General features: G+C 46.8%; 3 protein-coding genes and 1 long non-coding RNA gene across 7 annotated transcripts in view; 2 read left to right on the top strand and 2 right to left on the bottom strand.

Moving 5' to 3' along the window:
* The window catches only part of fuom (fucose mutarotase), a 138,991-nt gene extending 118,197 nt beyond the window's left edge, over positions 1-20,794 (top strand). For both annotated transcript variants that reach the window (XM_072491671.1, XM_072491674.1), the window contains 2 exons: positions 12,399-12,472; positions 20,381-20,794. In XM_072491671.1, the coding sequence (XP_072347772.1) occupies positions 12,399-12,472; positions 20,381-20,450 (144 nt within the window). In that variant the 3' untranslated portion in view covers positions 20,451-20,794. The remainder of the gene's footprint in view (positions 1-12,398; positions 12,473-20,380) is intronic.
* A 2,500-nt stretch (positions 20,795-23,294) lies between these two features.
* On the bottom strand, positions 23,295-42,887 carry LOC140403595 (uncharacterized). The gene is made up of 3 exons (XM_072491670.1): positions 42,725-42,887; positions 29,099-29,159; positions 23,295-24,616 (listed from the first exon to the last, which is right to left on the bottom strand). Exons 1-3 carry the CDS (start codon positions 42,730-42,732, stop codon positions 24,140-24,142), a joined length of 546 nt encoding a protein of 181 aa, XP_072347771.1. The 5' UTR covers positions 42,733-42,887; the 3' UTR covers positions 23,295-24,139.
* A 1,979-nt stretch (positions 42,888-44,866) lies between these two features.
* On the bottom strand, positions 44,867-74,408 carry LOC140403596 (uncharacterized). Of its 3 annotated transcripts, none has more exons than XR_011938362.1 (4): positions 74,254-74,408; positions 71,104-71,456; positions 57,705-57,808; positions 44,867-45,234 (listed from the first exon to the last, which is right to left on the bottom strand). It is a non-coding gene; the product is annotated as an uncharacterized lncRNA (long non-coding RNA). The 3 variants fall into 3 exon arrangements; XR_011938361.1 differs by lacking the exon at positions 44,867-45,234 and adding an exon at positions 48,903-49,313; XR_011938363.1 differs by lacking the exon at positions 44,867-45,234 and adding an exon at positions 57,002-57,064.
* Positions 74,409-74,440: 32 nt separating this feature from the next.
* Positions 74,441-129,408, top strand: caly (calcyon neuron-specific vesicular protein). Its single transcript, XM_072491669.1, has 5 exons — positions 74,441-74,600; positions 99,541-99,694; positions 111,801-111,920; positions 112,063-112,176; positions 125,081-129,408. Exons 2-5 carry the CDS (start codon positions 99,566-99,568, stop codon positions 125,282-125,284), a joined length of 567 nt encoding a protein of 188 aa, XP_072347770.1. The 5' UTR covers positions 74,441-74,600; positions 99,541-99,565; the 3' UTR covers positions 125,285-129,408.
* Positions 129,409-144,179: the final 14,771 nt, after the last annotated feature.

Raw genomic sequence — 144,179 nt, 5'->3', positions numbered from 1 at the left:
GATTCGATATTTGGAGTGATGGACGCTTGTAGGCTGGGAGACATGTTCAGTGATGCTTCCTTGTCACCCTTTGAGCAGCTACGCCAACAGATTGACATCCTTAGGCACTCCTTCTTAAACTATCTGCAACTCAGAGACTTGGATGATCCTGAATGAGACAACCCTGCACCTTACCTCCTCTATTTCCGCAGTGGAAAAACAATCCTGATTTCTGAGGAGCCTAAACTGTTAAGTAACAGTTTTATGATACCTTGTGTTCTAGATCCCGTGTTAGTACATTGAGTACTTTGCAGTCTTGGGAAAAAGATTTGGCAGCTAATATTGACAAGGAGACATGGGGTAGTATATGGGATTAGGGCAGTAACATTTCAGTATGTAATAGAATGAGGGAGACTCACTTCAAGATACTGCACCGTTTGCACATCATAGCGAGTTTGAGACACAGGTTTGATCCTGCTATATCCCTGATGAGCCTAAAGTGCCTAGTAGTCTAGGGTGATTATATATACTACGTACGAAAATGTGCTAAGTTTCAATCCTATTTGTCTGGTGTAGTTAAGGAGCTTGGAAAGATATTTGACAGAGTCTTAGAATTTGACATTTTCTTCCTAATTCTGGGTCTTCCAGACAGGGGAATTACTGACGTTAATGAGAAGAGGCTGTGTAACACGGTAGCATTGTGGATAGCACAATTGCTTCACAGCTCCAGGGTCCCAGGTTCGATTCCCGGCTTGGGTCACTGTCTGTGCGGAGTCTGCACGTTCTCCCCGTGTCTGCGTGGGTTTCCTCCGGGTGCTCCGGTTTCCTCCCACAGTCCAAAGATGTGCAGGTTAGGTGGATTGGCCATGCTGAATTGCCCTCAGTGTCCAAAATTGCCCTTACTGTTGGGGGGGGTTACTGGGTTATGGGGATAGGGTGGAGGTGTGGACCTTGGGTAGGGTGCTCTTTCCAAGAGCCGGTGCAGACTCGATGGGCCGAATGACACTGTAAATTCAAATTCTATGATCAACGATAAGTGGCCCTCAATTGAAAACTGGCATAAATTAATCATAGTGTATTCCAATGGAATTCCTGATGTTTGTGATCCGTTCTAAGTCTGATACATTCCGCAAAGTGTGGAACTCTCTCTTAAAATTATAGGCTCCGCCTTGTCTGACCTACCCCTGCAAGGTATCTCAAGAAATTTCCCATGAGCCACACAGTTAGTCTTGATCTCATTCTACAAAAAGGTGTGCAGACTGAGATATTATCCTATCATATTTATATGGCCTTACCCCCTTTTTTCACTCCATTTTCTGAAGGATCCAGTATTAAAATTGGAGGCACTAGTTCTTAAAGTTCTTAAAGTCCATTGTTCTGAAGTTATTCTATCTTGCCTGTTCCTCCATTTGCAGTAATACTTGTTCGGTTTATATCGGTTTTCTGAATATTTTTTGTGAAAAATTATAAAAACCTAAGAAAAATATGACTGAACGAGATTGTAGTCCTAGATGTAAGTGTCACCTGGAAGTTGAAGGTGCTTTGATCGCACACGTTTGCATAAATAAACATTTGTGCTCAAATTTGGTATTCCCCAGCTGGGGTCAATAAGACGTTCGAGGAATTCTACAGCAGGTTGTATGAGTCGGAACTCCCAGCTGGACCGGAGGGGATGAGGCAATTCTTAGGGAGGCTGAAGTTTCCGAAGGTTGACGAAGACTTGGTGGAAGGGCTGAGGGCCCCGATCGGGTTGGAAGAGATAGCAGATGGGCTGACGGCCATGCAGTCGGGTAAAGCCCCGGGACCGGATGGGTACCCCGTGGAATTTTACAAAAAGTTCTCTGGGATGCTGGGGTCACTGCTGATGAGGACATTTAATGACGCAAGGGAGAGAGGGGAGCTTCCCCCGACGATGTCACAGGCCACTATCTCATTGACCTTGAAGCGGGATAAGGACCCGGAGTTATGCGGGTCCTACAGACCGATCTCCCTACTAAATGTAGACGCCAAACTGTTGGCTAAGATCTTGTCCTCAAGGATTGAAGACTACGTTCCGGACGTGATTGGGGAGGACCAGACGGGATTTGTTAAGGGGAGGCAGTTGGCGGCCAATGTAAGAAGGCTGTTGAATGTTATCATGATGCCCCCAGAGGGTAGGGAAGTAGAGGTAGTGGTCGCAATGGATGCAGAGAAGGCATTTGATCGAGTAGAATGGGACTATCTGTGGGAGGTACTGGGGCGGTTTGGATTTGGGCAGGGCTTGATTGACTGGGTCAGGTTGCTGTATCTGGCGCCCGTGGCAAGTGTTCGGATGAACAGGTTGACATTGGGCTATTTTAGGCTGCACCGGGGGATGAGGCAGGGGTGCCCCCTCTCCCCGCTGTTGTTCGCACTGGCTGTAGAACCGCTAGCAATTGCGTTGAGAACCTCAAAGGGCTGGAGGGGGCTGGTCCGGGAGGGGGGGCGGGAGGAGGTGGAACACAGAGTCGCGCTATACGCGGACGATCTGCTCTTATATGTGTCCGACCCATTGGAAGGGATGGAAGAAATTATGGGGATTCTGGGGGATTTTGGCCGGTTTTCAGGTTACAAATTGAACATGGGGGAAAAGCGAGATGTTCGCGATCCAGGCAAGGGGCAGGAGAGGCGATTGGGGGAGCTGCCGGTAGGGGAAAGCTTTCGGTACCTAGGCATCCAGGTGGCGCGGGAATGGGAACGGCTGCACAAGCTAAATCTGGCCCGACTAGTAGACCAAATGAAGGAGGATTTTCGAAGGTGGGATGTGCTCCCACTGTCATTGGCTGGGTGGGTACAGACAATGAAAATGACGGTTCTCCCGAGATTCCTGTTTGTGTTTCAGTGCCTCCCCATCTTTTTCAAACGGGTCAACAAGGTGATCTTGGGCTTTGTATGGGCAGGTAAGACCCTGCGAGTTAAAAAGGGGATGTTGGAGCGCAGCTGTGGGGGGGGGGGGGGGGGGAGGGTTGGCTGGCACTCCCGAACTTTAGTCATTATTACTGGGCGACGAATATAGCCATGATTAGGAAGTGGGTGGTGGGGGGTGTCGGTGTGGGAGCGAGTAGAGGCGGCATCTTGTAAGGGCACTAGTTTGGGGGCGTTGGTAACGGCGCCTCTGCTGTTCCCGCCGGCACGCTGCTCCACCAGCCCCGTGGTGGTCGCGGCCCTGAGAGTGTGGGGGCAATGGAGGAGACATGTGGGAGCAGACGGAGCATCGATCTGATCCCCAATCTGTAATAATCACCGGTTTGCCCCAGGGAGGGTAGATGGAGGGTTCCGGAGATGGCAGAGAGCAGGGATCGAGAGGATGGGTGATATCTATATAGGGGTGAGCTTCCCCAGCTTGAGGGAACTGGAGGTGAAATTTGAATTGACGGAAGGGAATGAATTTAGGTACCTGCAGGCATGGGACTTCCTACGCAGGCAGGTTTCAACCTTCCCGCTCCTACCACCAAGGGGGATATAGGACAGGGTAGTTTCCAGAGTGTGGGTAGGACAAGGGAGGGTCTCCGACATCTATAAGGAGCGCATGGGGTTAGAGGACATGCAGACTGAGGAGCTGAAACACAATGGGGAGAGGAGTTAGGAGGAGAGATAGAGGATGGTCTCTGGGCAGATGCGCTGAGCAGAGTCGACGCGTCCACAACATGTGCCAGGCTCAGCCTGATACAGTTTAAGATCGTTCACATGGCTCACATGACAGTGGCCCGGATGTGCAGGTTCTTTGGGATGGAAGACAGGTGAGCAAGGTGTGCAGGAGGGCCAGCGAACCATGTCCACATGTTCTGGGCATGCCCGAAACTTAGGGGATTTTGGCAGGGGTTTGCGGATGTCATGTCCACGGTGTTAAAAACAAGGGTGGCGCTGAGTCCAGAGGTGGCAATTTTCTTGGTGTCGGAAGACCAGGGAATCCAGGAGGAGAAAGAGGCAGACGTTCTGGCCTTTGCTTCCCTGGTAGCCCGGAGACAGATACTATTAGCTTGGAGGGACTCAAAGCCCCCGAAGTCGGAGACCTGGCTATCAGACATGGCTAGCTTTCTGTTTGGAGAAAATCAAGTTCGCCTTGAGAGGGTCAATGTTAGGGTTCGCCCGGAGGTGGCAACCGTTCGTCGACTTCTTCAGAGAAAATTAACCGTCAGCAGAAGACTGGGGGGGGTTTAGTTTAGTTTAGAGTCGGGGGTTAGAAAAGGTGGGACCTGTCAGGGAGGAAGACGGCCTTTGCACTATGTCTATATTTGTATGTACACTGTTTCTTCTGTTGTTGTTATAAAACCATAAATACCTCAATAAAAAGTTTATAAACAAAAGGAAAATGTGGTATTCCGAAAGCTGACAAGTACCTTGTATGGTAAAGAACCCAATCCATTTATCGATTATCAATCATTGAAAGTGGTCTTGGAGTTACGGAACTGTGGACTTCTGCTGGCAGCTTCCAGGGCGCAGCGCTATCCAGATAAAAACGATAGCCGATGTGGAACAACTCACAGAGAGGAAATGCTTGATGGTTTTCCAATTTTAGCAGAGTAAATGAATCTGCACAAGTCACGGAAAATTTATTCTGGGCACGTGAAGCAAGGATATTAAATCTTGGATGAATAAATCAACTATTGGATGAAGCAGAATTCACATGACAACTTAACATGACAATGTTCTCAAGGGGGATGAACTTGGTGATAAATGGTGTTCTGGTAAAGCGTAGTGTTCCCGTGAGCTGCGAAGCGGAGAAAAGTAAGGAGCGGAATGGGTTTCAGCGCTTTCAGTGCTTTGTGTGCAGGTTTTACAGGTGTGACATGCATGACGTGTCTTCCTGGGCTGAAAGGCAAACATGGAACTCAAAAGGTCCTGTGAGATCCTCAGATGTGCTGGTTGGAACCAGTTGAAGGTGGAAATTGCTGCTCCTAGACTTCGGGCAACATCCCATCCTCACCTTAACTGTATCGACTTTGGAGGTTTATACGTTTTTCATTGTTGTGGATGTGCAGCTGAATTAGTTGGGATGCAATCATCAGTCACAGTTTTGTTGCTTGCAAGGATGACCTCAGTCGTGGGCGATGGACTATAGTTTAATTTACTTTGCCCGCCCGCGTCATTTCTTTTCCGGCTGATGAAGCAGAATGAGCTGTATCGAACTTTCAAAAATAATAATCAAAGCCACAAATAAAAGCAATGTCATTTTAAATTAGAAACTGAAGTCATAAATGAAAGCGTACCAGTGACAGTGCACCAGCACGGTGTTAATAGTCTATTCACATACCAAACTGAATATGATGAAAGCAATTCTATTTGAGTCTGCATGAAGAGATCTGCACCTATTCAAAAGAGTTTACGATCACCTGAGATTTGAATATGAGTCAGAGCTTGGGAATACCAGAATTTGAAGGAGTTTGAATTTAAGGAATTAGTTTGGGGGAAAAAATTGGAAATTGTTCAAGTGGATTATTTTCTATGGAAAAGGTATGTTAGCCAGATGTTAGATTATTCTCGCGTGATTGATCAAGAATAGTCACGCAGCCTTAGACCAGTTTAGTCTCTACTTAAATCAAGACCAACACTCAAGAAGCTCAACAGCAACCAGCTAGGATGGGTCCTAGCCGGGGGCGGGGGGGATCGAGTTGCTGCTGCTAAGGTCAAGGAGGAGCTGGAGCGAGTGGGGCGGGGGGGGGTTGAGATGGGGGTATGCCGCTGTGGGGAACGGGCCAGGTGTGGGGTGCGGGCGCGTGGCTGGCCGAGGAGGGGTCATGGCTAGTCGGCGGGGGAGGGGGGGCGGGTAGCCCCCTGATCCGGCTGATAACCTGGAATGTAAGGGGACTGAATGGGCCGGTTAAGCGGGCCCGCGTGTTCGCGCACCTGAAGGGGCTCAAGGCGGATGTGGTTATGCTCCAGGAGACACACCTGAAGGTGGCAGACCAGGTAAGACTGAGGAAAGGGTGGGTAGGTCAGGTGTTTCACTCGGGGCTAGATGCCAAAAATCGAGGGGTGGCGATCTTGGTGGGAAAGAAGGTGTCATTCGAGGCGTTGAGCATTGTGGCAGACAATGGCGGTAGGTACATAATGGTAAGTGGTAAGTTGCAGGGAGAGAGGGTGGTACTGGTCAATGTGTATGCCCGAACTGGGACGATGCGGGTTTTATGCGGCGTATGTTGGGTCGGATCCCAGACTTGGAAGTGGGGGGCCTGATAATGGGGGGAGACTTTAACACGGTGTTGGATCCGGCACTGGATCGCTCCAGGTCTACAACGGGTAGGAAGTCGGCGGCGGCTAGAGTGTTGAGGGGATTTATGGACCAAATGGGAGGGGTGGACCCTTGGAGATTTGCAAGGCCGGGGGCTAGGGAATTTTCATTCTTCTCACATGTCCATAAGGCTTATTCTCGAATCGACTTTTTCATTTTGAGTAGGGCGCTGATAGCGAGAGTAGAGGATACCGAGTATTCGGCAAAAGCCATTTCGGACCACGCCCCGCATTGGGTGGACTTGGAGATGGGGGAGGAGAGGGACCAGCGCCCACTGTGGCGCTTGGAGGTGGGGCTGTTGGCGGACGAGGAGGTGAGCGAGCGGGTCCGAGGAAGTATAGAGAGGTACTTGGAGACCAACGACAATGGGGAGGTCCGAGTGGGGATGGTATGGGAGGCACTGAAGGCGGTGGTGAGGGGAGAGCTGATCTCCATTAGGGCCCACAAGGAGTGGAGGGAGCGGGGGGGAGAGGGAGAGGCTGGTGGGGGAGATGGTGAGGGTAGACAGGAGGAATGCGGAAGAGCCTGAGGAAGGATTGTTGAGGAAGAGGCGCAGCCTCCAGGCCGAATTCGACCTGGTGACCATCAGGAAGGCGGAGGTGCAGTGGAGGAAGGCCCAGGGGGCGGGTCTATGAGTATGGGGAAAAGGCAAGCCGGATGCTGCCGCATCAGCTTCGGAAGCGGGACGCAGCTAGGGAGATCGGGGGAGTTAAGGACAGGGAGGGAGCGTGGTGCGGAGTGGGGTTGGCATCAATGGGGTCTTCAGGGACTTCTACGAGGAATTGTACCGATCCGACCCCCCACGGGAGGAGGGAGGGATGGGCCGTACCCTGGACCAATTGAGGTTTCCAAAGGTGGAAGAGGGACTGGTGGCGGGACTGGGGGCCCCGATTGGGCTGGAGGAGCTGATCAAAGGGATAGGAAGCATGCAGGCGGGGAAGGCACCGGGGCCGGACGGTTTCCCGGTCGAGTTCTATAAAAAATATATGGACCTGTTGGGCCCGCTGTTAGTTAGGACCTTTAATGAAGCAAGGGAGGGGGGGTCTTTACCCCCGACGATGTCCCGGGCACTGATCTCCTTGATCCTGAAGCGGGACAAGGATCCCCTGCAATGTGGGTCTTACAGACCGATTTCCTTGCTAAATGTAGATGCCAAGGTGCTGGCGAAGGTCTTAGCCACGAGGATTGAGGATTGTGTGCCGCAGATAATCCATGAAGACCAGACGGGGTTTGTGAAGGAGACAGTTGAACGCGAATGTGCGGAGGCTTTGAACGTTATCACGATGCCGGCGAGGGAGGGGGAGGCGGAGATAGTGGTGGCGTTGGACGCTGAGAAAGCCTTTGATACGGTAGAGTGGGGGTACCTGTGGGAGGTGCTGAAGTGGTTCGAGTTTGGGGAGGGGTTTGTCAGGTGGGTTAGGCTGTTGTATGAGGTCCCGATGGCGAGTGTGGCCACAAATAGGAGGAGGTCCGAGTACTTTCGGTTGCACCGAGGGACGAGACAGGGGTGTCCCCTGTCCCCCCTGCTCTTCGCTCTGGCGATTGAACCCCTGGCTATGCCACTGAGAGAGTCGAGGAACTGAAGGGGGTTGGTGCGGGGTGGGGAGGAGCATAGGGTGTCACTTTATGCGGACGACCTGCTGCTGTATGTGGCGGACCCGCTGGGAGGAATGCCAGAGGTAATGAGGATCCTTAGGGAATTCGGGGACTTTTCAGGGTACAAGCTCAATATGGGGAAGAGCGAGCTGTTCGTAGTTCAGCTAGGGGACCAGGAGAGGGGGATTGGCGAGCTCCCACTAAAAAGGGCGGAGAGGAGCTTCAGATATTTGGGGGTCCAGGTGGCCAAGAGCTGGGGGGCCCTGCATAGGCTTAACTTTACAAGGCTGGTGGAGCAAATGGAGGAGGAGTTCAAGAGGTGGGACGCGTTGCCGCTGTCCTTGGCAGGTAGGGTGCAGTCAATCAAAATGACGGTGCTCCCAAGGTTTTTGTTCCTGTTCCAGTGCCTCCCTGTGTTTATCCCGAATGCTTTTTTCAGGCGGGTTAACAGGAGTATAATGGGGTTTGTGTGGGCGCGAGAGACTCCGAGGGTGAGAAGGGTGTTCCTGGAGCGGAGTAGAGATAGGGGGGGGCTGGCACTGCCCAACCTCTGTGGGTACTACTGGGCGGCCAATGCGACAATGGTGCGCAAGTGGGTGATGGAGGGGGAGGGGGCTGCATGGAAGAGGCTGGAGACGGCGTCCTGTGTGGGTACGAATCTGGAGGCGCTGGCAACGGCGCCGCTGCCGCTCCCTCCAAGGAGGTATACCACGAGCCCGGTGGTGGTGGCGGCCCTCAAAATCTGGGGGCAGTGGAGGCGGCATAGGGGGGAAGTTGGGGCCTCGGCATGGACCCCAATACGGGGGAGCCACCGGTTCGCCCCAGGAAGAACAGGTGGAGGGCTTTCGGGGTGGCACAGGGCAGGGATACGAAAGTTGGGGGACCTGTTTGTGGACGGGAAGTTCGCGAGCCTGGGTGAGCTGGAGGAGAAGTACGGGCTCCCCCCGGGGAACACCTTCAGGTACTGCCAGATGGCAGATGGTGGAATTCCCATGGCTACTGCCACACACAGTACAGGACAGGGTGCTCTTGCGGGGGGGGGGGGGGGGGGGGGGGGGGGGGGAAGATCTCGGAAACTTACCAGGTGATGCAGGAGGTGGAGGAGGCCTCGGTGGTGGAGTTGAAAGGTAAGTGGGAGGAGGAGTTGGACGAGGAGATCGAAGAGGGGACGTGGGCAGATGCCCTAGGGAGGGCGAATTCTTCCTCTTCGTGCGCGAGGCTCAGCCTCATACAGTTTAAGGTGCTGCACAGGGCACACATGACTGGGACAAGGATGAGCTGGTTCTTTGGGGGTGAGGACAGGTGTGTTAGGTGCTCAGGGAGCCCAGCAAATCACACCCATATGTTCTGGGCATGCCCAGCGCTGGAGGAATTTTGGAAGGGCGTAGCGAGGACGGTGTCGAGGGTGGTAGGATCCAGGGTCAGACCGGGCTGGGGGCTCGCAATATTTGGGGTGGCAGAGGAGCCGGTAGTGCAGGAGGCGAAAGAGGCCGGAATTCTGGCCTTTGCGTCCCTGGTAGCCCGGCAAAGGATTCTCCTTCAGTGGAAAGATACGAGGCCCCCAAGCGTGGAATCCTGGATCAGCGATATGGCGGGGTTAATTAAATTGGAGAGGGTGAAATTCGCCTTGAGAGGGTCGGTACAAGGGTTCTTTAGGCGGTGGCAACCGTTCTTAGACTTTCTGGCAGGACGATAGACATTGGTCAATGGCAGCAGCAGCTCGGGGGCGGGGGGGGGTTACTTTATTTTTGTTTATGTTATTTACACTGGGTAAATTAGTTCTTTTTTTGTTGGGTTCTTTTTTCTTTCTCATTTTGTTATTGATATTTTATGAAAGCCTTTAATAAAAATTATTTTTTTAAAATAGAAGCTCAACACCACCCAGGGCAAAGCAGCCCAGCTTGATTGGCATCCCATCCACAGACATTCAATCCCTCCACCATCGATGCACAGTGGCAGCCGTGTGTACCCTCTACAAGATACACTGAAGGAACTCACCAAGGCTCCTCAGGCAGCACCTTCCAAAACCCACGGGCGCGACCTCCTTGGAAGGGCAAGGGTAGCAGACACATGGGAACGCCACCACATGGAAGTTCCCCGCCAAGCTACTCACCATCCTGACTTGGAAATATATCGCTGTCCCTTCACTGTCGCTGGGTCAAAAACCTGGGACTCCCACTCTAACAGCACTGTGGAAGTACCTACACCACATGGACTGCAGCCATTCAAGAGGGCAGCTCACCACCACCTTCTGATGGGCAATTAAGCATGGGCAATAAATGCTGGTCACTGGATATATTTAAGGCTGAGATGGACAGATGCTTTGTCGCTCAGGGACTGTCCTTGCCCCCTGTAAAGGAGTTATCACCATGCAGTGACTCAGTGGGCCCCCCTGCTGTATTGTCGATAGGGTCTGCAACAGGTTTTGAAAGACGATCTCAGCAGGGGAGTTTGAAAAAAGGTGGGGAATATTTGTGACCGTGTTTGAGGAGCTGTTCGTCGCCGGGGGGGGAGGGGGGGGGGTGATTGGGGGGGGGGGGGGGGTTGATTGGGGGGGTGGGTGAAAAATTAGGAAAATCTATAGGTTTTGAAAGACGATGACCTGGCAAACTGAACCTGCAGGTAATCTGGTCCCCTGGGGAAATGCGGGGGTGGGGGGTGGGGCGGAGGTCATTCTCGCATTCTCGGGCAATACCCTAGCAGGCGACAGTGACGGGGGCACTGCGGGGGGGGGGGGGGGGGGGGGGGTCGGCTTGCATTGGGGAGACTCGGGGTGGTGTTTTGCCTGGGAGGAGGGAGCATCTGTGTCTGAGAAGGTAACGGTTTTCTGGGGGAGGGGGGAATCCTGTGTCTCAGGGGCGGGTGGGGGGGGTCCATGGGGGAGAGGCTTCCGAGGGGGGGTGGGGGGTGCAGGGGGCTCATTGGGTCCCGCATTTTTACGTTTTTCAAAGTATTTAAAAATACGACGGGAAAATACAACCAGCCCTGCGCTCCGCTTTCCCCCCACAACACTTTGAAAAGAAAATTGGAAAATTCCACCCAGAGGGTCTGTGGGACGCATCAATTATGGCACCCTTGAAAACCAAGGCCATCCAAATTGGCAACTGGGTGTCAAACCGCGATTGGAGATCCCAATGGAAATGTTCCATAACAAGTGGCTGATTGAAGTAAATCACGTGCCTAGGTCCCAGCCTCGAAGGCAGGAAAGTGTTCCTGACTCTTGAATCTGGAGAGGTAAATTCCTCAGTCTGGGAGAGAGGACTTTAATCATCTACGTTCAATCCACGCCGTCTGTTTGAGAGCAGCTGTTACTTTGTGCCAATCGTTTGTAATATTCGTAAGCGATAAGCCCAGCGAGGAGTGGAAAGCCCATTCGGCCCTTATTAGTCCAGCCTGTAGTTGCCTAATGGCTGCAGGATGTATTGGCAGGGAGCATGTCGGCTGAACGCCAACATTGCAGGTGCGGTTAGGTGGGTGGGTGAGGGGGTACATGTCACCTGCAACCCCTGTATTACTCAGCCTTATGTTTCTATCAACTTCAAGGTTGCCCATTGCATTCCATTACTTTCTGCCCTTTCTTGTCACGTCTGCAGGAGCTACTGACGAGACCCCATTGAAGCACTCGCGAGATCTCCCTGTCTTTACTGTGCACCTGTGTTTGAATTTGGGCTTGGCAAAAGTAACTATCCCTGTCCAGAATGGGGGCAGTGAAGGTTTCAGAAAGACCATAGAACATGCAGTGCAGGAGGGGGCCATTCGGCCCATCGAGTCTGCACCGACCCTGTTAAGCCCTCGCTTCCACCCTATCCTTCCACCCTATGGCTCTGGCTGGTTTAGGACAGTGGGCTAAACAGCTGGCTTGTAATGCAGAACAATGCCAGCAGCGCGGGTTCAATTCCCGAACCAGCCTTCCTGAACAGGCGCCGGAATGTGGCGGCTCGGGGCTTTTCGCGGTAACTTCATTGAAGCCTACTTGTGACAATAAGTGATTATTATTATTATTATTATCCCCGTAACCCAATAACCCCTCCTAACCCTTTTGGTCACTAAGGGCAATTTATCATGGCCAATCCAGCTAACCTGCACATCTATGGACTGTGGGAGGAAACCGGAGCACCCGGAGGAAACCCACACAGTCACGGGGAGAAAGTGCAGATTCCGCACAGACAGTGACCCAGCGGGGAATCGAACCTGGGACCCTGGCGCTGTGAAGCCACAGTGCTACCTACTGTGCTGCACAGAAGGGGCTAGCTTCCTATGGTAGAACATACAGTATTTCACAGCCCAAAGTGCGAAGGAGTTTTGAAGCGTTTTCATTGATATGGAGGCTGAGACAGTAAGAAAGCCTGGAATTCATCCAAAATAAATGCTTCTCAACTTTCCTTCATATTGTAAAGGAGTTCTCACCATTCAGTGACTTCGTTGGGCCCCACTGCTGTATTGTCGAAATCAACTGAAAAACAAAACGCTCCGATTTAACTTGGGCAGTGGGAGACAAAGACCACGGAAACTCTCTTTTAGTTGCACATTTAGCTCACAATAGACTTGAGAGCCATTCCTATTTTTTTTCCAGAAAAAGCTGGAAGTCGTCGAGAGATTCAAATTTTACGAACGGGCGAAAAACTCTTTCGCTGTGGTTGCCACGGGGTAAGTTTTTCCATAATGTCACCTGTAAGCATTTCTATTTGTCATGCGCGAGACTTCGGCCCGTAAGCCGGCCTCTGAGGCCTCGGAAAGTCCCCCCCCCCCACAAAATGGGGGTCCACTTATACGGCGAGTATAAAGGTGGACCGCTGGGTGTGGGTGGCCACCATTTCTGCCGATCGGTGTGCGGGCCTGCTCCGCGAGGCCGTGTCCTGAACCCCCATGTGTCTTCGCAACATCCCCCTTTCCACCTCCTTAATCCCTTGTGTCCAGTTTGAAAGCGTTGGTAAGCAAATGAGCCGCTTGTCAGGTCAAATATCGAGGCTGATTTTTTAATACAAGTAGAGCGTGTCATAATCTTTATTATTGTCACAAGTAAGCTTACATTAACACTGCAATGAAATTACTGTGAAAAGCCCCTAGTCGCCACACTCCGGCACCTGTTCGGGTACACAGAGGGAGAATTCAGAATGTCCAATTCACATAACAAGCACGTCTTTCGGGACATGTGGGAGGAAACCAGAGCACGCGGAGGTAACCCACGCACACACGGGGAGAACGTGCAGACTCCGCACAGACAGTGACCCAAGCCGGGAATCGAACCTGGGACCCTGGCGCTGTGAAGCAACAGAGCTAACCACTGTGCTTCCGTGCTGCCTAGTTTATGCAAAAACAAGACCTCCGGGGCTGGAAGGTGGGGTTGTCTTATGTGCCGGTTGGACCTAGAGGATTAGATTGTCAGAATGTGTAGCAGACAACAAAGTAAGTTTTTTTGAAGAATGTGGTCCACTGCTTTCCGGTGCCGTCCAAGACTTTTCTAACCCCCTTTTGCTAATTTTCAAACATACTGTGATGGTTAATCTCTCATGGTATTGCGCACAGGGAAGCAAAACCAAGAGCAGTCCTCATGAAGCAGGGTTAGAATAGTTAAGGGGGAAAGGATTTGCTGATGGCGTGAAGAGGAGGCCGTGTGGAGCATGAACACTAATGTGGATCATTTGGGCTGATTGTCCTGTTCCTGTACTGTAACTTTTATGTAATATATTTAGTTGGACCAGGACACACTGATATAGTTCAGTCCGCATCTGTCTTTATTTTATTTTTCCATGATAAACATCCATGTCCAATTTTATAGTGAAGGCTGCCTATGTAATTGTGTCACACTGTAATTAACCCTGTTTTCCAGGGGTGATGCTGTAACACTTCCAAGGGTGAGGGTAGTTATGCCATCTCAAGTTGACATAAGGGCCCAGCCTCTCCAATATGGTGAGAATCCCAAAAATGGCTGGAAATTTTAAGTCCCTTTCTCGAACACAGCATGTTCCATTTTTGGGGGAGGTGGGGGGAAGAGAGTTGGGCCGGGGTTCGTGCATGCACAGTTTATGGAGGCAGCTGGCTGTTTAAATCATTGCTGTCTCCACGGAAGTGGGATCTTGGCAGGCCAGGAGTGTGAAACCCAGAGTGTAAAGAGTAAACCAGATAAGGGCAGGCCTGAACTTGGTGGATGCATTTGGATAGGCCTTTGGAGAGGCAAGATACACCCTAGGGAGAGGTTAGGCACCCTTTGGGGTTGTTTAAAGTAAATGTGATTGTGTGTAAAAACATTTTTTTACATAAGCTCATTGGCACTGTTGAGCTGCAAAAGAACTGTCCACCTGACAATGGACTGTCAAGGAACTGCTGAAGTTGTCAATGAACTATCAAACGATAGTGGGTGAGTTGGCATAGGGCTAAGAGAAAAGGGTGGTGGCATGGGAGAGGGACATGGGTTGTCCTAGGGACCATGGGATGGGTAGAGGGGCAAGTGTTGACAAAGGGGATCTGAGAGGCCATGGGGGTGGGTGGGCGGGGCAGTAGGGGTACCATTGGCAGAGGTTTTCATGGCTGGAGTGTGTGGGCGGGTGATTGCGGGGTGTGAGGGCTGGAGGACTTTCGTTCTTTGATTTTTAAAATAATCTAAATCTACGCAGTGCCAGAGCAGGCCCACCCAGCCCGTCTCCACACCGTGCAACCTACGCACTCATTCTGGGGGTTGGGGACCCAACTCTGAATCCAGCCCCCCCTCCCCCAGAACAAAGCCCCAACCTGCGAGCAGCCATTTTTAATGGTCAGTGTGACAGGACCCGGAATCCTCCCATCTCAGCGCACCCAACCTTGGGGCGTAAGTGTGGGGCACAGGCGTCTGGAATTGAAAACAAATAGTTTTTTTAATACATAGATTGCATGCTAATGAGCTTTGGTTTACTTGACATTTTAACCAGGGTCCTGAAATGTTACCGTGGGTCACTCGAAGATGCCAGGGCAGCAGAGAGAGGAGGTGGAGATGAGAATATTAGTCGTTTTTGCTTCTGTCCCATGAGCATGGTTGGCAGGCACGCCTGGGTGGAAGGAGCCTGCAAATGGGAGAGAAGGAACGGGGAGGGAGGCAATTTGCAGGAGGGGGATGGAAATCCCACCGCAGGGGTCAAACCGGGAGAACGGACCTGTCTAGCCTCCCCCGAGAACTCGAGGGGAGGGCCGGGAACAGGATGTCCCTCCCCAGCAACACGAATGTACCTGGAATTATAGATTATGAACGATGTGAAGAGCCCTGGCAATAGTTGCAAATATATATGCAAAGTTGAGTGTAGCTTGTATCACTAAATGTTAAGAGTCTTGACAAGAACACTTCTAAAAAAAACTATAAGATACACACTAATGTAAATAGAGTAGGGAAAAGATAGAACTGGGACCAGTGTCACAGACGTTGGGACAGTCTGGGCTATCTCTGTTGATATTGTTGCTGTGTTGATAATTATTGTTGTCTCTGTATTGTTCTGCAAAGTTTTGACATTAAGTGCTGTTATAACCTGCCTACTTACCATTGGCTGGGGACTAATGACAATCCCACAATCCTGTGGGAGTATGAGCTTCCCCAATGAGGGGGGGCGGAGAAACCATTAGTAAACTCCAAGTATAAATAAAGCTGGCCAGTTTGGAACCAGCAGGAAGGAGTGTGCAGCAAGGGAAGTTGCTGCTGCTGTTATATATATATGTTATTGTAAATAAATGTTATTACTTTGTACCCTTAAAACTCGTGCTGGATTCTTCGTGGCCCTCACAAAACTGGCGACAAAGGTTAAAGTGAATAGCTGTCTACACTGCTGAAGCCACCTCCCTGGATTTTTGTTGGATACAGGTTGGAAGTTGTTTTCTATTATACCATGCCTCTGTACGGACATTTGGATGTTTTTGATGCTGCGCTGGAAAGCTGGAACCAGTACACACAACGGATGCGTTACTATTTCCGGGCAAACAATATCACCGAAAACGAGCGCCAGGTGGTCATATTGCTCACCGCCTGCGGCCCGCATACGTTTGGGGTGATTAGGAGCCTTACATACCCAGCTGCTCCGGACACCAAAACGTTTGATGAACTTGTGAATATAGTGGGGCAACATTTTAACCCAACCCCGTCCACGATAGTCCAGCATTACCGGTTTAATACCGCTGAGAGGACCCCTGGAGAATCCCTTGCCGATTTTCTATCCAGGCTACGCGGGATTGCGGAATACTGTGACTATGGTGAGACCTTGTCAGAAATGTTACACGACCGTTTGGTTTGCAGAATTAACAATGCGGCCACCCAGAGAAAGTTGTTAGCGGAGCCAACATTGACTTTTCAACACGCCATTCGAATAGTATTGTCCTGAGAGAGCGCAGAACGAGGAGTGCAGGAGCTACAGGGAATGGAAGTGCATGCCTTGGGGCGCAACCCCTTCCATCCGAAAACGTCCCCCCGCACTCCTGCGGTACCTTGGGCGAGGCAACGTCCGGACCGGCGCCAGTGGCCGTCGGACATTCCTCCCCGAAAGGAGCCTTCTCCAGAACCAATGGATGAGGAGCCATGTTCGCGTCAGACTTGTAGGCGCCGACCCCGTCGCGGACGGCGGTCCTGGGGGCACCAGAGGCGCCGTCGTTCCGACCGAAACTGGGACCAGCCCAGGGGCCGTAACTGGGACCAGCCCAGGGGCCGTACCTTCCATGTGGATGAACCTGCGGCGACTACTCCTGAGGACGTGGAGACGGAGGACGACTGCCTGCAGCTGCATTGTGTGGCAGCTCCCCGTGTGGCCCCCATTAAGGTGACAGTACGGGTCAATGGCCACCTGCTTGAGATGGAGTTGGACACTGGCGCAGCGGTCTCCGTGATCGCCCAGAGGACATTCGACCGCATCAAGCAGGGTATACAGACCCTTACATTAACCGACTCACAGGCCAGGTTGGCCACCTACACGGGGGAACCACTGGACATTGCAGGAACTACAATGACCCCTGTTATCTATGGACGCCAGGAGGGGCGTTTCCCACTTATCGTGGTGCGTGGCCATGGGCCCAGCCTGTTGGGTAGGGACTGGTTGCGCCATTTGCGGTTGCAATGGCAGCACATCCTCCAAACAGTTTCTGAAGGGTTGACCGAAGTCCTAGGATGATACCCAGATGTATTCCAGCCTGGTTTGGGGAAAATAAAAGGGGCCGTAGCCCGTATCCAAGTCGAACCAGGAGCCACGCCGCGCTATTTCCGGGCGCGCCCGGTGCCTTACGCCTTGCTCGAGAAGGTAGAAGGGGAGCTCACTCGTTTGGAGAGTTTGGGTATTATCAGGCCCGTCCATTTTGCTGACTGGGCAGCACCAATTGTACCTGTAATGAAGCCAGATGCCACAGTTCGCTTGTGTGGCGACTATAAACTTACAGTGAATACGGCTTCCCGACTCGACCGATATCCAATGCCTCGCATAGAGGATCTCTACGCGAAGCTTGCAGGTGGACTCTCGTTCACAAAATTAGATATGAGTCACGCCTACCTGCAGTTGGAGCTGGACACTGCCTCCCGACCATATGTAACGATTATTACACACCGGGGCCTGTATGAATATACACGGTTGCCCTTTGGAGTATCCTCTGCCTGCGCAATTTTTCAACGTGTTTTGGAGGGCATTTTGAGAGGTTTACCACGTGTTGCTGTCTACTTAGATGACGTTTTGATTACAGGGACGTCGGAGCAGGAACATTTGGAAAATCTGGAGGCTGTCCTTAGACGCTTTTCGGAGGCTGGAGTCCGTTTAGGTCACACAAAGTGCGTATTTCAGGCAAAAGAAGTAGTCTACCTAGGTTATCGGGTGGACCGCGAAGGTTTGCACCCCATCGCAGAGAAGGTGCGTGCAATTCAACATGCCCCCGCCCCGACTGACACTTCGCATCTTTGTTCTTTTCTCGGTCTCGTAAACTATTACGGGAAGTTCCTCCCCAATCTGGCAACTATGCTGGCCCCTTTGCACCTTCTGCTAAAGAAAAATCACACCTGGGTTTGGGGTCAGCCGCAAGAAACCTCTTTCAGGCGGGTAAAGCAACAATTGTCGTTGTCTGGGTTACTAACCCACTATGATCCTGGAAAACCTTTGCTCGTCACATGTGATGCATCCCCGTATGGTATTGGGGCCGTCCTGTCCCACAAGATGTAGAACAGGGCCAAGCGACCGATAGCTTTCGCCTCCCGCACATTGACTGCAGCGGAGAAAAAGTACGCGCAGATCGAGAAGGAGGGCCTGGCAGTGGTTTTTGCGGTGAAACGCTTCCACCAGTACGTGTATAGCCGCCATTTCACTATCGTGACTGATCATAAGCCTCTGCTGGGACTTTTCAGAGAGGATAAGCCAATACCGCCCATTGCTTCCGCACGGATCCAGCGCTGGGCTTTGTTGCTCGCTGCATACGAGTATTCTCTGGAGCACAAACCAGGTACACAGATAGCAAATGCTGACGCACTGAGCCAATTGCCTTTATCGACCGGCCCCATGTCAACCCCCACGACCGGTGAGGTGGTTGGATCCCTAAATTTTATGGACACCTTGCCTGTCACGCCATCACAGATCCGTGAGTGGACCCAGACGGAGCCAGTCCTGTCAAAGGTTCGGCACTTAGTCCTGTATGGTGGGCAGCATAGACAGCTCCCAGGCGAGTTGCGGGCATTTTCCTCCAAGCTGTCAGAGTTCAGCGTGGAAGACGTCATCCTCTTGTGGGGGACGCGTGTGATTGTCCCGGAAAAAGGCCAGGAGCTGATACTAACAGACTTGCACAATGGGCATCCAGGTGTGACCAAAATGAAAATGTTGGCCCGGAGTTATGTCTGGTGGCCAGGCCTCGACACCGACATTGAGAAGGTGGCCCAAAACTGCTCCATTTGCCAGGAGCATCAGAAGCTTCCGCCGGCTGCGCCCCTACATCACTGGTAATGGCCAGGGCGGCCTTGGGCACGCTTGCATGCAGATTTCGCAGGCCCTTTTCAAGGATCCATGTTCCTTCTATTAATTGACGCCCAGTCTAAATGGCTAGAGGTGCATAAGATGCAGGGGACAACGTCCTGCACAACAATTGAAAAGATGCGTTTGTCGTTTAGTACGCATGAGTTTTAAGGATTCAAAGTAACAACATTTATTTACAATAACATATATATATATAACAGCAGCAGCAACCAGAGAATACTCGTATGCAGCGAGGTGCTGATCACGGATAACGGCACTCCATTCACGAGTGAGGAGTTTGCGAGGTTCACGAAGATGAACGGCATACGCCATATCCGCACTGCCCCTTCCCACCCGGCTTCAAATGGGTTGGCATTCAAAAGAGGCCTAAAGAAGCAGTCTTCCGGATCAATGGACACGAGACTGGCTCGCTTTTTGTTTACGTATAGGACCACCCCCCATGCGGTGACTGGGGTAGCTCCCGCAGAACTCCTAATGGGCCAGAGACTTCGCACCCGCCTTAGTATGGTTTTCCCGGACATTGGCGCAAAAGTACACCGCACACAAGAACGGCAGGGACAGGGATTTTCTCGGCATCGGCCGATTCGGCAGTTTGTGCCCGGTGACCCAGTGTTCGTTCGGAATTTTGCTGGTGGTGCCCAGTGGGTTCCTGGTGTAATCTTTCACCAAACGGGCCCTATATCTTACCAGGTGCAAGCCCACGGTCGTCTCCAGCGCAATCATGTAGACCACGTTCAGTCCAAAAGACTATCCCCTCAAAAGATTCCCCGCCCCCGGAGCTCATTTCAACAGCCGCAGAGACCAGAGACAAGGGAAGGTAGTCCTCACAATCTTCCACTGGTGCCTCACTCGAAGCCTGCGCAGGTCGTTACGGGACCGAATGGAAATAGAGACGGTGACATGACGGTGGCAGCAGACTCTGACTCCGAGATGGAGAAACAGGATGCATCAGAGGGGAAATCTCGGGTTCACGGGCCGTGGATGTACAACCGTTGCGCCGTTCATCACGGAAGCGCCGGTCTCCGTCTCGTTACACGCCGCCTGATCCAGCGCCGCGTGCAAATGGTGTCCGGCCTGCGGCAAAACGAGTCCGACGCCCTCCTTCGCCAGGGTCTTCGGTGGATTCCTTGGACTTTGGGGGGGGAGTGATGTTATAACCTGCCTACTTACCATTGGCTGGGGACTAATGACAATCCCACAATCCTGTGGCAGTATGAGCTTCCCCAATGAGGGGGGGGGGGGGAGAAACCATTAGTAAACTCCAAGTATAAATAAAGCTGGCCAGTTTGGAAACAGCAGGAAGGAGTGTGCAGCAAGGGAGGTTGCTGCTGCTGTTATATATATATGTTATTGTAAATAAATGTTGTTACTTTGTATCCTTAAAACTCATGCTGGATTCTTCGTGGCCCTCACAAAAGTGCAAAATGTCAATAAAAATGTTTTTCAAGAAATGTTGGGGAAACAAATTACTAAAAGTATTGTCCAGAACATGTTGCGATGATGCTTAAGCAGTAGCTGTTACTGGACACTTAAACCATGGTACTGGCTGAGTAACATGATTAATCTTGTAAAGAAGCATATGTTACATCCTTATTGCCTTTTGTTTCAGGGAAACTGCACTGTACGGAAACCTCATCCTTAGGAAAGGTGTGATTCCGGCCGGAGAAAATGGTGATTGAAAATATAGCAGAGGATAATCTCAGAGTCAATTTTATTGATAAAAGGTGATGAGGTGCAGATTACTGTTTCCAGTGATGCTGTGAATTTTCTTCTCTCAATATTCTTATTTCTCAATGATATCACCGTGAAATATGGAAAAAAAATTCTATATAGTATAATTGGAAATGCTAATCTCAACATGTATAAATTACTGGCTCCTGATGTGAATGTTAATGATGAGCAAGTGGGCTAAACATTGTGGCCATTTGCTGTTAGGAATTGTGATTACGAAACAGATTGGTAGGCTCATTTTCAAATGTTGGGAGCTGCTACATGCATTGAATAAAGACACCTTTAATGATTATTAACCCAGCGTGGGTAAAATGTATTCATGAGTCAGGTTATTTTAAACTCTGGTGCTATATATTTGTGGGGAATATGTGACATCGCTTTCAGTGTTACAATGAATTACTCGGGATGAATTTCATTTGTTTGAATTGTCTAACTATTGTAAACATTAAGCCAAGAACAAATTTATATTGGAGGCCACCGCCTTCACAAACAATGTTCAGTGAACTGTTTTTGTTTAAAAACATGTGGGATGTTTCTCTTCTCCAAGTGTTTGCAATAACTTTTCATTAAGACCATCTTTATATAAGCTCAGATAAAACACAGCTCACGCAATCTGATTGAAGAGATTGCACCACAAGTGCAGAATACTGTAGATCAAATTCTGCGCCCGTCCCTTGCGAAATTAAAGCAAATCCCTTGCTTAATGTCAACATTGTGCAAAATGCCAACAGCTAAGTAGGTCTGTTGTTCTAACTGTAAGGTTCAAAACGATTGCCAAACTGATCATGCTCCCCTCCTGTTAATGCACTGCTTAGGGGTGGGGGTGAATCAGGAATCTTAATTTGCTTGATATGTCTGAATTCCAGATTGTGCAACTATTGTGGGACAGCTAATTGAGAGCAGAGATTCAGGTCATGAACAGCAGCTCCATTTCCGCATTGTTCCTCGTGCGACGGCAGCACCCAATTGTGAGGGATGCCTATTTGCTGAATCTGGTCTTAATAATTTCATTTCAGGAACAAGATTGGGCTCCCTACTTGAATCACTCTGCATTTCCTTTCCGAATAATGCAATAGCTCACTGATGCGCATTGCGGGGATAATATTTCAAAAAAACAGTTTGCAGGTCAACCGCAAATCCTCGGCCCCATTTGATTCAGAAAATAATTATTCATAGGGATTACATCAGTCAGACGCGGCAATGCATTGAGCCCAGATGCGTTTAATGTGAGGGAGGAGAGGAACCCAGAGCAGGTTCAGTTGTCAATTTAAACGAGAGACATGCACATGCATTTATAATACCGGCTTCGCCAGGAGATTTTGCCCAAACAACAATAAAATGCACGTATTGCCCCTGGACTTGCAGAGAATACCAGGAAACAGTATTTGGGATTCTGGACATGGTTAATATTTCCTGACAGTGTGTGGGTTTTTGCAGTGAAAGCGCATTGACGAGCAGCCATGAAAAGTTGACCCGTTTCTCTCACAGAACTACGATGGGATTAATTGAAAGGCGCTGCAGCCTCGCATTGAGGGGTGCTACTTAAGTGGGACTTGAGTCGAAGCTCTAATTCAAATCCACCCCCAAACAAAGGCCACATAAGATGCGACAGCCATCAGATAATCGAATCTCGGCAGTGCAATCGTGTCAGCGATCCAGTTTGCTGGGAGGTGATTAACATTTAAAAGGGAAAGAGAGAGCTGGCACTTTCTGCTATGAGAGCGAGTAGACCCCCCCCCCCCCCTCCGTTTAAGACAGAAACCAGCAGGAAATGTCCCCTCCCCAAAAGATCCATTTTGTTGCAGAGTTCAAACAGCTGACATAGTTGTATTTTTAATTCTTTCACGGGATGTGGCATCGCAGGCAAGGCCAGCATTTGTTGCCCATCACTAATTGCCCTCGAGCTGAGTGCCATTTTAAGAGTCAACCACGTTTGCCAGGCTGAATGGCCTCCTTCTGCTCTCTGGATTAAAGCTGTGTGGTTCCCATGGCAACACATCACCTAAAAATACATTTAAACACTCCTGGGTGGAACTTCCCCAGGCGGCATTTTTCACTCCCGCCGATGTCAGTGGACTTTTGAATGGCTCGCCGCATTTTCCAGGCCCAACCCCCTCCGTGACAGGACCGTTCAGCCCTTAATGTGACAGCGACGCCATTGGTCTCGTAGATTACAGCTTTCGTGTTAAAAATGGCCCTCTCCCCAATCCCCACAGCATGGGGGTCAGAGGAGGCAGGGGCAAGACAGCCAATCACAGTAGGGCGCCACCTGACCACACGGGAAGGCTGAAGCTGACGATGACAAAACAAATGACTATCAGATCTTGGGCCCAGTGACAACGAGAGGCAACAGCCTCCATTGCAAGGGGGCAGGGAGCTCTCATCATTTTGGTCAAGTGAAAAATCTGCAGCATATCAAATATTTTTTAAAAATCTCCTCCCAAAGGCTGACAATATGCTGTGCCAAAGAAGCATTGTGCACTATTAGTCTCTTCCTCAATGACTGTGAGGCAGTGGGTTAAAAAGAGTGCAAAAGTGCCATGATGTATAATTGACGTTCAAACTTAATTCAATCTTTAATCACCGTCATTTTTAACCTTATACAGCTAGGTGGTACGGGGGTGGTATGATGTGATAGATAAACACATCTAAATATTTAATTTGTTTCTTAAACTCATAACATTGATTTTAATCATTAAAAGACAAAGGAAATGTTGACGTCACTTCTATGTATTCAGTTTATCTGGCAGCGCTGAAAGGTATTTAACAATAAAATAAATTGCCGATATTAGTTTCAATTTGGTGTTCAGGTCAGAACAACTGAAATATTTTTATTGCATATGATACAACCATCAGAGAATATCGTTTGGCTTGAAATTACATTGAGGCGTAATAGGTAGGACAATATAATCTTTTTTTTCTGAATTTCCTCGCTCTGCAGTTTAAGAGGAGCATTCAATTCGCTTATTTTAAATTGATAGATAATGCTGTTAGGACGAGTGTGTGAGAGAGAGAGAGGAATTATTGATAAACGTTTAACATGTTCATACACATTTGGCCAAGAATTTCCAAGGTCTGTTCTTGGTCCATCGCCATAACTTTGCCGAAAATGCCATCACGCCAACACCTTTTGCACATGCATATGGGGCTCCTGGTCAAACTTCTGGAGAGGTTAAGGCAGCTCTGAGGAAATTCCTAGCATTATCTTGCAGTGTTAACGTCATGGCTAATTTTTAGTATGAGCGGTAGGATTTTCCTACCTGGGTTTTATGGCTATGTGACTGGCAGTTCTTAATGTCTGTGATTAATCCACAGCATAAAGTGTGACTTAGCAGTAATAAATCAAAGTTAACTACAATACCAATGCAATGATATTACCACAGGTAAAATCTTTTCACTTTTGTCTTAAATCAGGCCTTAAAATTTGATTTACCAAATAATTGGTCATTTAATTTCCACTTTGATCTTAAAGTTCTCAGTGCGAGGTTTTGGGGTTCTCATATTTAGAAACTGTGATGATTGCAGCAGTCATGTCTTCTGCTTCATATTTGGAAGAGATCTGAAGGCTTTCTTAATCACATCTGAATCAAATCTGCCTCTTTGTGCTGCATTGCCAAGTTGTAGGCCTGTCAGGAATTCAGAACCCATGATGGATCATATCTCGGTCTTCCTCTGGCTCATTCAGGGGCTCCTCAAGTAAAACGACCCTCTCTGGCTGGAGTTTATGAAGAAGGTTATCTGGGAGACTATGATGGATCATATCTCGGTCTTCCTCTGGCTCACTCATTGGCTCATATGGCAAGACCATCTTTGCATGAAGCTGATGTTCAGGGATTTCAGGAATGCTATGATCATTGTTCAGATCTTCCGCTGCTTCATTCGCTGATGTCTCATGTAGTAGGTCCCTCTTTGCCTGCAGTTCCCATTGAGGAATATTGGAAGTACCATGATGGATCATATCTCGATCTTCCTCTGGCTCATTCATTGGCTCTGCATGAAGCACCAACACCTCTGGCTGGAGTTGATGAGGAAGATTATCTGGGATGCTGTGAAAGATCATATCTCGATCTTCCTCTGGCTCAGCACGAGCCAGTACGTTCTCTGCTTGGAATTTCTGTGGAGTATAAATCAAAAGGGTATTGAGAAGTAATGATAATGAGGGACTTGGATAGTGCAGTGGGTTAGGACATTATCTCTTTGACACTCATCAGCAAGCTCGTCTCGATAGAATTACATTCTCCTTTCTCTGGTGGCTGCAAGAGTTCCTCAGTCAAAGGAGTTTGAAAGTTCAGGGTAGTTTTGGCACCGCCGCCATTTTACACAAGTTGACACTAAATTAAAGATATTGCTGATTAAGAAGTCAAGTGTTCAAACATTTCAATATCAGCTTGGTGGAATGGGATGCCTGATCTGCATATGTGGTTACCGAAAATCGTTGGGAGAGCGTAGAGGGGCCATTATTCTGCACCCAACTGATTACACTGGACCGAAGATCATTTAAAGTGTTTTGTGCAAAAGATGCTTAGTTGCCAGGAATGCGATACGATTGCCATCATCTCAACAGATAGAAAATGTCATCCAAATGGCTGAAACTGAACATAGAAAAGACATTGTGTGTTCCATTTGTAAAATAATACTTATTTCCATTCGTTGGGTAATTATGATAGATTATAATAAGCACTGATTAATGTTTACCCAACTGTCTGCACTTTGATTTGGAAAATATTGACTAACTGGCGAATGAAGCTGGCACAAAAATTAAGGTCATCATTTAATTGATTGTTGAGGGATTAATTCTAAAGAATTAATGCCATAATTGCACATGCACGTTAATTGGTTACTGAAGTTATAAACATTATGCGGGGAAGATTATGGCTATTTCATTTGCACAAAATAACCCTTTTATCCAGCCTCATTCAGTTTACGAGGCGCTTTCAGCAATGTGAGGTAAAAGATTAAATATCAACATGCTTTTGGTGGTTGAAAGTTGGAAATTCTAGTTACAATTCCATTTCAGGCTTTACTGGGCTTGATCGAACTGGCAGTAACTTCTTTATTGCTACATCAGAGTGGCTGATTTGTATTCAAGCTGTCAAACAAACAGGGATCACAGGAGTGCTAAACAACTGGGGCCCTATATTTGGAGCCAATAATTGAGCAGTAGCTCAATTTTCACTGACAACAAAATTGGTAAATGAAGAAGTATTGGATGAGAGTTTTGGGTGTTGGCAGCCCTTGCAGAGTCTGTGCTTAGTCCCACTTAGCTAGCTAAGGTGCCAGGGATGCAAATACCAGGGGCTGGATTCTCCAGCGATGGGATTCTCTGTTTTGCCGACAACACACCCACGCCCATGGGTTTCCCGGCAGCGTGGGGTGGTCACAATGGGAAATCCCATTGGAAGGTGGCGCGCCGCCCAGGAAAATGTAACTGGCATATTGGAGAATCCCGCCCAAGGTTTTGATTACTGCAGTGAACTTGTGACTAACTAGTCGCAAACACTGTTTCAGGCCTATGAACATGAGGTTTGAAATTTCTTTGACGTGTTAAGGAGGTGAATTTAACTTCCTAGAACCCAGCCATTCCCTCACCCATGACCTCTCTTGGGCTCTGATGACAGATCATCGAGGCATCTCACCTCCGCTTCAAGTTCTGTCAACGGGACTTTGACTTCCACGGTGTCAGTCATTGTTGAATCTGTGCCCCTTGGAGTCACCACCACATTCAGGACAATTCTACGATTTGACCGAATGTACATTCATGACATTCTCCCCTACCCGGCGGGGCGGGTGGGTCCTGGTGGGACGGAGTGGCACCTTTAGGGGCTAGGCCCGCCCCAGAGTGGTTGGCGCCCCGCCGGCTGGCGTGGAAGGCCTTTGGCACCACGCCAGCCGGGGCCGAAGGGACTCCGCCGGTGGGCGGGAGTCCGCGCATGCGCGGGAGCGTCAGCGGGGGGGGGGGGCGCCGACCGGTGCGGTGCGATTCCCGCCCCCGCCGAATCTCCGGTGCCGGAGAATTCGGCGGCCGGCGGGGCCGGGATTCACGCTGCCCCTCCTGGCGATTCTCCGACCCGGCGGGGGGGTCAGAGAATCCCGCCCCAGAAGTGACAGGTGATGAACATCTCCAACAAAATAGAAGCTAACCATTTGCAATGTATTCAATGGCATTGCCATTGATGATTCCCCCACCATCAACATCCTGGGGGTTATCATTGACCAGAAACTGAACTGGACCAGCCCTATAAATACTGTGGCTCTAGGAACAGATCAGAGGCTGCAGATTCTTCCAACAACTCACCTCCTAAATCCCCTCAAAACAAGGCACAAGTCAAGAATGTGATGGAATGCTTTCCACTTGCCTGGAGGAGCGGAGCTCCAATAGCACTCAAGAAGGTTGACATCACCTTCTGGAGGCTCCCCTCCAAGCCACACACCTTCCTGACTTGGAATTATATTGGCCTTCCTTCACTGTCATCGGGTCAAAATCCTGGACCTTCCTCCCTAACAGCACTGGGGGCGTACCTACAGCAGATGGACTGCAGCATTCGAGGAGGCAGCTCACTACCGCCACCTGCAGGGAATTAGGGATTGGCAATAAATGATGACCTAGCCAGCGACGCCCACATGCAATGAATGAATTTTTAAAAAAACACATTAAAGTGATCTCAACTAACTTAAATGTATTTCATCATTGTTTTTTGTGAATCTTTATACAAGCAAGCTGAGGACAACAGCCTGGTGGTTGGATAGAGTTTCAATCTGGTTAGCTATCGTAATGCAGCATCATCTGTGGACGTGGTTGAACGGCACTGTACAAATACTTTATCATTTCCATTAGAAATAAAATTTCAGAAAGCTGACAGAGTTGTCCCTATGCAATGTAGATTTTGTTTTAAATAAGCAACTCTATTCCAGTTAGATTCAGGAGTAGAATTTTCACTGGAGTTCCGCCGATCTGTAGTAAGTTCAGCGGAAGCTCTGGAAAAGTAAAAAATACGCATTTACATTCACGCTCGAGGGATTCTGCTAAAGTTAAGGCAGACGAGAAGGAAAGCTCAGGTGGAAATTCTACACCTTGGCTTAAGCATTTGGAATTCACAGTAGCCTGGAAATGACTGTTGGTGATTGGAATAATTAATGCGTGTTGCGACTTTTCACTTCTACTCAATAGCTACTAAAATAGCAGGTCGAGGAATTCCATATAACTGAGAGAATTCCTTGGCCTTTAAAATTTCATTTGAGTTGGCTGTTTTTGTCGCTATTAGGGATGATCATTGCCTGGCACTTGTGTGCTATGAACATTACTTGCCACTTGCCAGCCCCAGATTGCATGTTGCCAGGTATTTCTGCAATACAGGTGTGGACTGTTCCGGTATCTGAGGAGTTGCCTCTGGAGCTGAACACTGTGCAAACAGCAGCCGCCATCCTCACTTCTAACCTTCAGGGGAGAGGGAAGGTCATTCACGTATGCAGCCGAAGACAGCTCGGCCTAGAACAATGCCCAGAGGAGCTCTGCTGGTTTTGCACAGTGGGCTAAATAGCTGGCTTGTAATGCAGAACAAGGCCAGCAGCGCGGCTTCAATTCCCGTACCGGCTTCCCCGAACAGGCGCCGGAATGTGGCGACTAGTAACTTCACAGTAACTTATTGTCACAGTAACTTCATTGAAGCCTACTTGTGACAATAAGCGATTATTATTATTGGGTAGCACAAGTGGAAAGTATTGTGGCTTCACAGCGCCAGGGTCCCAGGTTCGATTCCCCACTGGGTCACTGTCTGTGCGGAGTCTGCACGTTCTCCCCGTGTCTGCGTGGGTTTCCTCCGGGTGCTCCGGTTTCCTCCCACAGTCCAAAGACGTGCAGGTTAGGCGGATTGGCCGTGATGAATTGCCCTTAGTGACCAAAAAGGTTAGGAAGGGTTATTGGGTTACGGGGATAGAGTGGAGGTGAGGGCTTAAGTGGGTCGGTGCAGACTCCATGGGCCGAATGGCCTCCTTCTGCACTGTATGTTCTATGTTCTAACTCGTGAAGCCAGGCCCTGGGACTAAAATGATTGGCCTCCATGTTCCCTTGTGGTAGGTACACCTGCCAGTGGGGAGCTTTCCCTCTGAACCTCCGCTGACTGTGTCAAATGCCGCCTTTGAGGTCAAACTTGCTGTCTTTCCCACCTCACCTCTGGAGTTCAGATCTTGTGCCCACATTTCTACTGAGGCTGTAATGGGGACCTAAGCTGAGCAGGAATATTGCCTGAAACGTTCCATCTTCTGGGATTTTCAAATGCCACCAAAAAAGAACGAGGGTTTGGCTGGAACGCCAAATGTTCCGTTCTCGCTCACAACGGGACCCGCGACGGATGAGACTGGAGAATCCCACCCACTCTGTTAAATGCTCGTAGATGAAAGAAGCTCCTTAATATTGTCACAAAATGATAAACCTGTATTCTTTTCCACTACATCAAGTTCATGCAATAATGTAGTGTTGTATCCAGCAGGTTGTAATAGACGCCTTCCAAACCTTCAGGTTGGATGTCTGCTTTGCAATTCCCTTCTAGGTATCAGTTACTCCCCGATGCTCAGCACATTTTTCGATCAAACGACTCACCTCAGGCTTGGCAATAACAGTCTGGAGAAGAAGCACTGATCCGACCACAAGAATAAAGATCCTGAAATGAAAAATAAATACAAGTTAATGCAGGAACATCAACTAAATTGATGAGGTGGGGATGTGGGCCTGGGTAGGGTGCTCTTTCAAAGGGTCGGTGCAGACTCGATGGGCCGAATGGCCTCCTTCTGCATTGTAGGGATTCTACGATTTAAATTGAACATTAGTCATTTTGTCTTTCCGTGTTTGTAGCAATTTATGCTTTACTTTTTCATGTTTTCTCTATCACCCAAATCTTTACTTAATTCCATATTCTGTGATACTTCAGATCACTGGTTCTTTTTAATAAACAATTTATCCTTCAAGTTGGGGGGGTGGAGGGGAGCAGAACATCCCGGCTGTTGTCTCCATTTGAGGGGAAGAGTAAAACCCGGGGCCATTAATGTAAGATAATAAGCAATAATTAAGATAAGGAATTCAAGAGAAGCTCGCTACCAAAGGAAGTTGAGGTGAACAGTATCGATGTGAGAGTGGAAACAGGATAGGGATATGAGAAAGAAGGCAACAGAGGGTTTACCTGTCAAAATTAGATGGAGGGGGGAGGCTGAAGTGGAGTATAACCATTAGCTGGTTTGTTGTTCTGTCTATTCTAATTCATGTACCATTAAAATGCACAACTTCTAAAAACAGCAGTGTAAGTGCTTCTGAATCTGAACAAGAAGCATGACTGCAGCAATATCACCCAGTTGCAATCTAACCTGGTAATACGGAACAGAAAATCTGAGCATCAGAGGGCAATTTTGATTTGTTTATCTAATGAGGCTATATAAGGCTCTGGTCAGACCCCATTTGGAGTATTGTGAGCAGTTTTGCACCCCGTATCTAAGGAAGGATGTGCTGGCCTTGGAAAGGGTCCAGAGGAGGTTCACAAGAATGATCCCCGGAATGAAGAACTTGTCGTATGAGGAACGTTTGAGGACTCTGGGTCTGTACTCGTTGGAGTTCAGAAGGATGAGAGGGGATCTTATTGAAACTTACAGGATACTGCGAGGCCTGGATAGAGTGGACGTGGAGAGGATGTTTCCACTTGTAGGAAAAACTAGATCCAGAGGACACCATCTCAGACTAAATGGACGATCCTTTAAAACAGAGATGAGGAGGAATTTCTTCAGGCAGAGAGTGGTGAATCTGTGGAACTCTTTGCCGCAGAAGGTTGTGGAGGACAAATCACTGAGTGTCTTTCAGACAGAGATAGTTAGGTTCTAGATTAATAAGGGGATCAGGGGTTATGGGGAGACGGCAGGAGAATGGGGATGAGAAAAATATTAGCCATGATTGCATGCGGAGCAGACTCAATGGGCCGAATGGCCTAATTCTGCTCCTATGTCATATGGTCTTATGGTCAAATGAAAGGGAGTAAAAAGATGCATTGCCTGATTGACTGACCGAAGAAAAAGTGGACACAAGAACACAGAGGAAACAGGAGCGGGAATAGACCAGATGGCCTGTCGATTCTGCTCTGCCATTCAATACCATCATCACTGATCAACTCTCCATGTCCCTCAATTTCCTGAGAGACCAAAAATATGTATATCCCAGATTTCCATGTGTTGAACCATGAAGCATCCGCAAGTCCAATTCGAAAGATTCCCAACCGTTTGTGCGGCACGGTGGCACGGTGGTTAGTGCTGCTGCCTCCCAGCTCCAGGGACCCGGGTTCAATTCCGGCCTCGGATAACTGTCCGTGTGGAGTTTGCACTTTCTCCCCGTGTCTGCGTGGGTTTCCTCCGGGTGCTCCGGTTTCCTCCCATAGTCCAAAGATGTGCAGATTAGGTGGATTTAGAATTCCAGAAAATGGGAAAAGCAAAATTGCCATGAATTGGTGTCATGGTTAAATCTACAATTCAATTTTGCTGAAGCTTTCTCTATTGGGGAAATGTAAAAAATAATTCCGTGCTATGAATGTTGAAGAGACTTTCCTGCCAGTCTCAAAATGCCTCACCTTTATTAACCCTTATCATCGCATTAGGTCCTTTCATAAGTTTAATCTTACCATAACACGAGGGGAAGGATGAAGTTCATCCACCTTAGAAAGAAAGACTTGCATTTATATAGTGCCTTTCACAACCTCAGAACATCCCAAAGTGTTTTCCGTGCTGTTGAAGACTCCTCATTTTTGTGTCGTAGGAAATGAGGCAGGCAATTTACACGGAGCAATCCCCCACAAACAGGCAATGTAGCAATGACCAGAAAAATCACTTCTTGTGGCATTGATTGAACGATAAATATTGGCCAGAACACATGGATGAGTTCTTCTTGGAAGTAATGTCACGGGATCGTGCATATCCAACCGAGAGGCCTCAATTGAATACCTTATTTGAAAGATGGCACCGTCAACAGTGCACACTCTTTGAGTATGCAAAAAAACATGGCAGATGGAATATAATGTAGGAATGTGTGAAATGATGGACCATGGTAGGAAGAATAAAGGAGCTGAATACTATTTCAATGGAGAAAGACTGGAAAAGCTGCAGCACGGGGGATTTTTGCGGCTCTTCCTGTGTAAATCACGAAAAGGTGGCATACAAGTTCAGCTGGTGAGAGGGAAAACAAATGGAATGTTGTCCTTTATTTCAAAGGGAATGGAGTATAAAATTAAGGACGTCTTGCCAAAATTGTACAAGGCACTAGTTAGACCACACCTGGAATACTGTGAACTGGTTTGGTCTCCTTATCTAAGGAAAGATATACTGGAATTGGGGGCAGTCCAGAGAAGGTTCACTAGGTTTATCCCGGGTATGGAGGGATTTTCCTCTGAGGAGAGGTTGAGTAGATTGGGCCTGTACTCGTTGGAGTTTAGAAGAATGAGAGGGGACCTTATTGAGACATATTGGATTCTCAGGGGAGCTTGACAGGGTAGGTGCTGAGAGGTTGTTTACTTTTGTGGGAGAGTCTAGGACCAGAGGGCATCATCTCAGAGTGAGGAGTCACCCATTTAAGACAGTGATGAGGAGGAATTTAGGGGCCACAATGGAGTCCAAAATGGGATGTCAAAGTCCATTACTCCATTGATGGGCTCCCGCCCCTCACCGGGAAAGCTTGTATTCTACAAGGCTCACGGGGAGGCTAATTGGTCACCTCCAATTAGGTCTTGTACGGTTTATAAAAAGGCATTTCTTCTCTCAAAGGGTAGTGAATCTGTGGAACTCTTTCCCGCAGAGAGCTATTGAGGCTGAGATAGACAGATTTTTAATCAGTGAGGGAATCGAGGGTAATGGTGATAAGGCAGGAAAGTGGAGTTGACGATTATCACATCAGATCAGTCACGATCTGATTGAATGATAGAGCATACCCGATGGGCCGAATGGCCTCCTTCTGCTCCTATATCCTATGGTCTATTGAAGTTTTGGCTTAGATACTTGCACCCACATTTGGAGTGAGACGTGAATGCAAAGCCGTCCAATGTGGAAACAATAGTGCTCCCATCTGAGCCCTGACCAACTATGCCACGTATATAAACAGCGCTCCTAATCTGGATTCAGAGTGCATCCGACGCTTTCTGTTCTGTTGAGATCTATCTGAAAAGGCAGGAAAATGCATTGGCAAAAGCTGTGCCTGTCATCCTGCCGGTGATTGTGTTTCTGTCAGCTTTAGCCGAGACCTGCAGAGACACTAACATCAGCCACTGGTAGTTCGGAAAATGTAAAATAATATAAGAAATATGTGCTGTCGCGTTGGCATCCATAAAATATCCAGTGAAGCTGCTGCGAAGGTCCGTGTCAGTGGTGAAAAATGCAGAAACGAATTGTCATTGCCCCGATCTGCAGACTATAATTAAGGATTATTTAAGGAATAACGATGATTGTCACTCACTTCCCATCACTGGTTTGGTGTAGAAAAGCCAGGCATGATTGTGACGGCACACAACTGCTTGCCATTATCAGCATGGAATGTGACCGGGAATGTGAATTACTAATTCCCATCTATTTCCATGTTCTTGTTTGTCTTACTGAAACAGCCCAGTGCCCACCAAAGATTCCAAACTAACATGCGGTCCTTACCTGCTCCATTTGCGAATACCCAGCCAATCGGTTATGAACCTATTCTTGGGTTGACTGGCAAGTTTTTATTGAACAAAAAGGACTAAAACAGTTTATGTGCATGTTTGACTGGGGTCATTCCTGATAGGCAAGTTCTGAGGATTCGATTTTATTCTGCGTTCAAGGGCGGAAATAGACCACCCTGACTGGGAGCACAAATCTGTGCCCAATCATTTGCTGGCATCTGAATCATCGGTGTAGCAGGTGGCACGATCGGGAGATGTTAAGAAATTGGATCCGGAAATAGGACTGAAGGTGGAGTGGGCAATTTAGGAGTTAACAGACTGAGGGTAAAACTGTTGGCACTGAGTCAGAGGTATATGCCCACACCTGGCCTGAGTGGCATTGTCCCATTCAGACTTAAACTCGTTAAGGAGAATAAACAGGGTATCCGTGTTCAGCCGGGGTGATTCACTCAAGATCCATTGTGCTCCGGGACACTCTGAACTGTCAGCCATTAGCTCATTACAGAGTCTGATGGCCTCTTTTTTCTGCAAATTGGTGGTCAATTGCATATTCATGGCCCTGTTCATTTGTGTAAATGGGAATGGGCAATCAAAAGCCCAGATAGCAAGTATGAGTTCAAGTCTGGACTCCCCAGAGCAGAACCATTGTTTGAGGGGCTGAGCAGAACTCAGAGAGAGAAAAGAATCATGTTCAAACAGGTGGGGAGAGAATGCTTTGCAAAGCAGCTGAGACAGGTCATGAAACGTTGCCACCAAGAGAGTCTTTCGGAAAGTGGTCTGAAAATGCTTCATTACCAGCAGGACTATGCTCTGTGAATGCAAGTATCAAGGTTGCCTGTCTGTGTAAGTGGAGCATATGTCATGTTACTAGTCATGTCATGTCATGTTACCCCGGCTGATAGGATAGATGCGGGCAGGTTGTTTCCACTGGCGGGTGAAAGCAGAACTAAGGGGAATAGCCTCAAAATAAGGGGAAGTAGATTTAGGACTGAGTTTAGGAGGAACTTCTTCACCCAAAGGGTTGTGAATCTATGGAATTCCTTGCCCAGTGAAGCAGCTCCTTCATTAAATGTTTTTAAGATAAAGATCGATAGTTTTTTGAAGAATAAAGGGATTAAGTGTTATGGTGTTCGGGCCGGAAAGTGGAGCTGAGTCCACAAAAGATCAGACATGATCTCATTGAATGGTGGAGCAGGCTCGAGGGGCCAGATGGCCTACTCCTGCTCCTAGTTCTTATGTTCTTATGTTACGTGCTTTTTAATGAAAAATCGTGTGTTAGGGTTAAAAGATACATGTAAGCTGTTCTTGTTAGGTTTGAAGTTTAAATATAATTTTTCTTTTGTTTCAATAAGTTATGTTTGTAAAAATGACTAAGCTCTATTTGTTATGCAAATCACTCCTGGAGCAAAGCGATCTTTCTGCACAGTCGTAAAAATTAAAAGACATTGCAGCTCCGGTCCAGTATTTTAATCATTGTTGGGATCTGGCCAGGCATCCATAACACAGGTCACATCTGTACTTTACGTCCTTTGTACAGGAGTTACACAGAGTTATAACAGGCGATAAGCACACACCTAAAAAGCAACAACACATGGGGAGGCAGTGGCGTAGTGAGATTGTCACTGCAATCCAGAGATCCAGGATAATGATCTGGGAACCCGGATTCGAATCCCACCACGGCAGGTGACGGAATTTAAACTCAATAAAATATCTAGAATTAAAAATCTAATGATGGCCATGAAGCCATTGTCGATTGTCGTAAAACCCCATCTGGTTCACTAATGTCCTTTAGGGAAGGAAATCTGCCGTCCTTACCCGGTCTGGCCTACATGTGACTAAAGAACCACAGCAATGTGGTTGACTTTCAAATGCCCTCTGAAATGGCCCAGCTAGCCACTCAGTTCAAGGGCAATTCGGGATTGGCAACCAATGCTGGCCTAGGCAGCGGTGCCCACATCCCAGGAACGAATTAAAAACAAAAGTTTGCTGCCACTTTCATATTGCAGCAAGGGTGTTCGGACCACATTCACAGGTATCTAACTTCTATTGCCCAATCGCTGGACTAAAGATCCAATAACGATGATTCCGGCGACAGTGCGCTCTGGGCTATTTCACACTTTGCCAAATGTGGCCGTACTTAAGTTGCACTGGTGTCCCGTGCCGCCCCGCAACGATTTATTTTAATGATGCTTATGCTTGTCAAGTGAGAAGATATCAGCGCGGCTGAAAATCGGAGCGGTTTCTTCTCATGTGTCACTCAGTTTTAACATCGAGCCCTTTTAGCACCTTCCACTTTGCCTCAATGGGTGAGCAAGCCTTACTAAACCTGTGCCATCCTCATCAAGAAAAGGCCATTCTCACTCCAATAATTTTTGTGTTGCAACCATTTTGCAGAGAACTGTCAGCATCTGATCACTGGCAAGTTCCCAAAGGCAAACCCACCCCACTGCGCCAGCTAATTGCTCATGTACAATCTTTCAACTCTGAGGATAATGAGAAGGAGGGGGAGGGGGGTGCGAGTGGGAGGAATTGGTAGCTTCTCTGAATCCGGTGAACATGATATATCTCTCTTTTATTTCTATGTCCAGGTTAGCATTATTTTTCCTGCAGCTTTGCTTATCACTGTTGATGTTTTAATCTGATGCCGTTCAGCGTCAATTCTGGCTGGTTTCCTCTTTGCCGCACAAACCTTCTCACATATTTTTATTAGCATCTTTCCTGTGAGAGCTCAGTCGGATATCAACACTCGCAGTTTCCTGGAAACAGGACCTGTACAGAGTCACGCTAGCAGTCACTGCAGTGGCAGACCTTTCTGGTGATTTTACCAAGTGATTCAACTTGAATGTTGCTCTGAGAAATAAAAAGTCTAAGAGCAGTGAAACATTCTTAGCCTGACCATCTATTAGTGTGAGATTGTCATACACTAATGTTCCCTCTGGTTAGATATACCTCAAGTTCACAGCCATCCTGGAACCTGTGAGTTTAATTTACATGGGTACACAGGAACACTGCAATCACCTTCTTGTCTCTGCTGGCAACATCTCAGTGCAGGTGGCATACAGTTGTTCATAGAATCCGTAGAATCCCTAGAGTGCAGAAGGAGGCCATTCGGCCCATATACTCTGCACTGACCCTCTGAAAGAGCACTCTACATAGTTCCGCTCCCCCATTCCTTTCCCATAACCCATTGATCACAGCCAATCCACCCAGCCTGCACACCTTTGGACACTGTGGGGCAATTCAGCATGGTCAATCCACCTAATCTGCACATCTTTGGACTGTGGGAGGAAACCAGAGCACCCAGAGGAAATCTGCGCAGACACAGGGAAACTCTAGCCAGACCCGAGGTCGGAATTGAACCCAGGTCCCTGATGCTGTGCTAACCATTGTGGCACCATTGTGGGTTGAGAGTTTCATCAATGATGGGAGACTCACAATCCCATTGTTCATTCATTGCAGACCATAGGAATCAAAGTCTGTTTGGTTCTGTAAAGTGGGTTTGGGGAGTCTTAACTGGTCCGTGGTGGATATCAGCACACTCCTATCCTCAAGTAGCCACATATCAGCATTATCTTGACAACATTACTCAAGATGGCAGATCGTGTGCCTGGTGTGGATAAGGGAAATAGCTGCAGCAGAAGTGATCGTCTGAGGTTAGCCTCCTAATTAGTGCTTTAGGGGATTCATTAAATAAAAGCATAAAACATAAAGGAAACTGGTTAACTCATTGTACCCATGCTGGCTCTCAAAAAAAGCTATCCAATTATTCCCACCCTCATGAACTATTTCTATGGCATACCTTTTATTTCCCTTTGTGAGTGTATTTTGTCCCTTTCGAAAATTACAAACATTTTACAAAATGATGGTTTCTATAGCACTGTTCAAAGAAACCAGTTGATGAAGGTTAGAACTGGAGCCGATCTTCACACACTTTTACATTTATTTGCAGAGTTACACATTACTAGCATGAAACTCCTAACCCAACAACTACAGTTTTTGCCCGTGTCTATTTACCAAGGGCTCAAGTGAATGCCCAGTTAATGCCCAAAACCTGCATACGATTAAACTCAAACAATATGCAATAAACACACACTCTGGAGCCAAAGTTCATATTAAAAAACATCATGCTAATTATTGGCCAAATGAAACATCAATGCCTCGAAACAACACTGTGCAAACATCAGGATATTAACAGTGTCTTCATATAAAATTTCTTTGTCCACTATTTAAATGGAAGTGATTACTTAAATTCATTAATATTTTTATGCCAGTGTGTACACAATGCATTTCAAAGTCCAAGTAATATTAAAACTAAAGCTAAGTGGTTTATGAAGGCAGCCATGGGGCTTTGCTTTTTTTAAAATATAGATTAAGTTGTGCCTCTCTTATACATATCATGCCATTTTATTGAAGGTAATTATTAATCATTTATTCATATATACCAAGAAATCTATCTTTAACTGTACAGCACACATGGTGGACTGCATTAAATTAGTCCTGAGCTACTGAATACACAGAAGAACCTGTTATATTTGTCTAAAAATAGTTGTTAACGCACACACGCAGTAATTTCCAATTCACAGATACATGCAAAATCACAGAACACAGAAATTGAACATTAGGAAAGTTAATTGTCCCGTATAGATATGTGATATATCTGCTATCGCAAGTATTAAATTAGCATAACCAACAAAACTACAACGGGTACTATTGTTTTTTTAAATATTTTTATTAAAGGCATATTACATAGAAATATCAAAAAAGCAGAAATCCACAGGAACAATGAACACAGACCCACAATAACCCACAATGAACACAGGCCCACAATAACCCACAATGAACACAGGCCCACAAAATGAACACAGGCCCACAATAACCCACACTGAATACAGGCCCACAATAACCCACAATGAACACATGCCCACAATAACCCACAATGAACACCAGCCCACCATGAGCACAGGCCCACAATAACCCACAATGAACACAGGCCCACAATAACCCACAATGAACACAGGCCCACAATAACCCACAATGAACACAGGCCCACAATAACCCACAATGAACACAGGCCCACAATAACCCACAATGAACACCAGCCCACCATGAGCACAGGCCCACAATAACCCACAATGAACACAGGCCCACAATAACCCACAATGAACACAGGCCCACAATAACCCACAATGAACACAGGCCCACAATAACCCACAATGAACACAGACCCACAATAACCCACAATGAACACAGGCCCACAATAACCCACAATGAACACAGGCCCACAATAACCCACAATGAACACAGGCCCACAATGAACACAGGCCCACAATAACCCACAATGAACACAGGCCCACAATAACCCACAATGAACACAGGCCCACAATAACCCACAATGAACACAGGCCCACAATAACCTCTGACACCAAGTCCACAACTAACCCGCCTCTTAGTTCCCCCCCCACATCTCCCCCACACAAATCAATGAAAACAAACCCCTAAATTCCCCCCCCCCCCGATTCAATGAGTTCCCCCAATTCAGCGCAAAGAACCCCAAACCCGTCCTATTCATCTGGACACTATTGATCAGTGCCCTAAACAGCAGCCAAACCCAATCCACAAAACCCTGGTCAAACCCAAACCAACCCAGCACCTCCAACAAATGCACCCACTCCGCCCGATCAAACGCCTTCACCGCATCAATTGCCACCACTACTTCTACCTCCTGCCCCTCCGAGGGCATCGTACTGACATTGAGCAACCTGCGCACATTTGCAGACAGCTGCCGTCCTGCCACAAACCCCGTCTGGTCCTCCCCTGTCATCCCCGGCACACAGTCCTCTATCCGCGATGCTAGTACCTTCACTAATACCTTCGCTAACAACTGTGCATCCACGTTGAGCAACGATATCGGGCAGTACCACGCACACTGCTCGGGGTCCTTATCTTTCTTTAAGACCAGCAAAATGGACGCCTGTCACAATGTGAGGGGGAACTCCCCCTCGCCTCATAATACATCCCCACTATCAGGGACCACAGCTCCGCACCAAATGTCTTATAGAACTTGGCTGGGAACCCATCCGGCCACGGGGCCTTCCCCGCTGCATCAAGCCTATGCAGTCCATCACCTCCCTCAGCCCAATCGGGACCCCCAACCCCTGCACCTTCTCCTCCTCCACCCTTGGGTACTCCCTCAGCTCCCTCTCCACCGCCGACCTTCAACGGCCTGGTACACGAGTAGTCCATCCTCGGACCCAAAATCCCCCATTATCAGCTGGTGCGTGTTCAGATGGAAGATCTTCCCTAACACCCACCTCATAAAGTCCACAACATCCCAATTGTAGGCTTAGACGTTCACCAGGACCCCAGGCATCCTCTCCTGCTTCCCACTGACCATCATGCACCAGCCCCCTGGGTTGGCTACAATACTATCAACCCCAAAGGCCACTTTCCTGTAGACCAGCACCACCACTCACTCACCTTAATGTCCAACCCAGAGTGGACCAGCTGCCCCACCCACCCCTTCCTCAGCCTCGTCTCATCTCCCAGCTTCATCTCCGTCTCCTGAAGGTACACAGCGACTGCCTTCAAAAACCTCCAGTGCGCGAAACCACGGAGGACCATTTAATAGGCCCATTCACCACCCGCATGTTCCATGTAACCAGCCAGGTCAGGGGCACCCCGCCCCCTTCCCCTGCCGATCAGCCGTACCCCTTCTTTAGCCAGCTCCCCCCAATCCGCATCTCGCACTTTGCCAGGCCCGCCCAAGATGTCCGGTGCCATCCCTCCTTAATCAACTGCGCCACCCCAACCACTCCCATGTCAGCATCCGCCCCCTCCCCAATCCTCCTCCCATAACCAACAAAAAAAACAACTCTATTCCCCCCCAGCCCTCCTCCTGTCAACCCCCCATTTCACTCCTGTTAACTAGCCCCACCAGCCACCATGGTGGCACCCGCCTGGGGCCTCTGACTACCCCTCATCCCCCCAATTCGCCCCTCAAAACCCCATCCCTCCAAACAACAAAGATATAAGGAAAAACAGAAGACACACTCACCCTCACCGCGTCCCCGTCGTGACATTCGCCAATCTACCCACCCTATGTGCCAACACTCGAGACAAAACACCACTCCAAGGTTCACTGTCTTCATACTCCTCCCAGTCCACAGTACCTCATAAAGTCCTTCACCCCCTTTTGCTTCTGGTGCATAATCTGCAAACAAGTGAGGTACAGAGCCCCAAACCTCACTCACTTATTGTAGAGGGCAGCCTTGATCCCATGGTACCCGGCCCCCCGCTTGGCGAGCTCCGCTCCCAGCTCCTGATGGATACACAGCTCGCTCCCCTCCCAAGTGCAGTTCTTGGTCTGCCTGTCCCAGCTCAAGATCGTCTCCTTGTCAAGGAAATGATGCTGCCTCACCATCATCCCCCTGGGCGGCTCCCCAACCTGCAGCGTCCTCCTCAGCACCCAGTGCGCTTGATCCACCTCGAGAGGATGGTCAAATACCCCCTCCCCCATCAGCTCCTCCAGCATGCTCGCCACATACATTGGCGGCCTCCTCAATGCCTTCAGGCGTCCCCACAATCTGGAGGTTTTGCCTCCTGGGGCCGTTCTCGAGATCCTCCAGCTTCTTCCTCAGTCTTTTCTGGCAGTTCGTCACCAACCCCTTCTCCGCCTCCAGCGAGGTCAACCGATCCTCGTGCTCCCCCACCGTCTCCTCCACCTTTTCGATTGCCTGGCCCTGTGTCTCCTGCCTCTGCTCCAAGCCCTCGAACGCCGCCCTAAGGAGCTCCACCACCTTAACCAGGTCCTCGAAGGCCCCCTTCCTTTGCTGGTGGAACGTATTGTTGAGGAACTCCGCCAGCTGCTCCGCAGACCAGTGGGCGCGGCCGCCCTGCCATCTTCTCCTGTGCCGCACCACAAATACCCTCTTGCTCAAGCTGCTGTCCCTTTCTCCTTGCACTTCTCATCCGATGACCTATAAACCGATCCCACCCGAGGAGTTTTACATTCCCTCAGTGCTCATGCACCTTCTGCCAACGAAACACCACATAATTCGGGCGAAGGAGGACTAACAAAAATCCACCTCGAGCGGGAGCCACCAAATGTGCGACCACCCGCTCCGTGGCCGCCACCGGAAGCTCCGTGCACATTACCTAGGGTCAGGCTGTGGTTTAGTTGGCTCACCATCATCGCTTAGTCAGACGGCTGTGAGTTCACATGTAAAAGCCTGAGGGCGTGCTGCACCGTCGGAGGCACCATCTTTGAGATGCAAGGTCAAGGTTGTGCACCGCCTACTTCGTCAGGTGGAAGTGAAAGAACCGCAGCACTGTTTGAATAAGAGCAGGGATGTTGCCGCTGGCAGGGATGTTGCCCATTGCCATATCGCTGCTCGTGGGATCTTGCTGAGCGAAAACTGGCTGCTGCTCCATTGCGTCAGTGAGGCCACGTCAAGAAGTGGCTGTAAGGTGGCTGGCGGACACAAGTCCTTTCTCTTGTGTGCAAGCAAGTTTCATGGCTTCTGTCAGTTTTCCAGAGAGGTTACATCGTGGCTAAATGTGAGCAAAGGTTTGAGACAAGATCCAAGGAAGCAGACAAAATGCCTGCCTTCATTGGACGGGGCATCGAGTATAAAAACTGGCAAGTCATGCTCCAGTTGTATAGAGCCTTGGTAAGGCCGCACTTGGAATATTGCGCACAATTCTGGTCGCCGCACTATCAGAAGGATGTGGAGGCTTTGGAGACGGTGTAGAGGAGATTTACCAGGATGTTGCCTGGTCTGGAGGGTGTTAGCTATGTGTAGAGGCTGAATAGACTCGGACTGTTTCATTAGAAAGACGGAGGTTGAGGGGTGACCTGATCGAGGTCTACAAGATTATTAGAGGCATGGATAGAGTGGATGGGCAGGCACTCTTTCCCAGGGTGGAGGGGTCAGTCACCAGGGGGCACAGGTTTAATGTCTGTGGGGAAAAGTTTAGAGGAAATGTGCGAGGCAGATTTTTTACACAGAGGGTGGTGAGTGCCTGGAACGCGTTGCCAGGGGAGGTTGTGGAAGCAGATGCATTAACAGCGTTCAAAAGGCACCTTGACAAACACATGGATAGGATGGGTATAGAGGGATGGGGCACAAGGCAGTGCTGAGGGTTTTGTCAAAGATTGGTATCATGACCGGTACAGGCTTGGAGGGCCGAAGGGCCTGTTCCTGTGCTGTATTATTCTTTGTTCTTTGTACAGGACACTGACAGGTCATTGGCCTGCAGGAATCAATGACTTTCAGTACATCTGCACCAGGCTATTGTTATTCAAGGAGGAGAAAGCATTCAAACCAACAAGGGACCAAAACCCACGCAAAGCAGATGCAGGGTGAACTATCAATCCTGAAGATGAAACATATCGCTTGCCATTGTAGGTGGGAATCCGATCCACATGGCTCAGACTTTTAAAGACCCCACTAAGATCTAGAAATAAAAGAAACACCATAGCCAGGTTTTAAACTGTAACTATATCGGATACGTTTACGGTTAACACAGATTAAAATATATTAACACAATTCCCACTTTACCTCTGCATTGTGGACTCTTGAGAAAGCTTCGATCTCAGCTGATCTTAAGTGTTGTCGGAATGCTATGGCAGGTACTTTAGGATACGCATTGAGTTTGATCCTTGTAATACTGACTGAAGTTCAGAAGACTTGTTCATGGAAAAGCTGGGCACATAGATAGATTACGCCTGCTCGGTAACTATTGACTACCTTATCAGGTTAGGGGCAGAGTGCAAAACCAACTAAGTGCCGATACATTTCTGCAAGGCAATGGTTAGGTCTCAGTCTCAATGCAGTTTGCATTTGCACACATTGCAGAAAGAACATGAAAGAATTGAAAATGTGCAGGATAGGTTCCCCAGGATGAACCTAGTGATGGGAAACTTAGTTGTGAGGGGAGACACTAGTTAAAGGGACTACCTACGGGGAACGGAGAAGGCAAAGAGGAGACTTAACTATTTTTATTAAATTGCGAAGGATTTTTGCAAGGTGAATAAAGGAAAACTGCTTCATCGGGTTGAGGAGTCAAGGGCCGTTAATCTATTCGTAAGAGTGAGGAGCAGACTGGTGTATTTATGCAGAGATTTTGGGTAAGGGACAATACCACAAGAAACAGAACATTCTGTCTTTTGAGGAAATATTAGATAAATACTTGACGTAAAAGGAAAAAACTACATTTATATAATAATAATCGCTTATTGTCACGAGGAGGCTTCAATGAAATTACTGTGAAAAGCCCCTCGTCGCCACATTCCGCCGCCTGTTCGGGGAGGCTGGAACGGGAATTGAACCTGCGCTGCTGGTTGTGTTCTGCATCACAAACCAGCTGTCTAGCCCACTGTGCTAAACCAGCCCCTAATCTACCTGATGCAGATATATCACCTTACATCACCTCAGGATACCCACAAAACACTTTACAGCTAATGAGGTACTTTCGAGGTGTAATTTGTGTTAAAATATAGAAAGTTCAGCAGCCAATTTTCTCACAGTAAGCTCCCACAACGAGCAATATGATAACGACCAACTCATTTGTTTTGGTGATACTCGGTTGAGGGATCAATATTGGCCGAGACACAATGGAAACCTCTCCAGCTTTTCTTGCAAGTAGAGCAATTGATTATTTTACATCGACCAGAGAGGACAGACAGAACCTTAGTTTAACATCTCGTCTGAGAGGCAGCATCTCCAACAGTGCAGAATTTCCCCGGTATTGCTCTGGGACACCAGCTGAGGTTTTTGTGATCAAGTCAAGGAGTGGGACTTGGACCCACAACCCCACTGACTCAGAGGCGCAAGTGCGCCCAACTGAGCTATGGCTGACAGCCCATTGTTGTAATCAGAGAGCAGGGCAGTTAGACTAGTTATCGACTGTTCTAACAAAGAGCTAGCGCAAGCATGCTGAATCGAGACAAGGAAGCAGAGCGACGATACGTTCAAAAAGGAGGCAGTTTTCAGGAAGTAGTGGACTGTCTGCCTTGGGCAATGGCTTAAGGAAGGCTATCAGCAAGGGTCAAGTGCAGGTTGAGAGTCCATTCTGTAGTGTAGTTTCAATGAGGATTACCACGGGTCAGTGAAGCAGATGTCGGTCTGTGGACTGCTCGAAGGGTCTTTGAGTGTCTTGCTGTTATGGCGTCATCTGAATGTCTGCAAGGCCTCCTTTAATGTACCAATGTGTTGCTTATAGTAAAAATGTGTTATTTGGCAGCTGAAGAAATAACAAAGAACAATACAGCACAGGAACAGGCCCTTCTTCCCTCCAATCCTGCGCTGATCACGTGTCCTATCTAGACCAACAAATGTATCCTTCTATACCCCGTCTGTTCATGTGCCTATCCAGATAATTCTTAAAGGACGCTAACGGCGAGGGGAGGGGTGAAAATCGCCCTGGATGCATGCACAATATGGACAATCGGGAATTGGTACTCGATTTAACTTTATGGCAAGTTCTCTTTCGTATGAACATTAATGGAATTGAAGACTGGGGCTAGGGTAAAACTTGCTGCCGATGAGGCATTGTTGACCATTTTGTCCTCTGTCCAGGGCAACTTTTGTCCCCAGTGTGTTAACACATGGGGATAATTCAGACAATCCAAAAGATTTAAAAATCTGCTGTTGAATAGTTATACCAAACCAATATAACAAGAGTGAATAGTGAATCGGAAATCTGTATTTACAAATATTGGCGTGGTATCACCTTCACTTTATTTCCCTTAACCCTGACTTCAGATGTGCTCTTAGAGAATTTATCTTCAACACAGTCATTGCAATCAAAGCAGCCTAAATACTGCACAACAACAGCTGCGGAACAGGTAAAAGGCAGCCTTTAACATGAACTGAGGTGACACAAACACAAACACGACTGAGGGTAAAGCCTCCGTTTAATCCACAATATTGCCGAGGTTATTGTAATGATATGTATAATCGAAGGAGAGTAAAGGTGATGTTCATGTATATCAACACTAGATGGCATCACTGAGTAGTCTTATAAAAGGCTGCGTCTCTAAGCATTCCGGGAGAAGCTGATGGAGTAGCTGATGGAGAAGAATAATGTGAGGTTGAGTTAGCGTGTTGGTTATATTAGAGAGAGATAATTAATTACTGTAACATAAGTTAGCTGTTACTCAGTAGAGTGTGCAAACCATTTCAAGTAGTGTAAAATGAACTAGCTTTGGTTTAAACATATAGCTCAATGTTCTTTGTAAACACTACGACTTTGGCTCTCTTGGAGAACAATACAAGTCAAAGGTTCATGGAAAACACCGGACCGACTTTGATAAACGACCTGCATTTTGAGGGGCTGGTTTAGCACAGGGCTAAATCGCTGGCTTTTAAAGCAGACCAAGCAGGCCAGCAGCACGGTTCAATTCCCGGACCAGCCTCTCCGAGCAGGCGCCGGAATGTGGCGACTAGGGGCTTTTCACAGTAACTTCATTGAAGCTTACTTGTGACAATAAGCGATTTTCATTTCATTTTCATTTTTCATTTCTAAAGTTGGGGCCACAAAGATCAAAGTGACTGGGAAAAAATTGATGACGCTGTTACAAAATTGATTTGGATGAAGCAAACTCTTCAGCCAGTTTGACTCCATCCTTTCAGAATTCCATCTCCCAATTCCAAACTCCAACCACTTCTTAAATGTGGGTGGCACACGGCTGCACAGTGGGTAGCACTGTTGCTTCACAGCTCCAGGGTCCCAGGTTCAATCCCTGGCTTGGGTCACTGTCTGTGCGGAATCTGCACTTTCTCCCCGTGTCTGCGTGGCTTTCCTCCGGGTGCTCCGGTTTCCTCCCACAAGTCCCGGAAAACGTGCTTGTTAGGTGAATCGGAATTCTGAATTCTCCCTCCGTGTGCCCGAACAGGCGCCGGAATGTGGCGACTAGGGGCTTTTCACAGTAACTTCACTGCAGTGTTAATGTAAGCCTACTTGTGACAATAAAGATTATTATAAATAAGTCCAGTGCGCTGGTCAGTGCCATCTTTTCTAGCACGTCATTCGGGCACTTCACTACCCATCGCGCAAGCGAATACTGCTGGATATCTGTCCTTTTAATCTCACTTTTAATATAAGACCATAAAACCATAAGACATTGGAGCAGAATTAGGCCACTCGGCCCATCGAGTCTGCTCCGCCATTCAATCATGGCTGATATTTTCTCATCCCCATTCTCCTGCCTTCTCCCCATAACCCCTGATCCTCTCATAAAAGGTACACGGCATTTTCGAATACCTAGAGTTATACCGATTTCTGTTTAGCAATGAAGAAGCCTTAACTGCATCAAGACAATTGCCCAATCCTTCCTTAGCGATCCTGTGGTACAACTTCATGCATCAAGATTGTGTAATAGTTGTCATGTGCTCATGGTGAGGTTTAATGCCAGGACACGGTAGCACAGTGGCTCTGTACTGGACTGTGAATTGGGAAGCCTTGACTGACAGAGAGTTTAAACCTCACCACTGGAGCAGATGGTGAATTTATATTAAGCTAATTACTAATTCTGGAATAAGATGGTAGTCTTGGTATCAGTGACCGGATTATTATAAAAACCATTTGTTTCAATAATATCCTTTAGGGAAGGAAATCTACCATCGGTCTGGTCTACCTTGACTCCAAACCCACAGCAATGTGGTTAACTCTTAACTGGCCTTTGAAGTGACCTAACAAACTGTTCGTTTGTGTTCAAGAAGTTGTTTTTCAAAAAACTCATTCGAGGATGTGGGCCTCGCTGGCTAGGCCAGCATTTATTGCCCATCCTGTAGCCACCTGGGTTGGCCACTTCCCGACTTAAAATGGAGATCCGCAAAGACTACAGGGAAATTCAGCCAAGCCAGGAAAAACTAGCAAAGTCTCCTGTGTATTAGAACTTGCAAAAGCCCAGACAGCGCTGAAACTCACAGCCATCTGCATACTAATGAGCGATCCCCGGGAACAATCGAAACATTTAAGGTGAATAAGGCCAAGCCAGACTCCTCGGCGCCAGCAGCAGCCAAGACAAGGGAAGGCCAAAGGACACCTAGGGACCGCCCAGCGATCAGGGAACAGCTCCAGTATTGGAGAAATCGATCCAAGTGATCAGAACATAGTCCAATCACTTGGAACCAGGTACGGGGTCCACCCAAAGGGGCAGAAAGCCCCTGGGGACTATAAAATAGAGTCCCCAAGTTCAATTCGTCCTGCTTGACAGGGTCACTCAGCAGCGAATCAACCCTTGAGAGAGAACTACCCAAGCTGCCGCACCAACCAAGTAAGTCTCCAGTCAACGCACGCTACGAGATAGGCGCTCCTAGCTACAAGTCCATACCAGCTTTTGAATCCTGCAGTTTCAGAACCCGATCAAAAGGCCATTTGTTTTCCTGACCTGGTGGGCCAGTCCAAAGCTAAGTATAGGCCTGTTAGTGATAGAGATAGTTTATTCAGTAGCATTTATGCATGAGTAGCGATTGACTGTGTATAATAAATGTGTTTTGATTGGAATCTTACTAACTGGTGTGTTGAGTTATTGATCAGTACTTGAACTTGAACCTCGTGGCAGTATCATAAAGATACCTGGCGACTCTAGAGCAAAGGTTTTAAAACAGAGCAAATTGAACCAACCAAAAGTTAGCAACAATCCCTAATTGCCCTTGTGAAGGTGGTGGTGAGCTGCCTTCTTGACCTGCTGCAGTCCATGTGGTGTAGGTACATCCACAGTGCTGTGAGGGAGGGAGTTCCAGGATTTTGCCCAGTGACAATGAAGGAGCAATGATATATTTCCAAGTCAGTATAGAGCGTGACTTGGAGGGAACTTCCATATGATTGTGCCCCCATGTATCCACTGCCCTTGTCCATCTCGACAGTAGTGGTTTTGGGTTTGTGGATGGGATGCCATTCAAGTGGGCTGTTTTGTCCTGGACAGTGTCAAGTGTTGTTGGAGCTGCACTCATTCAGGTAATGGAAGAGTATCCCATCACACTCCTGTCTTGTGCCTTGTAGATGGTGGACAGGCATTGGGGAGGCAGGAAATGAGTCACGCGCTGGAGGATTCCTAGCCTCTGACCTGCTTTTGTAGCCACAGTATTTATATGGCTGGGACCAATTCATTTTCTGGTCAATGGTAACCCCCAGGATGTTGATAGTGGAATATTCAGAGATGGCAATGCCATTGAATGTCATGGGGCAATGGTTAGATTCTCTCTTGTTGGAGAGGATCATTGCCTGGCACTTATCTGGCGCGAATATTAACTGCAACTTGCCAACCCAAACCTGGATATTGTACAGGTCTTATTGAATTTGGACATGGTTGCTCACCACCATCTTCTCAAGGGGCAAAGGGATGGACAATAAATTCTGGCCTTGCAGTGACATCCACATCCTGTGAATGAATTTAAGAAAAACATAGCGTTAAAGATATGTACGTTACTCTTCACTCTGCCGGAAGCAACTTTTAGAACTGTTGGCTTTTTGCCTTACAGAACTTCAAGCATAACAACAATGAATAAAGGATCATGCAAATAACATGATCATAAATCTGTCTGTTTATTTGCCGCTTACTATCCAGCAGTAAGACATAAAGCACTAGCTCCCGAGTGGTTGAATTGCTAATTGCAGTTGTGGAGTTAGCCAGACAGACCAGATGTTCCCAGGTCAGCGTTGACTCAGCCGGGACTGAGACATATCTGAGCTCAGTCATCTTGAGCTTTGGCATGAGGAAAAGCAGGCAGGGCTCACAGCGAAAGGTTTTACGTTGCTGTGCCGAGGAGCCAGCACAGACATGAGGGGCCAAGTGGCCTTGTTCTGTGCCTCAGACCCTTTACAGTTGCGGATGGCTGTCCAGGGGGTAGTGCTGGTAATGTCCACATGCGGCGGCAGTGTCGGACAGAGCTGCACTGTCCTCATTGATGGAGTAGTTTTCCAATGTTCACCAACAAAGCTCATATTTGACGATTGATTCTTGCACGAGAAGGAAACCAATATTCATCGAACCATAATCCAGAACTAGCAGAAGAACAGGCTTAGTGTGGGAGCTCAACATGTTCTATGCCCAGAAAATAAGCTGGATTGATCAAGGAGGCCCACCACGACCTTCTAAAGGACAGCCTGGGATGACCATCAAGGGCTAGTAATACACGTAACCTAGAACGAAAAATTAACGCGAGTTATTCATCAAGAAGTCACCTTAGGTGCTATGTGAGTTTTTACTTAACGTGGATTTAGAAACGGTTGTAAGTAATGAAGTAACTTTCTTAGTGTTGTGGCGCACCATGCGGCTGGGGTTAAGTAAGAATGGTCGACTGCTGCCTTCCCCCATCCTGAATAGCACAAACCAGACCTGTGCAACTTTTTAACCTCATTGAATGAGAAAGAGGGCTGCATGCGGGCTCAGTAACGAGGAAGGGATATGGTTCATGCACGACAGGGAGGATGAGTCACAGCAGTAGGCCCAATTTATGGAACAATTTCACTATCTGAGTCAGTCAGTATTACCGTGCAGAATAATTATCCTGCGAAGTAATGGAACAGTTGATTTCAATAAATTATAATGCCTAACAGTCCCTGCTTTCCAGTTGTTCTTTGACCTGTTTTGCTTTTTCATGTGGAATGAATTCACCCTTGAACATGGTAATCAATGCTGAGTGATGCTTCAGCACAAAAATAAATCCCAGAATGATATTGGGCTAAGTCTCTCATGAGGGCTTGGGAAAACATACGGAGGTTCTTTTTTTTTGTTGTTGTTAAATTGTTGTCCACAAGTTCTTTATCTGATTCAAAGCAGATGTAGAGAGCTGAACCAATAAAAGCAAGTAATTAAGGGAGCTAAACGTTCTCTAAACAGGATACATGTTGGACCAAAGGTTTGGGGCTACAATTTATCCTTTATCCCAGGAGGAGGCGATGGTGTAGTGGCATCGTCACTGGACTAGGAATAGAGACCTAGGGTAATGCGCTGGGGACCCAGGTTCCAATCCCACACAGCAGTTGGTGAGATTTGAATTAAAAGGCTAACGATGACCGTGAAACGATTGCCGTTAAAACACATCTGGTACAATGATGTACTTTTAGGGAAGGAAATCTGCCATCCTTACCTGGTCTGGGCTACATGCAATGTGGTTGCCTCTTAGCTGCCCTCAAAATGAACTACCTGCATCAGCTTCCTGAGGAGCCTATTTCAGAGATTATCCGCTTGCTCATTGCCAGCCCTCTGGAGATGGGGGCTGCCAGTAAAATAGCGGTGAGCCAGGTTGTGGCAGCTTCCTGACTAGGCCCTGCCCCCCCACCCCACCAGGGGGGGGGGTCCCCTCCCCCACAGCCCCGGCATCAGCAGTCCATGTTTAATGGTGGAAAGAAGGGGCAGAGAGCAGGAAAACCTACGATCTTCCCAAGGAGGGCTTTCCCTTCCCGCACTCAGTCCCAATGATCATGCCTGCCTTACCAACAACCACCCCCCAACCCCCATCCCCACCCATCCCCCAATATTGCTGCTGAGGCTTATCAGTTGGGCTGGCGGAATGACTCAACTTCTCTCTGCAGTTCTCAGCTGCGAAGTTAGCCAGACAGAGCAGATATTTCCAGGGCAGTGCTGAATCAGCTAGAACTGAGACATATCCGGGCCGACTGATCTGGGTAATTTGGAGCTAATAAGCAGGGCTCACAGCGATCTGTTTTAAATTGCTCTTCCAGGTTGCCAGCAAAGACATGAGGGACCAAGTGGGCTTGTTCTGTGCCTCAGAATTTTACAGTTCTTGAGATGTCCTTAACTGGCAGCCAGTGACCGGCGAAGAGGGCGGCCACTGCCAAATTGAGGATGTGGTCCAGGTGCTGGTGAGTATTGGCTCAGTACCCATTTTGTATCCTGAAATCAGAATCATGAATCCCCGCATAAAATTCGGCCCATTGTCTCCACAGGTTAGTTTTGATTTTACCCTCACCAGTCTTCAAATAGCGGTCATGTTCTCTGGTTTCGTTGATCTGGACAAGGTGAAATAGATTAAAATGGTCCACAAAAAGTAGGCCCAAACCAACCCGGCCAATTCTTACCCCCTTTGTCCGCTCCCAGTTGCCAGCAACGTGATGGAAGGTGCCATCAGCAGCACTATCAAAGGGCACTTTCCAATAACCTACTCACCAATGCTCAGTTTTGAATCTGCCAGTGCCTCCCAGCCCCAGACCCCTTTATACACATGGACAAAAGTGCTGGTTCCAGCGATGAATATGAAGGCAGCATTTGGCCGTGTAAGGCATCAAGAAGTTCCAATAAGCTGTAGTCAATGGGAACTGCAGAGAGAGCCACTCTGCCAGCCCAACTTGTGTCTGGCTACAGAGTCACAAAGGAAGGTGATCGGGATTTTGAAGGCCAATCATCTCAAGCCAAGGGTGTCAATTTGGAAGTTGCTCAGGGTAGTGACCCTGGCCCAACCAGCTTCGTCTGCTTCATCAATGACCTTCCTTCCATCATAAGGTCAGAAGTGGGGATGTTCGCCGATGATTGCACAATGTGCAGCAGCATTCATAACTTTCCAGAGAATGAAACAGTCCACGTACTTATGCAGCTAGACTTGGGCAACACTCAGACTTGGGTGGATAAGTAGCAAGTCACATTTGTGTCACACAAGCGTCAGGCAATTACCATATTCAACAAGAGAGGATCTAACCGTCTTCCTTTGACATTCAATAGAATTATCATTGCTAAACATCCCACTATCAACATCAGGGCGTTTGCCATTGACCAGAAATGGAACTGGACCAGCCATAGGAATACTGGCAACAACAGCAGGTCAGAGGTCGGGAATCCCAAAATGGGTTACTCACCTCATGACTTTCCCCAAAGCCCATCCACCGCCGACAAGGCACAAGTCAGGAGTGTGATGGAATACTCCCCCTCCACTTGCCTGGATGAGTGCAGCTCCAACAACAGCATGGTAGCACAAGTGGATAGCACTGTGGCTTCACAGCGCCAGGGTCCCAGGTTCGATTCCCCGCTGGGTCTGGGTCTCCACACTGTCTGTGTGGAGTTTGCACGTTCTCCCCGTGTTGCGTGGGTTTCCTCCTGGTGCTCCGGTTTCTTCCCACAGTCCAAAGATGTGCAGGTTAGGTGGATTGGCCATGATAAATTGCCCTTAGTGACCAAAAAGGTTAGGAGGGGTTACTGGGTTATGGGGATGGTGTGGAAGTGAGGGCGTAAGTGGGTCGGTGCAGACTCGATGGGCCGAATGGCCTCCTTCGGCACTGTATGTTTTATGTAACACTCAAGAAGCTCGACACCAGCCAGAACAAAGCACCCGCTTGACTGCAACTGAGTTTAGCTCTGAAAATGGTGGGAGCTGCCTAATACACACTGCTTCTCCCAGATTGTAAATCAAAGCAATAGAAATATCTGTTCAATCTTTCCCAGAGCCTCCGACCTGGGGAACCGTTTTCTTCACCCTCAGTCTTCCTTTCCCATAACAAATTATAGGCTTCACAAACCAACTAGGTACCACCTAACCACTGCTACTTAATTTATCTCAGCTTCCTTTCGATGTTGGTGAAGTCTGGACCACTTGATAATTTAACATACATAAAGGATGTATTTGATACATTTCAGCCAGACAGTATGACATAATTGTCAAGTGATGAAAACTCCTAATGAGCTCTTCAAAGCAATGAATGGTTGCTGTCAGTGAATGGAAAGCATTTACTCCCAAACTGGTATTTATGGTGCATATAAAGTTACCGCTCCTACATTCCTTTGTGAATGCTCCGTTCTTTCAGCTTGGGAAAAAGATTTTCAGCAGCCTGTAGACAGGGATGAGCACATTCCAATTGGAGGGCTGTGAATGGCATATAATCTACCCCAACACAGACAATTCAATATCTTTCACTGGACTAAACATACGCTAAACAAGGCAGAAATGTAACTCAATTATCCCTAATGGATAATGGCGCTTAAGCAGTGAATGTGACAACCCCTTGCACATTTTCTGTCCTTACTCTGAAATGCAATCCTATCAGGGACTGATTTTACACAAACTAATTGAGTTTTGTCATAGCCGGTTTCTATATTCTGCCAATATAGAATTCATAGAATTTACAGTACAGAAAGAGGCCATTCGGCCAATCGAGTCTGCACTGGCTCTTGGAAAGAGCACCCTACCCAAGCCCACACCTCCACCCTATCCCAATTACCCATTAACCCCACCCAACACTAAGGGCAATTTTGGACACTAAGGACAATTTAGCATAGCCAATCCACCTAACCCGCACATCTTTGGACTGTGGGAGGAAACCGGAGCACCCGGAGGAAACTCACGCACACATGGGGAGAACGTGCAGACTCCGCACAGATAGTGACCCAAGCCGGGAATCGAACCTGGGACCCTAGAGCTGTGAAGCAATTGTGCTACCACTATGCTACCGTGCTGCCCAAATATAGTACGGTCTTGGTCTAAAACCTCTTATTTGACATGATTGATTAACCAATACCCTTCGAACTCCCAATGGATATAATTATTTCATTCTTGGTGCGGAGTCAATATGAATTATATTGCATCATTGGAAATAATACACAATTAATTATCAGAGTTATTCATTTATTAAGATATGCAGGTTAGGTGGATTGGCCATGATACATTGCCCATCAGTGTCCAGGGATGTGCAAGTTAGGTTATGGGGTTACGGGGATAGGGAGGGGTAGACAGGGGAGCGGGCATGGGTAGAGTGCTCATTCGAAGGGTCGGTGCAAAATTGATAGGCCGAATGGCCTCCTTCTGCACTGTAGAGATTCTGATTCAATGATGATTCTATTGGAAAGAAGGGCGACGATGGACGTTCCGAGAACTATTTGAGTAAATGGTCCCTCGATGCATACCCCTACCTTCAACAAATGTTAAAGACTAAAGCTTGCGCACAATGTCTCCAAGTTTCTGGAAACAAGTGTCTAACATTGCATCGGTGCACGATCCCTGGGGGATTTTCGGAAGAAGCAATACTTTGTGTGATGTGTAATGTACAAGTTCATTTCGATCAGGTGTCTTTACTTCTGGCGAGAATTACAAAACCCAGCTCTAAGATTATCCATGTACATCAACCTTAAAATCTAGTCGTCATTTCCTGGTTGAACTTGCTTTGACATCTTGCTCTCCCGTCCCCTTTGTTATAAGATGCCTACTGCATTGACTGGGTGTCCCTGATTATATTCTTATTGATCCTCAAAACATAACTTAAACACATGTTTCTGCTGAGCAAGCTAGTTTAAATTCTGGGTTATGGGCTCCCCTCCAGGCTACAGTAGACCAATGTCATGTATTGGTATTGTATGTTGTTCTTGTGGTGCGGTGGGTAATGTTCCTGCCTCTGAGTCAACAGGGTTGAAGCCCCTGACTTGTTGGTTAAGGGAGGTGAACCCCCGATTAATCAAGAACCTACCTATCTCGGTCTTAAAGAAACTCAGCGATTTGGCCTCCACAGAAGGCTGTGAAGGCCAAATCACTGAGTGTCTTTAAGAGAGAGATAGACAGGTTCTTGATCAATAAGGGTATCAGGGGTTACGGGAGAAGGCAGGAGAATGGGGATGAGAAACATATCAGCCATGATTGAATGGTGGAGCAGTCTCGATGGCCTAATTCTGTTCCTACGTCTTATGATCTTAAGTGTTCATGACATTGCCAAACAAGTTGGGTATCGACCCACAAATCCTTCTCAAACATACTAATGGCAGACAGTAGGAGTGAGAGGCATTCCTGGGCAGCCATGTGGATAGAATATTGGAGCCTCTAGCTGTAGCTTCAGAGTGCAACATACATGTCAAAGTCCATGTTGCCACAGCAACTTGGACTCCCTGAGTGCACTTTAACACACTGCCACCATGAATAGGATGGGAACAGAGGGATACGGACCCAGGAAGTGTAGAACATTGTAGTTTAGTCGGGCAGCATGGTCGGCACGGGCTTGGAGGGCCGAAGGGCCTGTTCCTGTGCTGTACTTTTCTTTGTTCTTTGAATATCACTTCATTCTGCCTTCATCGCTTACCAATATGCTGCTTCGCCACTCAATTCGCAGTTAACAAAACTCAGCAAAAAACAGGCCCAGAGAGATTGTAACAGCTAATCCCACATGAAACTCAGATGTCCCTTTCCTGAGGTTTTACGCCGAGTAAGAATCTGTGCAATATTCAGACACTATTTCAACAAGGGTTTGCTTCACATATTGAAAGAAAAGTAACAATAAGAAACGCTAGCTCCCCACTGTGGGAAAACACAAATGTGCCAACTTCCTATAGCTTCGGGCAAGGAAAAAATTATTATTCCTCTCCTTAATACTTAACAAACTATTAAACATTTCCATAAATGAACATAATTATTTACCAGAGCAATCCTTGGAACCAAGCCTTGAAGGCTGCTCCCCCTTGATGAGTCTGAATGGGCCATCAAAGCAAAATGAACCATCTCCTTCAGAAACTGTTGCAGGAACTGCTGAACTAGCAAAGGATCTTGTGTTTATTCTTGGCTCGCCAGTTTGGCAATGCTACACAAAGCTTCATTTACTTGGAAGCACAGTACATCTGTGCAAGGTTGTTAACAGCAACTTGCATTCATATCAGCACTTTTTAACGTGGTCGACCTACCCAAGGTTTTCCCCGAGTGCATCACGGGACAAATGTGACACCGAGGCACAAAATGAGCCATTGGGACAAGTTCATGAAAGGAAGCTGAGTCAAAGAATAATAATAATAATAATACCTTATTGTCACAAGTAGGCTTCAATGAAGTTACTGTGAAAAGCCCCTAGTCACCACATTCCGGCACCTGTTCGGGGAGGCCAGCACGGGAATTGAACCCTCGCTGCTGGCATTGTTCTGCATCATTTAGCCCACTCTGCTAAACCAGCCCCTGGTTAAGGTGGGTTTAAATGAGCAACTGAAAGGAGATAAGGGGGTGGAGAGGTTTGGGGAAGGAATTTGAGAATTTGTTTTGAATAAACTCTCTTAAAACCCACAACTGTTTAAAAATCATTTGCTTTGCGGCCTTTTGGATGAGATCAAGCTTGTTCTTGTCAAATTGGATCTAGTAATGTCCCTTGTCTGGGGGCTGTGAGTTAGATTGAAATTGAATTTGTGTTTGAAGCAAGGAAAGAGATGGATTATGGACTTGCCCCGTCCACCCTGCACATCGGTTTAGTAACTCAGAGGAAGGAACTTTAAAAAGAAAATCTACATCGTAATAATTCACTGGGTAATTTTGCATTCTATCCTTTTTATTGTTACAAAGAGGCTTTGCTCAGTGTTGATGTTACAAATTGTTGGGAGGCCCAGCATCATGAACCCTGTGCAATGCTACCCTCTGTGTGAGTGTTAAGGCTTCTTGAAGGGCAAAAGTGGTGTAAGGCTGCAGTTATAACATATCACTTTAATTGACTGTGAGTCAAAGGCAAAGCCACCCAATAGAATGCCAGCTCCATTCTTGCAAGTCTGACACGAGCCAATGAACTGCCTCACCTGTGGTAATGAGTCAGATGTTATTTTTACTGACAGAAATTAAAAGGGCCAAAAGAATGTGGACAGCAATTCCACGAAGGTGTGAATCGCGTTTTGTAGAATCATTGGAATAACAGTACATTTGGCCCCTTTCTCTTCCGTCTTCCATCCCAAAGTGCATTCCCTGCAACAATTTAAGTGGTTCTTATTCAAATGTTTAGCTCCTGTAGGTTTTAAGGAATGTAAATTTGGACTACTAGTGAAAGAATTATGAAATTAAAGAGCCAAGCCTATGTTTAAATTGAAATGTGTAAACATCTGTTATGGGCTGGAATGGTTGGGCAACATTCACTAAAATGTCCGACAATAACATGCATATGTGATTTGAGCCACTCACTCCATGCATATTGGCCCAAGCCTTGTCTGTATCTTGAACCTATAAATTGGGAAGCAATCAGAAAGAAGTTGCATGACTTGGAGACAGTTTATTTTACTCCTGTATGTTATTTTATATGTAAATAAATCTGAATGCCAGATTTAACCTGATTAACATGCTCAGATTGTGTGGTGGTTACCAGTTTTTTGAGCAGAGGGGAGAATCCGCCATACACCACAACAAATCTTCAGTTCGCTATACTATATGATGGACTAATTGTTACTTCTGGGAAATTCTATGCTGTGGAATATGTGCCAGAGTTGAAGAGTGGAAAAACAGGAACGTAGGACTTCGGAGCAGTAATACGCCATTGAGCCCGTTAAGCCTGCTCCACCATTCAATAAGATCATGGCTGATCTAGCTGGGGTCTCAACGCCACTTTCCTGTCTTCTCTCTATAACTCTAGACTCCCTTGTCTATCAAAAATCTGCCTTGAATCAATCCAATGACCAAAGACAACAACTTCATGAAAACCTTTTGATAAAATTTGGTGACATTTTGCTGGGGGCAAGAACTCTATTATCTTCAGCACAGTTTTGGCTGAGGTAAACAACATGACATATAGCGATGCAATGTGGATAATTGAAATGTTTGCCAGAATAAAGAATTTACTGTGTGATATTAGCATACAGCAGCTTACCACAATGGCCCATAATTTGCCGGGGCTGAGTAACGAACAGATCCTCTGTTAACTAAACCTGTCCTTGCTCATTTCCTTGTCGCAATATTTTCTGATGTAATCTGCTGAAATTGAACAGGGAGTGAGAAAAGAAAATTAATTTTTTTTCAAATGTTTTACATTTTTAAAATATCAAATAGTGAGTAAAACCAGGAGGGATCACACACCACACTTGTAATACTTAATTTTCATGGTTTGTTGGCAGTAACTGACACTTCGTACATCATTAAAAGAATCTGTGACAGCTAATCTGGGTGTAATTAAACATGCATGGATCAAAGATTTTACATTCTTCATACAATTTGATTCCCTCCACCTGATCACAACATTGGTCCATTCGTGGAGAAAAGAGCTGAATTCCAGAAGTGAGGCGAGAGTGATTGCCACTGACATCAAGGCCGCATTTTCCCAAGTGTGGCATCGAGGAGCCCCCGCAAAACTGAAACAAAGGGAACCAGGGCGAAAACTCTCCCTTGGCTGTTGTCATGTCGAGCACAAAGGAGGATGGTTGTATCATCTCAGGCCTCGGGCATCATTGAGTGAGTTCCTCAGGAAGTGTCTGAAGCTCAACCATCTTCATCTGTTTGTAATGTACATAGACAATTTTGAGGAAAATGTACCTGGTCTGATTAGTAAGTTCGCGGATGACACCAAGATTGGTGGAGTGGCAGATAGTGTTGAGGAGTGTCAGAGGATACAGCAGGACATAGATAGGTTGGAGACTTGGGCAGAGAAATGGCAAATGGAGTTTAATCCAGACAAATGTGAGGTAATGCATTTTGTTGGTCTAACATAGAGGGGAAATATACTGTAAATGGAAAAACTCTTATGAATATAGAAAGTCAGATCTGGGCGTGCAGGTCCACAGATCTTTGAAGTGACAACACAATTGGACAAGGTAGTCAAGATAGCATATGGAATGCTTGCCTTCATTGGATGGGGCAGCGAGTATAAAAACTGGCAACTCATGCTCCAGTTGTATCGAACCTTGGTAAGGCTGCACTTGGAATATTGTGCACAATTCTGGTCGCCACACTACCAGAAGGACGTGGAGGGTTTGGAGAGGATGCAGAGGAGGTTTACCAGCATATTGCCTGGTCTGGAGGGTGTTAGCTTTGCTGAGAGGCTGAATAGACTCGGACTGTTTTCATTAGAATGACAGAGGTTGAGGGGCGACCTGATAGAGGTCTACAAGATCATGAGGCGCATGGATAGAGTAGATGGGCAGGCACTCTTTTCCAGGATGGAGGGGTCAGTCACCAGGGGGCAAAGGTTTAAGGTCCGTGGGGCAAAGTTTAGAGGAGATGTGCGAGGCAGGTTTTTTTACACAGAGGGTGGTGAGTGCCTGGAACGCGTTGACAGGGGAAGTTGTGGAAGCAGATAAATTAACGGCAATCAAAAGGCATTTTGACAAATACATGGATAGGATGGGTATAGAGGGATACAGCACAAGGAAGTGCTGAGGGTTTTGGCCAAGGGTGGTATCTTGACCGGCACAGGCTAGGAGGGCCGAAGGGCCTGTTCCTGTGCTGTATCGTTCTTTGTTCTTTGCTTCATCAATAACCTTCCTTCCATCATAAGGTCAGAAAGGGGATGTTTGCTGATAATTGCGCAATGTCCTACATTATTCAGAACTCCTCAGATGTTGAAGCGGTTGTGCTTGCATGCAAGAAGACTTAGATAGCATTCGACCTTTGCCTGACACGTGGTAAGGAACATTTATGCCACACAAGTTCCAGGCAATGAATTTCCAACAATTGAGAATCAAACTCTTTCCCCATGACATTCAGTCGCTTTACTATTGTTGAAACCTCCACCATCCAAATCCTGGAGGTCACGTGAAACAGAACAGGAGCAGCCATTTAAACACTGTGGCTACTAGAGCAGGTCAGAGGCTGGGAATCCTGAAGAGAGTAACTCACCCCCTGACTTCCCAAAGCCTGTCCACCGTCTACAAGACCTAAGCCAGGAGTGTGATGGAATTCTCTCCAGTTGCCTGGATGAGTGCAGTTCCACAACACCCAAGAAGCACAACACCACCCTGGACAACATACTCACTTTGACTTGCACCTCACCCACCACATGAAATGTTCACTCTGCCCATCACTGACTCAGAGTGGCAGCCACGTGCAACGTGACCCTCTTATGGACTGAACTGATCTCTTCACGCAACTTCTCTACTGAGGGTACTACACTGTATGCTTCACCCAATGCCTGTCTCTATGGATTTACATTGTGTATGTCCTATGGTTTATCATGTGTGGAACGATCTGTCTGGACTGTACGCAGAACAATACTCATCACCGTACCTCGGTACACATGGCAAAAAATCAAATCCAAAATCCAATCTATGTGCAAGATGTATTACAGCAACTTCACTAAGGCTACTTTCAAGCGCTTTCAAACACATGGGCTGGGATTCTCCGCTACCCAGCGGGGCGGGCCGTACCAGCGCCAAGGAGTGGTGTAAATCACTCCGGCGTCGGGCCGCCCGAAGGTGCGGAATCCTCCGCACCTTCCAGGGCTAGGCCGGCGGCGGTGGGGTTGGCGCCGTGCCAGCCGGTACCAAAGGGCCTCCGCCAGCCGGCGCAAGTTGCCGCATGCGCGGGAGCGCCAGCGAGTTCTGCCGTGATCCCAGCGCATGCACAGGGGGGGTTCTTTTCCGCGCCGGCCATGGCGGACCGTTACAGCGGCCGGCGGGGAGGGAAAGAGTGCCCCCACGGCACAGGCCCGCCCGCAGATCGGTGGGCCCCAATCGCGGGCCAGGCCAGCGTGGGGGCTCCCCCAGGGGCCAGATCCCCCCCGCTACCCCCTGCCCCCCCCCTCGAGGACTCCGCAAGCAGGTCCCGCCGGTAAGGACCTTGTCCGATTTATGCCGGTGGGACTGGCTGAAAAAGAGCGGCCACTCGGCCCATCGCGGAGCGGAGAATCGCCGGGGGGGGGGGGCACTGCCAACGGCCCCCGAACGGCGCGATGCGAATCCCGCCCCCGCCGAAAAACCGGCGCCGGAGATTCCGGCAGCCAGCGACGGGGCAGCGGGGCTCGATTCACGGCGCCCCCCCCCCCGGCGATTCTCCGGTCCGGCGAGAGGTCGGAGAATCCCGCCCATGGCCTCTACCACCGAGGAGGACAAGGGCAGAAGCGCCACCACTTGAAAGTGCCCTTACAAATAGCAAACTATCATGACTTGGAACTAAATTGTCATTCCATCACCCTCACTGCATCAAAATTCTTGGAACCCTCTATCAGCACTGTGGGTGTACCTACACAACATGGACTACAGTGCTTTGAGATGGCAGCCCATCATTAACTTCTCATGGGCAATTGGAGATGGGAAATAAATGCTGATCTCGCCAGTTACACCCTCATCCTGTGACAAATGCAAAAAATGAAGAGGGTGCAAGTTTAACCCTCATTTCGAATATATATTAATTGTGCACATTTATCATTGAAGAGGTAATATTTCTGTGTTTATATCCCTGGTCCTTCATTCGTGTTTTCATGGTAACTTTCTCCTTGCCTGCTACTGCTTCATGTTGTGATAAATTCATGGCATCAAATCCAATTTAACAGTGATACTGGATAGAGAGTACACTGGCCTGTTCAAGTTGTAATTTTCTATTACACACCAGCAGCAAAATCCCTACTGTAGACAGTGTAATTAATAAGTTCCCACTGCATGGGTTTACATGATACGATATTTTGGACTGTGAAAGTTACATGAATATTAATACGGTTTATTAGTGGTCATGCATGTTCTTATCTCAGTTAGCAGTAGGAACCCGCTGCTTCACTCAGATCCTCGTGAAATTGCCAACTTCAAAGCCATCTTTTCCCACATCAGTCAGCTATGGAGATAGACATACAAACGGAGCACAATGATTGAAGTGTACCACTCCCACAAAATCAACAGCTCTTCTTGGGATAGGTAGAAATTGGGAGACCATCTCAATCACCGTTATACTTCTAATTTGACCATAATTTGCATTTATATCGGGGATTTGAAGTAAAAACAACCTGAAGGTTTTTTGTTGTTGTTGTTGCAGAAACGTGGCAAAGCCAATTGGTGGAGCCAACGGAGAAGTTACTCGAAGTGTGGCCAGTGGGTTCGCTCACTGGGAAATGGTGGCATTGAAAGAAAGGTGATTTTACAGAGGGGGAGCAAGGTGGCCAATTGCAGAACTGCCAATGTTGGGAATCAAGAGAGATAGGGGAACACAAGAGGTCATTTGGAAGAGAAGAGTAGGAAGGGGAGAGCTGGAGCAGTTATAGATATATAGAGGGGCCAGGATATGGTTGTGGGGGGGAGGGGGGGGGGGGGAGTGCATTTAAATGCAATGCTGAAAAGTTTCAATTGGAGATGATGGGGGAAGTCAGGAGCTAACGAGGTCAGCGAGGATGGGAAGACTTTTCCCATCCTTAACACATGCAAAATTGCTTCAGAACCAAGTTTTCAATTAGCCTGTTGTTCGGCAGGAAAATAGAGACAATCAAAAAGACAAATTAATTGAATAAGCAGTTAAAGTGTTTGTGTGGTGTTGGTTAAGGGATGTTACCACTCCAAGCCAAGAATTACTCCACACAGTACATTGGAAATACACAGATTTCTCCTCAGTTTAAATGTCTTATCCAAAAGACAGAAGTGATTCGCTCATGTTCTCTCCTGCCCACCTGTTATTGCCATTGGTCCTGACCTCAGCCTCTATATTTCTTTGTATCTTCTCTGTAAGTAGTTGCTTTTGCTCCTCGAACTGGCTTATTATTCCTGTCTCATTTATATTTTGTAATTGTGATGAATGATATCTGTATACACATGTACCTTTAATGCGTAGGCCCCTTTAAGACTGGGTTTGGAACCCTGGGGGGACTCCGCCTCCGGCTCCGCCCCCAGGAAACTGTATATAAGGTTACGTTCAGTAGGCAGCGTGCAGTGAGCACACTTCTCAGCAGCTGTCTGGTTCTCTGGTAATTAAAGCCTTTGAATTATCAATCTCCTCTCCTGAGTCGTAATTGAGGGTATCTCAGTAACTTAACGGCAAGTAGCACTTCGTTCAAGGGATGGGCATGCTGTAGGGACGAATCCTGAGGGAGGTGATTTGATAAATACACACTACCAGCAGAGACCATCGTCAAAGAACTGGTCTGCACCCGCGGTAGTGAATGATTACAAAGATAATCCATTCAGTGGGTTCCAAAGTATTATGAAATTCTGAAACATGAGACTAATTTACACCCCTCCATTATTAAAAAAAATAATCCCACCTTCTCCCTTCCTCGCTGAAAGCACTGCTGTTGTTTCATATGTGCTTTCATCCCCAGCTTTCCAATAGATCACACATGTCTGCATTCTGATCAAAGAATCATACAATTTACTGTGCAGAAGGAGGCCATTCAGCCCATCCAGTCTACCCCGGCCCCTGAAAGAGCACCCTACGTATGCCCACAACCCAGCAACCCCACCTAACTTCTGGACACCATGGGATAATTTAGCATTACCAATCCACCTAACCCGCGCATCTTTGGACTGTGGGACGAAAGCGAAGCGCCTGGAGAAAACCCACGCACACACGGGGTGAACGTGCAGACTCCGCACAGACAGTGACCCAAGCTGGGAATCGAACCTGGGACCCTGGAGCTGTGAAGCGACAGCACTAACCACTGTGCTACCGTGCCACCCCAATACCAGGATGTTCAACTGAAAAGATGTCATGCTTAAGGGTCTGTGGAAACAGACGTTCCAGCAGGATCACTCAGCAAAGATCTGGACCGAAGACTCAAGACTGATTTCGCCTTCCCTGGCCAAGAGCCAGTTGAACTGTTTTGGCTACATTTGGTCAATTTGGGGATTGGGCCTTCTCCCTGCAACACTGCAATGTTTGAGGGCAGCACGGTGGCACAGTGGTTAGCACTGCTGTCTCAAGGCGCCGAGGTCCCAGGTTCGATCCCGGCTCTGGGTCACTGTCCATGTGGAGTTTGCACATGCTCCCCGTGTTTGCGCGGGTTTCGCCCCCACAATCCAAAGATGTGCAGGGTAGGTGGATTGAACACGCTAAATTGCCCCTTAATTGGAAAAAATGAATTGGGTACTCTAAATTCATTTTAAAAAACAAAAAAGAAGACACTGCACTGTTTGTGGGATGAAGGTGCTTACTCGGTGCTGACAGGGAGATGGAGGACGCTGACCCAGTGACAATGAAGTAGCGGCGATATATGTCCAAGTTGGGATGGTGTGTGCCTTTCATCATTCTGGATGGGGAAGGCAGTAGGATTGGGTGGAGCTGTTGAATAAGCCATTATTAAGTTGCTGCAGTGAATCCTGTAGAATAGCGATTGCTGCAGTCGTGCTAGGCTGATGGTGGAGTGAACATTTGAAGCAATGGAGAGGATTCCCACTGGGTTTCTTCAATGTATTGACAAGCATCTCTTTTTCAGGGTTGCCAAACCTTTCCTGGGTGGTGGGGAAGACCAACCTTCTTCTGGGCTTCAGATTTCAGAACGGATTTTATAAGCTCGCTTATCTCCTTGGAATATTTCTCACAACTTTTCTCCTTTGGTTTCCACCTTCTTGCACACCGACACACCGTAATTCTGTCGCTACCCATGTCCATTTAGATCTACGTCACACCATTTGTATCAGATGTGCTCAACATCTGTACAGCTTGGATTGACGGCTGATAATAGCAGAAGTTAGCTTTCCTGAAAAGATGTTACCTACAGAGTTCAAATTTTCACACAGCAAGTGGTAAAATGGTTATTCCGAGTTAAAAGGAGTGAGAGACTGAAATCGGAGCCCCAGGCATCTTCATTTAAGCATAAGCGAATATCATTTTGGTTACGTTAGCACTGGATTAGAAGTGATTACAGTTTGATTTGTTATTGCAAAGACATTAGAATCATAGAATCTCTACAGTGCAGAAGTCGGCCACTCGGCCCATCGCATCTGCACCGACCCCCTGAAAGAGTGCCCTACCTAGGCCCAGTCCCCCGCTCTAGCCCCATAACACCACCTAGGCACAATTTAGCATGGCCAATCCACCTAACCTGCACATCTTTGGAATGTGGGAGGAAAATCAGAGTACCCGGAGGAAACCCACGCAGACACGGGGGGGGGGGGAGGGGGGGGGGGGGGGGTGGAAGTGCAAACTCCACACAGAGTGTCACCTGAGGTCAGAATCCTGGCTCAGTAAAGCAGCGGTGCTTTACTGTGAAAGGTTAGCACATTACTCGCTAACCTTACTCACTAACAAACTGCGGTGGCTGGCACGGCAAGAAAGGTAAAGCATTTGGTTTCAATGACCAAGGATTGCGTTCGAGGAATGCCGAGCAGAAGCAATTCTGATCTTATAAAATTTATAATAAACCATTTGTGGAGGTTCGAGACAATACAATAGAGACTTCCAGCAACGACGAAGGGGGTTTATTAACAGTGCAGAAGGAGGCCATTCGGCCCATCCAGTCTACACCGGCCCACATATTAACAGTCGGATACGCAGGCACAGAGCAACACTGGTTAGGTGTTCACTCCGTGGCTCCGAGGTCCACGCTGTCCGGGCCTTGCTTCCAGTGCCCCGTGCTTTCTCTTTATTGGTTGGGGTTTTTGCGCTCCAGTGGGATTGATCCCGAGTTGGTCACGTGGACCATGAGCCTCTCTCCTTAAAGGGGCTGCACTACCACACCATTTTTGGCAATGTTTTTGGCCCCAGCTCAGGTATAAGACAGGACAAGTATACAGGGTCAAGATTTATTTATTTAAGGCACTAAACCTTTTAAGTCTAATAAGGGTAATCCCAACTGCTCCACCAGTCTGGTGCAAGTGCCCCAACAGCATTTTCTGACAGTTCCATTTCCCACACCAATCATCTTTGTAATCATCTGAGTGAGGTTTGTTACAGTCAGGCGAGTAACAGTCAAATAGCTCCCTTCTTTTCCCACTCCTCGTTTCGTCACTACAGGTTTTTGATAAAATGTGCTCGTCAGTTCACAGACTGTTTGACTGTTTATGTGCTGTGACTATAAAAGACACAAAGAGACATGTTTTCTTGGGCTTTTCAGGAAGACTTAACCCAGTCTAAGAAAAAAATATCAACCGTCCAATTTTCGCATTCGACGTTCGCTTGCGCACATAAATGTGAACATACACAATCACTCGTGTCGAGTTCCGATCGTAACGCTATATTAAGAGCTAGAAAACAAGTCTTGACTTCTTCAACTCCAAGTTTATTGTGTACAGTTATTATTTCTTCACAACAAAACAGTGCCACCTACATCCCCTTTATATATTGGTGCAATCTATTAAACAATTAAAAACCCAAATCTATATTAATTACGAGGGAACCTTAACTCTTTCCCAACCGATTCTCCTCCTGAAAAGAAAAAGATTTTTAATTTTGACGCAAATCACAATATACTATAACACTATGCTATAAAGATGTGCAGGTTGGGTGGATTGGCCATTCTAAATTGCCCTTAATGTCCAAAAAGGTTAGGTTGGGTTACGGGGATAAAGGGGATAGGGAGGAGGTGTGGGGCTTAAGTAGGGTGCTCTTTCCAAGGGGCGGTGCAGACTCGATGGGCTGAATGGCCTCCTTCTGCACTGAAAATTTGATGATTCTATGAACACAAATGTATGCTTTATTGTGTGCAATAAATACATCCTATTCCCCCTTTTTGCACTCACAGATCTTTTCCTTGTAGGAAAAGGCACCTCTCTTTAATAATTTCTAATAACTTCTTCGAGCTAGCTCTTCCTTTCATCATATAATTGGTATCTGCTATCACCCTATTGATCTTGTGAATCTCTCTCTTCTCTAGCACCTGTATTAGACTTGCAATGTCGATCTGTAGTCTCTTTTCATTGATCCATTTCATAGAGTGGACATTCTCCCAAACAAACCTATTGGCTATGTGGTAATTTATTGGGTGCAGTTCCTGAATACCCTGTTCCATTAAAAAATTCAGTCAGGATCCTGGTTAGAAAAAAAGCCATATTTACTGCCCCCACGAGAGCAAGTCTCCAATGCCAATGTACTTTTTACCACTCTTATCTTTTTAGTGGTTTCCCATGCCAAAGCACAACATTTACCTTTCCCCCTCCTGCATTCGGAAAGCCAGCAGGGACTTTGGCATAAGATGCATCATTGTAAACAATCAGTTTCAGTTGTCTAATAATCGCCTAAAGCTGGGAATTTCAAAACACAATTCTCCAATTTTAATTTTGCCAATGTTTTGTGTGCTCGAATAATTTCTTCAACTTTAGGATTGTTCATTTTAGTTCGAAAACATCAAAGCTGCTATCCGGTCTTATTTGTCTCGCTCACCAGTTCAGCTGCCCAATTAAACTTCAGAGTTCGTCTTCTTCCATTTTAGAAGCCACCATATCATTTTGTGAGGGCCTATTAAGAGTAATTTCTTTTGGGGTTAATATTCTATGACTAAGGCTGCTGATGTAGAGTGCCATGTGAACTTCTCGGCCTGATTTCTAACCCAATGTATTTGAATGCTCCAGAGGCCTGACTTCAAACCTTGAACTCTGTTCTAACACTGTTAATGAGAGTATTTTCAAATTTGCCACAACCACCACACAAAAAAACCATCTACATGCATCATGAAAATGCTTGAAAGCTTCCCTCCATGGTGCCAATTGTGGTGTTCTTTGTGTTGCTTGTTTCAGGATGGTTGGCGCAGTGTTCAAAAAGACCACAAAATAGCTTGAACTTAAACAAAGCTATCAATGTATTAACACTACTAACTTGGATTCGACATGTACTCCTCAAGAATTCACAATTGATTAATAACATCTAAACTACACTCATCTGCAGCTAATCTCACTACTGGTTTAAACTATGATCTGCTCTCACTTACACTATCTGCACTTCTGACTCCCTCTAGATAACTCCTGCACACACTCTCCCACAAGGCTTAGCATCACTGCCTTATATCGTTGTAACTGTAGCTCCCTCTAGTGGCTACTCTTGATACTTCATTAACCCTTGCAGTTCTGACAGTTATGATAATACCACACCAATAAAACACATCTGGGTCTGCTTTCCGCTTCAACAACACCAACCTCAAGTGAGAAATGCCAAACTCTGGAAGCGTTATGCAACCCGTATATGCATTTATTTAACTTTCAGAGCACCCTTCCTGTGTTTGCCGCCGTTGTCGGAGGATGAAGAAAACTTTCTCTTTCAAGTTGATGCCATTGTAAGTTGTAATGCTAGGGAACCTTGGGCGGGATTCTCTGACCCCACCGCCGGGTCGGAGAATCGCCGGGGTCGGCGTGAATCCCGCCCCCGCCGGCTGCCGAATTCTCTGCGCCGGGGTTTTGGCGAGGGCGGGAATCGCAGCGCGCTGGTCGGCGGCTGCTGGCAGCGCCCCCCCCCCCCCCCCCGGCGATTCTCCGGCCCGCGATGGGCCGAGTGGCCGCCCGTTTTCGGTGGGTCCCGCCGGCGTAAATCACAACAGGTCCTTACCGGCGGGACCTGGCTCCACGGGCGGCCTGCAGAGTCCTCGGGGAGGCAACGGGGGGGGGGGGGGGATCTGGCCCCAGGGGGTGCCCCCACGGTGGCCTGGCCCGCGATCGGGGCCCACCGTTCCGCGGGCAGGCCTGTGTTGTGGGGGCACTCTTTCCCTCCGCTCCGGCCGGTGCGGAGAAGAACCCCCCTGCGCATGCGCTGGGATGACACCAGCACACGCTGACGCTCCCGTGCACGCGCCAACTCACGTCGGCAGGCGGAGGCCCTTCGGCGCTGGTTGGCGTGGCGCCAAGCCCTTCCTCGCCAAACACTCCGGCGCCGGCCGAGCCCCTGAAGGTGCGGTGGATTCTGCACCCTTGGGACGGTCCGACGCCAGAGAGGTTCACGCCACTCCTTGGTGCCGGAGTGGCCTGGCCCGCCGGTTCATGGAGAATTCTGCCCCTTAACTCTTTCCTTCCTCAACAGGGGTCCTGTTGGTTTCAACGTTGAGGCGGTTTAAGTATGTAAATTAATGATTTATCTGTTCTTCGAGAGAAATGAGCTGCAGGGTTGAATCCTTTTTAAAATCTCTGTTTGCAGCACATTGATAGTCAAGCATCAGATAGGATTTGAGCTTGTAGGATAGGTGGAGGGAGAGAATGAGGCCCATACTTGGGTCTTCCCACTTTGGTGTTTTTTCTGCTTTGTCTCTAATCTGGATAAAACAGCTCCTTAAAAACAAAACTAATTAGCTGGCTTGTCACATGCCCCTCTCTCTCTCTCTTTCCAATCGGCAAGCGACCCAAATATGGTCATGGCTAGGGTATTCCAGGTGGATGCGTATAGGATCAGGAGTCGGCCATTCAGCCCATTGAGCCTCCTCTGCTATTCAATTATATCATGGCTGACCATTTACCTTAACGCCCCTTTCAAACCCTATCCCCAAACCCCTTGATGCCATTAGTATTCAGAAATCTATCGATTCCTGTTTTGAACATGTTCAATGATTGAGCTACCTCAGCCCTCTGGGGTAGTGAATTGCAAAGAATCACCATCCTCTGAGTGAGGAAATTCCTCCTCATCTCAGTTTTAAATGGCCTGGCCCTTATTCTGAGGCTGTGTCCCTCGGCTTGAGACTCGCCAGCGAGGGGAACCATCCAATCTACATCTGCACAATACTCCAGAATTCGCCAAGGCTCTATGAAATTCTCCTTTAGGGAAGGAAATATGCCGTCCTTACCTAGTCTGTCGACATGAGGCTGCAGATCCACAGCCACAGCAATGTGGTTGGCTCTTAAAAAATAAATGCCACTTGGCTGGAGGTCAATTAGGGTTGGGTAATAAAGGTTGGTCTTGCCTGTGATGCACACATCCCTTGAAAGAATAAAAAAGGATTTGGTGCATTTGGATAAAGTGCCCTAACTTTGTCTTTTTAATGTTATTCTGCATTATGATCCTATTTGATGCTTGCCTTTGCTTTACCTGCCTTGTCTTGTTGTTTACTACTCTTCTACTTCCTGTTATCAGTTTTGCTTTCCTCCAATCCAAGCTCCCTCTCAGGCTCCCATTCCCCTGCCAAACTAGCGTAAACCCTCCCAAACAGCACTAGCAAATCTCTCCGCGAGGATCTGAGTCCCTGTCTTGCAAAGATGCAACCTGTCCATTTGTGCAGGTGCCACCTGCCCCAGAACTCGTCCGGGTGCCTCAGGAATCTGATGCTCTCCCTCCTACACCACCAAATCTCCATCCACATGTTCAATCACTCAGTCCTCCTATTCCTGTGCTCGCTAGCTCGTGGCACGGGGCGAAACCCTGAGATTAATGCTTTCGAGGTTGTGTTTCTTAATTTATTTTCCAACTTCCTAAAATCTGCCATCAGGACCTCATCCCTCTTCCTATCTATGTCCTTGGTACCAATGTGGGCCACGACCTCTGACCAGCCACCCTCCCCCAAAAGAATGACCCGCAGCTAGTCTGTGACACCCTTGACCTGGGCACCAGGGAGACAACCTGGAGTCATGTCTATGGCTGCCGAAACATGTCTGTTCCCCTAACTAACAAATAACCTACCGCTATTGCCCTTCCACTTGTGTTTCTCCCCTCCTGTGTAGCTGAGCCACCTCTGATGCCACGGAATTGGCTCTTGCTGCACTCTTCTGAGGAACGATCATTCTCACCGGTATCAAAAAATGTAAAGCTGGTTAGTGAGTGAGATGGGCTCAGGGATTTCCTGCACTACCCGCTTGGCTCTCTTAGACTGCCTGGTAGTTACCCATTCCCTCTGTGCCTGGATGCTCCTAATTTACTGTGTAACCATCCCCCAAACATGCTGTCCATGTAGTTCTCTGCCTCACGAATCAGCCACCATTCGAGTTCTGAAACCTGGAACTAAGCTTCTGCAGCCAGCGACACCTCCTTCAGAGGTTTTTGTCCAGAGCACATGGTGCGCCCATGACTTCCCACGTGCCACAGGACACACATTCCACTTGGCCAAACTGTCCAGCCATACCTAAACTTTACAAACTATTTATTATAATTAGAGTCATCACTCATCAGTCAGGTTCCTCTGTACCGAAGTGGGAACCAAATACAGGAGGCTGAAAAAGGTGGAAAAAGGAGCACCTCATTGGTCTGTTTCCCTGAATGCCCTCACTCACCAAACTCCCAGATGCTCATTGTGTCAAGCTGCACTGAGACCACTGTATATATAGTAAATGTGTCAGCTCTGCTATAGCTGCAGTAAACAGATTATGTTAGCCGTCTAATTAACTAAATACAGTTGGACTGTACCAGAGAGACTGGAGCAAATTTAAACTTAACTTACATAATATTTTTCAGTTAAATGGTAAATGCAACCAAAATTAGATTTTCAGAAAGAGATTAATCCTTAAGATTCCCTCACTCACCAAACACCCAATTGCTCACTCTGTCAAGTCACACACAGACAGGATGGTTCTGGTTCGTTTCGATTATGGCTGGAGTGGATTCCTTTCCCAGCCAGAATTCATTGTCTGAGGGTATCCCCACCCAGGTGGTTGTCGTTCTTTGAATGGGTTAGGGGATGATCCCATTCACAGTCATTGAAGGTAATTGTCCATACTGGCATTTTCTAGACAGGTTGGCTCCGCGTTAATAGCATTGCAATTTATCGTGTGCAGTGGCACAGATTTTCAGTCATCTCAGAAGCTACGGTTAGCTACATCTTCACGTCTCCAGAATGTGGCTTCAGTCTTTTCAAAATGCAATTGGTGGTTTCCAGCTGGAAATTAATAAAGTCTTTTTTTTTTATTAAGCATGACTTTGCAACAGGATATACTCAAGTGACAGGAAATGACAAATTAAGGTTCTGTAAACCTGTGTCCACTGTGGAAATACAAATTCCATTTTGCTACGCTGGGCACTTAAGAGGATTTGTAATCATAAAAGTGTTTGATTTTCAATCCATTAAAATGAGTGGGTGGGTACCAAGAGCTGATGTGCCATTGGTTTGTGACACATGCCCCTGGCAGTCATCGAGGTTCCAGAGTCCTACCTCAAGACAGGCCAAACTAATTGAGTGGCAAGATCAATTCAATGGGCGAGGAAAGGACCTATCCATCCCAAAGATCTGAACTAAATTTGACACCAGATCCCAGAGTCATGCTGATCCATATTTCACAGTGTCACAGAATTATTACAGCACAGAACGAGGCCATTTGGCCCATTGTGTGTTCGCCAACTCTCTGAATGCAAAATAAAAGGACATGGTAATGGAGCAAGGGGGAAAAAAACAAAAGATGGCTCGAGAAAATCCCTGACCACTACAGCCAATGAAGTACTTTTCGAAGTGCAGTCACTGTTGTAATGTAGGAAACTTGGCAGCCAATTTATGCACAGCAAGATCCCCCAAGGGGCAATGTGATAATGACCAGATAATCAATATTCTTTAGTAATGTTGACTGAGAATTTAAATATTGGCCAGGGCATTGGGGATACTGCCCCCCCATTCCCCCCCTTCCCCGTCCATGAATTAAAGGTTATTCATCTGGGCACTTCTACAAGAAACCCAGCAGACAAAATAAGTAGTGTGCTTTTCCTCATTTTCTTTTGGAAGCTTTGTTAATTGTAAAAACGTGGTGATGGGAAAAGAGATTGTCTGGATGGAGGTGGGACATGATGGGTTGAAACCCATGTCCAACCAGAGTTTACAACCCTAATTGGATACAATTTGATTGATCAAAATTTGTTACGTGGCTCACTGATTTGTTTTTCCTCTAGGTCTGTAGTCTTCAAAGTAAAGTTGTTATGAACCCTGGGTTAGTGCATGGCCAACTCCAGCCCCAGTTGATCCTGACTCGCGACACCAGTGAAATTAGATTTGTTTAAATACCCAAGATCTTTGGTTGAGTCCAATAAACTACAGTCACCTGGTTTGTACCTTTAAAGCATGAGTAACCTTTTATTATGAACAGTACCTTTAATTAACCAGACAGAAGATGTAGTTGTCTATCTACTACCAACTCCCCTCCCCCCTTTTTTTAACTCACCCAACTCTTTACACACACATACAGACAAACAACATAGAGAGGAAAGAGTGGTGGGAAGGAAAATAAAATAATAAAAATAAAAGATAGGGATCTTGTATTTGCCGGAATGGCTTCCAGTCAACATCTTTCTGAAGTTCAGTCTTTCCATTTGGTACTTCTTTTCTTTCATGATTGATATGATTTAAAAAAAAACATTTTATTCAAATTTAGAGTACCCAATTATTTTTTTCCAATTAAGGGGCAATTTAGCGTGGCCAATCCTCCTACCCTGCACATTTTTTGGGTTGTGGGGGTGAAACTCACACAGACACGGGGAGAATGTGAAAACTCCACACGGACGGTGACCCAGGGCCGGATTCAAACCTGGGTCCTCAGCACTGTAGGCAGCAGTGCTAACCACTGTGCCGTGCTTAGATATGCTCTTCTTAAGCAAGATTGTCTACATTCCCTGCAGACTCAACATCATTTCAGGTTCACAGCAAATGATATACTGGACACTCACTGCTTTCAAAACAATAGATCCACTATTTTACTGAAGAACAGCAAGCTGCTGGTTTTGATACTCTTAAAAGATCTTCAGTTTCCACTTTCAGTTTCAGTGAAAATACTTTTCACTGTACCTCGGTACACGTGACAATAAACAAATCCAATCCAATCCAATCCAGAGAGCAGGCAGCATAGCTCCCTTCACTTCTAAGATCTGATCCCTTCTGGAAGGTTCTCTCAGAAACATCACCCAGCAGGAACTAATCACTGACTGTTGTCAGGCAGAACACTGTCCCTCGCCAACCAGTTTCCAATTAACTAATCAAACTGACTCCCTCCAAAATCAATTCCTCCCATTTACTTGGTACAAGGGTATAGTTTATCCTTCTCCCAAACACAAAGCCTGAGAATACAGTATCCTCGCAAGCAGGCATTTAAACTTGGAGTCGTGTGCCTTCTACTCTCTACTTAAAGGTACATCCCAATTATTGATCCACCGACCAAAACAATAAAATACATGGGAACAAAGGAAATAGGCAGGAAGGACTCTTACACAGTGTTACAGAATGCCATGCTGTCTTATTGGGAAATACAGGTCATGCCAATTTTGGACATTAATGCTGAACAATGGTAACTCCCTGTCTCAAACTCCTGCAGTGGGAAATGATGGAATCCAGGATTTGCCATTTGAGATCCATGCAACAGGTGATTGGACATGTCCATCTACTGAGGATGTGTAACAGTGGCAACACCACGACTTGTTGAACTTTGATGGGTTGCAAGGTAATTTCTTATTGGTGCTGACTCTCAATGGTGTATCTATCTGTAGGAAACTCATTTTGAGTTTGATATTTACACTCAGCAATTCAAATTGATGTGGTCTGGTGAATAAAACCCGCACAACTTCAATCTATGCAGGGTGCAAAGTCACTGTTCTAGAGGTTTGTTAAAGAAAAACCCGAATGTGTCCTATTTTACCGCATAGTTCTTTGGAACAGAAAACAAAAGCAGGGATGCATTATTATTCCAATACGGAGCTCTCACCTTCACGTTACCTGAATACTGAGTGGGGTTCAATTAGGATGGCATTTTGGACCCTCTCCAAGCCGAGGTGCCCTCGCTGATCAGGCAGAGCAGGTCAGATCCGAGTGCAGACCATTCATTTCAGAGACGTCAGCCGTGTGGAGCTTGCGAAGCTACCTCCAGCACCAAGTCTAGGGAGAAAATAACGCTGGGAGCATCTCCTAGGCAACCAGCTCTCCGTCTCTCGTTCTATTTCACACTCTCTCTCTCTCTCAAGTCTGCTTCTCTCTCTTCACTGACTCTACCTCCTGACAAGACCTCAGGAAGTCACCAGCTCCTCTTTTCCCCATCAAAGCGGCCCGCTCCTGGTAAGTACCAGCGATATATTGTGTCAAAAAAAGGAAAGGGACGAATGTTAACTGTCAATCTCACATAAATGATGTACATTTCACAATTCTGAAGGCAAGGGGGTGAGAGGGAGGGAGAGAATACAACGTGTGCTATTTCAATTGTGCTATTGAAACAAAGAGGATTGAAATTGACACAGGAATGGTTAAGGAGGGAAGGTGAAGCTTTATTTGTGGGGGTTTTTTTAAACAGCAGAATTTAGGAAGTGTTTTATTTTATTTTATAGGCGTTTTAGCATTCTTCACTAAATCACAAGTGGTCCCCTCCCCGCTTTCAATTGCAATCACGATCCCCGTGATTCATTTGTGCCAGATTATCGTTGGGACAAATGGGAAAATCTGCCTGAAAGATTAGACCGAACTGCCTCCTCCTGTAGTATCCGCCCATGCGGCTGTGAGGAGACAAAAGAGGCTCTGACACCTCAACAGGCGCATCCAGTTTTGATGTTTTAGATCTGTGGGGCTGTTGGTGTCTTTGGGCAGGCGAGTCCTATATATCACCTTTTTTTTCGAAGACAAGCAGGGAAACAGGTTTCATTCTGTTTCCTTAATCACTAGTTTGCCCCTCACTTGGAAAATGGAGCGTTCAGAGCCCCCACCCCACTCGGTTAATTAAGATTGAAATGGGAAAATTACTGTCCCCCCCCCGCAAATCACCTCCGTCCTATATGGAATAAGGCTCCTCCTTCCCTCTATACTCCAGTCCCCACCTCCCCCATTTCCACACTTGGCTGACACAAGGCAGAGTGAGGTAGCTCAATGGTTCTCTCTGAAACCCACACACCCAATCTCCCAGTGGTAATTCCTTCAGCCAGGAAGACCCACAGATATGGTGGGAAACCGAATACTGTAAAATGTGGGATAGATATATCTCCTGGATTGGGAGAAATATGTCTGTGTGGAGTCTGCATGTTCTCCCCGTGTGTGCGTGGGTTTCCTCCGGGTGCTCCGGTTTCCTCCCACAGTCCAAAGATGTGCGGGTTAGGTGGATTGGCCATTCTAAATTGCCCTTAGTGACCAAAAATGTTAGGTGGCATTCCTGGGTTAAGGGGATAGGGTGGAGGCGTGGGGCTTAAGTAGGGTGCTCTTTTCAAGGGCTGGTGCAGACTCGATGGGCTGAATGGCCTTCCTCTGCACTGTAAATTCTATGATTATGTAGAAAGCGGGCTGGTTTTATTTTTTAACTCGATGGTAATTAAACGTCCAACGCTGGTTGTTAAGCAGCGTCTTCCTTCGAAGGAAAATAGATCTATTTTATTTATTTTTGAACTTTAGACCTGTATTTCCATTGCACTGATGTGGCAGAGGGAGCAGTATAGCAGCAGATCACACTTTATACCGCAAAGGCTGCTCTTCATCTGTTGCTGTGCCAGGCAAGGAGGGAGCTGGGCATGTCTGTATTTACATGAATTGCCCGAGAGATTAAAATAATCTTATTAGTGTCACAAGTCGGCTTACGTTACCACTGCAATGAAGTTACTGTGAAAATCCCCTGGTCGTCACACTCCGGCGCCTATTCGGGTGCACTGAGGGAGAATTCAGAATGTCCAATTCACCTAACAAGCACATTTTTTTGGACTTGTGGGAAGAAACCGGAGCACCCGGAGGAAACCCAAGCAGACACGGGGAGAACGTACAGACTCCGCACAGACAGTGACCCAGCTCGGGAATCAAACCCGGGTCCCTGGGCGCTGTGAAACAATAATGCTAACCACTGTGCTGCTGTTAATGCTCAAGGATGGTGAGTTCCCTGCTTACCTTAAACCTAAAAGTTCCTGGGGTGTCTAAATGTTGCAGGGTGGCTTTGCCCCAAGGCTGGAGTCCAAGCGGTTGTCGGACTGACTGACTGACAGCCTGTTGGAAGTGATCACTGATTTCCTGTTTTTTTTTAAAATTGCTGGACTCCTGAACGACATGGCCAATTTCTCGCAGTCACTGTCAAAGCTATTCTGCGGCTTTACAAATTAGGGATGCAGCCAATTTGGAAGGTGTCCATAAGATGTTTAATTCATTGCTGCTGCTCTGTCTGTGGGCAAAGTGCAGTCACAATGCTTCGGGATTAGGGTCAGTTTTTATGTGTGAGAATGGCTGGGCCCTTTTTTGATACAGAGCATTTTGGAACAGATTCTAATCAAGTGCGCCCCCATCCCCCTCCGCCCCCCCGATTAGAACAGTGTTAAAATTATTTCCCATTGCAGAAAACTGCAAATCGAATGGTTGAGTTTCACAAGATTTAAAACAATTCAACCTTTTTGATGGGTGCACAGTGTAATTATCTTGCCAATAGTCAACCTGGCAGGTAGTTTTATATTTAACTATATATCTGTTTTATGTTTGCTGCTGATCTGTGGCTGATGGTGTGTGCTGGCATTGGGGTCCACTGGTGGCTCCCTCATATTTATGGATGTGCATTTTTCATTATTTGACATAGATAGTGAATTTTGGCACCAATGAGATCGCGCTGTTCTCATCTGATGTCCACACTTTCCAGCAGGGGTCACTAGATAATGATTGATTGTTTTTTACACTCAAGCCCATAGGTAGCAAGGTCAACTGTTCTGTACTGAACTTCAGACCTTGATGAGGTTAAGACAGCACAGAAGGGGAACAAATTGTAACTTTTCCACCGTAAAGACTGCTTGCTTCCACTTCTGTGCAGTGCAGAAGGAGGCCATTCGGCCCATCGAGTCTGCACTGACCCTCTGAAAGAGCACCCTGCCCAGGTCCACTCCCCCGCCCTATCTCCGTAACCCCAGCTAACCTGCACATCTTTGGACTGTGGTAGGAAACCAGAATCCATCCAAACCTCTACTCACAGCATCCGAACATGCGCCAGGTGTATCTCATCCATTGCCCCTCCCTTCATGGATGTGCATTGGTTTCTGGTTCACCAATGCCTCGATTATAAAATTTGCTCCCTTCGAATCCCTTTATTGGCATTTCCCCTCCCTATTCCTGTCAGTTTCTGCAGCTTCCCAACCCACCTCTGGGTTCCTCCATCTCCAGCCTCTCATGTATTCCCCCATCCCCCTCAGTAAACATAAGCCTTCAGCTATCCATAGAATACCTGGCCAATCCACCTGACCTACACATATTTGATTAAAGTCCAACAGGTTTGTTTCGATGTCACTAGCTTTCGGAGCGCTGCTCCTTCCTCAGGTGAATGAAGAGGTATGAAGAGTTCACCTGAGGAAGGAGCAGCGCTCCGAAAGGTAGTGACATCGAAACAAACCTGTTGGACTTTAACCTGGTGTTGTAAGTCTTCGTACTGTGCTCACCCCAGTCCATCGCCGGCATCTCCACATCATTACACATATTTGGACTGTGGGAGGAAACCAGAGCACCCAGAGGAAACCCACGCAGAAATTCCACACGGTCAGCCTCCCAAGGCCGGAATCGAACCCGGGTCCCTGGCGCTGTGAGGCAGCAGTGCCAACCACTGTGCCACCGTGCCACCCTATCTGGGCCTTAAACTCTGGAATTGCCCTCCTTCAACATTGTTACCTCTCCATCTCTCCTCCATTTAATCTTTCCTTAAAAGGCACCTGTTTTACTCCGGTGTGGCACAGTGGATGTAATATCTCCGCTTTGATGCAGCGTCAATCTTTGTCAGATAACAGTCCAATGGAGTGCTTTGGGATGTTCTCACAGGTTAAAGGTGCTAGATGAATACAAACGATTGTTGGTGCAGTTGCTGCATGACTCACTATCGCACCGGACAATTAATGCATTGCCAAGCAACCAAAAGAGGCTCGTGTAGGCTTATGTTTACGAGCTACTTATTTTCCAAAATGCATCTGTCGGCTGCAACTTAAAGACAATCGTGGCCGTGCATTATTTCTAAATCTCTCAATTTAAGAGTTTCCATTGAGTTATATATTTTAGAAAGCAGGAAAGGTCACATCAAAAGGAGACGGGAACCTCAAAGAAACTGTTGATGGAGCATCAAACAGCCATGCTGAGTTCTTCAATGATTTAAATAGAGCTAAAACAATGATAAAGGGATTAAGCCTGTATAATTATTGCTGACTGCCTTGTCTGGGATGAATAGAAAGCTATAAGAATTGGCCAGGGAATAACATCAGCTATGATGGAACAGTAGTCATTCCAGCACATCTTACACCCTCAGTGGGACTTCTATACATGGCACACATGGCCAAAATATGTGGAATATAACATTCTACGATGGCTACAAAGACAGGCTAGATTCCTACATGCTAATAATTGTGAGCATAATATATGGAGAGGAATTAGAACATAACATTGCCATAGGCTGGAACATAACAGTAAACCAGAATGTAACATTCTATCAGTCTACAATACAACAGGAGACTAGAATGCCACATTATAATATTTCAGAATGTACCAGCAACCTGCATTAATGGTGCTATGGTTGGTTACGGCACAGTGGTTAGCACTACTGCCTCACAGCGCCAGGGACCCGAGTTCAATTCTGGCCTTGGGTGACTGTGTAGAGTTTGCATGTTCTCCCCGTGTGTGCGTGGGTTTCCTCCGGGTGCTCCGGTTTCCTCCCACAGTCCAAAGATGTGCAGGTTAGATGGGGTTGTGGGGGTAGGGCCAGGCAGTGGGCCTGGGTAGGGGGCTCTTTCAGAGGGTCGGTGCAGACCCAATGGGCCAAATGGCCTCCTTCTGCACTAGGAATTCTAATATAGCACTATTAACATCAACAAGTGTTCCGAGATGCTTCACTGACTAAAGTGTTACCTGACGTCATTCAACACAGTCAAATAAAGAAATATTAGCATAGGGGACCACTGTTTACTGGAAGAGATTAGATTTGAGGGCAACTCTTGGCCTGTAACATTGTAGGTAGCAGATGAGGAACATATCAGCCATGATAGAATAGCGGAGCCGACTCGATGGGCTGAAGGCCTAATTCTGCTCCTATATCTTAAAAACTTATGACAAGAGGCAGAGGGGATGGCATTCAGGCAGCTGGAGGGATGACCAGTCATGGTGGAATGTGCAAGAGGAGCACACAAAATCTCAGAAGGTTGTTGTTTTGCAGGTGAAATCAAGGAAATATTTCAACACCAGGAGGAAGTTTTTATAATCGAGGGCTCACTGAATCAGGAGCCAGTGTAGGTCAGTGAGCACAGTTTGCTCTGTAGAATGACCACAGCATGGTGTCAACAATAAATGCCAACACTCTAGAATATAACCGAGCGATGTGCAAACATTATATTCAAATTCAACACTGCTGACTCACGTACGAGGACAAGATTTACTGCAGTCAGAGAAGGATTCAAGCGAGATACCTGACAGGATCTCAACTGCAGATAGGCAGTTTATGATAATGTGCTTAAGAGTGTGCAATGAGAAATCTGAGGTTGAAAATCGACGCGATGCAGGGTAGCAATGGTTAGTGGGCATCATATTATGTACCCTGTTGAGAGAGTCAACCACTCTCTCCAGCATACTTGGGAGGACTTGTTTCTCATTAGTGTCTGTTGCCTGCATAAATTGGTGAAACAATATTTGCCCCTTTGTCGCTTGAGGCCACAGCTTCGTGGCCACAAACTTGCTATTGTTAGATCAAACAGAAACCAATTAGAAGAACGTACAAAGCGATGGAATTTTAAGAATCTCATGGTGTGGAGATTGGTCATGGTTATACTGTGATTAACTTCAGGCATTGCATGGTAAATGCTTTCCATTCAGGGTTTCTATCCTATTATTTTTTTTCTCAAGGATAGTGCAAATCCTATGCCTCTTGTGCATTGAATAAATAAGACAACTGTTTTCGAGCCCAGTATAAGAACGTCAATATAGTCTATTTTCTCTCATTTTAAAGGTTCAGTATATCTTGTCTATAATTCCACAAGCTTAAAGTCCAACCATCCTGGTTTTGGTCACTGAAGCTTCCCTGACAGAGGCTATTCTGTATCTATAGCTGGGAAAATGCTTAGGAAATCAGAAGTACAAAGGGACTTTGGAGTCCTTGTTCACGATTCTCTTAAGGTTAACGTGCAGGTTCAGTCGGCAGTTAAGAAGGCAAATGCAATGTCAGCATTCAAGTCAAGAGGGCTAGAATACAAGACCAGGGATGTACTTCTGAGGCTGTATAAGGATCTGGTCAGACCACATTGTGACCTGGAGTATTGTGAGCAGTTTTGGGCCCTGTATCTAAGGAAGGATGTGCTGGCCTTGGAAAGGGTTCATATGAGGTTCACAAGAATGATCCCTGGAATGAAGAACTTGTCGTATGAGGAATGGTTGAGGATTCTGGGACTGCACTCGTTGGAGTTTAGAAAGATGAGGAGGGGGGGATCTTATTGAAACTTACAGGATACTGCGAGGCCTGGAGAGTGGACGTGGAGAGGATGTTTCCACTTGTAGGAAAAACTAGAACCAGAGGACACCATCTCAGACTAAAGGGACGATCCTTTAAAACAGAGATGAGGAGGAATTTCTTCAGCCAGAGGGTGGTGAATCTGAGGGACTCTTTGCCGCAGAAGGCTGTGGAGGCCAAATCACTGAGTGTCTTTAAGACAGAGATCGATAGGTTCTTGATTAATAAGGGGATCAGGGGTTATGGGGAGAAGGCAGGAGAATGGGGATGAGAAAATATCAGCCATGATTGAATGGCGGAGCAGGCTCGATGGGCCGAGTGGCCGAATTCTGCTCCTATGTCTTACGGTCTTTTCTTCATTGTGAAACAATGGAATTTGTGCTGCAGTCATTGTGGTAGCTGAGTGTTCACTGTAGCGATTTTATTGTGGGGATAAAGACTCATCACTTTTTCATGCCATGCATATGAATTAATAGGTGACGTAAAATTATTTTTTCTCACATTGCTTCTGTCATTCTGTGGTGACTATCTTCAGGCTAAATGACGAAAGTGAAAATATAACCTCCCCCCCCGACCCCCCCTGCATTTTCAATTTGATGTTCAACACAGTAGATTTTTTTGGTAATGTATTTTCATCTCGTGCTTCGAATTAAGAATGTGGAGAGGTTTAAAAACATGTGGGGTTTAAAAAGGACAACAAAAATCTCCTCCCTTTCCGCCATTAGGGTCCTGTTTGAAGTGAGTATGTGCAATTCCAAACCAACTCGGAGTGAAGTAAGGTTTGATTACTAGAAATACTCCAAAATTGGCATTAAATTGAGGTACCAAGAGTGACCTTCTGCTGTTGGAGTTGAGTTATCGAGCTTCAGTCTGATACCAACACGGACTGCCTAATGCTGACACTGGGTGGAAATGCAGAAAGATCGAGATAGAACTTGCATTTAGCTATCATCTTTCACAACCTTAGGATGTCATATTATGCTCCACTGCCAATTAATTGTTTATTTGAAGTCACTGTTGTAATGTGGCAAATAGTACATCATTCATCTTAAAAAGTATCAAAGAAAAAGTTAGAGCACCTGATAGGGCATGTTGGGGCCCCAGTGCTGCTGTGTGCCATCTTAGAATCCCTACAGTGCAGAAGGAGGCCGTTTGGCCCATCGATCAGCACCGACCCTCCGAAAGAGCACCCGACCTAGGTCCAATTCCCCGACCTATCCCCGTAACCCCATCTAACCTTTGGACAGGAAGGGGCAATTTTAGCCTGGTCAATCCTGCTGACAGTCCACCTTTGGACTGTGGGAGGAAACAGGAGCACCCGGAGGAAACCCACGCAGACACGGGGAGAAACGCCACACAGACAGTCACCTAAGGTTGGATTTGAACCCGGGTCCCTGACACTGTGAGGCGGCAGTGCTAACCACTGTGCTGCCGATAGAGTGTAACAATGTAGGCTTATACACAGTGAGTTACTGATCTCAGCCAGATCACAATGAATGTGGATTGAGTAGATTACTCACAGAATAAGAAGCAAAAGTCCAGGGTGAGGCACCCCACACTGTCATGTAGCTCAGTGTTCCACTTTGTTTTATATTGCGCCTTCAAAGTGCCTTGGGACGCTGCATATGTTAAAGGCGCTATGTAAATGGAGGTTGTTGCTGTTCTTGCTGGTCAGAATGCTTGAGGGTAGTTAGTTTACCCGGCCTCTTCGTCATGTCATGGGTTATGCCTGGGAAACAGTCAAGAGAAGCAGAAAACGCAAGCCTTTGCTGGAATAGCGCATTCTGTCCATGGGATGGAATTTCCCCTGGGATTTCCACTGGGATTTGCTAAACCCCCTCTCCCTCCTCGATAGAAGATCCAAAGAATTGGTGTGAGTGGTTCCCCATTGCCTTTCTCTGATGTTTCTGACAATCTTCCTCAGCAGTTACAGAGAGAGCGTTGCTGCAAAAGTTCGCCCCCTGATTTTTATATCATATTCAACTTGGATGTTATTACGAGTCAGATAGTTGAAAGAAAACTCGATAAGTAGAGAAGTAGAGTTGGTTGGAGAATAGGAGCTTCTCTGCATCTCCACGACAAAGAGTTGGGGGACCCATGCAGAGGCAGCTAGAACAGCCACTGGTAGGAAGGTATTTACACAGGCAGGTTTCATCATTAGTGCAGACAGAGGAATTTATAACAGGAAAGCTCACACATAAGTGTGACTAAAACATGCGGTTTTGAGGACAGGAAGGCAGAACAGATATGAGATTATTAATATTATGAACTATGAGATGTATCTCCAATAAAACAAAAGTCCTTTAGCTCAAACCCTGGCTCTGTGGAAACCTTTTGCAAGCTTCTTGTTGATACATAGAAAGTGTCATTGACCTAGATAACATCTGACGGTAATACAAGTAGATTGTCAAGATGCATATTGTGTCATCTTTTACCTGGTTCTGTGAGAGTTCAAGGCATTCAAACCTGTCCTTATTTCCTAAATCAGCAGTTCCCTGATAAAATTTGAACTTATTTTATACAATAATAATAAAATGTGCCATACTGAGAGAAGAAGTAGATAAGTAGTAGGGATATATATTCTAAAAACCTACACTGATATCACACCATTAATGGAAAAAAAACCTTCAGGGTCTTTGCAAATAGATGTGATGAAAATGATCTGGAAAGGTTGCGACTAGGATAAGGGTTCACAAAGTCACAGAACCATACAATCCTTACAGTGCAGAATGAGGCCATCGAGTTTGCACGACCCTCCGAAAGACCACCCTACTAAGGCCCAACCCCCGCCCTGTCTCTGGAACCCCGCCCTGTCTCTGGAACCCCGCCCTGTCGCTGCAACCCCGCCCCCGTCGCTGCAACCCCGCCCCCGTCGCTGCAACCCCGCCCCCGTCGCTGCAACCCCGCCCCCGTCGCTGCAACCCCGCCCCCGTCGCTGCAACCCCGCCCCCGTCGCTGCAACCCCGCCCCCGTCGCTGCAACCCCGCCCCCGTCGCTGCAACCCCGCCCCCGTCGCTGCAACCCCGCCCCCGTCGCTGCAACCCCGCCCCCGTCGCTGCAACCCCGCCCCCGTCGCTGCAGCCCCGCCCCCGTCGCTGCAGCCCCGCCCCCGTCGCTGCAGCCCCGCCCCCGTCGCTGCAGCCCCGCCCCCGTCGCTGCAGCCCCGCCCCCGTCGCTGCAGCCCCGCCCCCGTCGCTGCAGCCCCGCCCCCGTCGCTGCAGCCCCGCCCCCGTCGCTGCAGCCCCGCCCCCGTCGCTGCAGCCCCGCCCCCGTCGCTGCAGCCCCGCCCCCGTCGCTGCAGCCCCGCCCCCGTCGCTGCAGCCCCGCCCCCGTCGCTGCAGCCCCGCCCCCGTCGCTGCAGCCCCGCCCCCGTCGCTGCAGCCCCGCCCCCGTCGCTGCAGCCCCGCCCCCGTCGCTGCAGCCCCGCCCCCGTCGCTGCAGCCCCGCCCCCCGTCGCTGCAGCCCCGCCCCCCGTCGCTGCAGCCCCGCCCCCCGTCGCTGCAGCCCCGCCCCCCGTCGCTGCAACCCCGCCCCCCGTCGCTGCAACCCCGCCTAACCTGCACATCTTTAGATTGTGGGAGGAAACCGGAGCACCCGGAAGAAACCCACGCAGACACAGGGAGAACGTGCAGAGTCCACACAGTCACCCAAGGCCGGAATCAAACCAGGGCCCCTGGCGCCGTGAGGCAGAGGTGCTGAACTCCCCCTGTGCCACCATGCCGCCCCATCAGTTTAATAAATGTGCTTTAAGGAGGTTTTTAAAGGCAGAAAGATGCGGAGAAGTCAACAGGTTTATTGAGCGAGTTCTACAGAGTAGAATGAAAAGCTGACGGGTCTGCGGCCGATGAATGTGAAAGAAGTGTAGAGTCAGGGAGATGTGATTTTCAGGAGGAGGTTGCAAAGAGGGCTTGGGCTTGTGGGGGGGGGGGGGGGGGCGGTGTGTGGAGGGGGGGGCGGTGTGTGGAGGGGGGGGGGCGGTGTGTGGATGGGGGGGGCGGGGTGTGGAAGGGGAGCAAGGACATGAGAAGCATTTCCTGGCAAGGAGAATGATTTTGTACAAAATGTATTGAGGTATAGAAAAGACAGTGACGATGTGGGTTGATGAGTGACTGAACGTGCTGCGGAATCATAGCATGAAGAAGCCACACAAAGCAGAGTAGTTCTGAATAGCGATAAACTTTCCTTTTATGCTCCCATTGTGAGATCAGCATAGACGATTTCTTCCATGCTCCATATGTGGCAAAATTGTAAATGTATTATTTAGAAAGAAACTTACAGTTTCAATGGACACAACATGCATAGAAGATTATCCCTGCTGATTGGGTATTATAGATGCACTGCTCTTCCATTGATACTTAAAATTGGTCTATTTTATCGTTGACAAGCTGGCGGTGTTTGTATATCTGGTCTCGCTGCATAGGAGTTCCAGAATCTCTTCCGAACCCCTTCCAATGGATCCTTTTTCTTTTCCAGTTCCTTTGCTCCCCTCCGGGAGCTGCTGACACAGGCTGGGTTGCATTTCCAGCACTCTATCCTCAGGGAGTATTCCTCATGCTGAATGTCAGCAGGCTTTTGCAACCACAGAGTTATTCAGCGAGGCCATTCGGCCCATCGCGCACTGGGACCAGCCATCCATTTTTCCCACTGCTGCATAGATGCAAGTTCGACATTGGGATCTAGTTCATGAGAGGAAGCCTCATTTAGTCATGATCCCAACTTCACCCAGGGTCTACATCTATCTATTTCCGAGTCCCATCTTGATCAGAAGCTGAAACTCTCTTGATTTTGTTATGGGCCAGGGTTTAGAGAACCCCAAAGTGTATCATGGAATTCACCTGACCCACAACTTTTACTAGATTGTGGCATGGGGAGCACACGGCCCACTCTACAGGTGTGGTACAGCAGAAATGGAACAGTATTTTAAAAAACAAAACAATGTTTATTCTATGAACTCAAGTTAATCTTTTTAAATCAAACAGTGAATATCTTAGCAGCCATTAATTCAAAGATAACCCCCAAAGAGTACGACACTAAGTAATCCTTTAAGCTGTCCTTTTAACATCCAAAAGACTTTGAACACAAACCTTTAAACAGGAGCACATTAGGTTCACATTCACTATTGAGAACATTTATAATTCTGAATTCACCAAATGATCCAGAGATAGTCTTTGGATGGCAGAGATCAACAGGACAGCTCTTTGTTTAACTTCAGCTGCAGCTCACTGGAAAACCCAGACACACCCAAGCTTTTTCTCAAAATGAAAGTAATAAGCAGAACCAGAGCTCGGCTCCACCCACACTCTGACATCACTGCAGTAACATGAGCAGCCAACCATTCCTTAAAGCGACATTCTCATGACACCTCCCCCAAGAAAAAAAACCCCATCAACTTCAAGATGGTTTCATTTTTCACCTTTTCACCATCCTTTAAGAAATGCACACAGTAAATATACTTTATCATTGCAAAAAACAACACACGCAAACAGGTAGAATAATAGTTCTTTTTTTTTTCGTTCTTCTTCGTCCAATTGAAGTCCTTCTCGATTGACAGTCTCTTTGAACAAGAAAGTCTCTGCACAATCCATCCATTCCTCTACGCCTCGGCATTTCGCTTTAAAGTCAGATACTTTAGTTCAATCTGATCCCAGAAACCCTTGCAATTCTCCAACACAGGAGCATTGGTGATCACAGCTTTCAGGCAGTCAAATGCCTGTTGAAAGTCCGCTGTCCACTGAAATTTTTGACGTTTCTTCAGCGAGTCCATCAGTGGAGCAACCACGCTACAAAACGTTTTCAGAAAATTTTCGATCAAATCCACTCATGCCAAGAAACCGCATTGTTTCCCTTCGTCTCGAAGGTATCGGAAACTCCTGAAGGAAAGTGACTTGAGCTTTTCCAAATTCACTTTTGGCTAGGTTTATCACCAAACCCACCTCCTGAAGTCGATCGAATAACTCCATCAGATGTTTTAAATGGTCTTTCCATGTCTGGCTGAAAATTACCAGATCATCGATGTATACCGCACAATTGGGTAATCCTGAAACGATTGTGTTGGTTAACCGTTGAAATGTGGCTGGGGCGTTTTTAATGCCAAATGGCATAACTTTGAATTGGTATATACCAACTGGAGTCACAAAAGCTGAAATCTCCTTCGTCCTTTCGGATAAAGGTACTTACCAGTAACCTTTAAGTAAATCCAATTTGGAAATAAAAGCGGACTGTCCCACTTTCTCAATGCAATCCTCCAAACGTGGGATAGGATAAGAGTCCGTTCTTGTAACTGCATTAACCTTTCTATAGTCCACACACAACCGTTTTGTACCGTCTGGTTTCGGTACCATCACTATGGACGAGCTCCATTGGCTGCAACCCACTTCAATTATACCATTTTTAAGCATACTCTTAATCTCTTTGTTAACCTGTGCCAATTTTAAAGGATTAAGTCTATATGGATGTTGTTTGATTGGAACAGCATTTCCCACATCTACATCATGTATAGCCATTTTGTACTTCCCAATTTATCTCCACAAACTTGCCCATGTGATATCAATAACTCTTTCAGGTCAGTTCGTTTTTCCTCTGGAAGGTAACTCAACAATTTATCCCAATTTTTAAGAACATCCTCATTTTCCAATTTAATGTGAGGTATGTCAAATTCACAGTCATCTGGATTTAGTTCGTCACTTTGAGTTAGAATCATTAAAACCTCCTCCTTTTCCTCTCCTTCCCTTTCAAAGTACCTTTTAAGCATATTCACATGACACACTCGGTAAGTCTTCCTTCTATCCGGTGTTTTTAACCACATAATTCACCTCAATTAATTTCCTTTCAATCTAATAAGGTCCACAAAACCTAGCTTTTAAAGGCTCACCTACCACTGGTAACAACACTAAAACTTTATCTCCACTGGCAAAACTACAAACTTTGGATTTCTTGTCCGCGACCCGTTTCATCACATTTTGTTCGACTTTCAAATGTTGTCTAGCCAATTCACCTGCTCTATTTAATCATTTGACACATAATCCAATAAAGTAAGTTCCGATTTCTCACCCACCAATTTTTCCTTAATCAATTTAAGTGGTCCTCTTACCTCATGACCAAAAATGAGTTCAAAAGGACTAAATTTGGTTGACTCATTAGGTGCATCCCTAATTGCAAACAGTACGAATGGAATTCCTTTATCCCAATCCTCTGGATAATCTTGACAATAAACCCTCAACATTGTCTTTAATGTCTGATGCCACCTTTCTAACGCTCCCTGCGATTCTGGATGGTATGCAGTTGATTTAAATTGTTTTATTCCTAAGCTATCCGTAACTTCTTTGAATAACTTTGAGATAAAATTTGATCCTTGATCCGATGGTAAAATTTGATCCTTGATCCGATTGTATTTCTGTGGGTAATCCATATCTAGTAAAGAATTTAAGTAACTCCTCCACAATCTTTTTAGCTGTAATATTATGTACTGGAATGGCCTCTGGAAACCTAGTAGACACATCCATTATAGTCAAAAGATATTGATTCCCACTTTTTGTTTTTGGAAGCGCTATCAATTAGGACCCTTGTAAAAGGTTCCTCAAATGCTGGAATGGATATTAAGGGCACTGGTTGTATCACTGCTTGAGGTTTCCCTATCACTTGACATGTGTGACATGATTGACAAAATTTAATTACATCTTTATGTAGTCCAGGCCAATAAAAATGTTTCTGGATTTTAGCTTGAGTTTTCCTTACCCCAAATGACCTCCCACTGGTACCTCATGTGCAACTCGCAACACCTCCTTTCTATACCCTACCGGCAATACTACTTGATGAACTTCTGCCCACTTTTCATCTGCCTGCATATGTAAAGGTCTCCATTTTCTCATCAAGATATCACTTTTAAGGTAATAACACGCTGGTATACACTCAGATTCCTCTTCCGTATATGCTTTCTGATACATCCGTTTTATTTTTATATCTTTCTGTTGTAACTCCGCAAATTGTCCTGAACTAAAAATATCCACCTCATCCTCCACCTGTTCTTGTTCTTTTTCAACTATCTGATCAAAAATCGTTTCTGATAATTGCACTTCAACTTCATCTTCACTCTTTGATTTCTCCTCTTGTCTTAACCGGTGACTTTGCGACCTTGTTACTACACAATCTGAAAGAAATCCCAGGATTTTCGTCCTTCAACCCTTCAGTTGTCTGATTTTCCACTGGCTTATCAACCACAGTAGGCATCACTCCCACTTGCGATCCAGCTATATCATTACCCAAGATAAACTGTATTCCTGGACAAGATAGTTTCTCTATTACTCCTACTACCACTTCACCACTCTTCACTGGACTTTCCAACCTTACCTTATATAATGGAACGCTACTCCTCTCACCCTGAATTCCACATATTACCCCCTTTTCTGGCAACATTCTTCCCAAACTACATAACTCCTCATCTCTTACCATTAAAGATTGACTAGCTCCCGTATCTCTTAAAATTGTGACTTCTTTACCTGCTCCTCCTGATACACATGAGTAAACTTTACCCACACAAGTAAATTCTTTAAAGACATCTGGCACCTTCTTATCAATCACTTCTTGAACAGTCTGTAAAATATTTTGCACCTCCTTCACTTCCCTTGGGCTTTCTTTACCACTCTAACAAACCCCACTGTCTTATCCTATTTTACTCCATCAGCCTTCCCAGTACTTTTCTTCAACCACCAACACTGTGACTTTACATGGCCTAGTTTATTACAGTGAAAACATTTGAAACTTTTCATTTCTTTTCCACCCTCCTGGATTTAAAAAGAAATCTGAGATACACTCTCCTTATTATCTCCCATCATATCACCTTTACCTTTACCACTTGAGTATTTCTCATATCCCCAGTTTCTATCCCTCACAGGCTGAAACTGATGTCGGAAACCAACCTTTGATTTATGAACTAATTCATAATCATCAACCATTTCTGCTGCTAATCTCGCAGTTTTAACCTTCTGCTCTTCCACAGGAGTTCTCACTCCATCAGGAATTAAAATTTTAAACTCCTCCAAAAGTGTAATTCCTCTGAGAGCTTCATACGTTTGGTCTATTTTCAAAGCCCTTATCACCTATCAAAATTACTCTGTTTGAGCCTTTCAAACTCCATGTATGTTTGACCAAATTCTTTCCTTAAATTTCTAAACCTTTGTCTGTCGGCTTCAGGCACTAGTTCATATGCACCAGATGGATTTTTTCGCCTCTTCATACGTCCCAGATACATCCTCCGGTAGTGATGCAAACACTTCACTAGCCCTACCTACCAGCTTTGTTTGAATCAGTAATACCCACATGTCCTGTGGCCATTTTATTTGTTTAGCTACCTTCTCAAATGAAATGAAAAAGGCTTCTATCTCCTTCTCGTCAAACCTTGGCAATGCTTGGACATATTTAAATAGATCCTCACCACGCCTTCGACTATGACGCTCTTTCTCACTATCCTCATCACTATCATGCAACTGTACGTTTCCCTTTACATCTGCCAATTTTAATTGACTGTCATGTTTCATGGCCATTTTCTGAAGTTCAAACTCTCTCTCTTTATCTTTTTCCCTGATCTGTATCTCCCTTTCTTTTTCTTTTTGTTCTGCTAGGGCTATTCTTTCTTTCCTCCTTTCTTCTCTCCTTTTCTTTGTCCTCTCTATCTCTCTCTCTCTTTCTTTTCCTTTTTCCTCTCTTTCGTATTCACTCTTTAATTCTTTCTCATGTTCCATTTGTTTGATTTGTAACTGAATTTTTGCCATTTCCAATGAGTCAAACTGTATCTCAGGCAACTTTAAAAGCTTAACCACCGCCATAATTACCCCATCTTTTCACATTTTGTCAGGTAATGTTAACTGCGATGTTTTTGCCAAATCTAACAGTCTGCTTTTAGTCTCTATCCATAAGGTACTGCGTGTGACCGTCTCCACCCCCAAAAGCCTCTGAGGCTCTGAAAGAGCCATTGTCCACAACACACTCCCCACTTAAACTAAAATACCACACCTGAAAAGCAACCACAATAAGCTCACCCCCCCCCCACTGTCTTTAAGTTCACTAAGCCAATCCAATAGATAGACTTTTATCCCCCTCGAGCCCCCAATTGTTATGGATCGGCTTTTAGAGAATCTCAAAGTGTATCATGGAGTTCACCTGACCCACAACTTTTAATAGATTATGATATGGGGAGCACACTGCTCACTCCACAGCAATGGTACAGCAGAAATGGACAAGTATTTTTAAAAACAAAACAATGTTTATTCTATGAACTCAAGTTAACCCTTTTAAAACAAACAGTGAATATCTTAGCAACCATTAATTCAAAGATAACCGCCAAAGACTCCAACACTAAGTAATCCTTTAAGCTGTCCTTTTAACTTCCAAAAGACTTAACAAACCTTTAAACAGGAGCACATTAGATTCACATTCACTATTGAGAACATTTATAATTCTGAATTCACCAAATGATCCAGAGATAGTCTTTGGATGGCAGAGACCAACAGGACAGCTCTTTGTTTAACTTCAGCTGCTGCTCACTGGAAAACCCAGACACACCCAAGCTTTTTCTCAAAGTGAAAGTAAAAAGCAGAACCAGAGCTTAGCTCCACCCACACTCTGACATCACTGCAGTAACATGAGCAGCTAACCATTTCTTATAGCGACATTCTCATGACAATTTTCTTTTTTGTTTGGGGTGCGATGTCTCTTTGCTGGGAAACAGCAAACTCAAGATGATCCTAGTACAGAATGGAGACCTCATGCCTTGCTTGGCCTCGTATTACATCCGGCTGTAGTTATATATGGGACCACTGGAGAAGTTATCCATCAGGATGTTTCTACATGTTATGTGAAATCTGACTGCTTGGGCTGGGAAATGTTTGATTCAAGGAGGCAAAGGCAACCACAGAGTGGGTGGCATGGTAGCATAGTGGTTAGCACAGTTGCTTCACAGCGCCAGGGTCCCAGGTTCGATTCCCGGCTTGGGTCACTGTCTGTGCAGAGCGTGCACATCCTCCCCATGTGTGTGTGGGTTTCCTCTGGGTGCTCCGGTTTCCTCCCACAAGTGCAAAGATGTGCAGGTTAGGTGGATTGGCCATGCTAACATTGCCCCTTAGTGTCCAAAAAACGATAGGTGGGTTTACGGGGATAGGGTGGAGGTGTTGGGATGGGGTGGAGGTGTGGGCTTGGGTAGGGTGCTCTTTCCAAGGGCCGGTGCAGACTCGATGAGCCGAATGGCCTCCTTCTGCACTGTAAATTCTGTGACGATAACAGAGGTCAATTAATCATCATAAATATCAATTCTGACCAACTACAGGTTGGATTCGAGTAATGGCCAACAGGCAACCTATTAAATAAATCATCTATTTTATTAACTACTTTGAATGCATTTTTAATTCGTCAAGACCACATTGCCAAGGCTGGCGAATTGAATTTTATTCCTTTCTGGCTCCCGAACAACAATCTAGCCAGTTCCCGCAACAGCAGGATTTCCATTTTCTCGTCCCTTTGTCCAGCTTGCCTCGAGTGAGGTTTCCCCTCGAAGGTCGCTGTTCCCCGGGAGGATCGGCACTCACCTAGAGCACTGCTTGGGCTGGGGGGGGGGGGGACTGAGGTGCGCTGCCCACCCGGACTTTTCCAGCCATTTGAACGGGTAGATAGAAAAGCCAGGCAATGAGAGTTTTGCTGGCACTCCAAAACTGTGGGATCACCACAGGGAACTGCTTCATGGAATAAGACTGCGTGCTGAGCTGTATTTGGGATGAGATTGAAATTCCCAAACGCAGAGGAGATGCTATCCAACTTAGCTACAGGTCCAACAGAAATCTCTAAACTGGAGTGAAATAATATTTCTTGCATTTTGCCCGACCTTGTTGGATCCACCCACACGGACAAGAGGGGCTGCAACATCACTCATAGCTTAAAGATCTGAATGTCAAGGTGCTCGCCTTGGCTTCCTCTACCGTAAGACACAACGGAAAGATGTGCAGTAGACAGCGTGTGTGGAGAATTGTGCATGTATTCTTCAAAAGGACATTCAGCACAGACTGTGTGCAGCTTATTTGGCACCGGGCTCAATCTCACATACTCCCACTCCACTGTTACTCAGATCAGTTCCTTTTTGTTGCGAAGTTGATGCTGTGTCTAATGCATTGACCACGATGATCTGTAGGAGGGTTGGCACTGCTGCCGCTATGTCAATGATTAAATCACCTTGTTCCATTTCCAGTCACCTTGATCCACTCTTGCACAGCGCGAGAGTGTGAGCAGAGAGAGCGAAGTGCCGATTCTGGATGCCGGCTAATTTTAGTCGCACCAACCCTTTCACAAGTTCCATCAATCTTGGGTTTATTTTTAAAGGGCTAACTGTTTTAGAGCAGCACATTCCACTGCCAGCTGGTATTACAATGAAACACTGAAGACAATGTGCTAAAACCCTGCGTTCCCCTCTGTTCTCAGATTACTTCTGGTTGGATTAACAAACGTGGGTTAAAATAGTAAGATCCTAAATTAATTCACAAAACCATCAGAACTGAGACACCGAGTAAATGTTACAAGTTCTGCAGGAGGAAACCACATGTAAACTCCGAAACCATTAATTGAACATTCAAAAAAAGCCCCATACAATTGTTAAGAGTCATCCCAGGGATGTAGGATGGCTTGTGATGTAATGGGCTGCACTGGGACCTCTGAGCAAAAAGCTCCTGGTTCAAGTCACAGCCCAGCTGGCCCAGCAAGATGCGTTTGTAATATACCTACAGTGCGACCTGTAATCGGTGGCACAGTGCTTAGCATTACTGCCTCACAGTGCCAAGGACCCGGGTTCAATTCCGGCCTTGGGTGACTGTCTCTGTGGGTCTTCTGCACATTCTCCCCGTGTCTGCGTGGGTTTTCTCCGGGTGCTCGGGTTTCCTCCCACAGTCCGAAGATGTGCAGGTTGGGTGGATTGGCCAAGCTAAATTGCCCCTTGGTGCCCAAAAGGTTAGGTGGGGTTACGGGGATAGGGTCGGTGTGTGGGCCTAGCTAAGGTGCTCTTTCCAAAGGTCGGTGCAGACTTGATGGGCCGAATGGCCTCCTTCTGCACTGTAGAGATTCTATGATTCTTCTAATATGCCGAGGGCAGGTGGTAAAAGGGGGGGGGGGGATTTCCTGGTCAGCCATTTGCATAAGTCAACGGTAAACCACTGCAGCATTGTACCCTGTGGAAACGTGGGCCGGCACAGGTGCCCACGGTTACTAACAGCTTTTCTGGGCATGGTGCCAAGAGAGAGAGAAGGGAAAGTTAACCTTGACAATGAGCAAAGTTTCAGATAGAAACACAAATGTATGTAATTCTTTCAGTCGTGAAACAGTAAGGGGGAAGTCGAAGGTGAAATGAGAATCTTAAAGGATCCATCAACGAGGATGAAGATAAAATATAGTTTTTTTTCAAAAAGAAATTCCAATTGAGGGGCAATTTAGTTTGGCCAATCCACCTATTCTTGCACATCTTTGGGTTGTGGGGGTGAGACCCATACAGACAGAGGGAGAATGTACAAACTCCACACGGACAGTGACCCGGGGCTGGGCGCCATGAGGCAGCAGTGCTAACCATGCCGCCCTAGATAATAGATAGATAATAAACCCAATGACTACATCCTCTAAACAATCATCAAGAATAATGCAAGTGAAATACCATTGCTGATCCGTCTTAATCCAAATAAATGAGATGGCAGTAACAGACAAATAGAAAGGGCTAAAAATCATATTAACCCAATGGATAGTAATTATCCGCAAGTATTAGGAAAGACAAGAGATGAGATTTGTGATATGCTAAATGCCTTTTAAAAGGGAGTTACTGAATATTGAAAAGGTTTGATAGATCAGAAATGTGATAGCATTTTGAGATAAGTGGATAAAACAGACGCAGAATGACTGTAGGTCCATCATTCTCACAACAATGTTGTGGATCCGGACCAATATCAGGTTAAATAGTAGAATGGGTTATCAAGAGTAAAGTTGAGGACTACCTGTTTAACATTAGCCGAATAAACAGCAGATCATTTGGATTTCGAAGGATAGGATTCTTCCTGACCCAACCATAGACTTAGAAACTCTGGTCCTCTGCGGGTCAATGGGCAGCAAGATTCCACCACCGACCCGGGTGGTGTCATGTTCACCTGCTGTTGAAACATTCATCCGTGCTGGATTGCTACAATTGTCTATGCCAGAGAGCTCCTCACTGGGAACCATCTGCCATGAACTTATGTTCGTCGAAAACTTTGTAACAAAGCTTGCACCAAGTCTCATTCACCCACCACCACCTCCCCATTTGCAGAGACCTCCATTGGCTCTTGACTGAACAACGGCTCAATAAAAAAATTCTCATTGTTTCCAAATCCCCACGCTTTTCCCTACCTCTGTAGGCCTACGTCCCTCTGAGATATCTAGACTTGTACAGTTCAGGTCTCTTACATATCCCCAACTTCAGGGCCTTCAGCTGCTTGAGGCCCAAAGTACTGGGATTCCCTCACTGAACTTTTCTGTCTTTCAACCCCTTTGAAACTAATATCTTTGACCATACCTTTGGTCATCTGTCCTAATACATTGGTGTGTGGCTTTTCCCCAACCGGTATTTTCATTAATAGTCAATTGAACATTTCTTCAGAGGAGAATTTCCTTCCAAATTATGGGAACAAAAAGTACTCCCCTTAGACTCTCTGTCCCCTTTCAGACCCATCCACCGTCTACGTGAAGGCATGAATGGCCCCATATCTTCTCAAAGTGCAAACTGCTGCAAGTTGTTAGCTCAGAATGTGTTTTCTACAACTTTGTACCTCTGTTCAGATGGCCGTTGAGATGTTGCAGTTTTGTCAGAAATATGAAAAGGTAGATAATAGATTAAAATAGTCTTTGATAACGTTCCTCAGAAATACCCTGCGACATTTTTACTATGTTAAAGGGACTACATTAACAAAGAACAAAGAAATGTACAGCACAGGAACAGGCCCTTCGGCCCTCCAAGCCCGTGCTGACCATGCTGCCCGACTAAACTACAATCTTCTACACTTCCTGGGTCCGTATCCCTCTAGTCCCATCCTATTCATGTATTTGTCAAGATGCCCCTTAAATGTCACTATCGTCCCTGCTTCCACCACCTCCTCCGGTAGCGAGTTCCAGGCACCCACTACCCTCTGTGTAAGAAAAACTTGCCTCGTACATCTACTCTAAACCTTGCCCCTCTCACCTTAATACCAGTCACTATTGTAGATCCATTTAACAAGATCAATTATATATAGCAATCGGCAACCTGAGTGAATTACTTCAACTAGTTACACACCGTATCAAAGCAATAAGTCCAAAGGATGGATATATCCAATTCCTTTAAAGAGTCACTGACTGGGTATAGAGGGTTATGGGCCAAATGCGGGTTTTGGGACTAGCTTAGTGGTTAACAACTGGGTGGCATGGACAAGTTGGGCCGAAGGGCCTGTTTCCATGCTGTAAACCTCTATGACTTTATGACCATATGTTCAAACTGTCTGAGTCTCTTTTTTTTGTTCCTGGTCTTTCCTCTTTATATAATCTCAGCTCCATGCAATACCCACTTGACTCTGATATGATGCACCTTCAGCCAATCAGTGACACCGTCAAAAATTTTACCTATAAATTCCAAGTGCTTCCATTTTGTTTCTACCCGACCCTATTAGCTGATTTTCCATGGACACTTAATTATTTGATTTTGGTCTCAATTAAAACCAATACATTTGTTTTTGGTAATGATGTGATACCATTTCATTCGTGACCCAGTCATTCTGCACTTCAATCTGTAAACGTATCCTTCATACATAATTTATCTATATTGACACCTCTCCTTTAATGCTGTCTTTTTCCAATAAATAATCCAATTTACGGTTAATTAGGGAGAGACGTTTAGAAGGGAAACTCTTCACTTCTTACAGAAGAAATTCTGAGGATGAAATTCTAGGGCTTGGCTGGCACCACTGAGACTTTGCAGGTTTGTAATTGTCACATCTCTGTCTTGTTGTTCCTTACGGAACTGTTCCGGGAGTCAAACCCATTCCCCAACCGGTATTTTCATTAATAGTCAATTGAACATTTCTTCAGAGGAGAATTTCCTTCCAAATTATGGGAACAAAAAGTACTCCCCTTAGACTCTCTGTCCCCTTTCAGACCCATCCACCGTCTACGTGAAGGCATGAATGGCCCCATATCTTCTCAAAGTGCTAACTGCTGCAAGTTGTTAGCTCAGAATGTGTTTTCTACAACTTTGTACCTCTGTTCAGATGGCCGTTGCGATGTTGCAGTTTTGTCAGAAATATGAAAAGGTAGATAATAGATTAAAACCCCATTGTTTGCACAATATATATAAATGTGTAGTCATGATAGACGTTTGTGGAAGTATTCATAGCTTTTCTCCTTGCATCGGCACAAGTTGAAAAGCTGAAGACAATCATATCAGTTGCTTCACTGGCCAAGTATTCCACCTTGCTGCAGCTTGAAAAGCAACATTAAATGCCAATATACACCTTGGTCACTCACTCACTCTGGTAATACAAAGTGATTGGAAGCTATTACCCCAGGGAACGTCTCTGCCAGCAATGCCTGCCGAGATGCTCCATGCTTTGGGCATCTCCGCAGGAGCAGTCCATTCTGTCCCATTTATGTATCAGGCAATGCCGCTGCTGGTGTTCGTGCTTCACACATCCTCCATCACATGTCTTTTGGTGGGAATCCCGAGATTTTGAGAGTTAGGGCTGCCAACCGGAATGGATTCCAAGGCTTTAGGTAGTGTCTCGGGGTAACTTCTGCAGATTGTCACTGATCGACAGATTCAAATTTGCTGGAGGATGGATACATTCTCTTGATACTTCTCTCCTGAGAGGCAGCTTAGTACAATACATTTGAGGGCAGCGAGCCAGATTGTTGGTGTCCTGTGTGTTTCCTAGCCATGCAGGTGTGCAATGTTCAGCCACGAGCTAAACAAGGGTCAAGGCGGATGTGTGCTGAGTGTCTGTGGACCCAGCTGATGTATGGATTCAGTTAAATCTGTTTCTTTCGTTTAGCCGTGCTTTTTGTCAGATGTTGATAGTAAGGGAGACTATCATCCAGATCCACTCCTTGGGCCTGGCTTCAGTCACAGAGCAAGGAGCAATCAGGCACGCTGGATGCTTCAAATGCAACACGCAGGATTTTCTGAGGGATCAGATGAAGCTGGCACCACCTCCAATAAGATCAGGCATTAGTCTGTAAATGGTACAATATTGACCCTCCTCCATGGTTGCATAAGTGACCACTTTTGATTCCTGATGTTGTGTGGCGATTGGGCGAGGTTGCACAGTTAGGACATTGTCCTTTACCTCCTGTGATCAACACTCGAGTCTAGTGCAAACTAGTGAGATAAACGAACCAGCATTTTCTTTTGACTGTCCCCAGAGGTCGTATGTGCAATGTCTTTGCGCAAACTGAACTCTGTCGCTCGTGAGTGTGAGCTGATCACAACTGCCGCCACTTGGCATGAAATAATGGTGACTACATTTAGAGAGGGAACGAGGAAAGCTGCCATGAGAAGTTAATGGTGGACTTTGCTGCTAGACCCTAGTCCAGATGTAGAGAACAACGGACCTTTAAAGGGAGATTTGCATTTATATAGCACCTTTCATTAAGGCTGTTACATGCTTTGAAACAATGGAGTATTTTTGAGGTGCAGGTAATATTGGTGATTTCGGAAACGGGGCAGCTCATTTGCGCACAGCAAGCTCCGACACGCAGCAATGTGATAATCAGCAGATCATCCTTTTTGTGATGTGAATAAATATTGGACAGGACACCCAGGAAACACTCCCCTGCTCTGTTCCGAAATAGTGCCGGGTGGTTTTTAACGTCAAACTGATGTTCTGCCCCAGAAAGCCGGGCGATGAAGTATATGACTGCATGCAGCCAAATCGTTACACGCTTGGTAAGTTTTTAAGTGTAAAGAAATATCAGGCACTTGAGTGGCCTGCCTGCCAGCAAACACGACAAACTTTGTTTTTTGGACTTCCCACATGGCTACTCCCCTGTCCACCACTGGTTGAATACCAGCGGCAGCAGGTTGAGGTACTTATGTGGTCATTCGGCCCACTAAAGGGCATCAATTGACATCCAGACAGGAAGGCCGGCTATTCCCGCCCCGGACCTAACCGAATGGACGCGCGAAGGCAGCTCCTTCCCCATTCCACATCCTCCCTCCCCTGCATCCAAACTCCTGCCAATTCCGCCCGAAGTCCGCTACTAAGATCCTAATTCGACATGGCGTGAATTCAGGAGCAAGAAATGCAGAGCAGATTTTACTGACCCGAAAATAGAAGAAATACTCAGAAGGTCAGGTACCATCTGCGGGGAGAGGAACAGCGCCAACATTTCAACTTTCTGGGAACTGCGGTATTTTGGCGACCCTGGGTGAACTCTCTTTAATAAATTAACAATGCTCCTCAATAAAGTGGAGCCAGGAACAGGGGAACTTTTAAAGTTAAATTGGAATTTAGCTAAATCGCAAGTTCCTTTGTCAAAATAAGTTCCTCGTTAACTTTTTAAAATCTTTTTCAGGTGACGTCCATCATCCCAGCCCGACATGGTGAAGCCTGGGTGCAATCTCTCTGAGAAGACAGAGAAAGAGCACGGTGCCGATGATGGATTTGATAACATCCCCCTGATAACTCCACTGGATGTCAATCAGCTTCAGCAGCCCATCCCCGAAAAGGTACACATAAATATTCGGCAACCGTGCTGGGGCTTGATTGGCGGGGGGGGGGGGGGGCAACTTACATTGATGTCACACAACTAAAATTATTTTATTGATGAGAAAGCAAAATGAAGAAATGACGAACTGGCTCTTTGGAGATCAGGATGTGGGTTCAAACCTCCGGTCCACTGCACAAGGGCTTCCCTATCTTGAGACTAGCGAGGGCATTTTCCCCACACTGGACAAAGTGGAAATTGGGAAGCAAGTGTCCTCAGACATCCCTGTGATCGTTCAGGTCGCTCGCTGCCCGGCGCTCTCGAAGCAGACCACTCGCCCTGTCTCTTGTTTAGAGACCAGAGCGTGACCAAACCAAAAGGGGAGAAAAAGGCACTTAAAATGGCAAAGGCAGCACCCAGCATGTGTGCCAAGATATTAAAGGCCGATAGCAGCCATTAAATGAAAAATTGATTACACCACGGGGCACTAATGTACAAAACTACAACACATTCATGTGAATTCCTCTGTTATCTCAGTGGAGGGGCAAATCATCTACCTTAGTTAATACCTCTGCTGAAATTGTGATGGTTGCAATGCCAGGTGAAGGCGTTAAGTCTGAATACTGTTGAATCCATTTTGTAATTTCAGGGTATTACGATCCCAGACCAGACAACAAAAGTTGCTAGGCTATCGGACAGAAACCCCAATAGTTTATTTTTAATTTTGTCGGACTGCGAGGAAAGAACACCTCGTTCCAACACTTGACCCCTCCCATTAACTACATCAGCTGACTTAGTTGAACACACTGTCTCCAATTATCTACACCCCAGGGATTCCTCTTAATATCAAATAAAAATCCATTAGCCCAAACCTTTACGATGCTTTAATTGCACATCTGGCTCCAAAAAGCCTAGCTGTCTTTCAAACCAGGATTTTAAAAAATATGACTGCAGCAGTCACACACACTAACCCAGGTGTTTAGCCTTTACTGCACCAAACATATATATTACAATATATCTGAAATTCATACGTTCATCACAATGGGTCCAGATAAATGAGTACTTCAGAACAGTATCAATTACACCAGAATAAAATCAGGACTTTGTACAAGAACATAAGAACATAAGAACTAGGAGCAGGAGTAGGCCACCTGGCCCCTCGAGCCTGCTCCACCATTCAATGAGATCATGGCTGATCTTTTGTGGTCTCAGCTCCACTTTCCGGCCCGAACACCATAACGCTTAATCCCTTTATTCTTCAAAAAACTATCTCTCTTTATCTTAAAAACATTTAATGAAGGAGCCTCTACTGCTTCACTGGGCAAGGAATTCCATAGATTCACAACCCTTTGGGTGACGAAGTTCCTCCTAAACTCAGTCCTAAATCTACTTCCCCTTATTTTGAGGCTATGCTCCCTAGTTCTGCTTTCACCTGCCAGTGGAAACAACCTGCCCGCATCTATCCTATCTATTCCTTTCATAATCTTATATGTTTCTATAAGATCCCCGCTCATCCTTCTAAATTCCAACGAGTACAGTCCCAGTCTACTCAACCTCTCCTCGTAATCCAACCTCTTCAGCTCTGGGATTAACCTAGTGAATCTCCTCTGCACACCCTCCAGTGCCAGTACATCCTTTCTCAAGTAAGGAGACCAAAACTGAACACAATACTCCAGGTGTGGCCTCACTAACACCTTATACAATTGCAGCAGAACCTCCCTAGTTTTAAACTCCATCCCTCTAGCAATGAAGGACAAAATTCCATTTGCCTTCTTAATCACCTGTTGCACCTGAAAACCAACTTTTTGCGACTCATGCACTAGCACACCCAGGTCTCTCTGCACAGCAGCATGTTTTAATATTTTATCATTTAAATAATAATCCCTTTTGCTGTTATTTCTACCAAAATGGATAATCTCACATTTGTCAACATTGTATTCCATCTGCCAGACCCTAGCCCATTCACTTAGCCTATCCAAATCCCTCTGCAGACTTCCAGTATCCTCTGCACTTTTTGCTTTACCACTTATCTTAGTGTCGTCTGCAAACTTGGACACATTGCCCTTGGTCCCCAACTCCAAATCATCTATGTAAATTGTGAACAGTTGTGGGCCCAACACTGATCCCTGAGGGACACCACTAGCTACTAATTGCCAACCAGAGAAACACCCATTAATCCCCACTCTTTGCTTTCTATTAATTAACCAATCCTCTATCCATGCTACTACTTTCCCCTTAATGCCATGCATCTTTATCTTATGCAACAACCTTTTGTGTGGCACCTTGTCAAAGGCTTTCTGGAAATCCAGATATACCACATCCATTGGCTCCCCGTTATCTACCGCACTGTTAATATCCTCAAAAAATTCCACTAAATTAGTTAGGCACGACCTGCCCTTTATGAACCCATGCTGCGTCTGTCCAATGGGGCAATTTCCATCCAGATGCCTCGCTATTTCTTCCTTGATAATAGATTCCAGCATCTTCCCTACTACCGAAGTTAAGCTCACTGGCCTATATTTACCCGCTTTCTGCCTACCTCCTTTTTTAAACAGTGATGTCACGTTTGCTAATTTCCAATCCGCCGGGACCACCCCAGAGTCTAGTGAATTTTGGTAAATTATCACTAGTGCATTTGCAATTTCCCTAGCCATCTCTTTTCGCACTCTGGGATGCATTCCATCAGGTCCAGGAGACTTGTCTACCTTTAGCCCCATTAGCTTGCCCATCACGACCTCCTTGGTGATAACAATCCTCTCAAGGTCCTCACCTGTCATTGCCTCATTTCCATCAGTTACTGGCATGTTATTTGTGTCTTCCACTGTGAAGACCGACCCAAAAAACCTGTTCAGTTCCTCAGCCATTTCCTCATCTCCCATTATTAAATCTCCCTTCTCATCCTCTAAAGGACCAATATTTACCTTAGCCACTCTTTTTGGTTTTATACATTTGTAGAAACTTTTACTATCTGTTTTTATATCCTGAGCAAGTTTACTCTCATAGTCCATCTTACTCTTCTTTATAGCTTTTTAAGTAGCTTTCTGTTGCCCCCTAAAGGTTTCCCAGTCCTCTAGTCTCCCACTGATCTTTGCTACTTTGTATGTTTTTTCCTTCAATTTGATACTCTCCCTTATTTCCTTAGATATCCACGGTCGATTTTCCCTCTTTTTACCATCCTTCCTTTTTGTTGGTATAAACCTTTGCTGAGCACTGTGAAACATCACTTGGAAGGTTCTCCACTGTTCCTCAACTGTTTCACTATAAAGTCTTTGCTCCCAGTCTACCTTAACTAGTTCTTCTCTCATCCCATTGTAATCTCCTTTGTTTAAGCACAAAACACTAGTGCTTGATTTTACCTTCTCACCCTCCACCTGTATTTTAAATTCCACCATATTGTGATCGCTCCTTCCGAGAGGATCCCTAACTAAGAGATCCTGAATCAATCCTGTCTCATTACACAGGACCAGACCTAGGACCGCTTGTTCCCTCGTAGGTTCCATTACATACTGTTCTAGGAAACTATCGCGGATACATTCTATAAACTCCTCCTCAAGGCTGCCTTGACCGACCTGGTTAAACCAATCGACATGTAGATTAAAATCCCCCATGATAACTGCTGTACCATTTCTACATGCATCTGTTATTTCTTTGTTTATTGCCTGCCCCACCATAATGTTACTATTTGGTGGCCTATAGATTACTCCTATCATTGACTTTTTCACCTTACTATTCCTGATTTCCACCCAAATAGATTCAACCTTATCCTCCATAGCACGATGTCATCCCTTACTGTTGCCCGGATGTCATCCTTAAATAACAGAGCTACACCACCTCCCTTACCATCCACTCTGTCCTTCCGAAAAGTTTGATACCCTCGGATATTTAACTCCCAGTCGTGACCATCCTTTAACCATGTTTCAGTAATGGCCACTAAATCATAGTCATTCACGATGATTTGCGCCATCAACTCATTTACCTTATTCCGAATACTACGAGCATTCAGGTAAAGTACACTTATGTTGGCTTTTTTACCTCTGTTCTGAATCATAACACCTCGATCAGTAACCTCTCCTAAGTTATATTTCCTCTTAACCTTTCTCCTAATTTTTCTTGTCGCCGAACCCATATCTTCATGTAACAACCTGCCGCGTCGCTTACCATTAATGTTTTCACTTCCCGTTTTATTTCTTTTAGTATTCCTGGTCCTATTCAATGAGCTCCCCTCAGTCACTGTACCTTGTACTGTCGCCCTTTTTGATTTTTGACTATGGCTTCTCTGCCTTACACTTTCCCCCTTACTGCCTTTTATTTCTGTCCCTGTTTTACTACCTTCCAACTTCCTGCATCGATTCCCATCCCCCTGCCACATTAGTTTAAACTCTCCCCAACAGCTCGAGCAAACACCCCCCCCTAGGACATCGGTTCCAGTCCTGCCCAGGTGCAGACCATCCGGTTTGTACTGGTCCCACCTCCCCCAGAACCGGTTCCAATGTCCCAGGAATTTGAATCCCTCCCTCTTGCACCATCTCTCGAGCCATGTATTCATCCTCTCTATCCTGACATTCCTACTCTGACTAGCTCATGGCACTGGTAGCAATCCTGAGATTACTACCTTTGAGGTCCTACTTTTTAGTTTAACTCCTAGCTCCCTAAATTCAGCTTGTAGGACCTCGTCCCGTTTTTTACCTATATCGTTGGTGCCTATGTGCACCACGACAGCTGGCTGTTCACCCTCCCCCCGCAGAATGTCCTGCAGCCGCTCCGAGACTTCCTTGACCCTTGCACCAGGGAGGCAACATACCATCCTGGAGTCTCGATTGCGTCCGCAGAACCGCCTGTCTATTCCCCTTACAATTGAGTCCCCTATCACTATAGCCCTGCCATTCTTTTTCCTGCCCAGCTGCGCAGCAGAGCCAGCCACGGTGCCATGAACCTGGCTGCTGCTGCTTCCCCTGGTGAGCCATCTCCCTCAGTGTCCAAAGCGGTATATCTGTTTTGCAGGGAGATGACCGCAGAGGACACCTGCACTGCCTTCCTACTCTTGCTCTGTCTTTTGGTCACCCATTTACTATCTCCCTCAGTACCTTTCACCTGCGGTGTGACCAATTCGCTAAACGTGCTATCCACGACGTCCTCAGCATCGTGGATGCTCCAAAGTGAGTCCATCCGCAGCTCCAGAGCCGTCAAGCGGTCTAACAGGAGCTGCAACTGGACACACTTCTTGCACGTGAAGGAGCCAGGGACAGTGGATGTGTCCCTGAGCTCCCACATCGCACACGAGGAGCATGACACGGGTGTGAGATCTCCTGCCATGTCTTAAACCTTCGGTTAACTTCAACAATTACAATTCCCCCCCCCCAAATTTAAATAAATAAATAAACAACAAAGAAAAAAATAAATAAATATACCAATGAAAAGAAACAGAAAAACAGAAACACTACTTACCAATCACAAAAAGCACTTCCTCCCAGCCCAGCTTCGAATTCCCACCTCGATTCAAATTCCCAAACTCACTCTTTGCTGTCTCACTCTGGCTGTGTCTTCTCTCTGGCTCACTGGGAGAACTCACTGGGAGTGAGTTACAAGTGGCTCTTTTTAAACTGTCCTGAATTGACTCCCCTCCCCCACCTGCTTTTAGATCAAAGTAGATTAAAGTGACTGACACTTAACTGCCAACCAGTTATGTGTGTGGGTGGGGCAGCCCTTGTTAACCTACACTGCACAATACTAGCTTAATTTAAATTAATTTAAACTCCTGAAATTTAAAAGGAGCTGCCTTACTGATTCAATTCAATTCCCACCTAGATTCAAATGTAACCTAGATACAAAGTAACATGCTTGTTTTTGCTTATATTGAGATCAATCTAATTGAAGACTAAAGCCATTATGGTGATTTATGTTAATTGTGGACTGTAAATAATTTAGAATACTGAAAAACATACTAATTAAAGGCACTGCAATGAATATGCCTCCAGTAGATAATGCATATTAACAAACATCAGACTGTCAATCCGGCTCCATCTTCTCTACAACACAGTAGGAGCCAATGTCCAAAAAGAGAGCTTCAGTCACTTTATCCCAGCAGTAATATACGGACAGTCGGCATATTCTTTTAGTTCAAAGGACAGTGTGGCAAGGAACAATGTCTGAGCTTCTCTCTTTTTGTGGTTCCAGCCACTTTATCCCCAATTCTTTCTTTTGCCAATGAAAAAAATGTGAATTCAACAGACATAGATAGACGCATCAGCAGACAATGAACCAAGGAACTGCCTTTGGGCACTGCACTCGTGGAATCGACACAGATGCGGATGCTGCAAAAATATTTATCCTTCAACCTCTCCTGAGGGCATCAACTGATTCGACAATGCAACTCTGTGGATCTGAATGGCCCTTTTGGTATTTTACTGAAGTGACCTTTCTTATATGTAGTCTAGGCAGTGGCTAATGGCAGGCTATTTAACCCGAGCAGCTCCATCAAAGCTAAATTTGATTCCTATCATGTACTTCAATAATAATAATCTTTGTCACAAGTAGGCTTACATTAACACTGCAATGAAGTGACTGTGAAAATCCCCTAGTCGCCACACTCCGGCGCCTGTTCGGGTACACAGAGGGAGAACTCAGAATGTCCAATTCACGTAACAGGCACGTCTTTCGGGACTTGTGGGGGGAAACCGGAGCACCCGGAGGAAACCCACGCAGACATGGGGCGAATGTGCAGACTCCGCACAGACAGTGACCCTAGTCGGGAATCGAACCTGGGACCCTGGCGCTGTGAAGCAAGAGTGCTAACCACTGTGCTATTGTGCCACCCTTATTTGTAATTAAGAGCAATGAGGGGCAAAAATCATGCCTAATTGCACTCCCCCTTCCAGTCCAGGGACGTTGAGGCCAATTGCAATGTACTATTGCTATCAGGGCTGAGATAAAACCATGGACCAAAGATTAAACCTGGAGATTTCCTGATCTGTATGGTTCAGTAATAAATCACTCAATCCAGTTCAGCTGTCAGGCAGCTGTGAAAAATGTTAACGCGAGTCTCAGCGACCGCAATGTATGGTGGCGACGTTTATTTCCAAAGAATTCACAGCTTAAAATAGACCTTTTGATGCTGCAGTTCCAGCCACAAGATGTCTTGGACAGTATCTTTCGCTGTTACTGTGAGCCCAGCGGTAAGAGGGAGAGGAATAAAATAGACACAGCTTAAGATGATCCACCTCTGGTTAAGGACCTGCAATCTCCTGATGGCACTCAACTTCCTTGTTCTATTCAAATCACAAATTAATGCTCTGCCACTTGAACAGGACTTGTTATAAAAAGACAATCACACACTGATCCGTCTTAACAGACAAACTGTTCAATTTGCCATCTGCTGCCCACTTATAATTTAGTCAGGATGCCTAAGGTTTCTCCTAACCAGCATCTTGGTGATATAATCGACGCTCACTATTCAGGAGAATCAACCAAAAAAGGAGACAAAGCACTGCTGAATTGACATCATTTACTGTAAATATTTACATTTGCAAAGGGTGCTGGAACCACTGGCTAGAAATTGGTCTGTGTTGGGCCTGTTTTTGGGGGGCACAAAGTGGAGGCAAAATAAACCAACTGAGCAGTGAGATAGCCAGCGTCCACTCTGTGTAGGTGTTGGTCCCATTGCTAAATTGACAGGGCCCATTTGTTGAGACACCCATCAGGTCTTCGATTTGAATGTGTTAGCAAGGGGCCCATTGAAGAACTTCATTGTGAAACAAATTATTCATGAGTGGTGTAGAAATGAGTGGGAGGGTCACACGGTAGCACAGTTGCTTCACAGCTCCAGGGTCCCAGGTTTGATTCCCGGCTTGGGTCACTGTCTGTGAGGAGTTTGCACGTTCTCCCCGCGTCTGCATGGGTTTCCTCCGGGTGCTCCGGTTTCCTCCCACAGTCCAAAGACGTGCAGGTTAGGTGGATTGGCCATGCTAAATTGCCCTTGTGTTAGGTGGGACTACTGAGGTACAAGGATAGGGTTGATGTGTGGGCTTAAGTAGGTTGCTCTTTCCAGGAGCCGGTGCAGACCCGATGGGCCGAATGGCCTCCTTCTGCACTGTAAATTCTATGATTACCCTGCCCATGAAAGCATAACAACCATCCAGTCCCACACCGGTAATCCATTTCACTCCCCCCCCCCCCCCCCCCCCCACCCCCACCCCCACCCCCTGGCGAGCAGTCTATGGAGGTGCGACTGAAGCTGGAAACCTGCCTCAAAGATCCACATGAAACCCGAGGACCATTTTCTATGGATCCTCAGGCACCTTGGTTTAGGGTGCATGCTGGTCTCACAATGCTGCCGTGAGTCCAAAATCTTCGGACAGATTTTCAGTCCCTTGCTATCAGAATGAACAATCCAACCTGGTTGCTAAATTCCAATTTCTAAATTTGCTACGGGCCCCATTGCCAATGACCCCATTGCCAATGGCCCCATTGCCAATGGCCCAATTATAATGACCTTATTGCTCAGGACCCGACTATTAATGATGCCATTTCTAAAGACCCCATTACCAATGACGCTATTACCAATGACTCCATTACCAGTGACCCAATTACCAATGACCCCATTGCTATGGGTTCCATTGCTATGGGTTCCATTGCTATGGGTTTCATTGCTAATGACCCCATTAGTAATGGGGTCATTAGTAGTGACCCCCATTAGTAATGACCCCCATTAGTAATGACCCCCATTCGTAATTCATCCTATTGCTAATGATGCCATTGCTACAGACTCCATTGCTAATGACCCTGTTGCTCAGGACCCCGTTATTAATTACCCCATTGCCAATGACCTCATTGCCAATGACCCCATTGTCAGGTACTAAACTAGGTTTGGTTTAGATACTTTCACCAATGTAAGAGCATGTTGTGAGCAAAGAGTTCTATATGGTGGAAAACCCATAGCCAGATATTGTCTTTGACTTTGAGTCCATTTGAAATTAATGGATTTAGCAGCACTACCTCTATTGTGCAAACTATAATTCAGCTTAGCACATTAATATCCTTCAACACTCAATATAATTCTGGCCCTTGACCCTTTACGCAGTTCCAATCTTATTATAATTTGCTATTTCCACTGAATCCTGGATCAGGCGAAGGAGGAACTTTCAGTTGTATCCTGGATGAGCTTGATGCTGCCGCTCTCAAGTGTGACTGTTCATGCCAGTGCATTTGAGCAAGTTGACAGCATTGCAGAGACTTGTCTGTAAAGTCGCTGACGTCGAGGTCCCAGTGGAGAGCGGTGCTCGAAAGCAGCGTAGACAGGAGAATCCATGCTTCGGTATTTGTAGACTTACCTCCGATTCTCAGCCCCTCTGAGAACAGCCCTTCGCTGGGAATGTGGGATTTTGTCGTTGCTAATGACAGGAAACAGATTACGTGGGGAAGTTTGGAATGCCGCAGTGTGGAGCAGAACTCGGGTGCAAGAGTAGAATCTAAATGCAAGGTCTAAACCTTGCATTGAGACTTTATTCTGAAGGTCATCCATTGCATATCACAGAATGACAGAATCACAGAATAATACAGTGCACAAGAGGCCCTTCGGCCCATCGAGTCTGCACCGACACATGAAAAACACCTGACTTGCCTACCTAACCCCATTTGCCAGCAGTTGGCCTTGAATGGTACAAAGAACAAAGCAAAGTACAGCATCGGAACAGGCCCTTCGGCCCTCCAAGCCCACACCGACCATGCTGCCCGACTAAGCTAAAATCTTCTACACTTCCGGGGTCCGTATCCCTCTATTCCCATCCTTTCATGTATTTGTGTAAAGACGTGTCAAGTATTCATCCAGGTACTTTTTAAAGGGTGTGAGGCAACCCGCCTCCACCACCCTCCCAGGCCGTGCGTTCCAGACTGTCGCCACCCTCTGGGTAAAAAGGTTTTTCCCCATATCCCCTTAAACCTCCTGCCCCTCACCTTGATCTTGTGGCCTTTCAACAGTGGTTAGCACTGTTGCTTCACAGCGCCCGGGTTCCGGGTTCGATTCCCGGCTTGGGTCACTGTCTGTGCGGAGTCTGCACGTTCTCCCCGTGTCTGCGTGGGTTTCCTCCGGGTGCTCCGGTTTCCTCCCACAAGTCCCGAAAGACGCGCTGTTAGGTGAATTGGACATTCTGAATTCTCTCTGTGTACCTGAACAGGCGCAGAGTGTGGCGACTCGGGGATTTTCACAGTAACCTCATTGTAATGTTAATGTAAATCTACTTGTGACACTAATAATGATTATTATTATAACTGACCCTTCAACTAAGGGGAACAGCTGCTCCCTATCCAGCCTGTCCATGCCCTTCATAATCTTGTCGACCCCGATCAAGTCGCCCCTCAGTCCTCTGTGCTCCAGCGAATACAACCCAAATCTATCCAACCTCGCTTCAGAACTTAAACGTTCCATCCAGGGGCATTTTGGTGAATCACCTCTGCAGCCCCTCCAGTGCAATTGCATCCTTCCTATAGTGTGGCGACCAGAATTGCACACAGTACTCCAGCTGGGGCCTCACCAAAGTTCTATACAACTCCAACATGACCTCCCTGCTTTTGTAATCTATGCCTCGATTGATAAAGGTAAGTGTCCCAAATGCCTTTTTCACCGGCCTATTAACCTGCTCTTCTGCCTTCAGAGATCTATGGACAAACACTCCAAGATCCCTTTGTTCCTCAGAACGTCCCAGTGTCAGGCCATGCATTGAATATCCCCTTGTCACATTGCTCCTTTCAAAGTGTGCCACCTCACACTGTTCAGGGTTAAATTCCATCTGTCAATTCTCTGTCCATTATGAGATGGATGGTGAATGGTGAGGCTGAAGGTAATGCAAAACTCTTGGAGACAAGTGACTAGTGTAACTGGCCCATGTCATCTTCATGTCTATTTGCACAGATATAATTTCCTGTTAAAATAATCTTACTGGCTGACTTTGAAGTGCCTGTCCAAGGACAGTAGATGTACCACAGTTGGAGGGAACTTAGAGGCCCCAGACCCTTACAGACCCCGGACGCTGGGTTCATCCCCTACTTGACTGCCATGATGTGGTCCACTGTATTTTGCTTGCTTGGGTTCTTGGAGCAAACGAACATGTTGCTGCTACAAATAATTTGCTGGCATAAGTCAGTCTTACCATTGTAAGTTGCAGCTTGAATATGTGCCCCGTTGAGGTGTGGATAATGAATGAGGAGCAGAAAGGTTGTGTGAGAAAAGGGATGGACAATCATAACTTGTGGTTGAAGAGCAGTGGCTGGTCTTAAAAACCCTCCTAACGCACCCCAGTCATCTGAGGAAATTGCTGCTCTGTATCAAGAAAGAAATGTCAGGCTTTCCATGTTATTGTCTGGGGCAATAGGTGGTTAGCACTGCTGCCTCACAGCGCCAGAGTCCCAGGTTCAATTCCGGCCTTGGGCGACTCTCTGTGCGGAGTCTACACGTTCCCCCCGTGACTGCGTGGGTTTCCTCCGGGTACCCCGGTTTCCTCCCACAGTCCAAAGATATGAAGGTTAGGTGGATTGGCCATGATCAAAATTGACCCGGAGGTTAGGTGGGGTTGTGGGGATAAGGTGGGGGAGTGGCCCTGGGTGAGGTGCTCTTTCCGAGAATTGTTGCAGACTCGATGGGCCGAATGGCTTCCTTCTGCACCGTGGGGATTCTAAAATTTGTTTTCGTTTGGAAATGACTTTCGACAACAGCTGATGATACCTGTCTTGCATTCTGTCCTGTCTTCCCCTCAATGGTGAAATAGCTTGCAAGCCAATTAAGTTAGCAGATGAACATGCCCTTCCAACGAAGCTGGGACACGGCACAGTTTGATCGCTTTGCAGCTGAGACATTGAATAGCACAGTACAGAACGGAGACCATTCAGCCCATCAATTATGTGCAGACTCTTTCAAAGTTAGCTGGGACACAGGGGGGGACATTTTTTTCGAAGAAGACGTGGGAACATCACGTGCAAATCACTAACGAGGGGGGGGGCGGGGGGGGGGGGGGGGGGGGGGGAGGAAAAAGCACAATCCAAATTTGGTGACGTACGTCTTTCACTTCGACATGCTGCCAGCCACGTTTTGAACATTTTGTCCAAAGCCAGGTTCTTAATTTCCACCCAATTGCCCACAGGTTGTGGTGAAGACCAGGACAGAATACCAGCTGCAACAGAAGAAGAAGAAAAAGCTGTACATCCCTGGAATTAAGAAACTGAACATTAATCTTTACGATGAAGTATCAGAGAAAGTCAAGGTAACTTCGTTGAACCATCACGGACAGAGCTCGCTCACACTTTCAATAAAGTTAATTTCTCATCATCAAACCTCCGCGTGGAATAACATTAATATATATATATTGCCAGCTCCTCACTCTCCATATGGTTTGACTCCTTTAGCTCACTGGATTAATTCTCATTACGATGGCATTCCTGGCCTGCCTGTTAATGCTGGTCATGTACAAGGCATTCTGGTACGATCAGTTAAGCTGCCCGGAGGGTTTTGTATTCAAGGTAAGCTGACCATCAGTGTTCCCCTTATTATTTCAAGATTTTACACAGCAGATTATGGGCAATGAAAGAAATATCATTTGGAAACGCTGCATGGAAAGGCCTACTTACTTGTTGTTGCAATAAAGACTATTAAATCCTTAACGCTCAGCTCAAAGTAACAAAATCTCACAGGAACCCTTTTTAAAGTTGATGTGATTGGCATTGGGAATCAATCGCCTCATGTGTTGTGAATTCTGTTAGTTGCCAACTATGCAGCTGGGGACATATTTACCCTTCAGGAGGAATAGGAACTAACCTGTTCACTTGACGCGGAGATAACTCATTCCCTGCTTGTCGATCTAGAAAGCAACCTTAACGTATTCCTTAGGGATATTTGGGTAGCACAGTGGCTAGCACTGCTGCCTCACAGCACCAGGGATCTGGGTTCAATTCCTGGCTTGGGTCACTGTCTGTGCGGAGTCTGCACGTTCTCCCCGTGTCTGCGTGGGTTTCCTCCGGGTGCTCCAGTTTCCTCCCGCAATCCAACAATGTGCAGGCAAGGTGGATTGGCCATGCTAAATTGCCCCTTAGTGTCCAGAGATGTGCAGGTTAGGTGGGGTTATGGCGATGCCGGGATAGTGTGAGGGAGTGGGCCTAGGTGAGTTGTTCTTTCGGAGGGTTGATGCAGACCTGATGGACTGAATAACCTCTTTCTGCACTGTAGGGATCCTATGATATAGAGAGCCCAGGGTATCTATGAAAACAAATATTTCTTTCACCTGTACATGTTCAAAAGTGTTCTACTAAATGGTGCAACACTCTGCATAATATTATAGTGTATTACAGTGGTGTGATATTATTTTATAATATCACACTGTACTGGCACACAGTGTAACATACTATGTAATGCCTTAGTGTAACGACACTCTGAACAGTACATCGTACAATACCATCGTATACTGACAGTGCACAATTTCATAGTATACATTATAGTGTATGGACATTATGCACTACTATAGTGTACACAATCACAACAGAAAACACTATGATACCTCTGTGTTCTATAACCACTGTTCAACACACCGTACACAGTGCATTGACATTACAGCACACGAGAGCAACACACTGTGCACAGCCACATTATTCAGCACACTGCGATGCTAGCACCATATAACACATTGTACTATTTATTGACACTGAAAAATGCATTGTCTGGCACTAGTGTGCCAACACACTGCACAATGGACTGCACACTGTACAGTGTCCGAACAGGCTAGATGACAATCTGATTCTTTGTGATTATAAATATGGCTTCCATTGTGCTTAACTTAAACAGTTCACATTTACGCTGACGTATATTGTCGATATTAATATATATCTTTGATTTTCTTCATGAGTACCCGTGATAACTGTGAAATGTCAACAGGTTTGTGCTCCATTGAGCCACTGAGGGTGGGATCTCTGTTGGGAGACAGCCTTTAAATAGTGTCGTCCATGGGCATAATAGCAGCAAGTTGACCTCGCATGATAGCAGTCTGAGCTTCCACTGCAGCAACAAGGCATTGGAGGTCACCTTCCTGTAGCCGCAATGAAAGCTGCAACATTGGCCATCCTGGTTGTATCTACAAATGCGTGAATGGTCTTGGCCGACACGTCCACCCTGGTTAAAATGGGCTCCAACCCTCTGTGTGACGCCCTGTACCAAGTTAGTGCTGGTCTTGACCATGCTCTGCGGCATTGACCTCAGGATTCACAACAGGCTTCACAATGCCCCCAACATTGCAGTGTGCATCTCCATCAGTGGCCCCATCAAGCTATTCATTCTGTACCTCTGCGGCAAGTCTCGAGTGTGATTTTGCTCTCCGGAGAGCTGAAAACTGCGTTATTCTTCCCACCTGCTCCCACTGCAACCCACTTGTTATTGTCTCACAATTGCTGCTTCTCCAAATTACATAGTGTCCATATCTGAACTGGTGGCTGCAAACTCAACTCTTCATCAACGCTGTCTTTCTGCCTTTTGCTACAGTACCTGGTCAGGCTACACATCCTGGGTATCTGAAAGGGGAAAGACACGAGGGGGTGGGTGTGAGGGGAGGCCGGGCGTAATAAGGGGTTCATGCAGCTCGGAAATCAGAAGGGAGTTGAGGGGAGGCGGGATGTGCGAAGGAGAATTGGTTAAGAGGATTCCAGTCTCTTTGATACTTTCAGCCCCATTGCTGGCCCCAACTTCAGCAATGGTCGTCCCAGTAGGGACTGGCACTGTCACCTCCACAGGAGGTTGCTCCCCAGCGCCCCAACCTGCCCGTTCCACCACCCAGGTGAGCTCCTGCTGCCTACAGCTGTGCATCACCTTGGCCTTCAGGAGAGAGGGGACTGTCTTTGATGTGGCTGCCATAGGTGGATAGCCGACAGTGTATGCAGGCTGAGAGACATGAGGGGTGTGAAGTGGGTGTGGGTGTGATGGATCACCTCAAAATGTCAGTCCTGATTGATTGAGATTATTGGTAAACTAGTGATGAGGTGAATGGAGCAGTGACTGAGGCTCGTGGTACAGTTCACGCATCAGGGGAGGTAGTGGCACAGTGGTATTATCACTGGACTAGTAATCCAGACCAAGATCTCGGGCCCAGGTTCAAATCCCGCCACGGCAGAAATTTGAATTCAATAAAAATCTGGAATTAAAAGTCTAATGATGACCATAAATCCATTGTCTAATTGTTGAACCTGATTCACTGATGTTGTTGATCTGACCACCCCTGGTGGGAGAATCACCGGGGTTCGGCGTGAATCCCGCTCCCGCCGTCCTCCCAATTCTCTTCCCCCCCCCCTCCCCAAAAAACCGGCGTGAGTTGCCTGCCTGCCTCGGAGAATGGCGGGGTCCGGCGTAACTCAATGGGTCCCAGGGCTGTCTGGATTCTCAGGCCCGCAATGGGCCGATGTCCCGCCCACTCTATGCCGGTCCCGCTGGCGTAAATTAGAGTTGGTCCCTTACCAGCGGGACCTGGCGGCGCGGGCGGGCTCCGGGGTTCTTGGTGGGGTCGCGGGGGGGATCTGGCCCTGGGAGGTGCCCCCACGGTGGCCTGGCCCGTGGTTGGGGCCCACCGATCCGCGGGCGGGCCTGCGTTGCGGGGGCACACTATTCCTTCCGCACCGGAGGCCGTGGTCATCCGCCATTCCTGGTGCGGAAGTGAATCCCTGTGCGCATGCGCGGGGATGACGCCAGCACACACTGGCAGTCCCGCGTATGCGCCGACTCGCACCGGCCAGCGGAGGCCCTTTGGCACCGGTTGGCGGGGCGCCAGGCCCTTATCTCGCCAGCCGGCGTGGCGCCAGTCACTCCAGGGCGGGCTTGGCCCCTGAAGGTGCGGAGGATTCCGCACCTTTTGGGGCAGCCCGATGCCGGACTGGTTCACGCCACTCCGTCCCGCCAGGACCCCCCGCCCCGCTGGGTACGGGAGAATCCCGCCCATGGCATTTGAAGATGCAGTCACTCACCTTAGCCACTCCTGTGAGGTCATTGAACATTTTACGCACTGCATCCAGTCTTCGCTATTTGACCCCTGTCATTGACCTCCATGGCTATCTGTCTGCTCCCATTGCCCAGCCTTCTACCTCTGCCGATGCAGAACCTTGAAGCTCGTGTTATCCCATGTTGAGTGTCCCAGGTCACATTCACTGCCTGTCAGATTCCACATCCAACCGACCAGAAATGTGATAACCAAACTGGCTGGAGGCTGATCAGGCAGCACAGAGTTGGCCCACCAACTGCGTCTCAGTTACCGACCGCGGATTAATCCCACATCACAATCCCGGCACCCATTTTTTATTTTTTGAAAATATTTTTATTCGATTTTTAACATTTTAACATGCTAAGCATACAACCCAACAAAGCAAAACCAAAAAACAAAAACCCCTGACCGCGTTGCCCGATGTAATTGAAAGTACCCCGAATTCACTCATTTACACGCACATTCGCCTTGGGTTCCCTATAAAACAATTTGACCCACACCACAAATGTAGGCCCAATCCTAAATCTCTCCAACACTGCAAATAGCTCCACTCCACATGGTCAAATGCCTTCTCCGCATCCACCTCTGGCTCCCTCCGCTCCGATGGGGAGAGCACCACATTTAACAAAAGCCCCAGGTTCGAAGACAACTGCCTACTCTTCAGGAACCTGTCTGATCCTCCCCAATCACCTGGGGAAGGCACTCTTCCAACCTAACCGTCAACACCATGGCCAGGATTCTGGCATCCACATTTACCAGAGATATCGGCCTATACAACCTACACTCCATTGGGTCCTTAACCTTTTTTAACAACAACGAAATGAATGCCTATCCCACCATCTCCAGGAGTGCCCCCTTAACCACAGCACCTTCGAACATTTCCACCAACAGCGACACCAACCTATCCAAAAACTCCTGATAAAATCCACCGGGTACTCATCCGGTCCTGGCGCCTTGCCATTTACATCTTTCCAATCGCCACTGGAACCTCCTCCATCTCCACTGGCCCTTCCAGCCCTGCCCTCTCTTCCTCTCCTACCCTAGGACATTCCAACACCCCCCAAACAAATCCCTCATATCCGACTCATCCCCTGGGGGCTCGGACCTATACATCTTTTTATAAAACCCCTCAAATACCTTGATCACCTGCTCCGGCACCGCCACCAACTCCCCCGTCCCATCCCGGATATGAACAATCTCTTGGGAAGCCACCTGCCGGTGGAGTTGGCCTGCCAGCAGACTGGCCTTCTCCCCATATTCATACACTACCCCCTTCCCCTGCCTTAATTGTTGAACTGCCTTCCCTGTGGGCAGAAGGTCAAACCGTGTCTGCACGGTAGCATAGTGGTTAGCGCAATTGCTTCACAGCTCCATGGTCCCAGGTTCGATTCCCGGCTGGGTCACTGTCTGTGCGGAGTCTGCACGTTCTCCCCGTGTGTGCGTGGGTTTCCTCCGGGTGCTCCGGTTTCCTCCCACAGTCCAAAGATGTGCAGGTTAGGTGGATTGGCCATGCTAAATTGCCCTTAGTGTCCAAAATTGCCCTTAGTGTTGGTTGAGTGGGGTTACTGGGTTATGGGGATAGGGTGGTGTGGGCTTGGGTAGGGTGCTCTTTCCAAGAGCCGGTGCAGACTCGATGTGCCGAATGGCCTCCTTTTGCACTGTAGATTCTATGAAAACTCCTTCCTCCTCACCAGCCATTGCTGCTCCTCTCTTGTCTCCCTGTCTACCTGAACCTTAAACGAGATGATCCCGCCCCACGCTACTGCCCATTTTTAGTTGCTGTTGGATGTAACTCCCCCAGTAATTCAATGAAAATATCAGCTGCTCAGAATGAACTCATCAATACATTTGTATGGGTTGGTTTCTTGCATTGAAACCATGTCCAACAGTGACACTTTACTTTGTTTATTAGTTAAATTACACCAATTATTTAAAAAGGGCCGACAAAATAAATACCATCTATCATATTAATTGGTAAATTATGGATATGGCTTTGCTGTACAAAGCTGTGGGGATGATTTATAATTGCAATTCCCGTTAAACCATAGCATTCGAACATCTTTGGCACAACGTGAGGCCCACATCGATGCTAGCAATTATAGAAACAGTTTCTCATCTATACCCGTGTGGGATGACAACTGCTTCTCCAGATTAATGGATTCCCCCCTTAGCTCCAGCCATTGGATGCCTTTTTAATGCTGACGCTGGTACAGAGCCAATGGCAATTCACCAGAACTGGGAGCTAGGAGTGGGGTAAATGGCTAGTTCACACTGTGGAGTGGGACAAGAGAGACCATCAGGAAAGAACAAGCAGCTGACTCTTTTCCTTAAGATTGAGAAGGATGAGAAGTGAGCTGTTAAAGATCTTCGATGTTCTGAAGAGTAGCGTAGAATCCAGAGAATCGCTACGGTGCAGAGGTAGGCCATTCGGCCCATTGAATCCGTACTGGTCCTACCAAGAGCACCCTGGGGCAGCCCACTCCCCATCCCTCTAACCCCACCTAATCTACACATTTTTGGACACCAACGGGCAATTTAATAATCTTTATTAGTGTCACAAGTAGGCTTACATTAACACTGCAATCAAGTTACTGCGAAAATCCCCTAGTCGCCACATTCCGGGGCCTGTTCGGGCACACTGAGGAAGAATTCAGAATGTCCAATTCACCTAACAAGCGCGCCTTTCGGGACTTGTGGGAGGAAACAGGAGCACCCGGAGGAAATCCACGCAGACACGGGGAGAACGTGCAGACTCTGCACAGACAGTGACCCAAGAAGGGAATCGAACCTGGAGCTGTGAAGCAACAGTGCTAACCACTGTGCTACCGTGCCGCCCTCTTAACCTGCAACAAGTCCAGAACTCGGGGCCATAAATATATAATAACTGCAAATAACCAGAAAGTGGTGAGAGTGTGGAACTTTGCTACCACACAGATTGGTCAAGGCAAATGACACAGATGCATTTGAGGGGGACGACATAAGCAAGTGAGGGTGTAGGAATAAGAGGATGTGATGATAGGTTGAAATGACGTGAAGTGGTAATGTGGATCCTGTGTGATGGTGTGAACACAGGGGTGTGAACCTGTTCAGCTCAGGTGGCCAGTTTCTGTGCTGTAAGATTTTGGGTCATTGTAAAGAACTCCCATGTTCTGATTCATGGAATCCTCGCTTCTGTCAGATTAACGGTTTTGACTCAATGAGAAGCGATATTGAGTTAATTAATCAATAAAAATTGTGAAGCGAACATGGGGGTACCAACAATACTGTTTTATGTTCTGCATAAAGAAATCCCTAAAATACCGCCGTTGCTTAATGATGAGTCACAAATGACTCCGGTTGCACAAGTTGAAAACTGAAGCCATTGTTTTCAGTCCATTGCCAGAAACCTTTCTCTCCTGCCTCGGAACATCAATGTCTCTCCCTGACAGCTTGTTCTAATGGTGCGGGATCCAGACATTCTGTTCGGGCCTGATCTGAGCCTCAAACACCAGACTTCCTCTCCACTACCAGGAATGCTGAAGAATGCATAAGTTCAGGGAGCAATGTCCTGTCTCCCGAGGGTGTCACACTGCCCCCTCTGGAACTCCCTGCTCAGGATTGACCTCCATCCCACTGCCATGCAGCTAGGCAAGCACCCTGAACGTTATTCCTGCAGATGGGTGTGCAGACACTACAGGCACTGGCGGGTTGCCTGGATAATGTGAATGAGGCCCTACTGAGGCCTAATCCATAAGCAACCTCGGGCCTCCTGGATGGATTATCCACCACCAAAAATGGCCTCCTCTTCAAGCTTTATACCTCCTGCTAAAATGGGTATGATGAGTGGCTGTGGTTCTGCACTGCCGCCCAGAGGTCGGACGCGAATGCGAGTTCAAATCCCAGCATGGAAACTTGGGAACTTAGTTTTTTTTTAGATCTGGAAATCCAAAATTGACAACAGTAAAAGTGACTCTATGATAACCATGTCATTAAATACTCAACTTGTTCACTAATGTCCTTCAGGGAAGATACATCCAATCCCTTCTGAGAATGTTCCGAGAGGGCCACTTATCCCCCCAGTGAAACATGGCCTCCTTCCTCCTGTTCACGTCCACCCCTAAGGCCTCTGTGTCCGTGTCTTTTGGACAGAGATGGGCGGTTTTGGCACAGATGTTTCTCAAGGCAATGACTGTCTTTCTGATTAAAACATAAATCGTTTGTGTCCTTGACACTCCCTCACATTGTAACTGTCACTTTAAACTGGTTATCTCTTGCATAAAGGTTAATCGTGAATAAGTGCTGAGAATAAGAGATACGACAAAAAGCTGCTAAAGTTTATCTCCAAAAAAGCATTTTTTAAATTGGCTTTTCGAGCTTAATTTGCAGTGCATCTGGATGCAGCTGATCAATAAATAATTCCTGTTTTTCTGAAGTAACTGCAACGTACCAAAGGCACAGAGAGAGGTTTTAACAATGGGCTGGGTAAATTATGGTCATTTGATTGTGGTTGGCACATTTCCCCTAGGAAAGGAAACAGTTCGAGAGAATGTAAACTGAGCTAATATTGCGGCCTAGATTTTTAAAATGCCCCTGTGTGTGTGTGGAGCTAATGCTGTGAGTTCACGAGTTCAAATACTGTCATGGCAGCTGATGGATCAATACATCTGAAATATGTACCGGGGCTGGTTTAGCACAGGGCTAAATCGCTGGCTTTTAAAGAAGAAAAAGGCAGGCCAGCAGCACGGTTCAATTCCCATACCAGCCTCCCTGAACAGGCGACTCGGGGCTTTTCACAGTAACTTCATTTGAAGCCTACTTGTGACAATAAGCGATTTTCATTTCATTTCATTTCAAATATAGAGCTAGTGCCAGTAATGATGACCATGAAATTATCATCAATTTTGGTTTAAAACACCACCGGTGTGTCCCTTAGGGAAGGAAATCTGCCATCCATTCCCTGATCTGGCCTACATGTGACAACAGACCTATAAGTGTCCTCCAAAATGGCCCAGCAAAAAAGGGAAGGGTAATAGATGCTGGCCTTGCCGATGATTCCCCACATCCTATGAAAGGATGGAGAATTGGGTCCACTTCTGGCCGCCATATCTTAGGATAACTGTCAGGGGTTTGGAATGAGTGTGGAGGAGATTTTCCAGAGTGGTACAAGAAATGAATGAATATCGAGAGAGTGAAGAAGCTGAGATTGCTCACTTAAATGGAGATTTAATCCAGGTGTTAAGTGTTTTGATAGAATAGAGGGTTGGTGGTGGGCATGGAACTGGTGGTCGATAAGGAGAGCTGATACATTTAAGATAATTGGTAAAAAGATTCGGAGGGACCGTGAGTGATTTTCGTTTTACACCGGTTTTATGATCTGTGATGGACTGTCTGCAAGGGAACAGATTCAGTAATAACTTACGAAAAGGAATTGGAAATGTTCCCGTAAAGGCGATGTTTACAGACAGGGCTGTGGGGGGAAAACGGCTAGTGGGACAAACGGGATAACTCCTTCACTGACAAGACGGGCTGAATGGCATTCTTCTGTACGATTCTGTAAATCCATTGTTTTAGGATGGGGCAATGTTAGTTTGGACACCTATTCCTGTCTGTCAGAAACTGGAACAGTTTGGTTCAGGGTGGAGCTGGGCGCATGATTGGGTGGTGAACTTTTCCAGTCGTTAGAAGCTGAAATGCTGAAGAATACGGGGGTCCCGGATTCTCGAACATTTTCAGCTCAGGTCAAGTGGACTCGCAAAGCGGCCCGGCTCTTCCCAAGCACGTCACACGGCAGGTTTGCCACTCCACTCGAGTTGTATTCGGCAGTGTGTCAGACCAAGGCAGTCCACCCACAAGAGTCTCTCCCCGCCTTACTCCAGAATCAGGCCATTAATTCCATGAATGAATTCCAAATTAAGCTGGCAATTTGGCCCCCCGTGCATAAGTGAAATCAGTTTGTGACGATGCTGACCTTGCTGTGCGAATGTGCCCTAGATTTTAGTGTACATCTCTTGGGCAGCATTTCAGTAAACTTCGCATGCACATTTTCCCAAAATCGATTTATGATTTCATCATTTGCTTTCTTAATGTCTGGGGACGGAGAACAGAGCCACATCATGTTCATGTGACTAGGCAGCTGCGACGCAATGGCCCTTTATAATACAGTGACATATCGTGATCCAAGCGTTCATCAGAGACTGGGTTCTCTCTAATATTAGTTTTATTTCGTAATTTATTATGAATTTCCTCAATGTCCATTGCACTGTAATTACACTGGAAAATTACCCCGTTCACCAATGTGCAGGTTTCCCGGGCGGATTAATTTGCAAGTGACATTGGGGATGTGTTTTGAGAGGACTGCATTCGAAAAATGCAGGGGACAGCTTAGGCCCCGGAACTTTCACTGTACAAGCAACACGGCCTCCGAGAAAAATTGAAGCATTTAGAGAGCAGCGAGGGGAGACTGAGGAGTTTTGTTCCTTCTGCATTTTTTTCCCCTCATGGAATCCCCCACCTGATGTGCCTCTTGCCCGAGCCATCAGCACGTAGGAGCACAGGAAGTAGGAGCAGGAATATTCGGCCCCTCGAGCCTGCTCTGCCATTCAACTAGGTAATGGCTGCTCTCCTATCCCAATCATTTTCCTGCACTATCTCCATATCCCTTGATGTCTTTAATGGGTAGGACCCTATTGATCTCTGGAATATACTTAATGACTTTGCTTCCACAGCCCTCTGGGGTGGTGAATTCCAAAGATTCACCACCTTCTGAGTGAAGACATAACCTGCCTCTAATTCTGTTCCCTGGTTCTAGATTCCCTTACAGCCAGGGAATTCATCTGTCCTGCATCTATCCTGTCATAACCTGTAAGAATTTCATATGTTTTATTCACATTGCCTCTTATTCTTCTAAACTGTAGAGAATACAGGCCCATCCTCAATCTCTCCTCAGAGGGCCCTCCTGCCATTGCAGGGATAAGTTTAGTGAATGTTCACTCCCTCTTGAATTTTTATTCTTTCATGAGGAAGGGTGTCGCTGACTAGACCAGCGCTTATTGCCCTACCCATAATGGCCCTTCAGAAGGTGGTGGTGAGCTGCGCTCTTGAACCGCTGCAGTCCATGTGGTGCAGGTCCATCCACAGTGGTCAGGAAAGGAGATACGGAGTTTTGGCCCAGCGACAGTGAAGGAACGGCGACATATTTCCAATTCAGGATGGTGAGGGGCTTGGAGGGACCTCCCAGGTGTTGTTTGTTCCCATGTGCCTGCTGCCCTTGTCCAGCTAGATGGTAGAGGTTGCAGGTTTGGAAGGTGCTGTGGAAGGAGCCTTGCATCGATGAGTTCCTGCAGTGCATCTTGTAGATGGTACACACTATTGATACTGTGTGTTGGTGGAGGGTTTGAATGTTTTTGGAAGGGGTGCCAATCAAGCGGGCTGCTTTGTCCTGGGTGGTGTTGAGCTTCTTTAGTGTTGTTGGAGCTGCTCTCATCCAGGCAAGTGGAGAGTATTCCATTACACTCCTGACTTGTGCCTTGTAGTTGGTGGACAGACTTTGGGCAAGTTACTTGCTACAGTATTTATATGATTAGTCCAGTTCAGGTTCTGGTGGATGGATGTTGATAGTACGGGATTCAGCGGTGGTAATGCTATTGAATGTCAAGTGGTGATGGTTAGATTCTCTTGTCGGAGATGGTCATTGTCTGGCACTTGTATTTACCACTTGTCAGCCCAAGCCTGGATGTTGTCCAGGTCTTCTTGCATTTGATAATGGACTGCTTCAGTATCTGAGGAGTCGTGAATTATGCTGAATGTTGTGCAGTCATCAGCAAACAACCCCACTACTGACCATACAGTGGAGGGAAGGTCATTGATGAAGCAGCTGAAGGTGGTTGGGCCGCAGTCACCATCCTGAGGAACTCCTGCAGTGCTGCCTTGGAACTGAGGTGACTGACTTCCAGCAAACCCAACCATCGCTTTTTGTGCTGGGTATGACTCTGACCAACGGACAGTTCTCCCCCCGATTCTCATTGACCCCTTGATGCCATGTGGGATCAAACACTGCTTTGTCAAGGAGTTCAGATCTTTTGTCCAGGTTTGAACCAAGGCTGTAATGAGATCAGGAGCTGAGTGATCTTGGCAGAACCCAAACTGAGCATTAGTGAGCAGAATATTGCCATGTAAATGCCACTTGCGAGCAGTGTTGATGACTCCTTCATGATGACTCCATCACTTTACTGAAGACCGAGAGTAAGCTCATGGGATGGTCATAGCCCGGGTAGGATTTGCCCTGTTTTTTTATGTCCAGGATATACCTGGGCTCACCGCTCCAGGGACCCGGGATCAATTCCGGTCTATGTGGAGTCTGCACGTTCTTCCCGTGTCTGCGTAGGTTTCATCCGGGTGCTCTGGTTTCCCCCCACAGTCCAAAGATATGCAAATTAGGTGGATTGGCCATAATAGATTGCCTCTTAGTGTCCAAAGGTATGTCGGCTCGCTGAGGTTACAGGGTTGGGGCAGCGGAGTGAGGCCTGGTGGGTTGCTCTTCGGTGGCCCTTTAGGGATTCTATGAAACATGCCAGATGATATTTAAGAAGCAAACATCGCATTTAAATTATAATTGGTTAACTTGCCGAGCATCAGCAGTGACATGAATGTAGTTTATAAAGGTTCACGTGGAGCCGCAATAAAGCCTGCAATGGAAGTTCTGATTTGTATCGAATGCACAATTTGATTGCACAACTGGGCAGCTTCTAAAGGAGCAAATTCAGTAATTGTATTCCTGTGTCTGGAAAAAGGAGTCACACTTAAACCATTATTGTACAATGTGAGAGATCCTGACAGCGGTTATATCACCAGTGTGATATGTCACGTTGTGAGGCCACTTGAAAATTTGTCATTCACCATGGCAACAGCAGTGCGACAGGATGTATTGTCGAGGACGTGCTAGGCGCTGCACCACTCCTGCCCGAGTTTGTTCTCTCCAATTTAAAAATAAATTGCAGAGTGGGTGGGGTGGGGGGGGAATATATTTTTTTTAAAAGCTGGTGGGCTCAGCGAAGGAGCTGAGATTTCTCACACATGTACCCAATTGGCACAGGTTGGGCGCAGCGAGACTGAGACAGTAGCCCACGGGCCACTAGAACTTGAAACAGTTGTTGTGCTGCTTTCATGGGCAAAGTTTTCTTGTCTTGTACTGTTATGCCATTATGCTGACGTTCTTGTCAATGTATGAGCTAGCACTTCTGATGAAGGACTGGGGGACATGTTGGCCTTGAGCCAAAACGACGGCCGGTCGGAGGTTCTTGAAGACCCCCTCTTTTCGCTGCATGGTTATATAAATATAAGTTCGGGGGGGGGGGGGGAACGTTGGTGGAGGGTGTGGTAAGGATCCCTCTGGGTGAGCTGTGTAATTGTCACACTCTGCTTTTTGTTCTGTCCTGCAGCATAAGCACTGTACCCCAGCAGCTCTGGAGATGTATTACTCGGAGCAGGAAGCAGGTCCCCGCGGAAGTCTCTACACGGTTATTAGCCACTTAAGCCAGGCTAAGAGAACCATCCCCGATCTGTCATCACCATGGCTACCGGTGCTTCCTGCCTTGAAAGGACCAGCTAAATCGAAAGAGGACCCTAACAGCTCCCATCAATAGAAGATTAAAGAAGGAAAACAAATTAATCTCTTATTGTTGATTGAAATTCTGAAGTACTCCAGGCATTACATAATTCTCTTTTCAAATAATAATTCTTTCTCTTAGGGATATGTGTGTGTGTCTGGGTGAGTGTGGGTATGCGTGTGAGTGTCTATGTACATGTCGCTGTTGGTGTGTGTGTATATATGGGAACCACAATCAATTCACTTGACATAATTAAATTTGGTTGGTTTGCTTGAATCAGTGTTCGGGCGAAAACGGAAAGCTAACTGGGTCAGCTCTCAGAAAACCCAGTATGGCTGCAGTAGGGAAGATAGCAGAAACAGGAATCTTACTATCAACACACTTTATAGACATTAGGCCTCAGGCTCCAGTTTTCAAACAGGGTTTTCAAGAAATGAATCGTGGATTCAGGCAGTACAGTACGGAGCCAATTCACCAGTGTCCGCTGTCTGAAGTATGCACAAATATTCCCAGGCCTTGCTGTGATTATTCCGGTCATTTCACACGATCCAAATTCAATAATGTTATCGTCTTTTCCCACCTAAACCTTACTATTCATTATTAAGCATGGAAACTCGGCAACAAACGATTGTTAACAGTGCGAAAGGGCTGGCGAGCTCATGATTTACAACTGAAGGAGGTGATTCCAAATCCAAGCCCCAAATTTGTGGCTTCAATTTCTTTTGGTTTAACAAAACCCGCTCACTCCCCTCACATCTATGGCTGAAAATAATGTTGACCTTTAGGACCTGTGGGTTGCAGTGAAACTGTGGGAAGGCAAAGATAAATTGCATGGATTATGAAGGGATGTAACCCCAAGATTACAGATAACTCCGCCTCTTTCGTGAAATGATTAATGTTATTAGCTTTCATTATTCCAATGTTCCCAATGAATGGGTTAATCTATACCTGGCAACCATTATCTGGTTTTGTGACTATTCCACCGCATCAGTAACATTGATATTATTCTTTGGACTTTCGCAATGGCCCCACTGCAAAATCTTGGAGAGTTACCAATTGTGGCGTCACCATTGGTGGCACAGCGGTTAGCGTGGCTGCCTGACGGTGCACGGGACCCGGGTTCAATTCCGGCCTCGGACAACTGTCTGTGTGGCGTTTTCACGTTCTCCCCGTGCCTGCGTGGGTTTCCACCGGGTGCCCCGGTTTCCTCCCACAGTCCAAAGATGTGCGAGTTAGGTGGATTGGCCGTGATAAATTGCCCTTAGTGTCCAGGAATGTACAGATTAGGCTATAGGTATAGGACGGAGTGAATCGGTGCAGACTCGATGGGCTGAATGGCCTCCTTCTACAGTGTAGAGATTCTATGATTCATGTTAAACAGCCTGACAAGCACAGAAACACAATGATTTATTGTAGCTGCCCAGTCTTTTTAAAAAAAAATTAATTTAGAATACCCAATTCCTTTTTTTCCAATGAAGGGACAATTTAGCGTGGCCAATTCACATACCCTGCACATCTTTTTGGGCTGTGGTGGCTGAGACCCACGTAGACACGGGGAGAATGTGCAAACTGCACACGGACAGTGACCCGGGGCCGGGATCGAACCCGGGTCCTCGGTGCCGTGCGGCAGCAGTGCTAACCACTGTGCCGTCCCACGTAACCTTGTTCTTGTCTGTTATGAATCTATGCTACTGCAAATTCGGCCCATGGTGGCGGCACCGGCCCTCACCTGGTACCATTCTCCCCGGAACCCTGCACATTCCTCCTTTTCGGTCGAATTCCTTCTTTAATGCTTCGATTGAACCTGCCTCCCACCCCACTCTCAGGCAGAGCATTCCAGACCTTAACCACTCGCTGCGTGAGAAAGTTTTTCCACACATCACTCGTGTTTCTTTTACCAATTATTTTAAATCTGCGTCCTCTTAGTTTCGATCCTTCCATAGGCGGGAACAGTTTCTCCCAGTCAACTCTGTCCAGACCCCTCTCGATTTTGAACATCTCTATCAAACCTCCTCTCAACCGTCTTCTCTCCATAGAGAACAGTCCCAACTCTCCAATCTATCCTCATAACTGGAGTTTCCATCCCTGAAACTATTCTCTTTCTTTTTCTAAATTTAGAGTACCCAATTATTATTTTTTTTTCCCATATAAGGGGCAATTTAGTGTGGCCAATCCACCTAGCCTGCACATCTTTGTGTTGTGGGGACGAAACCCACGCAAACACGGGGGGGAATGTGCAAACTCCACACAAACTGACGCTGGGACGGGATCGAACCCGGGTCCTTGGCGCCGTGTTCAGCAGTGCTAACCACTGTGCCACCAAACCGCCCTATCCCTGGAACCATTCTCTTGAATCGTTCCTGCACTCTCTTCAAATTTTGGACGGATATGTATATATATATATATCACTGCTGCTCTTTTATTATCTCGCTCATATTGTGTGAGCAGCGGTTGGAGGAATGTGTCTGTATTTACTTCTCACTGTAAGGTGGTACTTCGCGCCCTAAGGCCTCACCGCGTTAGGGTCCCGGGTTCAATTCCGGCCTCGGGTGACTATGTGGAGTTTGCACGTGACTGTGTGGAGTTTGCACGTTCTCCCGGTGTCTGGGTGGGTTTCCTCCGGATGCTCCGGTTCCCCCCCACAGTCCAATAATGTGTTGATTAGGTGGATTGGCCTCGATAAATTGCCCCTTCGTGTCCAAAGATGTGCGACTTACATTAAGGGGTTATTGGAATAGGGCGGGGGACTGGGCGTAGGGGGAGTGCTCTTTCAAAGGATCGATGCAGACTCGATGGGCCGAATGACCTCATTCTGCACTGTAGGGATTCTATGATGATTATGTTCCTTCTGCTATATTGAGAGAACATTTCCCCAGAGAAGCTACATCGTCCCACCATTGATTTTTTTCTTCTTTCACAGTTTTCCTAGCTGAAGAGGTATTGTCACCAGAGGAGTTTCTAGACTATGTCCCAGAACTGGCCTGTATAAAGCTATGGCTTAAATATCGTGGCAGTAGCTACTTTGGAATGTGTGCTTCAGTAGATGTTAGGCGTACATTGGTGCGAGTTATTGCCTTCAGAACAAGCTACATTATTTATCCTAGCAGTCAGTAAGGAGTTACATTGCTCTATTTACAGACCTGGCAAAATGATTCACAGCAGGCTTTGGAAATGAGTGGCTGTAGGTTGAGTCACAGGCATCGAAAGAGGTAGGCCGGGATACACATTCATACACACAGCCCAGTCGATCAAAGAATCAATAATTGCCGCCGCTTTAGATTCATAAAGACAAAAAGTGTAACTAAATGTGTGCAAGTTATGGAGGATGTTTCTGGAGGGAGCAATTGTGTAGAGCAGATTATCTGAACCCGATGAAGGTGGAGGAAATGATCCTGTGCTTGTTTAGGATCACCCAAGAGTTCAGGATGGTGAGTAAATTAAGAGGCAGCTTTGTCTGCTGCCAAAACATGTAAAAGGGTCAGAGCAGACTGGAAAAAATGGTAGAGCTGACAGTCATTTTAGCCCTGTCGATTTCTCGAGTTTTCAGATGTCCCAGCACTTGGGTCCTTTATAAAGTTTGGGTGAAAGTCTCCGTGTCACTTGGTGCAGCTCCAAGTCTTGACACTTTAAATTCAGCCCGAGATCTTGCTGGAGTGCACGCGGCCAGCACTCCGAAGTCCGGCCACTCCGAGCTTGACCAGTTCAGGCACAAATAAAGTGCTGTACAAACTTGCAAAAGGGAACTTGCATCAGGAGGAACTGCCTTCATCATGGCATAAATGTCAATCTACCCTGCTGTGGAACTAACCCATTCATTTATGTACATGGCATTCAACTGCAAATAGGAGTACTGGAACTGACAGATTTTTAATTAAGTTTCTGCAGGTCACCTATGTTTGTCTAAAATCTAATGAGATGCTGCTTCTAATAGGTATAATAAATGTCGTAATACTGTTGTGACACTTCTGTCAGTATTCGTCTTAGTATGGCTAACGTTAACTGTATCACACTCTGTTAATTTAGCAACACTTTGTATGTATGTATTTATAGATCTTGTGACTTTCACATCGCTGCCAGCACTTTGAGGTGTTTTAAGTGCCATAATGGAAATAGTGATTACTTGCTTTGAAACTGATGAATAAATGGACAGTTTCCTCTTCCGTTCTGGGTCTCTTGGCTTTTTTGTGTGCATCAGTGGCTCATGACCAGTTGCCAGGGCTCGCCTCCAGCCAAAACCACTGGCCTATCACTAGAGTGCCAAGGGCAGACAGTGGCTGGTTTAGCTCAGTTGGCTGGGCGGCTGGTTCGTGACGCAGAGCGAGGTTCACAGCAAGGGTTCGATTCCCGTAGCGGCTGAGGTTATTCATGATGGTCCCCCCCACCCCCCTCACCCTTTCTCAACCTTGAGGTGTGGTGACCCTCCGGTTAAGTCAGCACCAGTCAGCAGCACACCCCCCCCCCCCCCCCCCCCCCCCCCCCCCCCGCCCCCATCAGCCTATGACAGATTTCCAGCCATCACACATGGTTGCAGCGAAGAGGAAGCTGGACTAGCATGTGACAGCACGGTGGCACAGTGGTTATCCTCACAGCTCCAGGGACCCGGGTTCAATTCCGGCCTCGGGTGACTGTCTGTGTGGAGTTTGTACTTTCTCCCCGTGTCTGCGTAGGTTTCTTCCGGGTGCTCTGGTTTCCTCCTACAGTCCAAAGATGTGCAGGTTGGGTGGATTGGCCATGATAAATTGCCCATGTCCTAAAAAGGTTAGGTGGTGTTACTGGGTTACGGGAATAGGGCAGAGGAGTGGGCTTAAGTGGGGTCCTCTTTCTGAGGGCTGATGCAGACGCGATGGGCTGAATGGCCTCCTGCCCTGTAAATTCTATGATTCTGTGAGGGGGAGGAAAGGGAAAGGGAGGAAGGAAAGAACATTACAGCGCAGTACAGGCCCTTCGGCCCTCGATGTTGCGCCGATCTGTGAACCCACTCTAAAGCCCATCTACTCCATCATCGTCCATATGTCTATCCAATGACCATTTGAATGCCCTTAGTGTTGGTGAGTCCACTACTGTTGCAGGCAGGGCATTCCACGCCCTTACTACTCTCTGAGTAAAGAATCTACCTCTGACATCTGTCCTATATCTATCTCCCCTCAATTTAAAGCTATGTCCCCTTGTGCTAGACATCACCATTCGAGGAAAAAGGCTCTCACTGTCCACCCTATCCAATCCTCTGATCATCTTGTATGCCTCAATTAAGTCACCTCTTAACCTTCTTCTCTCTAACGAAAACAGCTTCAAGTCCCTCAGCCTTTCCTCATAAGATCTTCCCTCCATACCAGGCAACATTCTGGTAAATCTCCTCGGCACCCTTTCCAATGCTTCCACATCCTTCCTATAATGTGGCGACCAAAATTGCATGCAATACTCCAAATTCGGCCGCACCAGAGTTTTGTACAGCTGCAATATGGCCTCATGGCTCCGAAACTCAATCCCTCTACCAATAAAAGCTGACACACCGTACACCTTCTTAACAACCCTCTCAACCTGGGTGGCAACTTTCAGGGATCTATGTACATGGACACCGAGATCTCTGCTCATCCACACTACCAAGAATCTTACCATTAGCCCAGTACTCTGTCTTCCTGTTATTCCTTCCAAAATGAATCACCTCACACTTTTCTGCATTAAACTCCATTTGCCGCCTCTCAGCCCAGTGCTGCAGCTTATCTATGTCCCTCTGTAACTTGTAACATCCTTCCGCACTGTCCACAACTCCACCGACTTTAGTGCCATCTGCAAATTTACTCACCCATCCTTCTACGCCCTCTTCCAGGTCATTTATAAAAATGACAAACAGCATTGGCCCCAAAAAAGATCCTTGTGGTACACCACTAGTAACTGGACACCAGTCTGAACATTTCCCATCAACCACAACCCTTCCATCGTGCATAGTGTCGTCTTCCAGCTAGCCAATTTCTGATCCAAACTGCAAAATTACCCTGAATCCCATGCCTCCGTATTTTCTGCAGTAGCCTACCGTGGGGAATCTTATCAAACGTTTTACTGAAATCCATATACACCACATCAACTGCTTTACCCTCATCCACCTGTTTGGTCACCTTCTCAAAGAACTCAATAAGGTTTGTGAGGCACGATCTACCCTTACAAAACCGTGTTGACTATCTAATCAAATTATTCCTTTCCAGATGATTATACATCCTATCTCTTATAAACCTTTCCAAGACTTTGCCCACAACAGAAGTAAGGCTCACTGGTCTATAGTTACCGGGTTGTCTCTACTCCCCTTCTTGAACAAGGGGACAACATTTGCTATCCTCCAGTCTTCTGGCACTATTCCTGTAGACAAAGATGACTTAAAGGTCAAAGCCAAAGGCTCAGCAATCTCCTCCCTAGCTTCCAAGAGAATCCTAGAATAAATCCCATCCGGCCCAGGGACTTAACTATTTTCACACTTTCCAGAATTGCTAACGCCTCCTCCTCTTTATGAACCTCAAGCACTTCTAGTCTAGTAGCCTGAATCTCAGTATTCTCCTCGACAACATTGTCTTTTTCCTGTGTGAATACTGACGAAAAATATTCATTTAGCACCTCTCCTATCTCCTCGGACTCCACGCACAACTTCCCACTACCGTCCTTGACTGGCCCTACTCTTACCCTAGTCATTCCTTTATTCCTGACATATCTATAGTAAGCTTTAGGGTTATCCTTGATCCTACCTGCCAAAGACGTCTCATGTCTCCTCCTGGCTCTTCTTAGCTCTCTCTTTAGGTCCTTCCTAGCTAACTTGTAACTCTCGAGCGCCCTAACTGAACCTTCATGTCTCATCTTTACATAAGCCTCCTTCTTCCTCTTGACAAGTGTTTCGACTGCTTTAGTAAACCACGGTTCCCTCGCTCGACCACTTCTTCCCTGCCTGACAGGTACATACTTATCAAGGACACGCAGTAGCTGTTCCTTGAACAAGCTCCACATTTCCATTGTGCCCATCCCCTGCAGTTTTCCTCTCCATCTGATGCATCCTAAGTCTTGCCTCATTGCATCATAATTGCCTTTCCCCCAGATATAACTCTTGCCCTGCAGTATATACCTATCCCTTTCCATCACTAAAGTAAACGTAATCGAATTGTGGTCACTATCACCAAAGTGCTCACTTACCTCCAAATCCAACACCTGTCCTGATTCATTACCCAGTACCAAATCCAATATGGCCTCGCCTCTCGTTGGCCTATCTACATACTGTGTCAGGAAACCCTCCTGCACACATTAGACAAAAACGTTCCCATCTAAAGTACTCGAACTATAGCGTTCCCAGTCAATATTTGGAAAGTTAAAGTCCCCCATAACAACTACTCTGTTGCTTTCGCTCCCGTCCAGAATCATCTTTGCAATCCTTTCCTCTACATCTCTGGAACTTTTCGGAGGCCTATAGAAAACCCCTAACGGGGGTGTCCTCTCCTTTCCTGTTTCTAACCTCAGCCCATACTACCTCAGTAGACGTGTCTTCATCAAACGTCCTTTCTGCCACCGTAATACTGTTCTTGACTAACAATGCCACCCCTCCCCCTCTTTTACCACCTTCTCTGAGCTTACTGAAATATCTAAACCCCGGCACCTGCAACAACCATTCCTGTCCCTGCTCTATCCATGTCTCCGAAATGGCCACAACATCGAAGTCCCAGGTACCAACCCATGCTGCAAGTTCACCCACCTTATTCCGGATGCTCCTGGCATTGAAGAATACACACTTTAAACCACCTTCCTGCCAGTACACTCCTGCAATTTTGAAACCTTACTCATGACCTCACTACTCTCAACCTCCTGAATACTGGAGCTACAATTCAGGTTCCCAATCCCCTGCTGAACTAGTTTAAACTCTCCTGAAGAGCATTAGCAAATTTCCCCCCCAGGATATTGGTACCCCTCTGGTCCAGGTGTAGACCATCCCGTTTGTAGAGGTCCCACCGACTCCAGAATGAGCCCCAATTATCCAGAAATCTGAAATCCTCCCTCCTGCACCATTCCTGTAGCCACGTGTTCAACTCCCCTCTCTCCCTATTCCTCGTCTCGCTAGCACGTGGCACAGGTAACAACCCAGAGATAATAACTCTGTCCTAGATCTAAGTTTCCACCCTAGCTCCCTGAATTCCTGCTTTACATCCCTATCCCTTTTCCTACCTATGTCGTTGGTACCTATGTGGACCACGACTTGGGGCTGCTCCCCCTCCCCCTTAAGGATCCCAAAAACACGATCCGAGACATCACGGACCCTGGCACCTGGGAGGCAACACACCAACCGCGAGTCTCTCTCGTTCCCACAGAATCTCCTATCTATCCCCCTAACTATGGAGTCTCCAATGACTAATGCTCTACTCCTCTTCCCCCCTTCCCTTCTGAGCAACAGGGACAGACTCTGTGCCAGAGACCTGAACCCCATGACTTGCCCCTGGCAAGTCGTTCCCCCCAACAGTATCCAAAGTGGTATACTTGTTACTACGGGGAACGACTAAAGGGGATCCCTGTATTGACTGCTTCCTCCCAGCCCCTCTCACCGTCACCCATCTATCTTTATTCTTTGTCGTAACTACATCCCTGAAGCTTCTATCTATAACCACCTCTGCCTCCCGAATGATCCGAAGTTCATCCAGCTCCAGCTCCAGTTCCCTAACGCGGTTTCTGAGGAGCTGGAGATGGGTGCACTTCCCACAGATGAAATCAGCAGGGATACTGACGGCGTCCCTCACCTCAAACATTCTGCAGGAGGAACATTGCACTGCCTTCCCTGCCATCCCCTCTAGATAAAAAAAGAAAAAGAAAGAAAGAGCTTACCTGTTATACACTCTACCCCTTAGGTTAAAGGAGGTGGAAGGGTGGGGGACACTACATGTGGCGTGTCTAGGGTTTAGAAACTGCCCAACTTAAATACAGGTAAAAATAAAACACTTAACCAGCAACCACTGCGCCCCACACAAAAACAGCAATCTGGGCCTGCGCAAACAATTTAAATCTTTACTACTTATCCAGCAGTCATTCTGTCCTCACTCCGACTGGATTCAGCTGGAAACTCCCTACAGTAAATTTTTTAAAAACTTACTCCCCTTCTCAGCAAGCACTCACTCAGCAACCACTGCGCCCCGCACAATAACACCTCCGGGAAAATAAAAACTACCTATCAGTCATCAGTCAATCACTTACCTGCAGGCTGTGACGTCACGGTTCCACTTCTTCCTGCCCGCGAGCCTTCCTCTCGGCTGGGATCCTTACAGCGGTTGTTTTTTTTTGGTTAGAGGAGGGGGTAGAGAGGGAAACACTGAAGAAGAGTTTCAGGTTTAAGTGTCACTTGACAACGGCTCCTCCACAAACCACCTTCAAGTTACCGTGACCACAATGCACGTATGCAAATTTCCCCTGCAACAGCCAATCAGCAGCTCCGCTCTACTGCTCTCTGTTGGATGCTTGCCTTCACTTGAACAACTAGGGTCTCTTGCACAGGTACACCTTCAAGTTACCGTGACCACAATGCACGTATGCAAATGGCCCCCGCAGCAGCCAATCAGCAGCTCCGCTCTACTACCCTCTGCTGGAAGGTAAAGCCCGATAAGGTTAGATGAAGAGTAGTTGAGGAGGCACATATGGAGGATAAACTCTAGTAGAGGCAGATTGGACAGAATGGCCTGTTTCTGCCCCATGCAAGACCTTATAGACCAAACTGCTTCAGTGATAATGATACCAAGTATAATTCTTGATACATTTTCAAGATGCATTTTTATCATTTACAATGCAGCATGTTGAAAGCGTTGTTCTGATTTCTTCACCGTGCTTTGGTGAGAATGTAGTTGTGATTTCTTTTTCTAGTCTGAGACATTCTAATCTGCGAAAGGTTATGGAAGAAGTGCGGCACTAGTGGGGAAAGGGAAGGGGTGGGGGCGGTGGTGGTTATGTTTCTGCTGTTTTGCAATGCATCGCAGTTTCCCAAATTGCAAATTCCCCCATTGGTGGCATAACCAAATAAATGTGTATTTTATATTGTACTTTATACAAAAATATAAATATTTTTGTCCTGACTTCTCACCATTTTTCTGCGTGTCTTCCAATAATGGCTTACAGATTAGATTGTCCGCCTGTTGTGTTACGTCCTGCAACATCCTAAATACTAGGGACTAGTTTAGCACTGTGGGCTAAACAGCTGGCTTGTAATGCAGAACTAAGCCAGCAGCGCGGGTTCAATTCCCGTACCAGCCTCCCCAAACAGGCGCCAGAATGTGGCGACTAGGTGCTTTTCACAGTAACTTCATTGAAGCCTACTTGTGACAATAAGCGATTATTTGATACATTTTGTGCTCTGCATTCCGTCGGGAGTGTGCGATGGCTGGTCTCCTTGCTGCTCTGTTAAGGAGGCAAAAGATCTGCCAGGGTATCCCACCCTGGGATATTTACACCCTTTCTAATTGAAAAGGGGTTTAAGAGGAGTCTCTGTGTGGCTCAGTTGGCTCCAAGGTGATGCGCTCATTGGGAGATTGTGACTGAGTCAGTGCTCTATGACTACCTGAGTTATTAGCCAGTTGGAACCAGGACTTTGCAAGCTCAACTGACTTCAAAGAACAAAGAAAAGTACAGCACAAGAAACAGGCCCTTCGGCCCTCTAAGCCTTTCGCTGACCATGCTGCCCGTCTAAACTAAAATCTTCTACACTTCCAGAGTCCGTATCCCTCTATTCCCGTCCTATTCATGTATTTGTCAAGATGCCCCTTAAATGTCCCTATCGTCCCTGCTTCCACCACCTCCTCCGGCAGCGAGTTCCAGGCACCCACTACCCTCTGTGTAAAAAACGTACCTCGTACATCTCTAAACCTTGCCCCTCGCACCTTAAACCTATGCCCCCTAGTAATTGACCCCTCTACCCTGGGAAAAAGTCTCTGACTATCCACTCTGTCTATGCCCCTCATAATTTTGTAGACCTTGACTTTAATAATCAATCTTAATAGGGAGTAGTGAGGCAGTGCTGAGTTCCGTTCTGATGGTGAAGGATTTATTTGGCAGTTTTCTTTCTTGCTATCTATACTCATGACAGAAAACATAGCTGTGTAAAAAGAAAAAGAGGATATAAGTGAAATTGGAAAACTGAATTTGCTTCTTTGAATTACAAAAGACGATCATTCATCACAATTTATGGATATCTCCCAACGTAATCCCTATTACATTAAACCAGACATAACAATATTAGTACAATAATACATCAACAAACTCTCTAATGAATTCAACTTCATGAGATGCGACAATAAATCAGATCCTCGCAGGGTAAATTTAACTGTTTTAGATTTATTGGATAAGAGGGAACACTTCTGAGTGACTCTTGGAAGCTCTGGAGTGATACTGCTTGATAGTCTGAGGTAAATTTTAGTCCGTTCTAAGGCCAGTTAAAGCGACGAAGCTGAGGACATTGTGCACACAAAAAAAAATACAGCAGACTCTGCAAATTAAAAATAAAGAATTGGTTCATGCCAATGGCACAAAATGCACTCATGCTACATACCGCAGTGCTGTTTGCAGAAGCTTGCTAACTGCAAATTGGCTGCTGTGTTTCTTAGATTACAACAGAGACTAGAAAGTGATTAGTTGGGCGAATCAATGTCATGAAAGGTGCTGTGTTTTTTTACAATTCATTTATGGAATGTGGGCGTCACTGGTTAGGCCGGCATCTATTGCCCGTCCCTAGTTGCCCTTCAGAAGGTGGCGGTGGGTTGCCTTCTTGAACCGCTGCAGTCCCTGAGGTGTGGTGCATTGTGGTGTTAGGAAGAGGGCTCCAGGATTTTGGCCCAGCGACAGGAAGGAAGAACAATCAAGCGGGCCACTTTTCTTTGGATGGCGTTGAGCATCTTGAGTGTTGCTGGAGCTGCACTCATCCAGGCAAGTTGGGTGTATCCTGTTACACTCCTGACTTGAACCTTGTAGATAGTGGACAGGCTTTGGCGGGGGGGGCGGGGGGGGAGAGTCAGGAGGTGAGTTACTCACTGTAGGATTCCTAGATTTGACCTGCCCTGATAGCCACAGTATTAATATGGCTAGTTCAGTTTCTGATCAATGGTAACCCCCAGGATGATGATTATGGGGGATTCAGCGATGTAATGCCATTGAATGTCAAGGGGCAATGGTTAGCTCCTCTCTTGTAGGAGATGATCATTGTCTGGCACTTGTGCTGTTTGTAAATGCAAGGCTTTCTTTCCTTGTTAATCAGCAGTTAATTTTACGCTAAACTCAACTTTCTTTTCCATAATGTTTGCTGATTCACCAGGAGCCTATTCTGTCCCATGATAAAGACCAATGTCACTCCAATGTCTTTTTTGATGACGAAATCCAGTACCTCTTCAAAACCAACAGGCGACCCTTCACATGTAACCCATAGTGAGTGCTCTGGAACTCATTGATGAGTTTTTCATGGCCAGTGAAAAAAATTTAAATTATATACATTTTGTGTCTTAATTTTTCCCTCTATCAACAAAGAAGAAGCTTCTATCCTGTATAATCAGTAGCTAATACCAGTCTTGAGAACTGCAAGCTTAACTTCAAAAGGCTTCCTGTGTGTCGACTCACTGGAAACGCATGCAATTTATTTAATTGAGATTTTGCTTTTATATTTATATCATTACTGAATTTCTGAAGGAATTTAATTACATCAAACAGAAATTGCCCATTAACCTATCTTGACATCTGAGTATTTTTGAGCAATGTTTTTGGGTGTTGTTCATATAATACATGTATCTGTGAAATTCAAAACTACAATTTGGATGTTCAATCACGAATCAAGCAGTATCACTCCAGAGGTTCCAAGAGTCACTCAGAAGTGTTCCCTCTTATCCAATAAATCTAAAACAGTTAAATTTACCCTGCGAGGATCTGATTTATTGTTCTGGATTCGCCATTGACCGAATCCCTTCCGATGCCCAAATCGGGGGCAGCAGCGGTTTGACGCCGGTTTCCGAGTCTCCGCGCCCTCCAAAATGGCGTCATCACACCGCACGCCATTGGAACAGCCTAGGCGAGCCATCGGAAGGCCGGCCCCCGATGTTCCGTCCCCGATGGGCCGAGTTCACGGCCGCGCGGTTAACGTGTGGTCTGAGCGGTCGGGTACCCGGCGAGGCGGCCGCGGGCTGTGTCCAGCTCTGCCACAGTCGGCCTTGAGCCGTGCTGCTGACTCGGGGGGGATTCCGTGAGGGCTGGGGGGACTGGTGGGGAGGTGGCCAGGGGGCGACTTGCGGGGCCGTATTTAGCAGGTCGGGTCCGCGCACGACCGATGCCATGTTGTACGGCGCGACCGCTGCAGACCGTTGCCATGCGCATGTGCAGCCACGGACCCGGCCATTCTCCGGCCGTTTTTGGCATGGGAGCCGGGAGTTTCACCTGGTGCCGCTGCTAGCCCCTCACTAGTCCCGGAATTGGTGGGAGTTCGGCACCGAATTTGGCGACGTAAAACGCCACAGTTCCCACATCGGCATCGGCACTTAGCCGCAGAAATGGACGAGCCAGCCCCTGGGCAGTACGGTAGCACAAGTGGCTAGCACTGTGGCTTCACAGCTCCAGGGTCCCAGGTTCGATTCCCCACTTTCTGCGCGGAGTCTGCCCGTTCTCCCCGTGTCTGCGTGGGTTTCCTCCGGGTGCTCCAGTTTCCTCCCACAGTCCAAAGATGTGCAGGTTAGGCGATTGGTCATGCTAAATTGTCCCTTAGTATCCAAAAAGGTGAGGAGGGACTATTGAGTTACGGGGATAGGGTGGAAGTGAGGGCTTAAGTGGGTTGGTGCAGACTCGATGGGCCGAATGGCCTCCTTTTGCACTGTATGTTATTTTGTTCTATGTTTGTTCTATGTTTGACCCAGAAATTTCCTGTCATCACTATCAAACGACAAGCTGTTTATTGCCTCGCCGACATGCTAACGGGAAACAAACGGCATATATACAGGATCTCGCTATCTTGTGGGATCCCAGTCAACTCGGACGGCAGGTTATTTAGAAGCAGCCCCAGCTCTAACACTTCATCCCGTGCTGCCTTCCAGCCCTCCCGCTGATTTCTAACGCTATCTTCCCCTGTCCGCTACCCTGGTCAAGCGGTTCGCTCCTCATCCCTCCTTAAAGTGAGTCTTATTTTTTTTTTTTTGCACCTGTGACAGGATTTACCCTCTCATTCTGAGAGCAGAATGGCAAAAGGAACAAGCTGGACACAGACACCTGACCCAAATCTGCCCACTCCACAGAGCGCCACCCACCACCAACCTCTCATTCTGGTGGCACTGGGTTTGGAGCTGGCTGAATTGTTGGGCGCAGAAAAGCAGCGGAGACCCCAAATTTCACATTTGCTGGGCTCCGATATGTCAGCACCTTATTTTATTGTCCATTCATTCTTTGCTGGCAAAACCAAGCATTCATTTCCATCCCCCAATTCCCCTTGAAAACTTGGTGCCTAGCTCTGAATACAAAGGAGTGCCATGCCTGGGCATTTAACAATAACACTAATAACCTTTTATTGACACAAGTATGAAGTTACTGTGAAAAGCCCCCAGTGGCCACTTTCCGGTGCCTGTTCGGGTAAGCTGGTACGGGAATTAAACCCGCGCTGCTGGCCTTGTTCTGCATTACAAACCAACTGTCTAGCCCACTGAGCTAGACCCAGGGCATTTAAGGGACAACCACATTGCTGTGGGTCTGCAGTTCCATGTAGACCAGACCAGATGGGAGATTTGCTTCCCTGAAGGGCATTAATGAACCAGATGGGCTTTTATGACGATCCAGTGGCTTCATGGTCACCATTACTGAGATTAGTGCCGTCTTCCAGATTTTATTCATTCAGTTGGACCTAAGGAAATCTCCCAGCGGCTGTGAATCATAGAATCACAGAATTTACAGTGCAGAAGGAGGCCATTCTGCCCATCGAGTCTGCACTAGCCCTTTGAAAGAGCCCACGCCTCCATCCTATTCCCGTAACCCCACCTAACCTTTTTGGATACTAAGGGACAATTTAACATGGCCAATCCACCTAACCTGCACATCTTTGGACTGTGTGAGGGAACTGGAGCACCCGGAGGAAACCCACGCAGACACGGGGAGAACGGGCAGACTCCGAGTGACCCAAGCTGGGAATCGAACCTGGGACCCTGGCTCTGTGGCCCTGTAGTTCCAATAAAGTTTTGTTTTCAAAATAACCAAGCCTTATTTCATCATGCAATCGCTCCTGGAAGCGACAGTCCGCACAGTCTTTCAAATAAACTAAAATATTGAGGTTTCAATCCGGTATCCTAGTTGGGGTCTTGTCTGGTCTGGGATCGTAACACTAGCAAACCACTCAGTTCGAGGGCAATTAGAGATGGACAATAAATGCTGGCGTTGCCAGTGGTACCCATATCCCATGAGTGAATAGAAAACAATTGTGCATTGAGGGTAACTGGTTCGTCCTGGGAATGGATGGGGTTCACTTAGCTAACATCTTCCAACAGTGAGTGTGGCAAAAGCAAACTCGACCATGCCCCACCACCGTTCACAAAGAGTTTCACATTCTACAAAGTTCAACTGTCCGTGTTGCGGCACCCACTGGGGTAGAAACGCAAGGTGAAGAGGCAACTGCTGCATTGAATAGGCACGGTTTACATCACCCGTACCAGATGAGGTTAGTCACAAAGGCCCCAACCTCTCAATCTTACCCTTCGCCTGAGGTGTGTTCACCCTTAGGTTAAATCACCACCAGTCAGCTCCCCCCTCACAGCCTATGGTCACCTGGGACTATGGCGACTTTACCTTTCACACCACTAATCCCAGTAAAAGAATGTTTTTCTTTTTGCCACATAACATCACTTCAAACTGATTCGCTTCCTTCAACCTATCAAGGTCTGTGCGTTCATTTAATATTCAGAACAAGACAAGTTTTAATTTGCTGTTAACGTACCAGTCTTCTGGAATTAATTTTCCATCTTTAACGCCTAGCAATTTAATATTCTCGAGAATACTTTCCATGAACAGCTGTTACTTCTAATTAAGTGTATGTTTAATAAAATATTAGAAAATTAATTATTGTCCTTGAAACTGCCACAGAAATGAAACTAAATTTAAAATGTATGTCTTTGACGGTCTCAAGGCTACCTCAGGGTTTTAGCTGACTTCAAAAATATAAACAGTCATTCAATACGTACATTTATACCTCATAGATTTACAGCATCGAAGGAAGTAATTCAGCTCATTGGGGTTCTATTGACTTTCCAAAGTGGCTTTCCACTTAAATTCGTTTCTCTCCTTTTTCCCCCTTTTTACTTTGCAATTCCGTTTTTCAAATATTTCCTTTCTTTATCATAATGCACTCTGCTTCTGTTTTCAGCAGGGGGATTCTTGTGTCCCATCCCGGCCTCATCACCTCAGACCCAATTTCAGTGACTTCAGCTCTTCGGTTCAGAAAAAGAGCCACTCTGGACTGGAAACGTTAACTCTGTTTCTCTCTCTGGAGATGCTGTTTTTTTCCCCAGCATTTTCCGTTTCAGCGGAATACAGCGTCTGCAGTATTTTGCTTTTATTCAATGACTTTGTTCATACAGAACCAACAGCCCGTTGACCCAGTTGGTCTATGCCAATGTTTATGCTCCCTCTGGGGTAAAGTCTCCTATCGTCCTGCTTTATTTCATACTAACATCATATCCCCCCGATCCTTTCTGACGTGTATGCTTTACAGCTCCCAACTAAATGCATCTACGCCACCTTCCTCAACAACAATATGTCCCATGTTCTAAACACTCTAGGTTGAAAAAAACATTCTCCTTTACTAACGTCAACATTAATAGAATGCTTGCTTTCAAAAACGCACCCTGCTGTGTGGGGAGCTACTCAGTACAATCTCTCAGGAAAAAAGCTGAAGTGTTTTGATTTGAAGTCTCCAATCCTGCGAGCCGATCGATTAAATGCTTTCAACATGCACATGGCAATCGCTTTATATTCTGAGATTAAATGACACTTTATCACTGATCTTTTCTCTCCATTTGCTACTCCCTGGGTCCCTTGGCTCAGGAACATTTAATCAGAATGCACACTCCTTTCCCAACCTGTAGCCTTTCTCGTCTGCTGTAACCGTATTGATCTGAGCGGGCTGCATTGCTGGGGAGTGTGCTCTGGTGCCATCAATCAGGAGGAGCCGAAAGTTGCTACATGGCTTTTAGTCAATAAAGAGACCAGGGTGAGAAAGGCAGTCAGCAGGGAAGAGACAACAGGGAGACACACGGATCAAGCTTACCCTTTCCTGGGCCAGCATCATTGCGGTCATGCCATTTGATCTGACAATTTCTGACTCATTCTCCTGATCCATGCATTGTTCTGTCTGCCCAGTTAATGAGTACTGCCTGGAAAGATGCCCGGAGAAATCGGGGAAGTGCAAACTCTCCTCCTGGATGCTGCAAACAGTTTGTTCTCCAACAAGTGTGAAAACATAAGGAACTGTTAATCAGCCAGTTACAGAGAGATCACCCATCCCTTACTCATCAATCAATCACTCCAAAAATTATACTTTTACTGGGGTCATTTATTACAAATAACACAACACGCGCTTTCTTTTTTTTCTTTAAATTTAGAGTACCCAATGAATTTTTTCCAATTAAGGGGCAATTTAGCGTGTTCAATCCACCTACCCTGCACATCTTTGGGTTGTGGGGGCGAAACCCACTCAGCCACGGGGAGAATGTGCAAACTCCACACGGACAGTGAACCAGGGCCGGGATCGAACCTGGGACCTCGGCGCCGAAAGGCAGCAGTGCTAGCCACTGCGCCACCGTGCTGCCCAACACACACATTTTCAATGCAAAACAGGTGGAGTCCAGAACAAGAATTATTGCAAATATAAGAACATTTTCCCAATAATACAAACAAAAACAAAAAAAGCAAACAACGTAAGTTCTATCTCTAATAGCCCTCACAACTGACGGTCAGTCATTCCTAAACAAATAAAATGTCAAAACAATTCAGAGATTTTAAAAGGAAGGGACAATGATTACCACCTTTTTGTCGGCCATTAGAAGGTTTATGGTACAATGTTTACGGACAAAATTCTGCTTCGATGAAGAGTGGAATTGGTTGTGGGATTTTAACGCAGCTACTTCATTAAAAAATTATCCTGGTGTTTGGTGTTGAGGGCTGGCATAGAGCAGGCCCGCATGACTCAATTTCGACAGACACACTCGTCTCCATCTATCGCCAGATTCCCACTATCCATCCACTCACCCTCATCCTTACGAAATTTGATGCCTCTCTTTGATAGTCACCGCAGTCACTTATTGGTCTGTTTTCTCTCCCCCCCCCCCCCGCCCCCCGCCCCCCCCCACCCCCACACACCCACCTCATTCACAGGAGAAGTATGAACAGAGAGAGGAAGGGAACTAAAGGAGATTCTCCACAGATTTTCCAATCGACACCTGTGAAGATGGTGTTATGGAGATCGGAGACATTTCACCACTGCGGACATTGGGAGATGCAGAAATCGGGGTCACCCAGTTACTTGATGACAGAATTAAGTACCAGCAACACACCCCTCATCCAACCAACAGTGATTTCAATTTGACTTCAACCTGATTTCAACACAAAGTGAAATCTGACCACCTTCATAATGCCATGTTGCAACATTATTAGCTTGCCAGTACTAACCTGCTCTCCCCACACATGCAGCAATTTCCCAGATGGTGAATTCTCAGGCGAGCTGAGTCCTTCTGAGGACCCAACATCTCATGCAAGCCACGCACCAGCTCAGAGATTCTCACTTCAGCGGCTAGATTTTGGGGGTTTAGCCAGATTTTCACCTGGGGACTGACTCACGGTTCTCTCGTGAGCAGAGTGGGGCGGCAAAGGGACTCCACGTTGGAGATGGAGGGAGGGTGAGGGGGTGGTAGGGCGGTGGCTGGACGTCAAT

The sequence above is a fragment of the Scyliorhinus torazame genome, chromosome 28 (assembly GCF_047496885.1).
Source record: "Scyliorhinus torazame isolate Kashiwa2021f chromosome 28, sScyTor2.1, whole genome shotgun sequence".
In the NCBI taxonomy this organism is placed as follows: domain Eukaryota; kingdom Metazoa; phylum Chordata; class Chondrichthyes; order Carcharhiniformes; family Scyliorhinidae; genus Scyliorhinus; species Scyliorhinus torazame.
This window is presented reverse-complemented; position numbering and strand designations above follow the sequence as displayed.

Coding starts and splice junctions, on each gene's coding strand:
- LOC140403595 (XM_072491670.1), bottom strand. Junction 24,617..29,098: donor CTGTTATTGCCAAGCCTGAG/GTGAGTCGTTTG, acceptor TATACTCCACAG/AAATTCCAAGCAGAGAACGT.
- caly (XM_072491669.1), top strand. CDS start 99,566: ATGGTGAAGCCTGGGTGCAATCTCTCTGAGAAGACAGAGAAAGAGCAC. Junction 99,695..111,800: donor AGCAGCCCATCCCCGAAAAG/GTACACATAAAT, acceptor AATTGCCCACAG/GTTGTGGTGAAGACCAGGAC. Junction 111,921..112,062: donor AAGTATCAGAGAAAGTCAAG/GTAACTTCGTTG, acceptor TGACTCCTTTAG/CTCACTGGATTAATTCTCAT.